Here is a 144,179-nt window from a genome sequence, read left to right as displayed (position 1 = left end):
AAGGTTTTTAATAACATTTACCACCATGTACCAACATGTATGCATATTTAAAACATTTACAATCACTTTCAGCACAATGCAGTTTCACATGATTTTAGGCTGGAATTTATTTAAAATACTAAACGTACCCGGAAAATTATGATATTTTAACACCACATGTCATTTAGTTCACGAATACTTGTGTATTTTTCTCATGGCCTGATTACTTACATAATACTCACTAAAAATAACTTTTACACCTAGGTCTGATTTGTAACATTCTGATAGTTTACCACAAAAATCATTTAAAAATCCTCATTAACTCTTTCAATGAAATTCCAGTGGGAGATTTTCACTATCACATGGAACTATCTACAATAAATTTTTTAGGAAATAACTCAGTTCATAAGTTATGACATTCGTAATGAGCTGCAAATTCTGATAGAAAACGCAGCCTGGACCTTTGTTACAGAAAAATTCGTTTAAAATACCAAATGACATCGAAAAAATATAATTCTAGTGGGGTTTGAAGCGTATTTCGAAACACTACATTTTAGACTTAAGAAACAGTGGACTTGGTTATTTTTTGACCTTGTTACAGCCAACACAAGTCAGATATAAAGATTGGGACAAAATTCGTTTTACTTTCATCTCTTCCCAAAACCGTGTTATAATCAAATTATAATCAAAACCCTAATCTTTAAATCATGAGAAACATCAAAATTGATCAAAAAAACTTACTTGTATACATTAAAGGATATTGAAATTGATCGAAAGCCACCAATTGCAAGATCCAAGCAACAAATCAAAGGGGAATTGTGTTTTGAAAGCCACCAATTGCAAGATCCATTGCACTGTCGATTAAAAACGAGTAGGAGACAAACAATACAGCAGGAGACACAAAGGATAAACTTCTCCGCTAAGTGTCGACCAATAGAATCCCAGCCGAACTCTAGTGGCTTCTTCGGCAAGCAAGCTCGCCGAAAAAAATGGAGATTCTAATTTTTTTACCCATAAAACTCAATAAATTTTGTCCTTTGGGCTGTCTCCACTTGTTTTAATAAGTTTTAGCTAAAAATATCATCAAATAACAACTGATTTTTGAGTTTTAATTCGTATTTTCATCAAATAAAACTGGGTTTCTGATTTTTGTCAAAAAAACATCAAAGCCAGTAAAAATTATCATAAACAACTCGGTTTTCAATAAGAAATCAAGCCAAGGCTCTCATAACACTTGTAGGTTCTAAAACGGATCTCGAACAAGGTGATTTCTTGTTTCGGATAGCATAACGAGTGCAGAATCCAAGTTTCACAATAAACCGAGCAATAGAGTGAACAATACATATCAATGTTAACTGGTTCGTGTATTGATTGATTCGACAGAGTTTCGGTACAAATTATGAATATGAAAGCACTCTAATACTCTCTTTCTAGCTCATTTAAGCTCTCTTATTACAAGTGACATTGAACGATATTTATACTAGCACTAGGCATGGACGATCGATAGTAAGATGTTCCAACGATATTAACACTATCGTGGTTTTACATTGATCGATAGTGACATTATCATGCTTCTCAATCGACAGTGATATGATAATGCTTCCCAATCGACAATAACATTATCATGCTTTTGCAATCGACAATGGAGGCTCAACTAACATGGGCAATGTAGATTGGGTCATCATTTGTATATTGGGCCTTCATAACATGTTTCATGCGATGCTTTCTTTTATGTGACACTCGAGGTTTTTCCGAACGATCACCTTGTAATATTTTGTGTATATATATATATTAGTAAATGAAAACGTGATTTTTACTTGATATGTGACGTATGTATGTATTATATATGTAAATATGAGAGCCGAAACCACGACCCGAGACCATGACTCGCAACCGGGCGGTTGCGAGTGGGTCACTCGGTTGCGAGTGGGCCTTTGGGCCGTAACCGGTTTGGGTCGAAACCCCCAAGCCCAACCCGAAACACCCTATGAATATATATCCCACCTCCTCCTCATTTCCTTCATTTGTTACACCAAACAAACACACACCTCTTCTATTTTCTCTCAACTAAAAACCCCAAGCCAACAACATCCAAACTCTTCCAAACTTTCGGTTCAAGCTCAAGGATCTCGGACAAGGAAACTCGGTCAAGACCAATTCGGACACTCCATCTTCTCGGTTCTCTTTTCTTTGTTTTCGGCTCCTCCTTTCATAACCGGTTAGTGTTATCTTTGTGTATCTTTTGTGTATAAGATTTATGTGGGTTAAATGAACTAGAAATATTATGCTTGGTTAGAAATACTATGCATGATTTTTAGGAAGATTGTGAAGTTTTGACTATGTGTGTTAAACCCTATGTATGATACTTGCTAACATGCTTAAATGGTTATGGAATAATGGTTTAAGGATGTTTAGGGCCAACCGAGTTATGTTAATGCCACTAAGTGTATGTTTTACTTGTTCTTGCATATTAATCTTGTTAGAAATAGGTGATTTTCGGTCCAAAATGTGTGATTATGTTGGCATGAAAACCCTAGAAAAACTATGAACTTGATGAACTTGTTGAAGATAGTTTGAAGATTTTAAAATGGTAATGTTTGATCTATTGTTGTATATGGTCAAAATTAGGAAAAGTGTTTGTAGAAACCCTATTGGCTGTTTCCAAATATGGGTCTGATTTCATATGTACAATTTGGACTGTCTTTTCTGCATCATCACGTGTATATGAAAGTGACAGATTACGACTCGCAACGACAGCATTCCGACTCGCAACGACAGCATTCCGACTCGCAACGACGGCATTACGACTCGAAACCACACGGTTGCGACTCGCAACCAAAGCATGACAAGTCGAAACCACGAGATTTCGACTCGAGACTACGACGGTTGCGACTCGCAACCAACACGTGACAACTCGAGACCACGATTGCGACTCGCAACCATAACGAGACAAGCCGAGACCACCTGGTTGCGACTCGAGACAAGCTGGTTGCGAGTGGGCTGTCCATTTTGGTTATTGGGCCATTCTGTGTTAACTTGGACTATCTGTTAAATGGACTATGTGATGCGGTTGACTGTTTAATTGTTTAGGCCGGCCCAATAACCCAATGACTGTTTACTTATATGCTTGATACGTGCCTATATGTGTTTTACGTGAATGATTGTGCACCGAACCTGACCTATACCGGTAACCATGTTAGGACGTGGTGACCAACGTGATTGACAAGTAACCTAAACCTACCGAGCAACCCAAGGTGAGTTCACAACTTAAAAGCATGCGTCCCGGTGGTTTGGGACACGAGACTAACAACCCTATCCCCTGGTAAAAGGGGATACCATTTACATACCTTCCCTAGTTATTGGGAACAAAACCTACTTTTTCTTCCCGGGTATTGGGAAACCTTTTGGTTAATTACTGTTTATACGGATTGCAACTAACGGCACTAAACGAAACTCTATCACTCAAGTCCCTACTACAAATACCGATTAGTCGCCGGGTTAGGCGAACGGGTTATTAGTTGATAGCGCTATTTAGGTGTTTACCAGCCTCACACCGTGCCCTGGTTTGGGACGGGCGTGAACTAATGTACTCAGATATTCGTCAATGATGATAGAACATTGACATCGGGGCATCCTGCGGATACGCAACGGTTACCTAGTGTTCGGTATTGGAAAAACAGTTTAGTCGCTAACTTTTGGGGTAGCTCCCCAGGGCATGTATAAACGGATAAATTAACCGGCGAAACAAAGTTTTTGGTAATTAAAACTGGACAACTAGTGAACTCACTCAGCATTATTGTTGACCCCTTACTGCATGCTTTGCAGGTAACCAGTGACGAAGGAGCTTGCAGCTTGGGAACGTGTAGTGTCTGTTCACCCTTGTGTTGGGTGTTACCTTATTTTGAAACCTGAACTTTGTTTTAAACTACCTTACTTATGCTTCCGCTATTTATTACTGTTTTGAACTTAACACTTTAAACTCTGAACTTAATATTTGCTAAGCTTATGATTAGTAAGTATTACTTTTGTTATCAACTTAAGTATTCAGTATAATTGGTAGCTGGATCCTGGTCGGTCACGCCCCCGAAGCGGGTGTTATCCGCAGGTGGATTTTGGGGGTGTGACAGATTGGTATCAGAGCCATTGGTTATAGTGAACTTGGTTTTAAAAAGGGGAAAATCTTTTTGGAGAAAACCAGACTATAACCCGTGACTCGCGACGACACTACACTCCAAGTGCAAGGCTCGACACATTTGACCTCATAGCTCGGACCAGTGTTTACTTGTTTGCTTTATGTTTCCTGTTATGATATACGTACTAGTGTGCCTAAACTAGATAGATACACCTCTCTCTTCTATCTCATTCTCGCTACACTACGACATCACACTCATACTGTGTTTTCTGGTTATGAAGACAATGAGTGGACGCGGAAGAGGAAACATTAACATGACGCAGGCTCAGTTCACTAACCTGCTCAACACAGTGGCTGCGGCTTTTGCAGCCCACCCCATAGGTAAGCTCGTTGTTTTAGGATGTATAGATCCTACCGCCACATCGACTTTTCGCCTCTAAACCTATACGCTTCGCTTCTCACGAACAGGTCAGCATGCACCGGCGCAACCACCAGTGTGTACTTTCAAAACTTTCATGGATTGCAAGCCTCTCCCTTTCAACGGCACTGAGGGTGCCATAGGTCTTCTGCATTGGATTGAGAAAATTGAAGCTGTTTTTGCCGTTTGCGAGTGTCCTCCTGCAAATTGGGTGAAATTTGCTACTGCTACGCTTGAAGGAAGCGCGCTTTCTTGGTGGAAGGCGCAGATTCAGATGTTTGGGTTGGAAACTGCTAATGCTACGGCATGGGAGGATTTCAAGGATATGATTAAGGATGAATACTGTCACCGGGATGACATCCACAAGCTTGAGAACGAGTACTATGAGCTCAAGATGGTTGGGTCAGAGATTGAAACCTACACCAAGTTGTCCAATGACTATGCTGCTCTCTGCCCGAACATGTCCCGACCTATGTACCGAAGGATCGAACTGTATATCAAAGGTTTGGCTCCAGAGATTCGAAGCCATGTCACTTCAGCCAACCACACTACCATTCAGCCGATTGTTCGACTTGCTCACAAACTTACTGATCAGGCCGTAGAAGAGGGCCGGTTGCCCAAAAGGATCAATGCTACCGTCGGAACTTCTAGTGACAACAAACGTAAGTGGGAAGGAAATCCAAGCAAGGATGCTAACCCCACTCAGGCCCCAGCACAGCAAAGGAAAACCGAAAACAACAAGGGCGCTCAACAACAGGGTGGCTATTGTGGAAACCACCCCAAGTGCAACAAGTGCAATCGACATCACAGCGGGCAGTGTGTGAAGGGTCAGTGTCAGCGATGTAACAAAATGGGGCATGAGGCCAAGGATTGCAGAAGTCAGTTCCCAGCTAGACAGAACCAGCAGCAACCCCAACAGCAACAGCAGCAGGGAAACAACCGGGCATGTTTTAAGTGTGGAGCTGAGGGGCACTTTAAGAAGGATTGCCCTGAACTGAATCAGAATCGCAACAATAATCAGGGAGCTGGGAACAACAACCAGAACAACAATGCTGGGAATGGTGCTAGAGGAAGGGCTTTCGTGATTGGAGCTGGTGAAGCAAGGAATGACCCCAATGTCGTGACGGGTAAGTTCCTACTCGATGATCGTTATGTTTCTGTGTTATTTGATTCCGGTGCCGATGCTAGTTATGTATCCCTACGTATTAGTAAGAAGCTTAAGCGTCCGCTTTCGTTACTAAGTTCTCCTCATATCGTCGAGTTAGCTAATGGAAGAAACATCGAAGCCTCACATGTTGTCAAAGGCTGCAAACTAGAGTTGTCTGGTCAGACATTTAGTATCGATCTTTTCCCTGTTACTCTTGGAAGCTTCGACGTCGTTATTGGTATGGATTGGTTATCCAAGCATCGCGCTGAGATCCTCTGTCAAGAGAAAGCAGTTCGTATTCCTCGCCGTTCTGGCAAACCCCTCATTGTACAAGGTGGCAAGGGTGGAGAAATCTCCGGCATTATCTCGTTCTTGAAGGCCCAGAAGTGTTTACGGAAAGGGCACACCGCTATCTTGGCACTTGTTACCAACACGCAGGAAAAGGAAAAGAGGATTGAAGACTTTCCAGTAGTACGCGACTATCCCGAGGTATTTCCTGAGGAATTACCTGGACTCCCTCCCCATCGTCAGGTCGAATTCCAAATCGAGCTAGCTCCCGGAGCAGCGCCTATAGCTCGTGCACCTTATCGACTAGCCCCCGCAGAATTGAAGGAACTCTCTATTCAACTACAGGAACTTTTGGATAAAGGATTTATCCGTCCTAGCTCATCACCCTGGGGAGCACCGGTACTCTTTGTTAAGAAGAAGGATGGCACGTTCCGAATGTGCATAGACTATCGTGAGTTGAACAAGGTTACCATCAAGAATCGTTACCCTCTCCCGCGAATCGACGATTTGTTTGATCAACTGCAAGGATCGAGCTACTATTCTAAGATTGACCTGCGATCAGGCTACCATCAGTTAAGGGTCCGTAACGAAGACATCTCCAAAACTGCATTCAGAACTCGTTATGGTCATTATGAATTCCTCGTTATGCCCTTTGGAATGACCAACGCCCCTGCAGTGTTCATGGATCTCATGAACCGGGTATGCAAACCCTACCTCGACAAATTTGTGATCGTGTTTATAGACGACATCTTGATCTACTCGAAAAGTCAGGAAGAGCATGAACAGCACCTACGCCTTATCCTCGAACTCCTTCGCAACGAGCAACTGTATGCCAAGTTCTCGAAATGCGACTTCTGGCTTCGAGAAGTCCATTTCCTTGGGCACGTGGTTAACAAGGACGGAATCCACGTCGACCCAGCTAAGATCGACTCTATAAAGAATTGGCCTACCCCTAAAACTCCCACTGAAGTTCGCCAATTCTTGGGATTGGCAGGTTACTACCGCAGATTTATTCAGGGATTCTCTAAGATTGCACAACCTCTCACGACACTCACTCAGAAAGGCGTCACCTACAAGTGGAATGAAGCACAGGAATCTGCTTTTCAGAGGCTTAAGGATAACCTCTGCAGTGCTCCAATTCTCTCGTTACCTGAAGGAACGGACGACTTTGTGGTTTACTGTGATGCGTCTATTCATGGGCTCGGTTGCGTGTTGATGCAACGCGAGAAAGTCATTGCTTACGCATCCCGACAACTTAAGACACATGAAAGGAACTACACAACACACGACTTGGAGCTAGGAGCAGTGATATTTGCGCTTAAGATATGGAGACATTACCTGTACGGTACCAAGTGCACCATTTACACCGATCATAGGAGTCTCGAGCATATCTTCAAGCAGAAGGAGTTAAACATGCGACAACGCCGATGGGTCGAACTTCTGAATGATTATGAATGCGCCATCAAGTATCATCCGGGCAAGGCCAATGTTGTGGCAGACGCCCTCAGCCGGAAAGACACTATACCAAAGCGCGTGCGAGCATTACAACTTACCATCCAGTCTAGTCTTCCTACCCAGATTCGAAATGCTCAGATTGAAGCTCTGAAACCGGAAAACATCAGGGCTGAGTCCCTGCGAGGATCGAGGCAGCAACTAGAACAGAAAGAGGACGGCGCCTACTATGTGGCAGGGCGCATTTGGGTCCCACTTTACGGAGATCTACGAGAGCTTGTGATGGACGAAGCCCATAAGTCCCGTTACTCAGTACATCCTGGTTCAGATAAGATGTACCACGACTTAAGAACCACCTACTGGTGGCCTGGCATGAAAGCCCACATAGCAGCCTATGTTGGCAAATGTTTGACCTGTGCAAGAGTCAAGATCGAGTATCAGAAACCAGCAGGCCTACTACAGCAACCCGAAATCCCGAAATGGAAATGGGAACAGATTTCCATGGATTTTGTTACAGGGCTACCTAGATCTCAACGCGGGAATGACACTATTTGGGTGATAGTAGATCGATTGACTAAGTCTGCACACTTTCTGGCCATTAAGGAAACAGACAAGTTTTCTACCTTGGCAGAAATCTATTTGAAGGAAGTAGTCTCCAGGCACGGGGTGCCAACTTCTATTATTTCTGACCGAGACGCTCGTTTTACTTCCGAATTGTGGCAAGCTATGCACAAATCCTTTGGCTCACGTTTGGACATGAGCACCGCTTATCACCCGCAAACGGATGGGCAGTCTGAACGCACCATCCAAACCCTGGAAGACATGCTTAGAGCATGTGTGATCGATTTTGGCAAGAACTGGGAGAAGCATCTGCCGTTGGTGGAATTCTCCTACAATAACAGCTACCACACCAGTATTCAGGCGGCACCTTTTGAGGCATTGTACGGTCGTAAATGCCGATCACCACTCTGCTGGGCGGAAATAGGTGACAGTCAACTCACAGGCCCAGAACTAGTGGTAGATACAACGGAAAAGATTTCCCAGATCAGGCAACGCATGGCGGCAGCTCGTGACCGTCAGAAAAGCTACGCTGACAAGCGTAAGAGACCGTTAGAATTCCAGGTCGGGGACCGGGTTCTACTTAAAGTCTCACCCTGGAAGGGTGTGGTTCGTTTCGGTAAACGAGGCAAACTGAATCCACGGTATGTTGGACCATTCGAAATTACCGAGAAAATCGGTAAGGTTGCTTATAGATTGAACCTGCCTGCAGAGCTGAGTGCAGTGCACAACGTCTTTCATGTATCTAACCTGAAGAAGTGTTTGTCGGATGAAACACTTGTGATTCCTTTTAAGGAACTGACGATTGATGAACAGCTACATTTTACTGAGGAACCGATTGAGATCACGGATCGAGAGATCAAAACCCTCAAACGTAGCCAGATACCCCTTGTACGAGTTCGTTGGAACTCACGGCGCGGCCCAGAGTTTACCTGGGAGCGGGAGGACCAGATGAAGTCCAAGTATCCCCAGTTATTCCCAAACGAAAACCCCAGCACTAAAGCTACAACCGAATTTCGGGACGAAATTCCAAACTAACGGGGGGATGATGTGACACCCCGTTGAAACACGCTAGCTTGGCAGTGGCTGCTTCAACTTTCGGGACGAAAGTTCTTAAAACTTGGGGATAATGTGACACTCGAGGTTTTTCCGAACGATCACCTTGTAATATTTTGTGTATATATATATATTAGTAAATGAAAACGTGATTTTTACTTGATATGTGACGTATGTATGTATTATATATGTAAATATGAGAGCCGAAACCACGACCCGAGACCATGACTCGCAACCGGGCGGTTGCGAGTGGGTCACTCGGTTGCGAGTGGGCCTTTGGGCCGTAACCGGTTTGGGTCGAAACCCCCAAGCCCAACCCGAAACACCCTATGAATATATATCCCACCTCCTCCTCATTTCCTTCATTTGTTACACCAAACAAACACACACCTCTTCTATTTTCTCTCAACTAAAAACCCCAAGCCAACAACATCCAAACTCTTCCAAACTTTCGGTTCAAGCTCAAGGATCTCGGACAAGGAAACTCGGTCAAGACCAATTCGGACACTCCATCTTCTCGGTTCTCTTTTCTTTGTTTTCGGCTCCTCCTTTCATAACCGGTTAGTGTTATCTTTGTGTATCTTTTGTGTATAAGATTTATGTGGGTTAAATGAACTAGAAATATTATGCTTGGTTAGAAATACTATGCATGATTTTTAGGAAGATTGTGAAGTTTTGACTATGTGTGTTAAACCCTATGTATGATACTTGCTAACATGCTTAAATGGTTATGGAATAATGGTTTAAGGATGTTTAGGGCCAACCGAGTTATGTTAATGCCACTAAGTGTATGTTTTACTTGTTCTTGCATATTAATCTTGTTAGAAATAGGTGATTTTCGGTCCAAAATGTGTGATTATGTTGGCATGAAAACCCTAGAAAAACTATGAACTTGATGAACTTGTTGAAGATAGTTTGAAGATTTTAAAATGGTAATGTTTGATCTATTGTTGTATATGGTCAAAATTAGGAAAAGTGTTTGTAGAAACCCTATTGGCTGTTTCCAAATATGGGTCTGATTTCATATGTACAATTTGGACTGTCTTTTCTGCATCATCACGTGTATATGAAAGTGACAGATTACGACTCGCAACGACAGCATTCCGACTCGCAACGACAGCATTCCGACTCGCAACGACGGCATTACGACTCGAAACCACACGGTTGCGACTCGCAACCAAAGCATGACAAGTCGAAACCACGAGATTTCGACTCGAGACTACGACGGTTGCGACTCGCAACCAACACGTGACAACTCGAGACCACGATTGCGACTCGCAACCATAACGAGACAAGCCGAGACCACCTGGTTGCGACTCGAGACAAGCTGGTTGCGAGTGGGCTGTCCATTTTGGTTATTGGGCCATTCTGTGTTAACTTGGACTATCTGTTAAATGGACTATGTGATGCGGTTGACTGTTTAATTGTTTAGGCCGGCCCAATAACCCAATGACTGTTTACTTATATGCTTGATACGTGCCTATATGTGTTTTACGTGAATGATTGTGCACCGAACCTGACCTATACCGGTAACCATGTTAGGACGTGGTGACCAACGTGATTGACAAGTAACCTAAACCTACCGAGCAACCCAAGGTGAGTTCACAACTTAAAAGCATGCGTCCCGGTGGTTTGGGACACGAGACTAACAACCCTATCCCCTGGTAAAAGGGGATACCATTTACATACCTTCCCTAGTTATTGGGAACAAAACCTACTTTTTCTTCCCGGGTATTGGGAAACCTTTTGGTTAATTACTGTTTATACGGATTGCAACTAACGGCACTAAACGAAACTCTATCACTCAAGTCCCTACTACAAATACCGATTAGTCGCCGGGTTAGGCGAACGGGTTATTAGTTGATAGCGCTATTTAGGTGTTTACCAGCCTCACACCGTGCCCTGGTTTGGGACGGGCGTGAACTAATGTACTCAGATATTCGTCAATGATGATAGAACATTGACATCGGGGCATCCTGCGGATACGCAACGGTTACCTAGTGTTCGGTATTGGAAAAACAGTTTAGTCGCTAACTTTTGGGGTAGCTCCCCAGGGCATGTATAAACGGATAAATTAACCGGCGAAACAAAGTTTTTGGTAATTAAAACTGGACAACTAGTGAACTCACTCAGCATTATTGTTGACCCCTTACTGCATGCTTTGCAGGTAACCAGTGACGAAGGAGCTTGCAGCTTGGGAACGTGTAGTGTCTGTTCACCCTTGTGTTGGGTGTTACCTTATTTTGAAACCTGAACTTTGTTTTAAACTACCTTACTTATGCTTCCGCTATTTATTACTGTTTTGAACTTAACACTTTAAACTCTGAACTTAATATTTGCTAAGCTTATGATTAGTAAGTATTACTTTTGTTATCAACTTAAGTATTCAGTATAATTGGTGGCTGGATCCTGGTCGGTCACGCCCCCGAAGCGGGTGTTATCCGCAGGTGGATTTTGGGGGTGTGACATTTTATCTCATAACATGTCCATGACGAATATAGAATTATTGTCACTTGAATCTCAGACATCAAGTCATCAATGGAGGAACGTCGTTGACGTCAGTCTCAAACCAAACATTACTAGCCACATCCACAAAAAGTGCATCAACATCGTCGCTAGTCAGTACTACGTTCGATTACCACAACCAGTCCGAGATTGGAATAGATCCCTAAGAAATATCTGTTATTATATATTATAGGGGGAGGATCATGAAAAAACCACATATAAATGAGAAAACTAAAAAACTACCTAAAAAAGCCTAAAAAACATACATGGCAATTTTTTTTTACAATTCTTTTAATAAAAAATCACTACTTTTTATGTATATTTTTTTTTTTCAAAAAAAAAAAACTTGTACTTGTACTGCACATTTGCATTATATGTGTACCGCACATGTTCATTATATGTATATGCTATACATGTGCATTATATGTTTAAAATTAGCTTTTGAGTTTAATTTAACTTTTAGGGTTAGGTTTTTTGAAGGTTTAGGATAAGGATTAGGTTTTTGGGTGTGTGTTTTGGGGGGGGGGGGTGTTTAGGTTTTTGGGGAGTGCGGTTAGGGGGCGGGTGTTTAGGTTTTTGAGGGGTGCGGGTGGGGGTTTAGTTTTTTTGGGGGTTTATGTTTAGGATTTAGTTTTAGGTTTTTTTTGTGGGTGGGGTGGGGGGGGGGGTTTAGGTTTTTTGGGGGTAGGGGTGTTTAGGCTTTTGGTGTGAGGGTGGATTTGGGTTTTTTTTTTTTTTTTTTTTTTTTGGGGGTGGGGATGGGGATGGGGGTTTAGGTTTTTTGGGGGTGTCGGTGGAGGTGAGTTAGGTGGTTTAGGCTTTTTTGAATTATTGTACATGTGCAATACAACTTTTTTTTTAAATTTGTTTATATATTAAATATAGTGAATTTTAATAAAAAAATCAAAAAAAAAATGTGGTATGTTTTTTTAGTTAGTTTTTTGGTTTTCTTATTTAAATTAGTTTTTTCATGATCCATCCCTATATATTATATTGGTGAGTTCTTTACTTGCACTATTTTCTCACGGTCCTTCACAGACCTTCATGGACCGATGACCAGCTTTTTGTATGTTTATCAGGGGAACAATAATTACTAGGCAAATTGGATTTAAATAATCCCAGCTTTTTCAATTTGGCCGATAATAATCCCAACTCAATTATTGGCCGATAATAATCCGAAATGGTCCACTTTTGGCCAATAATAATCCGCGGTTAAAAATAGCTTAACAGAGTTAAGCTTTTTATTCCGAATTACTTACAAACTGATGATTTATTGATTTTGATCAGAACGAGGATACGGGTCGATTTATGTAAAACTTACCTCGAAACGATGCTTCAAACGGCTTCATTTTTGTTAATTAGAAGTTTAAACACCCGAATTGAAGCACCGCTCTCGTCGTTTGGGGCAGTATTTATTTCGAGGTAAATTTTACATCAATCAACTCGTATCTTCGTTAAGTTATATTTAACGCAGACTATTATCGGCCAAAAGTGGACCAGTTCGGATTATTATCGGCCAATAACTGAGTTGGGATTATTATCGACCAAATTGAGAAAGCTAGGATTATTTAAATCCAATTTGCCTAATTACTATAACCTTGGACTGAATAACCCTTATAAAGAAACAAACGTTGTTAGGTGGGTTATGCTACTGTAATTTGGAAAATAAAAAGTTCCCATAAAATTAAGACAAACCATGAAAAGCACTAATAGGTATTGTCAGCAACATAAACTATGAGAGATACTTTCAGTTAGGGGGTGTTTGTTTTTTCTTCAAAAATCTTCAAGGGGGCTGATGTCTGCAGGCGCGCAGACGTTACCCTTGAAGACTGTTTGTTTTTTTTTATTTAAAAAGATCTGAACTCAGCTTTTTTCATCTTAAAAAATAAGCTATGGACCCCTTTCTTAAAACATCTTCACACCTCCCTCTTCTTCTCCCTCAAACATCAGCCCCTCCCACCGTCGCTCCTCCTTCTCCGACCTCCCTCTTCTCCTCCGGCGATCTACCTCCTCCTCCGGCGACCTCCCTCTTCTCCTCCGGCGACCTACCTCCTCCGGCGACCTACCTCTTCTCCGACCTTCCTCCTCCTCCGGCGACCTACCTCCTTCTCCGGTGACCTCCCTCCTCCTCCGGTGACCAGCTCCTTCTCCGGTGACCTCCCTCTTCTCATCCGCTGGATCGAAGCGGAATGTGAATGTTTCGTCATTGTTTGATGCACTTCAGACCGGTATCAACTTATAAAAACAAACAGCCTTATGTTTACAGCATGCAGATCTTCAGACCACATCTTCAGTTGCAGACATAAAAACAGATGAAATCAGCTTGCAGACAATTTATGTCTGCAAAAACAAACAGCACCTTAGTAAACCATACTAAATGATCACTTTTTGGATAATAAAACAAATGTTACTTAAGCTACTCCAAACACAATGTAAATATTCAGATTCTAAAAGCAACACATTCGTTCACTTTGACATGTCCGAAGTCAAACAAAACTGAGTAATCTAATGGTGCGAATCTTGTAGGAAGGAATCCTAGAAACAAGGTTTATTTATTAGTTGTGGGATCCTTGTTATGGGGAAGTATACAACCAAACTTTTCTTGAAATCCATGGTAAAACTCATGTAGCATCTTGTCTACCTAGATTTCACCTACAAATGTCACTCTTTTATCAATGTCTAGTGCTATTTAAACCCAACTAGAATCATCCTATTTTCATAGACTAAACCCACTCTACCAGAACCACGTAATCATTTCAAGTCACAAAAGCATATAATATTCAAGCAGGCACGTGAACTCACAACCATAAATGGCATCCGTAACAGCTCGGATGATACAACATTGTGTTTTTGAAGGAAGCCTATCAATGTCAGAAATGGACAAACAGCGGAGGCCATATCATAAAAACTGCAGCTGTGCATTGCATAGGCAAAAAGATGAAACTCCAAAAGCTTGTTTCCACATTAAGAGAATTTCATACACAAAGAAACCATGGTCAGAGAAAGGTTCACTGGCCACAACCATTGTCCCACACCCAATCAAAGTTCAAGTCAAAGTTACTAGCCAAATAGAAGGGCATATGAGGCATCTAACTCAACATCCAAAGAGATAAAAACTTGTGATTGCCGTTTTTTTTCTTTGGAAGGAATGACAGGGTTCCGCCATTGCTCTGGAAAGTTGAAAACTATTATGGTACATGCATATGTTTTAAGGAATGCTCTGGAAAGCTGAAAAGTATTATGGTACATGCATATGTTTTAAGGAAATTCCTTTAAAAATCAGGAAATGAATTGGAGATAGTGCAAGAGCAGCAGCAGACAACTGGAGTCAGTTCAGGGCGAAAACACAGCACTAAAAGATCCCGAAATTGATGATAACAAAAGGCAACTCAGGCTCCTTTCTCTGTCACCCTCTCTTACTGACATATTATTACATTTATAGGGCAAGAATTTGATAGGTATGTTTGTCCAAGGAAAGTTCTCATGTGTCGTTTCTGAAAATCGAGAAACAAGTATGTCACACACTCTAATAAAAATCATGATAGGTAAAATGAAAGGCTATTTAAACAAATTATCTTTGTATCTACCGTTGTAAACACTCATATGGTCCATGATTCATATGGAGTAAGTTAATATTATATTACTATAACGAAAGGGGGCAGCAGCCTCAATGCCTATTCTCAGTGGCGGAGCTAGCCCAAAAGGTTAGGGGTATCATAATTTTTTTTTAGGATCAGGGGTATTCTTTATATAACAGAAACGAAGTTGAGTGGTATTTTTACACTACTGAAATGAAGTTAAGGGTTATTTTTACACTACGTAGACAGGGTTGAGGGGCCCGTGCTACCCCTACTAACACTTTAAGTCCGCCACTGCCTATTCTTTCCAAAGAGGGCGCAGGTAATATCACCCTCAAAGTCTCCATTTATTTATGGGCAAATGTTACATATACGTTGAATCACTGTGAATGGCTTTACTAGTATTGTGCTTTGTAGTGCAATGTTATTAAATAAATCGCGGCTATTCTAGAAGATGGCTGAAAGTAAAATTTGAGCAATGGCTTATTTGTTATTGATGAGTAGTTTTTTTTAGCATTCATAAATTTGAAATACGTTCCACATGCTCGAGACAAGTTAATTGTGGAGTAGGATACGTATGGTTTAGAAAATACAACACCTACACATGTTGATTAATGAATATGCTCTGTGACGCATATGAGTTATTTACCAAAAATACAAAAACGTTGAATGAAACAAATTTCTATAAAAAAATTAACATTCCATCCATGTAAGTCAAAACGTTAGAAATATAGGACTGCAGGTAAAGGATATTCCTTCTATTTGTAAACATTCTCACAAAAAGTATTTAAGTTTATGATAAACATACGAAAAACACCCGGCTCTTTACATAGTAAGTGTTGTATGAGGTTGGCTTATTAAATTGGGTAAAGGTACAAAAAATTCTTAGCATTTGCCAACGCCAACCAGTTACCGACAACCCAGTTTACTTTTTTTTTTTTTTTGAAAAGTTAACTTCAATAAAACCAAAAGACGGGAATATTCAAAACGGAGAAACCCGCACTCAGACCAATTACAAAAAAGGCCTTCGGCCCATCAGAGTTCCAGGCCCACTCATTGGATTTTTGCACCAATTTCGTTCCGGCCATTAAACGATGGCAAACCATGGTGGCAATCCACCAATTGTTGGACCTTCTGTATCGAACTTGGATACGATTTCCACTGCCAATGAGCCGCCCCTTCAAACGTACCACCACCGACCCTATCCGCCACAACACACCATTTGTCTTTCTCAAGCCGGAACAAATCAGGAAACACAACCTTCAAAGGAAGACTATGAAGCCACGGGTCTATCCAAAACTTAATAATCGTCCCATTTCCAACAACACCCCGGATCATACTAATATCGTTAATTCCACCCACGGACACTCGGCCTCCACACTTTACCAATTTAGTCCAAGTCCCCGAGTACTTCGAATTATGCGGGTATGATTCCCATCTCCTCGATGAACCATGAATAGCATCTGTGACTTTTCTCCACATCGACTCACCTTTTCTTCTATAACGCTATAACCACTTAAGTAGTAAAGCGTTATTACAATCTCCAAGTTTACATAGGCCCAATCCACCTTTCTTCTTTGGTCAAGTAATCACGTCCCAACCAACCCAATGAAGTTTATTGACATCCACATTGCCTCCCAATAAAAACCTCTTAACCAACGACTCAAGTTTATTTATCACCGCAACCGGAGCCTTAAACAATGAAAAATAATAAGACGGAAGGCTTTCCAATACCGACTTAATTAGGGTCAATCTACCACCAATCGAGAGCACCTTAGCTTTCCACCTGGATAATCTCTTCCTAAATACTTTCAGGGGTCCCAATTATTTATTCTCGACATATTTGCACCAACTAAGATCCCTAAATACACGAATGGTGTCACTCCCGAACAACAACCCAATCGAGCCTCCTTATCACTAACCTCTTCCATACTCTTCCCAATACCAAACAAAGTAGACTGATGAATATTAATACGTAATCCCGAACACACAAAAAAGACCGGAAGGATTCTTCTAAGGCTTAAAAATTACTCTCCGACCACTTCCCCATAACCATCGTGTCATCCGCATATAAAAGGTGAGAAATATTAGGACCTCCATTCGGAAGCGTAATCCCGTCAAAACACTCCGTATCACACAACAACCCAATTTACTACTGTCAGGGATTAGGGATAGGGATTAGGGATTACTGACTAACAACCAAATTGAATATTCAACTATTTAAAAAATAATAAAAAGAATAATTTTTTTTATAGAAACTAAATTATTAAACAAGTAATTATATTACCTATTACCTATCTATAATTTAATAACTTTTCTCCCCCGCACATATTTACTGTTCATCTTAATTTAACTTTTTCTTTGACTTTTTGTTTACTTTTAACCTCATTCTTTTCGAATTTAACAATTTGTCACAGATTCTTTTTCTTTTTTAACCTCAATAGTTTTCTAACTTCAACTTTGTTTTCCCTCATACTTTTCATGTCGCAACGCATGGGGTCATAAGTTGACTTAGTTATTCTTTTCTATGTTTTACATTTTAGTCAAATTTTTGCGAGTTAACCACCGCAATACGAGTGCTCCGTTAAATGTTTTTACGTATAATTTTTGTTTGATGTAACGGTCTCGCCGAAAAGCGCGAGTCCTGAAAACTAGTTTCATTTAACATCACAACTTAATTTGACGCCATCTAACTACCAAATTAAACGATTTTGTTCTTAACTAAAATTTGGGCAACACAGGTATAATCGTTATTATTTTTCCTAAGAAAATCAAAATGAATATGATCTATATACTATATTATAATGCATGAGGGAGGGGTATTTTAAGATACAAAAAAATAAGAACTTCCCCCCTTCCCCCTTTATTTATAAAAAAAGACCCCTAAAATGAGGGTAGTTTGGTCTTTTAAACACTATTTATTTTTTGGCCTCTAAATTAATTTATTACACTTAAATCTGAACCAAGATTAGATCCTTGCCAACTTTCTTGGTAAACATCGTCAGATCAACTGTGCAACAAGTGTAACCATGAGCCAGAAGATGCTCAGTCAGAGTAGCATACCAAGCCCGTGGTGCTTGGTGCAATCTATATAATGCCTTGTCAAGCTTGTAGACATATTCTAGATGATCTGGATGAATACAACCTAGTGGCTGCTCAACATAGATTTCTTCCTTCATGTCACCATTTAAGAACGCAGTCTTGACATCCATCTGGTAAATAGTGAACCCCATGTAGGATGCGTAAGCTAAGAAGATCTGGATGGCTTCAAGTCGGGCAACCGGGGCATAAACTTCATCATAGTCTAGACCCTCTATCTGTTTGAAACCTTGGATTACCAATCTTGTTTTATTCCGTACAATAACTCCAACATAATCTTGCTTGTTTCTGTACACCCATCGAGTTCCAAGTTTATGTTTTCCTTTTGGCAAGTCAACAAGCTTCCATACTCCAAGCTTCTCAAACTGGTTCAGCTCTTCCTGCATAGCGTCCACCAGCCTGGTTCTTGCAAAACTACATCAATAGTTTTAGGTTCTATTTTAAAAATGTAGCAGGAGTATGAACATGTATTGATAGTCCCTGGTTGGCTCCTGGTTAGAATTCTGGCATTTACAGGACCGATGGCATTCTCTATTGGATGATTCCGTTGAAGACTTGTTGGAATTGCCACCTCAGGTACGGTCACACCTTGAGTTGAAGCATTCAAGCTATCAGAATCAGTGTTGCTCGTCTTTCCCTCATTAGGTGCTGCAGTAGTGTTAACTACCGGAGCAGTAACTGTATAATCTTCAGGAATTGGCCAGGAAACAGTGAAGTTCCTGAACCATTTGAGATAACACCACATGTTGATGCACCTTCAGGGGATTGTTGGCACATCTGTTGAGACGGAGGGTGCTTAGTGAAGACCATTCCTACCGGATCTATGGTGTGTTTTCTTGAGCTCCTTTCAGCTAGTTCATCTTCTTCAGTATCACCAAATGAAAGTGGTTGTTGTGGAGTGGACACACCTGCATCTGTAGGAACACTAGACAAAATGTTAAAAGATTTAAACAAATCAGCGTAATCGTATAACCAATCTGGACCAACTCTAGCATCCGTGGAATTTTCTTCAAGCCATTCAATGTTGCACGACTCGACGACCTTTTTAGTTACTTTATTGTATACTATATAGGATGAACCTTTAGCATATCCAATAAAGAAACACTCGTCACCCTTGGCCTCAAACTTTCCATTGGCGTCCATAAGCAATAATACATATGGACAACCAAAGATGCGAAAGTATGACACCGAGGGTTTACATCCTTCCAGAATCTCATAAGGAGTTTTCATATGATGTTTATTTACTAAAGCGTGATTCTGGATGTAACAAGCCGTGCTAACTGCCTCAGCCCAAAAGAAACTAGGAAGCTTCGAGTCGGTCAGCATAGTTCGTGCAACTTCAATAAGAGTACGATTTCTTCTCTCAGCCACTCCATTCTATTGTGGAGTTCGTGGTGCACTATACTGTCTATCGATTCCCTTTTCAGCCCAGAATATATCCAAGGTGATATTCTTAAACTCTGTCCCGTTGTCAGATTGAATGGCCTTGACTTTTGTACTCGCTTGATTTTCGGCTAGAGTAATGAACTGTTTAACTAAACCCGGAGTCTCATTTTTGTGACTCAGAAAGTATACTTAGGTGTATCGTGAATAGTCATCAACTATCACAAGACAGTATGACTTTTTGCCAATGCTTAGCACATTTACAGGACCGAAGAGATCCATATGAAGTAACTCGAGCATGGCTTTGGTCGAAGGCATTGACTTGGGTTTATGCGGCTTTCGATGTGCCTTCCCTTTCGCACAAGCAACACATTTCTCCACCAACATGAAATCCTTGATTAGTAGATCACAGACCATTTGACCTTTGGCAAGTCTTTTCAAATTATTGATATTTATGTATCCAAGGGGACGATGCCACAAAAGACCGTCATGTTCTGAAATCTTCAAGAAGAGGCAAGTGATTATTTCACAAGGATTCTTGCTCATATCAATGACATATGCATTTCCTCTTCGTTTAGCAGTCATTAAAAACCAATCTTCAGGTATCACGATTCCTGGTTTCAAGACATAACACCCCTTCTTCATAAAATGAACCGAGTTTCCTTTATCACAGATCTGCGAGATGCTCAACAGGTTGTGTTTCAGTTCAGGGACGTAGTTTACATTCTCGAAGCTTAGTACTCTGTTTTGCACTTTTCCTTTCAAGGTGATTCTGCCAGATTCTCCTCCCGCAAATGAGATATATCCTCCATCAAATTCTTTAACATTGATGAGTTGGGACAAGTCTCCTGTCATGTGCCTGGAACAGCCACTATCCATGTACCAAAGTCGCACGATAGTCCTCCACAGCTGTTCCTGCACGAGTAGCGGGATTAGTTAGATTTAGGAACCCAGCCCATAGAAGACCTGGGTTTTCCTTGAGCATCGATGTACAATACTTTCTGCCAAATTAAGTTTTCTTTATTTAAAAACTTTGAAGATTGATTATTGGCAGGTTTCAGTTGAGATGTAGAAGATTGAGCAGCATTAACTTTAAGTTTCCAGTGTTTATGTGACCATTTGTAATCCTTTTTACCGAAAACTTTATTTTGATTGCTTTGAAAACCCTTTTGTTGATTTTGATTTCTTTGTTTAGCTTCATTCCAATCTTGATCAGAAGGTTTAGCTTTGCGAGAGTTATTCTTCACTGTCTCAGACTTTGCAGTCGTCACTGACTCTGAACAACATTGTCGGTTCTACTTGACCTTCTGATTTTGTACACCTTTGTTCTTTTGTTGCACACTTGGGAGATGAACACAGTTTCTAGCGATGTGTCCAGCAATTCCATAGTTGAAACATGGTTGTCGTTTCAACGTGTGGAAATTCTGATACTTAGTAGCAGAAGCTGATCTGTTGGGTTTGGAAGAATGAGCTTGTTTAGTTTTCTTTGCTTATTTTGCATGTGCCTTTTCTGAGCTCTTAGGTACCTGTCGATCAAAACTAGCACATGTATGAGATTTAGACCGATGATGATTTTCGTCTTTTATATCTTTTTCAAGTTTATTTTCTGAGGACGATTCAACTTTGATTTCTTTTTCAAGAAAATTTTCTTGTGATTTAACATCTAATGTGACCACCTCTTCCTTTTCAAAATTATGTTCAGTTTTAGTAGCAAAAGATGTAGAAGTTTCATCAACACATGAATCATGTGTGTTCAAAAGTGGTTCACTTGCAGCTTCGGTTTTCAAAGTGGTTCACTAGATTCAACATTAGGGACTTCTACTGAGACAGATTCAGAAGAAAAATCAGAACATTTTTAATCTTCTTGAGAAAGAGTTTCAGTGGTCTCACTGAATGCATCATGAGGGACCTCCGCTGTCACACTATTAATAGCTGTAAAATTAGAAGCATCACAATCATTAACAACTGAAAAACAACCATTATCAAGCACAGTATCTAAATGATCATCACAAGCATCCACAGTTTTGCCCAAAACATCAGGCCCAAAAGATGACACAGTACCAAAAAACGAATTAACAAAGTTTTGCATGAAAACATGATCAAGATTAGGTTCATTTATTGAATTTTAAGAAAAAAAAGCAGACTTTGATCCTTGTTCATTCCCAACTACATCTTCAACTTTTACTTCATCTGCACGGGAAGACGAAGCATTAGTATCATTCATACAATGAGACACAAACTTGATTGGCTGATTTGTTTGTTTTTCAACAGGTTTACAGTTGATCGATGACTTATCAGTTTTTGGACCGTAAGTCATAGTATCAGCATTTATCAATTCCTACACAGTTAAAGGTCAATACTATCAGCATGGAGGAGGCATTTTATTGTAACCTAAACTACACCCTTTCTTTTATGTATTCTAATTGAATATCACACAAATCTTTGACCAACTTGCTAGAAGTTTCATATTTCTTTTTATTTACTTCATTTATCTGATATTTTTGTTTAATTTCTTCCAGTTCCTTGGTCAAAGCATCGATAGCTTCTCTGGCATCCCTACGGTGACAACTTTTGATACTCAGATCTTCTTTAAGTTTGGAAATATCTTTACGTTGAGCTTCAAACTTTTCTTTGTATAACCTTTCATTTTTGGTTAAATAAGAGTTATGCCTTTTTATGTCTTGAAGATCTGAGATCAATTCTGAGTTATGTAAATGATAGGCTGCTACCCTACCTCTACATCAGGAGTGCAGAAATAGGAATTTACCCCTTCTGCAGTCAGTCCATGAACAGGAGCTAAGAGAACCTGAGTCATGAATGCTATGTTGTCGGGAGGTGTCTGAACTAAAGGTGTCTGATTCACAGGAGCAGCTGAAAGATTGAGTTGTTGAATATCCGTGCTCCAGTCAAAATTAGCATCCTGCTGCACCACCATAGCTGAGTTGTGAGCACTTCTACTTGAAGCAGTCGTGGTGGTTTTTTTTGTAGTAATCGCTCTTTCATTGTTCCTTGCATCAGGTGGAGCTGGTTGAGCTGGAGTTTGATTCCTATTGACTGGAGGCCTGGTGCAGTTCCGTGACATATGTCCTGGTTCATGACAATTTTAGCAACGAATCTTGGACTTGTTAATTCCCAGCTTGGAGGGTCCAAAGAAATTTTGATTTTGCCATCTGTTTCTTCCGGTTTTCTTCCCAAAGTGTTTTGACCTAAATTTCGCCATTGCCATTTTCCATGTGATATCCATCTCTTCCACATCTTCTGGATACATTTGATCTAAGTCGTCCATAGAGAAGTTTGGAGGAACTATTTGACCTACAACAAAAGCATTTAGTCAATTTATAACAGAAGCTGCAATTTCCAGATTCTCCTTGGATTGTTGTGAGAAGAAAGCAATGATCTGGTTCTTGGCAGCAGAGTTGGTTGAAGCAGCAGCGATAGCAGCCCTAGAAGATGATGTGACGGACGGTGCTGGTGTAGTTGAGTAGAAGACATTTGCTGGTGCTGGTTCTGGTGCAATTGTAGCAGACGTCAAACTTAAACCAGCTTGTGACATGAGAGCAACATTGTTGCTAGAAGCAGAGAGCGCTGTGGTAAACCCGACAGCCAGTAAACTATTTTTGTGATTAGTTTCCCTCTGTTTGTCATCCAATTCACAAACTTTGATATGAGAAATCATCTCAGACAAACTACATCGAGCAAGATCTTTTGTCTTCTTGATCATGGCCACATGATGATCCCAGCTCTTAGGTAAGGCATTCAGCAGTTATCTGTTGGCCGAGGCATTCGACAATGGCAATTCAGCCATGGTTAGTGACTAGCTTAACAAATCTCTGAACCTGATTTTCAACTGTCTCTCCATAAATATGATTAAAGTTGTTGAAATTTTGACTGAGTAAGTTCCTTCTACTCTCTTTCAAGTCTTCATTCCCCTCATACACATCAAGCAAAGACTCCCATAGTTGCTTAGCAGACTTGCACGTTCTAAACCCAATAGCAATGTCAGGACCCAATGCCATTGCGAAGTAAGGGAGAGCCTTTTTATCCTCTTCAACTATTGCAAAATCATCATCTTTGTACTCTGTATGAGGCTTCTTTAACTGAATTCCTGGTGCACCTTCCTTTTCATACATGATTTATTTTGGTCCACGAACAATGCTTCTCCAAATTTTCGCATTTTAACCTTATTAACGTGCTGCTCAAATCGCCACTTCCACTCGGGAAAGATTTCAGCACTAAGCAGTCTAGGAGCTCTAGTTATAGTACCTATGATAGAGTCCAGTTCTTGATGTTTGTTCATGGCAGTGATCTGTGCGGTGTGTTATACGTTTTTGTGTATATTTTAAGCGCTTTTTAACACTTTAGTCAAGTTTTAAATTTATAAAACACGATATTTTACTAACACTAAACACACATATGGGCAAGTGCACCCATCGTGAGCGTAGTATAGCGTTGGTAAGTTACCAAGGTCCTCCAAGGACACAAGAGCTTTTAGTACCAGTTTATCCTCAACTTCTAATCAAATCAAAATTTTAGAAAAAGATTTAAACATGAAAATAAAAACTAAAAATACTGAAAATAAAAATAAAAATAAAAACAGATAGACAAGATGAATCACTTGGATCCGACTCGCCTTTAGTGTAACCTTTGATTATTTCCCCACTTTTGCACTTTTTAAGAGATTATCTTAGTTATAGTAGTAGACCTCTCTTTTGAAGGTGACGTTACCCTCAACCCAGTAGTTTGAATCAGCAAGGATACAATCCTAAAGGGTTGGATTATTGAAAGATAATTAATTAAGTTATTAATGCGTAATGTGGTAGGCCCCTCTTTTGAAGGTGACGTTACCCTCGGCTAAGTAGTTTGAGTCAGTAGGGATACAATCCTAAGTAGCCGGGTTAATGTTTTAATAGTAGTTTACATATGAGGGGATCAAGAAATTCGAACCCCCGCCATCCAATACCAGTGGGTATTGAAGGAGGTCCTACTAAGCTTGACCCAGGTCCTTGCAGGATCTATACACTTAACAAGGCAAGACTCTTACCAAACCATTCCCTTAACCCCCAACCAGGTAGCCAACATATCTCCATATAGACCGTGGAGATATGAATGGTGTAAATCTTTTATTTTATATAGACAGTAAAATAACGCCAAGACACCATGGATAAATGATAAGGAAGTTTCAACTTCAACATAAGAAACTAGTTATTAAAGTCATTAATACATAACCAAATAAAAAGTGCGAAAAGATTAAAAATAAAAAGTATTACACTAAATGCTTGTCTTCACCAAGTGATGTAAGAGACTTAGACAAACATGGCGTTTGATTGTCAAGAACTCTTAGTATCAATCTTGGATCCCGAGACTACTACACACACTCTATGATGGATGATGGATGATGGTGTTGGATGTGGGTTGTGATGGTGGTGGTGGGTGGGTCAAGTATGAGAGAGGTGGTTTGCCAAGGGATGCCTTTGAAGTGAACGAAGCACCTCTATATATAGCCTACACATAAGCCCGGACACGGCCTCGTGTCCATTGGGCACGGCCCCGTGTCCACCCATCTTCTCTTTCTTCATTAAATGCAGTTTGTCTGCATTAGCTGACCACGCCTCCATGCCTACTGGGCACGGCCCCGTGTGCAGAAGCGTATCTGTACTATCAAGATTTGCTTGGATTATGCGAATCTTAGCGTTGACCACGGCCCCGTTTCCGCTGGGCACGCCCCCGTGTTGGGAAATAGAAGCTTCTATAACTTTGTCTTTTCTGCAGACACTTGGGCACTCCCCCGTGTTCAATGAGCACGGAGCGTGTTCAGCCTTCTGATCTCTTGTTTTTGCTTGGGAAGATGCTGTCGAGGGGTCAGGCATGCCACGTTTATTTCTTTTCTTGTATTATTGTTAGATTTGGTTGCATTTTTGCTTCTTTTGTTCATTTAAGCTCTTTTATCCCTGAAAATACAAAAGGAAGACAAAAGCACACTTTTTCCAACATTAGTACTTAAAAAGGGTTAGTTTTATGCCTCATTTAATGTAATTTATATATTGCATTTTACACACATCAGCAGCTAGGTCAACAATTTCATTCGTGGATGTCATTTTTATAATATTTTAAGTCACAACGTCAATTCAACGTCTAATCACTGTTGTTGCGAGTCGAAAACTTAAGTCGAAACCACAGATTTCGAGTGATGAAAACCTTGAGTCGAGACCTCTTGATTGCGAGTCACAAAATAACAGTCGCAACCACCAGTCGAGATCAGCAAGTCGAAACAGCAGCAAAGCAAGTCGGAATGGTGAGTCGAGACCTGAGTCGGAATCTCGATTTCGAGTCTTGAAGTTACAACTCGAGATCACAGCTGATTGCGAGTCGGAACCTAGAAGATACAACTCGAGACCATAGTTGATTGCGAGTCGGAACCTTGAAGATACAACTCGAGACCACAGCAGAATGCGAGTTGGAACCTTGAAGATACAACTCGAGACCAAACACATTGCGAGTCGAAACCTGCATGACTCGCGATCCCGAACAATCCGGTATTTCCAAATTCAAAAGATTTATCTAAATCTTTTGAATGAATAGCAACCAACTCTCCTTGATTTCAGCAAATAGATCTGAAAATTCTCGAAACCAAATTAGCACTGATTTCTTGAATTTTGATGAACACTTGATGAACAATATAATAACTCAGCAACTCGAAACCTTCAACACAACTTTTGAATAAGTCGAAACCTCCAAAAGCAGCAGCAATAGGACTCGGAACCTTCAAATCTCCCTTGAAAAACAGATCAGTAACAAAAGGCACAATCTTTCTTGAATCTGGTTGATATCGACCAAACCAAGAATAAGGTTCTTGGCTCTGATACCAATTGTAAAGCCCGTAAACGGATATTTCAATGATATCTACCACAAACAATTATGAAACAAAGAACTTAACTTGCATTCACCGAAAAGATGACTGATACAAGTAGACTTGGTTTCGGCTGGCTCTGGAACTCTCACAAACTGATCAACCCCAAAACAACATAAGAGGATCTTTTTATATACTTGACACTTGGGCCTAAAGCCCCTACCAAGCCCAGCCAAAACCTCATGACCCATTACAATGTTTCGACCCAAACCATAATGAAAAACATAATTACAAAATCAACCCTTTAACTATTACTAACCCTCTATGTATAAACCTTCAAGTTCCAACATAAACCATGGCAATCGTGGTCCTTCTTACCATTTTTCAACAACTCATTTCATTTTTCTTTAGAAAAAGATAAATTAAAATAAATAAGGGACTAGTGGTTTAGGTCATGACCACACCTTTAGGGTAGTGGTTTTGGATAGTGGATTAGAGGTGGATTACATGACACTAACGTAGAGGGTCATGGTGGTCATGACTACACCTTATAGCCTTAAAAGTCGTAGCAACAGCCAAACATAAAATATGGTCTATCACCACAAGTCCACCTATAATAACACATATTCTTGGAAGAATCTGTTATTTTTAGAAAGGAATATGTACTAAAAGAAGAATCCATGCCAAATCCTCCTAGAATTCTTCGTGATACTTTTATAACTTATTTTCTCCCTAGGTAACTTCTGTTGGACATCCGGACAGCGGAAGTCGTCATCATCATATCCGAAACATCATCATCTATGTTAGCGGAAGCCGTTATCGTCATCGTTGTCATATTCCTGTTTGTGTGTGTGTTGTACAGAGAAAATAGACAAAATAGAATTGGAATGATATTATGAATATCTTCTTGTTACCCGAGAAAGATTGCCGGCAATATGTATTTATACATCAGACTTAAAACGGTTATGTGAAGGTTTGGTTTTTTGGCGGGAATAACCGTCAAGTGAAACATTTTCAACCAACCGACACAACCGTTCATCTATATCGTTTCATACATACATAATAATAACTTTAACTATCCTAATTACACTTAATACATAATAAAATAACTAAATTAAGTTTAATATTCCAACACACTCCCCTAAACTTAATTCAGTTTTAGAGAGTGCTTGAGAACACTTTTGTTGGCCTCATCCATAGTTCGTTCTTCATGTACAGGGCCTTCATCCACAGATTGTTCTTCTTGTACAGGGCCTTCATCCATAGTTTGCATCTTCTTCTTCTTTCTCTTTCTCCTAACTCCTCTACTCTTATTAATCCGGTGACAACATTCATTCCATATATCTGCCCATAATCCATGTTCTGTGCCGGTGACGTCGTACTCTGCCCTCGTTCGCTGAATTCCGGTTGCCTTGTCATGTTCTTTTAATTTGCAGAAGGCAATTAAGTGTCCCATATCATGACAATAGTAACATCGCTTCTTCGTAAGATCCTTCCTTCGTCGTTCGTTCCTCTTTATCATCCGTCTCTTCCCGGGAACGTGTAATTCTGCGATTTCCAACCATTCCGGTTCTCGTTCCTTTTCTCTGTTCTTATGAACATTAAACATCTCCTGTTGTTTCATACCTTCGTTACCGTGATCTTCCCGTCTTTCTTCCGTATCTCGTTCCAGTAACTCGATTTCGATTTCTAATTTCATTAGGATATTTCGCTTCATTCTTGCGAACATTCGTGATCGCGAAATCGTGCGATCGGGATTGGATTCTTGTCCGTCTCCATATCCCCTGTTTTTGTTCTTAATCCGGATGTGCCCGGAATCGTATAATATCGATCGATCTTCATCGATTTCCCACCGTGGCTCTGATACCACTATGTTGGACATCCGGACAGCGGAAGTCGTCATCATCATATCCGAAACATCATCATCTATGTTAGCGGAAGCCGTTATCGTCATCGTTGTCATATTCCTGTTTGTGTGTGTGTTATACAGAGAAAATAGACAAAACAGAATTGGAATGATATTATGAATATCTTCTTGTTACCCGGCAAAGATTGCCGGCAATATGTATTTATACATCAGACTTAAAACGGTTATGTGAAGGTTTGGTTTTTTGGCGGGAATAACCGTCAAGTGAAACATTTTCAACCAACCGACACAACCATTCATCTATATCGTTTCATACATACATAATAATAACTTTAACTATCCTAATTACACTTAATACATAATAAAATAACTAAATTAAGTTTAATATTCCAACAACTTCTAAGGATGGTATCTGATATTCATGTTTTAGTACTCTATATAGACACGTTAAACTTGAAACAAATTCACACAAGTCATACATCAAACCTGTAGGTCCCTTTTCGCGGAGGATTACGAACCTAAACCTTGTTATACTAACCTACTAGCGAGTGCGGAATCCAAGCTAGCAAGCAAACCGAGTTAGTAGCAAGTAGAGAAACAAACACACAAGTTCACCGATTAACACAACTTGTATTAATGCAATGAGGGTTCGGTTACAAGCTCAATGTTTACAGAAATGTTCTATAAACTCTCAAAGTGTGTGTGTGTGAGTTCTGGACAGAATGCTCTCAAAGCTCTCTATCTCTCGGGTGTGTAAAATGGCAGAACTAACTCACACTCAACACATGCATGGGTATATATACCCAGCTCAGCAGGTCTGCTCGAAGGATTCGAAAGATGGTCCGAAGGATCATCTTTCGGAAACAATGCTTTCGAAGGATAAGCAGGGACCTCGAAGGGTCATCCTTCGAGGTCTAATCAGTCGAACCATATCTTTCGTGCACCTCGAAGGATTAACACCATCCTTCGAGGAGCTATCCTTCGATCAGAACATCTTTCAACATACAATCTGTTGTCCAAGTCAAACCGGAGGATGGTTGACTTGGTCAACTTACAACACAAATCAGGACATCGTACATACAGACCGAATACAGACAAAGTACAGACACAAGTGCATCAACAAACTCCCCCTTGGCTGTAGCTTTGTCTTTATCTTCTATGGTTGTAGACTCGTCTTGAACTTCGACGGTCTTTGGTCTTCGAGTTACCATAACTCTGATGTCCTTTCAAGTCTTCAGTGTCGGAGGATCTTCAAAGTCTTCACGTCTTGAAGGCAGAGAGTGTATCAACAAACTACCCGTATCATGTAGGAAGTGTGTTGACAAACTCCCCCTTAACATAAGCTCCCCCTTGAGTTATGCTCGTGAAAAGACTTTATCTTTATGAAGTGAGATCCTTGTGGTGTTGATGATGGCCAGCGGCAACTCGATCATTTTCATCTTTTGAGCGCCTTCTCGTCGTGTCTTCATTCCAAAGCTAGTCATCGACCATGTTCTCCTAGCCTTTAGAATCTGCACATGCAAGAAATCTAAACGCGTAATGAGAACAACTGCTTGGAACATAGTATAAGCAAATGACACACGAATGACCATGTCACAATCAAACACCGCCCGACAGTTTGAAAGTTTAATAAATTTGTCAATTTAAGTCTTTAACTTTCAAAACCATGCAAATTTCGACCGTTTATGAAGATTTAGTCAGTTCGGTTTTCAGTCAGGTTTCAGGTAACGAAGACTTGAGCTCCAACATCGTACGATCGAAAATAAAGTAGAAAGAAAATCTTTTTGGCTTTTATAAAGTTTATATTAAAACACTCCTAAAATCTTTTTGGTATTTTTGAAAGTAAAAGACAACAATTTAAAATCCTTTGAGTGTTATCAAACGACATCACCGCTAATGTCGTGCTGATATGCACCAAACGACGAAACTGTTTAAAAGAAGAACAATAAAAGTTAATCAGTAAATAAATAAATATATACAAACATTCTTTTTGCGAGTTTCGAAGGTAAGAGAATCATATCAGTGTACGGTCATGCCAAAACACTCTTGTTGTTCAGTTAGTTAACATTAAGATAAGCATCCTATAACAATTATCGGTATTGTTGTCCACTTAAGCTCAACTTATCAGATGTAATCATGTTTAGAGGATACGTTAAGGTATGATTTATACTTACCGACCGGTGTTCATCCACATCACGACACATTCCCGTATCAAGGTATGCACGAGGGTTCATCTTACCGGTGAGTATACCGATTATCATCTGTTTGACCGTATAAATTGTGAGATACTCACTTATTTTGATTTGAAAACAAGTCCTATGTGATAAAATCACTTATTGATGAGGAACTTGATTTTCGTATGCATGAGGGCACAGGTGCAAGTCCGTGAACAGGTCAGTACTTCCGTACAGCAGAGAGACGAACTTGACACCCGGATAAATGTGATATTTTATCACTTATTTGATTTGGACATGTGATTGTTTATCACTTATTGAGGTCGAATGCAGTATGAATTATGTACACGTATGTATAGTATCATGGAAGATCTAGACTTGCGTCCCCGTTATTTTTCGGTAAAAGATACAACCATGATACCCAGATGATAAGCAGCATAAAGACCGAATATCTCAGAATCTCGGCAATCTATCAAACGAAATTTCGGTACTAAGACCATATGCCAATGAATGGTTCCCACCTGGTCTTCAGTCGATTAAGATTTATATCACCCTGCACACTTTAAAATGATTGTGAGCCTACCGATACATCTTATATAGAGCTGCTTATCGTTTTGCATTTAAGGTTTAAAGAGGTTAGGATAGACCACTGATGTACTATCATTTTCTCTTTTGCTCTCCAGGAAACTCATTTTTGTTTTTCTATTGTTTTTGTGTTTTTGAAATTTTTCGATGTTTTTGTATTTTCCGATTTTTTGGATTTACTCCCCCTAAAATCAACAAACTAAGATAAATTTAAAACACAAGGGTATTTACAAAAATGATTTTCCGATGTTGGTTTTACTCTTGTGCTTGACCTTGATGCCGTTTACCAAAATTAAGTTTTATCAGAAAAGATTTAACAAATTTTGGAAAAGTGAATTGGCATGTCGGTAAGCGGTGCGGACCATGACAACATTGATGAGTTTCATATTGAAACAATCACTTGTGAGGTGATATCCGAGATCAACGTGTCAGGTCAAAGAGTGCTGTACGAGATAATAACAATTCACAAAGCAGTTAAAATATCGACAAGTATAGGAGAGATTAAGAATTTAAAGGCGTATCCTGCAACTGTTCCGTGCATTGCAAGGAATCTAAGCACTCTCCCAATTGGATATCCACCCGGTGTGGACTTCAAGGTCGAATTTGCAACTACTGAAAAGTCTCTTGACAGCAACAAGCTCATAAACCTCCGGGTCCGGCTTGTCTTCCACATTTCACCAGCGAAGGTCTTTGGCTTTCTCTTTCAGAAATGGTGTGCGGATGTTCAAAGTACTCCAAGGCATCGACACACATTTCACTTCATTCGTTCCTGAGGACCCGATCAAAAACCAGAATGACCAAATTTTCGGCACGTTCTTCATTTGGTCGAATTTTGCAACTTCATTCAGCCACATTTTCTTTTTCTTTTCTCTCTCTCCATCAAAGGCAACAATTTCTTCTGTCGCCTATCTTGTGCAAGGACATTCCACTATCAACAATCCTAAGACTATCAATAGTTCCTCCTGGAACTTCCTGCACACTCACTCAGAGATTAGTTGGAGAGAGGGACCCAAGCCATTGTGGTCTTGGGTCTTCCATTTTCATCAATGACAATAACTTCTTGTCTTTGATGGTTTGTAAATTGTGATGGTCCCCCTGATTCAGTAACCGATTTAGGTTTCCATGTCTGTTTTGTTTTATCAGTGTCATTCTTTAACATTTTAACTTCATTACAGTTTGAAGTTTTTGAATGTGTTGATTTTACAGAAACAGATTGTTTTTGAACCACATCGGTTTTAATTGCTTTTTCAATCCTTTTGACCTGTTGGCGTTTCTGCTTCTTCTCCCTTTCTTTTACAAGTCGGGGATCTTGTTTTGTGGAAGCAGATGGCTTACGGTCAGTCTTGCCACGGGGATCATCAACCTTTCCTTTTTGCTTATGAAGATAAGGGCAATTCCGAATTATATGCCCAATGGTTCCACACTCAAAACATGATCTTCGTTCAACATACCTCGAAGAATCATGTGTTCTCTTAGCCGATGATGTTGAACTTTGTGAACCCGAGGTACTAGGCTGTGAACTGTTTTGTTCATTTCTTTTCAAAACAGTAGCTTTCTTGACAAAATCTAAGTTAGATTTATTTTCAAACGTTTCAATTTTGTCCGTTCCCGTCGATTTCACAAAGTTAACATTTTTCTTCTTCTTTTGATTCGGCTTCTTCTGGACTTGAGCCGGTGCCTTTCCTTTGGGCTTGGTGTGATTTTGCTGTTTTGGCATTGCTGGTAATTTCTTGTTGCCAAATTGTTTTCGAACTTCAGCCCTTGGGATTTGAGGACACTGTGTAACTGTAACATGTGGTCCTTTCTTCCCCAAAAACCTACTTGTCGAATTTTCAAAGACTTTATCGATTAAGGATTGATTAACGTTCTTAATAGGAAAATCTTTGTCTGAGTAAATTTTATCATCACCAACCAAAGTGTACAGCAAGGTCACACTCTCCGACTCCTTCTCAGACGAGGACTCAGTTGCAACAGTCTTAGCGGGTGTGGCAGGGGGATCACATAGAATGTGATTCTCAAGAGGTATGTCCTCATTTTTGACTACCGCATCAGACTTTGCTGGAGCAGCATCATCAGATTCATCATCTGAAGAATCAGCATCCTCAACCTCAACTGGAGGATCCTGTTTCTGTTCAGCAGTTACAGATGTATCTGCTGACACATCCGAATCTGAGGATACTTCTTTCTGGTATCCGAGTCCTGCTGCAAACTCCTTCACATCAAGAGGAACAGATGGTTCGAAGAACACTCTATCCTCCTCATCAGGCATGGCATCATAATTGTGTCTGACTGGTGGTGGACATTTTTTGTATCCTATGCATGTGACATCCCGTTTTTCTTTCTGAACGTCAATGATGTGATCCAACACGTAGCTAGAGCTCAAATAGCTGTCTAGCTTGAGTTGGATTGCCTCACTTTCCGTTTTTACACAGACCATTTCCTTTTGCATTGCCTCAAGACGTGAGATGTACAAATTAATGTCCGTTTGTTTTCTGGAAACCATTTTAGTCAATTCAGTTTTATCTTTCTTTAATGTCTCAATCATTGACTTAAATTCCTTTTCATGGTTTTCGTAAAACATATTGGCTTCTGTGCATTTTGAAAGATCCACAGTCAACTTCTGATTGTGGATGAATGTCACATCATATTTTTCTTGCAAAGCCTCGTGTTTGCTTTGCAATGCACACCACTCAGCATTCAAGGAATCATGTTTGTCTTGCAAGTCAAACAAACTAGCTTGTAAAGCATCATGTTTGGCTTGCAACTCAGACATGTTTGCCTCAAACTCAGCACATTTAGCCTGCAAGCTATCACAGTTATCACAGTTTACAGCAATGGGTTCATCGACACATACCTGACCTGAAGAACTGTCGACATTAGCCATAAAGGCTGAATGGAGAGAAGACGAAGTACACGCAGCTTGATCCACCAGAACAGATCTTCTTTGAGTTTCTGCTGCAGCTTCCTCCAAAAGTTCATCAATATCAGCATCAACTGAGACACCAGATGTCTCACCCATATTCTCATCGCCTGACCCAGATGAATCTTCATCAACACTTCTGCTGTACCCAGAAGAGTCTTCATCTTCAGACGATTCACCACCACTGGCGGAAGATTCTCCACCACTGGTGTTAACTACATCCTTCACAACTTGAGCAAAGCAAGCTGTACCATTAGGACCATCACCACCAAACTGGATTGACCAGTCGCAACCTTCATCCATCTGAACTACAAGTGCCCGGTTGGCTTGATTGTTGACAGGCACTAAAGTACGTTCATTATTTCTGTTCTGGTTCTGCTGGTTGCCCTGGTTTCTGAAGGGGTTCTGGTTTCCATGCTGTGCTGGCTTTGCACATTCCCGTTTAAAGTGACCCCGTTCACCACAGTTGAAGCACCTTACTGCTTGTTTATCGAACCCATACTTGGTGTCTCTCTTACTTTCCAAGCTGGTTCTTCCAGTACTTTCCATCCAATCCTTTGCTCTTCTTACAGCACTAGCAAAGGCCCACTTGATGTCCATCAAGTCCATCTCTTCTTTATCTATCTGCCGATAGTCTTCCTGTGTCAGATTAATGTTGCCAATCTGACCTTCTATCAACCCACAGTACGCGCTCACTATAGTGTTAAGTAGCTCCATGTGTTCCTTGGCTACTTCTACACTCACTTTAGAGAAGCTTGAAGTGTCGAGCTGTACTGTATTTGGCTTTGATTGTTGACCAGCAGATGATGTTCCTCCATAACATGCACGTTGTTGTTGAGCAGGAGGAGGTGGAGGTGGTTGGATTGGATTTCCAAATATGTCTGTGGTGGGAGGTGGCTTAACAGGAACTTGTATTGGATTGCCAAAACAATCTGTACTTGTGACAAACGCCGTTTGAATTGGAGCATGTGAACCAGTTCTTGCAGACGAAGAGCTGGAAGTTCCATAATACACTTCTGGATTCTGTGGCAATGGAACTCTCTTCGCCTTCAATGTTTCCTCCTGATCCTTGTTTTCCAAAAGCTGCACGAAGTCGTTAAAAGTTGTAGTTCTCAACGCTCCGTTATACTTAAGGATTTCCAAGAAACTACTCCATTGAGGAGGTAAGGCATCAGCAAACTTCTTCACCACCTCTGCTTGAGTTGTTGTAACTCCAAAATTGTTCAACTCAGTAAGCAGGTGATAGAAACGACTTGTCATGTCTCCCAGAGACTCCTTATCCATGCAAGCGAAGCTGTCAAATTCTTTCTTGAGTAGATCATGACGCAGCTGACGTGTTGCTTCATTCCCTACTCCTCTTGTTTTCAACCCGTCCCACAACTTCTTAGTTGTCTTGAAGCTGACAAACTGGTGATAAATATCCTTGCTCAAAGCCTGGGTGAGAATGGCGTATGCTTTCTTTTCCAGATCATACGTTTTCTTTTTATCTTCGGGAAGATCAGCAAATGACGCAGTCTCTGAAGCAGCAACCTCTATGGCTTGATCGAAATCTGTGGTGAAACGTATCCACAGTTCCGTATTTTGACCAAGAACATATGTTTTAAACCTCTCAGCCCATCCTGGATATTCATTCAAACTCATCAGTTTTGGGGGTCGATTCAAACTTCCTGTTCCGCTTTCGCTTAATAAGATACTTTGTACACTCGGAGTTTGACCCGTTACTAATGCCCATTGATTTGATGGTAAAGCATTTGCTTGTGAAGATGTAGATACTGGAGATTCGGCCCATGATGGTGATAGACTTGTACACGTGTACTTTCCACTATCAGGAGCCGGTGTACCCCACCATGAAGGAGTAACTCCTGAACTTGTATATTTACCACTGTCTGGGGCAGGATTCCACCAACTCGGATTCATCTTTGACAAGAAAAATAAATTCTAAGTGAATAATCCGAGAGATCACACAGCCGAACGATCCTGTTCGAAAGATCTGAAATCACAGAAACTTGTTAACAATAAACAGACCACAATCGAAAGATCAACTACTGTTCGAAGGATCAACAGTACTCGAAGGATTACTGTTGAGTCTTGAACAATAATTTCGAAAGATTCAAGAACTCGAAGGATTCCCTTTTGAAAGATCCTTATCTTTCGAGTCAAATCCCTATCTTTCGGACACTTATCTTTCGAATAGCTAACTTCCGAAGGATCACACTTGTTCGAATGATCAACAGTGTTCGAAGGATCACTGTTGACTTTCGAGCACTGGCTTCGAAAGACTCAAAATCTCGAAAGATTCACACTTGAAAGATCCTTATCTTTCGAGATAAAACAACTATCTTTCGAAAAGATTCCCTGATCGAAAGATATGTTTCGAACTTCGAAGGACTACTCGAAAGATGTTTATCTATCGAGCTGTCACTGATCGAAGGATTGTCTTTCGATGTCGAAGGATATCTTTCGATGTCGAAGGATATCTTTCGAATGAGCACTGACACACTGACACAGATAAGACGGGTTGGTGAAAAGGTGATTGGTTGGTAAGTCAACTTTCGGCAAAAGGGTATGGCAGGCTGACAACAATCTTACCAACCAAGATTTGAAATAAACTATGCCAAAAATGGATAATCTTATCTTCAAACCAGTCACCGGAAGTTTAACCGGAGCTTTCGCCGGAAAACACAAAGTTACTCAAAAACAAGTTTTCAAGTTACCCAACCCACTTTAAACACTCCCGGTTAGTTTAAACACGTTTTTACTCAAAGAAAATGCAAGAAAACAAGTAAAAACAGGTGCAAAACCAAGTGTTTCAACACACCAAAACTTGTAAAAAAACCCGGTTTTAAACAAGGTTAAGAGCCTTAGCTCTGATACCACTTGTAGGTCCCTTTTCGCGGAGGATTACGAACCTAAACCTTGTTATACTAACCTACTAGCGAGTGCGGAATCCAAGCTAGCAAGCAAACCGAGTTAGTAGCAAGTAGAGAAACAAACACACAAGTTCACCGATTAACACAACTTGTATTAATGCAATGAGGGTTCGGTTACAAGCTCAATGTTTACAGAAATGTTCTATAAACTCTCAAAGTGTGTGTGTGTGAGTTCTGGACAGAATGCTCTCAAAGCTCTCTATCTCTCGGGTGTGTAAAATGGCAGAACTAACTCACACTCAACACATGCATGGGTATATATACCCAGCTCAGCAGGTCTGCTCGAAGGATTCGAAAGATGGTCCGAAGGATCATCTTTCGGAAACAATGCTTTCGAAGGATAAGCAGGGACCTCGAAGGGTCATCCTTCGAGGTCTAATCAGTCGAACCATATCTTTCGTGCACCTCGAAGGATTAACACCATCCTTCGAGGAGCTATCCTTCGATCAGAACATCTTTCAACATACAATCTGTTGTCCAAGTCAAACCGGAGGATGGTTGACTTGGTCAACTTACAACACAAATCAGGACATCGTACATACAGACCGAATACAGACAAAGTACAGACACAAGTGCATCAACAAAACCTCACATAATCACAAATTAAAACTAGACTGAAGTGTCGGAAATAGACCAACGGGCACCAAGCTACCAAGATGATATATCATTGTATCCTGGAAGGAAGTCTATGGGTGTCGGAAATAGAGAAGGAGCGAAGACCTTACCATAGAAACTGTAGATGCGCCTTGCATAAGCCAAAAGATCAAACCTTAATGGCATGTTTCAAGCATAAGAGAATATCATATGCAAAAAAACTGTCCGTAAAAGCGGTCTCAACCTCCTGTCAACTATTAAAACAACGTGAAGAAGATTCATCACGCAGAAAAATACATGATGCATCTAGGGATGCTTTAATGAGGGAGACAATGCTACCTGCTTTAGCTGGGAAATATTAGGAATCCAGCAAATGTGTGTTGTACCTCGAATATATTATTGCATGTTTTTCTAATTCATGTTTAGTTTAGCATTATATTCAACAATTTCAAGCATACTGATGTACACTAATACACAACAACGTTTTGAATCTTCTTGTTCAATCTTCAATAATTGCAAGCATACTGATGTACACTAATACACAACAACGTTTTGAATCTTCTTGTTGACGGAGCTTGACGGTGGTGGTGGTGCAGCCGGTCCAATGGTGGTGGTGGAGCTTGATGATGGCGGTCCAACGGTGGTGGGTGGAGCTTCAGGGTGGTGGTGGTAGCTTCACGGTGGTGGTGATCCGGTGGTGGCGATCCGGTGGTGGTGGTAGCAGGTTGTTGTTGGTGAAGATGATGGAGTTTGGTGATTGTGTTTGTGGGTGATTGTGTTTCTCTAAGGGAGAGAAAGCAGGAAGGAGCCCAAACCGTTGGATCATCCTCTCATAAAGGGCAGAGATCAGCTCTTTTCAAGTTTCACACAGATTGACTTTTAGCGGAGACAGCTGTCGCCGCTAATGACTATTGTCTTGTCGCCGCTAATGCCCTTTAAATCCCCAACGGTTAAATCAGGATAAGGATCAACCGCTGTGGTTTGGTTTCAGACTCCGGGATACGGATCGACCAATAGCGGCGACATTTCGTCTGTCGCCGCTAATGGTGTCGCCGCTAAAAGTGGTGGTTTCTTGTAGTGTAATTGAAAGCATACTGATGTACACTAATACACAACAACGTTTTGAATCTTCTTGTTCAAATCACATATCTTTCAAATTTCCAAAGAAAACTCGTGGTAACTAATCTACAATTAAATATTAAATAATGTCACACACATAATAATACCAAGTTTTATGTCAAAGACTTTTAATAACAAACACCCACACCCTATGCTACTGCCTCAAAAGACCATCGACAAAAGGTATAGTTCCTGAGTCTTCAAACCACATATTAAATATAACTTTTGCACACCATAAATTCAGTCGACATATTGAGAATCAACAATTGCAAAGCTGAAATTTTCCATGTCTTACACCAGCTTTTATTCTTATATTTTACATTGTAATAACATAGTAAAACCACTTATATAGAAATTAATTCCAAAATATGTGTAATGCTGGAATATAATTTGATACTATGGTTTTTTAGGGAAACAATATACGTTCAGCTAGACCATGCGTAATGGTTAATAAGGGGTATTTTCCGCAAATTAGCATCATAAGCGCCCCTCCCACTTCATACCCCCTATAACGCCCCAGGGGCGTTGTTGGGGCGTTATCAATCCCCTTCACGCCATATAATACGCATTACGCGTCACATGAAAAGTCATCAATCTCACACACACACAAAAATTGTCTTTCAAGTTACCAAAACTTGTTTACTTCGAAAACTTATAAACCACATTATTTGTGCGAATAGTGTGAAAAAGGCAGTTGGGGACCCTGTTATTCATGATCATTAGTTATTTGTTTTGTGCTATCTAAAATATTTATTATATTGCAATAAGCTGGAGAATCTACTATGCATAGGTATTCTCATCAACAAAAATGATGAGAGATACCTTTTGTGGTTAGTCATAGTAATATACTTACATAATAATAGAACAAATGTTGGTTATGCTACGGAATATACAAAGCAAATGTTCATATTCCATAACCAATATATTCTTTCAGTTTGGCCTGTCCCAAGTCAAAGTTTTTCCCTCCCTGAAACCATCTTTGTTTTAACAATGAAAAGCACAAAAATGACGTAACTTAGTGTGCGGATCTTGCAAAAAGGAATACCTAGAAACAAGATTTATTTATTAGTTATGGGATCTTCGTTGTGGAGAAGCTTCCATGCCAAATCTGCCTTGAAATCCATGGTTGCACACACATAGCATCTTTTCAACCTAGGTACCTCCTACAGGTCTAATTTTGTTATCAAAGTCTGGTTCTATTTAAACCCACTCTACAAGTCCGATGTAATCACTTTAAAATCACTTAAACATAGCATATTCAAGCAGGCACTTGCACGCACAAACACAAATGTCAACTCTATACAGCCGGGATTCAAAGTTCGTGTTTTGGATCGAAAACAACGATTAGTGTGAGATTTGTTCAAAGACGGAAGATTATAGATAGATAAACAACTTTCTTGTATAGAAACAGACAATATAACGTTACAAACCTATACATAATAAGTCATCCTAACAATATCGAAAGAGCATACATCTGGGAGAGACCAAGTAGTGTCTCTACCTCAAATCTAAAACCTTAGTTTGCAAATAATACAAGAGGAGGTACATATAGGTTCACCACCTTCACATGAAGGTACACCTTCTCGTGAAGGTCCACCTTCTCGTAGAATTTCACCTTTACGTGAAGGTCCACCTTCTTGTGGAACATTTGCAAACACACAAAGTCAAACGAAAAACCCTTTCGTTTGACCACTTCAAACGAATGGGTCTAAATACAATCATTTGATCGTTCACTAACTATTACATAATCAGTTTAAAATGTAATCTAATCTATTCGCATAACAACGGACACAAAAACTGCACTAACAAATTCTCCCTTTTCCGTTGTCGTCGAATGCTAAATATGCAACTGCAATCGATCTTCGGTCAAATATCTGTTGATGTCAGCTTCTCTGTGTTAACAGATCCCCCCGGACCAAAAATCCAGGTACGCAGATCTTGACTTGAGTCTTCACAGCAAAAACAAAATCTTGAAGCTTCTTGTATCAGATTTCCCCCTCAAAGTAAGCATATCGGTGTTGAGTGTTGTGCAATGTCCTTGCAAGGCGACATTGACCGATCTTCCGCTGATCTTCCAATACTCTAACTGGCATTTGATAAAGGTTCCATCTTCAATAGTCTTCATGAAGACTTGAGCTTGTCGTAACAACTCTAATCCATTTCAAAGCATACTGCGTTGGTAAAGTTTTTTGGTGAACTATATTGTATAAACCATCTTTGTGTAATCGACCAAGTAATGCACTTTGATCATCAGCATTAATACTCTGGAAGTCAGCTAGACCAAGTATATCATTTGCAAACTCAACCAGCATGCTTAGTTGAACTATATCCAGATCTCACTCTCTCGCCTTTGTGAAGTCGACCACGTAATGCACTACGGATCTTCAGCATCAATACTCAGGATGTAAGCTTGACCAAGTACATCGTTTGCAAACTCAACGAATTGAATTATACCCAGATCCCTGTAAAAACCGGATGAAAACATTAAACCCAAAACCGAATCTTGTAAATTCCCCCTCAATTGTAACTTCATCCGCGTTAAGTTTCATTAATTTCCCTCCACAAGGTGTCATTGCTTTGATCCTCTCATAAAGATTCCCGAGGTCTTTAGTGAACAACGTTTTAAAACTACTGTTGACTTTAGATACCTGTATGTTTCCATGCAAAACCCTTCACACTGGCTAGAGAATTAATTAAAATCCTCAAATATATGTTTGTGCAAAACATTCCACGCAGACCCTTTGGTATTACCAGAAAATCACGAACTCTACCACCTGTGATTGCGTTTATAAATTTACCAAAGAAACTCCAAATATATGAATTTTTTATCCCTCCATTTCTTTTCTTTGTTGAATTCTCTAAACCTTAACAAGTTCCCTCCTTGGAGCAGAACTATGGTTTGCTTTACTAAACAAATTCCCTCCACAAAGCGGATTTTTTCAAAATTTCTCGGTTTTTCGATAGATCACGAAAGCTGCTTTCTTCTTTGCATATTGTAGTTGATAAGGAAAGTCCCCTGGCCCCGTAGGATCCGACTTGTATCCCCCCAAAGTTCTACTAATACCTAATCTGAAAAATTTCCATCATAGGCATAACTCTTCGACTTTGTGAACTAGTTAGGACCGATCTTGGCTCTCAAGGTTCATTTACTCGTTACCAAATGCGAGAATATGACAACTAACAAAACGCTTTCAAGCATTTATGAGCACCGGTAACAAAATAAATTTTCACGTGCGGAAATAAGTGTAACGTTATTGTCCCATAATTGTCAAGTCACCAAATTTAACGTTTGGACCGGTAGGTAACTGTGACTACCCCACATTCTTAAGACTCGGGTTTTTTTTTATCATCCCAAACTGATTCGGCGTGTTTTTGAACTTGCGAATTTAACGTTGAATCTCGATTCAAATAAACTTTGCAAACACCCCACCTCACTTTGTAAATCATGTAAAATTCTTGGCCCATGTAGTGATCGTGTAGTCCCGACTAACTAGTTGTTTAAAAATTCAAGAAGCAAATTTGCATCAAAACTCAAGGCCCACAATATTAAACACTCACTACACCACTCCCACTATTAATTTGTTTACTCCACCAAATAAACTACTGAAAATACCCATTATAGGAGGTCCATTAGAAATCAAAGACCCACAAAAAATTGACTTTTAGCTGCAATCAATATTCCACAATAAGTCATACGACCCCAAACAAAAATGCGACTTCAAAAATTTAGGAACAATCATGTAAGCCCATAATGTGGTAATGGTTATCTAGTGGGCCCCAAACATACAAATTTCATTTCCCTCATAACATGTATCTAGTCCAGCAATTGTGCACATAGCTGGGCCCCAAGTAAAAAATCCAATGCCCATGACAGCAAACATTCTCTTGATCCAACTTTGGCCCATCATCGAAATATTATGTTTACAAAACATTGTGACCAAACCCTTTTCAAGCAAACCCTAGACCAAACATTGTCCAGCCGTCAACATCCTTAAACTCACTCTTTCTCTCTCTACACTAACAAGAGCAAACCCTAGCCGCGTCACATTCTCGTCTCCACAGATCTGTTTCACCTCCCTACGCCACCATAAAACCATCGTGATCTGCCACCATAAGTCCGTCGTTAACAAACCCAAATAACCATGTCTACCACGTGACACCATCATAAATCATCCTTATCTCTGACAACACTGAACTATAACTATAGTTATACCATGTACCACCTCCGTTTATTGGGAACCACCATGATTAATGATACAACAATTAAGAGTCACCTCTAATAATCGGAGAGTTCGCCAGAAGTAACACGATACAGTCACCGAAATCTGATTATTATCACGATTTCATTCCACCTTCGTCTTATATTGGACCTTCGTCTGGATGGCACCTTAGTGAACACGGTGCAGATCTAATGTCACTTTTTTTTAATTCAGATAAATTACTTTCGTTCTCATACAAGTCACCTTCATGGATGAAAATATGAGTAGAAACACTTTCGTTTTAAAAGTTGTGCAGATCTGAAAGATATGAAACTGAATGTTCTTCTATGAATATGTTAAATTGTCTTAAAACAATGTTATTTAGATGATGAAAAACACTCAAAATGGTGTGTAAATGAAACCTAAAACTCGGTTACGGTCAATTTCATCCTAGAACTAAATCCCACAAAAATCACTAAAACCCACAAAAAATCACTAATGAAGAGCTCATGTGACTTAGCAAATGGTTAGATTCACTAAGTCAGGTACCATGGCTCTGATACCAATTGAAAGTTCGTGTTTCGGATCGAAAACAATGATTAGTGTGAGATTTGTTCAAAGATGGAAGATTATAGATAGATAAACAACTTTCTTGTATAGAATCGGACAACATAATGTTACAAACCGATACATAATAAGCCATCCTAACAATACCGAAAGAGCATACATCTGGGAGAGACCAAGTGGCGTCTCTCCCTCAAATCTAAAACCTTAGTTTGCAAATAACACAAGAGGAGGTATATATAGGTTCACCACCTTCACGTGAAGGTCCACCTTCTCGTGGAATTTCACCTTCTCGTGAAGGTCCACCTTCTCGTGGAATTTCACCTTCACGTGAAGGCCCACCTTCTCGTTGAACATTTGCAAACACACAAATTCAAATGAAAAAACCTTTCGTTTGACCACTTCAAACGAATGAGTCTAAACACAATTGTTTGACTGTTCACTAACTATTACATAATCAGCTTAAAATGTAATCTAATCTATTCTCACAACAACGGACACAAAAACTGCACTAACAAATTCCACCCTGTCCGTTGCTGTCGAACGCTGAATATCAAACTGCAATCGATCTTCAGTCAAGTATCTGTTGATGTCAGATTCTCTGTGTTAACAGATCCCCCCTAACCAAAAGTCCAGGTACGCAGAGTCTTGATTTGAGTCTACACAACAAAATCAAAATCTTGAAGCTTGTTGTATGATGTGCGTGAAGTGTGTTATATTTTAGGTATATATTTTAAGCACTTTTACACTTTTTAGCCAAGTTTTAAATTTATAAAACACGATATTTACTAACACTAAACACACATATGGGCAAGTGCACCCGTCGTGGATGTAGTATAGTGTTGGTAAGATACCGAGGTCGTCCAAGGACACAAGAGCTTTTAGTACAGGTTTATACTCAATGTCTAATCAAATCAAAATGTTAGAAAAAGGTTTTAAACTAAGAAAATAAAACTAACTAAAATGCTGAAAAATAAAATAAAAATAAAAACAGATAGACAAGATGAATCACTTGGATCCGACTCGTGTGTAGTGTAACCTTTGATTATTTTCGCACTTTTGCACTTGTTTAAGAGATTATCTTAGTTATTGTAGTAGGCCCCTCTTTTGAAGGCGACGTTACCCTCAACCCAGTAGTTTGAGTCAGCAAGGATACAATCCTAAAGGGTCGGATTATTGAAAGATAATGAATTAAGTTATTAATGCATAATGTGGTAGGCCCCTCTTTTGAAGGCGACGTTACCCTCAGCTAAGTAGTCTGAGTCAGCAGGGATACAGTCCTAAGTAGCTGGGTTAAAGTTTTAATAGTAGTTTAACTTATGAGGGGATCAAAGAGTTTGGACCCCCGCCATCCAATACCTTTGGGTATTGAAGGAGGTCCTACTAAATTTGACCCAGGTCCTTTGCAGGATCTATACACTGAACAATGGCAAGACTCTTACCAAACCGTTCCCTTAACCCCCGACCAGGTAGCCAACATACCTCCATATAGACCGTGGAGATATGAATGGTGAAAATCTTTTATTTTATATAGACAGTAAAATAATGCCTAGACACCACGGACAAACGATAAGGAAGAATCACCTTCTACATAAGAAACTAGTAATTAAAGTCATTAATACAAAACCAATTAAAAAGTGCAAAAGATTAAAAATAAAAAGTATTACACTAAACACTTGTCTTCACCAAGTGATGTAAGAGACTTAGGCAAACATGGCCTTTGATTGTCAAGAACTCTTACGATCAATCTTGGATCCCGAGACGACTCACACACTCTATGATGGACAATGGATGATGGTGGTGGATGATGGTGTTGTGATGCTGGTGGGTGGTGGGTGAAGTGTGAGAGAAGTGGTGTACCAAGGGAAGAGTTGCAAGAGCTCCAAACACTCCTATTTATAGGCTGAACAGAAGCTCGGGCACGGCCACGTGTCCGCTGGGCACGGCCCCGTGTCCATATGACTCTCTCTCTTCATTAATTGTAATTCGCAATTACAATAAATGCGCCTGCAGGAAGTTGACCACGCCCCCATGTCCGCTGGGCACGGCCCCGTGGTGGGCAGTAGAAGCTTCTATGGGTTTGTCTTTTCTGCTGCTACTTGGGCACAGCCCCGTGCTCACTGAGCACGGGGCGTGTTCAGTCTTCTGACTTCTTTGTTTTGCTTGGGAAGATGCTGTCGGGGGTCGGGCATGTCACTTTTGTTCCCTTTCTTGTATTTATGTTAGATTTTGCTGTCTTTTTGCTTCTTTTGTTCATTTGAGCTCATTTAATCCTGAAAATACAAAAGGAAGACAAAAACGCACTTTTTCCAACATTAGTACAAAAAAGGGTTAGTTTTATGCCATCATTGATGTAATTTATATGTTGCATTTTGTGCACATCAAATACCCCCACACTTGAATCTTTGCTTGTCCTCAAGCAAAACTCTTTATAATGTGGCTTTATTCACTCCCAAATGGAATGGGTAGAAGAGAAGGTTTTTTGGGCTTGTCATAGAGTGTCGGGATTTCCAAGATTATTTAGGTTTTATTTTTATTTATTTACAATCCTATTCGTCATGATTTATTAAAAACGTTTCTTAAGATAAATTACTTATTAGGGCATAACATACCTCTTTAAAATTCCATTTATATACAAGTTCACATACCTCACGGGGAATCACTCAACACTTGGCTGAAGGTGTATTTTTAGTGAATCACTCGAGAGCGGCATGGAACTTACTCCTACCATAAGCTTGCCAAGCAATCAATCCTCCTCCTTTTTAACTATATACCTTTGTAAATATCAAGAGGACTTTTTGGGTGAAGGGTTAGGCTTGGGCTAAAGGTGGGTGGTTGGGTTAGTGGTTAGTAAAAGGGCGAAAAACGTAACAAACGTCGGTTTTTGAAAGACTTCTTATTTTTCACATTTTTATTTTATTTTGATGAACCACTTGTTTCAAACAAAGTTATTTTTGATGAACTTGTTTGTTTGTTTGGTTTCATCAAAATATATTTTTTTTTCATGGAAGAGTTATTAGAAAACCGAACGTTGTTAATAAAAGAAAGGGTTAAAAATAAAAAGGTTTAGGTGGGTAAAAAGGGTGATTGTTTTGGGTTAAGAAATGAAAAGGTTTAGGCTCAAAGGGGTTAACTAGGGGGGTTTTGGGTAGGTGGTAAAAAAATGAAAAATAATGGTGTAGAAAGAAGAAAAAAAAAGTTAGTCCTAATGCCTCCATTAATTATTTACTCGGGTTTAAGTTGGTAAGGACCGGGAATGTATTGTTGTGGCAAGTTCCAGAGTCGTACGAACCAAGCAGCTATTCACACAAGAAACGAAAAATGAGCATTTAGTGTAAAGATATGTATTTGTATGTTCGATAAAGGCTCAAAACTCACTTTTGTGGGAAAGGGTTTTTATGTGATCAAGTATATATAATCAAATTTTAACTAAGTTTGGCATGCCTTTTCATAATTTTCTTATGTTGGTTCTTTTTATCACGACGCTATCGGTTGTAAACTTGTAAAAATATAACCTTGTTAGAACTTGAATTCCCAACTTAAACTTAGACAAGAAAAAAAATGGAGATTTTTTTGAAAAAAAAATTGGGGTGATTAGCGGTCCAATAGAGTTTTGTGTAAGGCTCGTTATTAGGACTTGCAAGATTCAAGGTTTTAGCATCCCCACACACTTACATTACACATTGTCGTCAATGTGTCTCAAAAATAAGTTTTTAGGTTGATTGAATTTGTAAAATGGTGTTAAAAGCAAAATTTTATGTTACTGGCATCCTGGACACGACCCCGTGGTGACCGTGCACGGCCCCGTGCTCAGGTGCCAGCGACAAAAATTAAAGAAAAGGAACATAAGCCTGGATACGGGGGCATGTTCATTGAACACGGCCCGTGTCCAGTTACCTGAACAGGGCAATTTTCTGTAGAGTGTGCAGCACGGGGCCGTGTTGGGCGGACACGGCCCGTGCTGAGCTTACTGTAATGAAGAAATTGTTGTCAGATGGCCCTGTTTTCGTGCATGGGGCGATGTTTCTCGTTTCCCTTGTTATCCTTTACCATCACAAGTGTGTTTTATTTATTATAACATCATCCAAACATTAAAACCATAATTTCATTAAAGACCATAGAGAGATACATAGTCCTAGGAAATTAAAAACAAAGAAGAAATAAAAAGTTAAAAGTCCTAAATTAGATAGGTCTAGTGATACATAAAATTATCATAAAGAGTCCTTTGTTTCTCATTAATAGCCAAAATTTCGGGAATAGATTCTCGGTATTATAATAGGACTCTAGGCTGAGGGTTATCTTCCTAGATGTTGTTAAAGCCATTCTTCTATCTCTCTTGGGAGGAAGAAGGCGGCCTCGTTTTCCTCAACATCTTGCGGAGGAGGGGAGACGCCAACCGGGACTCCTTGCAATATGTCTCGAGGGGGTCTCGGGTGCATGGCATACCACTCGGCTAGTATGATAACTTCAGGCACCACGTTCCATGCCCTTTGGGTTATTATAGGCACCAAAGGAGGAGATGCGAGAATGTTCAACCTCTGGTGCAAGAGGTTGACCTCTCGGAGACACCCTTCCAGTCCCACCGTTAGATGGTTGATACGGTCGACCAATGCTTCTTCCACCCCCGTCATTTCATCAAATAGCCTCTCTTAGGGCGTAAACATAGTTTACAAGAGAATCTTCCGCCGTTGATGACCTCCTCCCCTGTCGGTTGCTCCTTGAGTGCGATGAAGACGTTCCGCTTGTTCTGCTCGCCATTCTGGGAAAACAGACCGAAAAGAGCTCAATTTTTGCAAAACAGTCCCTCGGACACGGCCCCGTGTCTAAGCGTCTGTAAGTTTTTAAACCTAGGAATCTTGGAGTTTTAAATTATTTTCCTGGTTCATAGGTTAATTTTAAGCACAAATAATTCAAAACAAAGTTTGCATAACTTATTTTATACAAGATTACTTGAATAAGAACTTTACAAACACTACAATAAAGGTTGGAAACATGAAGCTTCCAAACTTTAATGGAGGTGTTGATTGAAAATTGAGGAAGAAGGAAATGGACAAAAGTGGAAAAGACAAGATGGCTCTTGAGAACCTTCTTTTAGAACATACCTAGGATAGTATGAGTGAAGATCTCAGGAATCTCTGTCTTTTGAAGTGGTCCAAATGAGTAGGAATCATGCTGCATTTATAGAAAACGACAGCACGCTGGACACGGCCCCGTGTCGGCTGGACACGGCCCTGTGTGCAGACGGAATACTGACACATTTTTGTCCGTATTCTGATAAAATCAGAAGAGAATCTTTGGGTGGACACGGGGGCGTGTTGACCTGGGTACGGCCCCGTGTCTGGAAGCTGTCTTATAGAATTTACTTATTTTCAAGGAACTTATCCGGATCGGGTGGTTCCTTACTGGATGGAACAACCCCAAAGTGCCTAAGATACCTTAATTGATCTTGAATAAGACGAGAACGCAAGAGGTTATCGGTGAGGGTGATTCCTATGCTAAATGTAGGTGGACAAGTCCAACCCTTTTCCGGGCTCTTGTTAAAGAAGGTGTATGCCGAATCGCTCAGGTCAATGTGTGCATCGAACGAAGTCGATGGGGAGTCCTTCACGGCACAATCGGCATAGGGACGACTATCGTCCAACTCTTTGCTAGAGTTGAAGCTATTATCGGGAGCAGCGAGGTTGTTTGAATGCGACCCCAACACTTCTTCTTGGTAATCGTCTTGAGATGAATTAAGGAAATCCATCTTAAGTTCTTTTAACCAATTAAGAACTAGATCTTCTAGTTGAAATAGTTCATCAAGAAGCATTTCTCCTAGAATATCTGGTTGGGCGCCTTCGAGGGAGAGGTAAGGATTATTTTTACTTTCGCCCCTCTTAAGGCTACAGGCAAACGATGGGTCTATATAGTGAGGCTTATAATTTAGAAAATAACATTCTAATTCTTTATGATCGCCTCCACATAATTGACACCACATACCATAAGAGTGCCGAAAGTAAAAAAGATCATTATCACTCATTTTTGTGTTAGAAATTACCAACCGTCGGGATCTTACGGTTCTGTTTTCAGTAACTGAATCTTGGGCACGGGGGCGTGTTGAGTGGGCACGGCCCCGTGTTCATGTAACACCTCGAAATTTTGTGTCCAATAATGTATTGACACGTGTCTTAAAGTTTACATGTGGCGTTTCATAATAAATAAAGGACTAATGTTGACAAACCTTGAAAGTACGTAAATTCGAGGGTTATAAATGTCAAACAAGGGTAAGTATACTGTATAGTAACCCTAAATGGTGCTCCTACCTTCAAAACGAATAAATCACGGATCGTACGGAAGCGAAACGCGGAAGAAAGTGAGAGATTACAAACTACAGGGGTTAACTGTGTCAACATGTTTAATTATACCTCTGAGTGACCCTTTGACGTACCCGAGGCTTTGTAACAGTAAAATACGCTCACTAGATTATACTGTATAAGTTCCGCGAAGTTCCGTTTTAAAACGAGAAAGTTATTATCAAATTTGTACGAGAGGGGTTAAAAGCGTCAACAATGAAAGTTAAGGCTTTCTGAATAATTAACAAAGTTAACCCTGGACTTAACGATGCGGGTAAATAACACGAGGCCCTTAGTTGTAAATAATCGAGGGCCATATCGCAAAGTTACCCCTTCAAACCCGAAAGGTCAGGTTAATAATTACAGAAGATTTCGTTATTAATTACCAGGATTCTGCCATGATTACAAAAGATTTAAAAAACTTGTAAAACAACCCTCTCGCGGGCCGCGTTACAGTTTGGGTTAAGTTGAGGCAGGCCGCGAGCCTTCTGTTTTCACGCGTCTGATTTAAACCTTCAGGCGGTCCGCGTACAAAGTGCATGGTTCTTCCATGCGGGCCGCGTGAGACGCCCAGATGCAGAAACTTTGGACTTGCATGCCTTTTGAGCTAGTGAAGGATCAATTGAGCAATAAGTGAAGCATGGGTGCCCCCTACTCGACCCATAACACCTTAGAACACCTGCCCATCATCCATGCCCACTTATAGACCAATGTGTGATGATCTAAGAGCTTGTCTTGCATTATAAATAAGCATTCATAGTTCACAACTCAATCACAACTCAAAACACCTTCTCTGATCATTTCTGAAGCTCCCAAGTCTTCTTCTAGCATTCCAAGTCGTGCTCAAGCTTCTGTAAGTTGTTTAGAACATTTATGGTCTTGTTTTGCTTAGTTAAATAGCTAAAAATCAAACCGTCGTAACCACGGTTTGACTTCAAGATAAATCCTTAATGGCTCAGTCTTATGTCGAATCAAAGGTAGTTATGTGTTGGTGTTTATGTGGGTAATAAACCTCTAAAAGGGTTCCCCCTGATCACCACTCTAACTATGTCGAATGTCGAGTCAAACGTGCATTTAAAAAGTCAACAGAAAGTCATTATGCAATTTTGTACATAATCTGTAATGTATATGCTATGAAACCTGTTTTGATGATCATAAAACATGATATTAAGTATATAAACTTGTCTAAACTCGTTTGATTCGGCCATTTGCTATATTGACCCGGTTCGGAGCCGAATGTCGCAAAAGTTTGACTTTTGCTTTGACTTCAGTTCTGACCCGTTTTAGTACAATGTAGATATGCTTTAGGACTCCCTTAGGACCAGGTCACGTGATGGTATCACCCTTTGTGACCGGTTCGTTGTTTATCCGAGTCTTTTATGCATTTCCGTTAATTACTTAAAAGTTGACCGTAACGCCCTTTTTAAAATAAAACGAGTATTTCGGACACGTGAAGGGACCATTACCTTGCTTACTAAATTCTAAGCATGTCCCTAAAATTTCACGCCAATCCGAGGTCTAGAATGGGAGTTATGCTAAATAGCGCATTTATAAGAAACTTTTGTAATAAACGGTGCAATTAGCATAACGCCTACCTAAACCAAGATTTCGTCACCACAACTTTTACCCACTGTAGTGAAATAATATTTTGGGATTTTTAAAGATTTTTAATTAATTTTAACCTGCTCATAACCCGCGGTTATGGCTACGGTTCGGTAAGTACCGAATATGCCCTTTTCGGCCAAAACTTGAGTTCTACAAGGTCTTTTGACCCGATTCCAGTTGCTACTGATTTTAAATAATAAATAAGATATTTTAAACTTATTAAACTGATCGGGAAACTCAGGTTTCCTGTAGAACTCAGAAATCCCTTTAAAAGTCTTTAAAACGACCGGAAAACCCCTACGGGGCGTATAATGAACTAAAACTCATTACGGGCATGATGGAAGGTATGCTACTGATACCACAACCTCTTTAAAGTATATTGACTTAGGCAAACACTGTAGGACTCCTACGGTTACCCGTTGCGCCTATTGCGCGCACGGTTCGGCTTATGTAACTAGTTTACATAAATTAGCCGATACGGGTCAAACCATATCATTTTGACCCCAAAATCCATATAAAACAAGTCTCCGAACTTGTTGGGTCAGAATCACATTCCATTCTCGGTTTTCGCCTTTCACGCGATTAAACCGTATCTATCCCTCGAAACTGACCGGTCTAGGCTACGGCTAATATAAAGACCCGTTAGGATTCTAATAGGATATTTTAACCTTCGTTCCAGAATAGGAGCCCCAGTAAAAGATATTTGTGATTTAATCGAATAAGGACAATACTTGCAAAGGTAAATACTTTTAACTTATTTTCCCTTATACGGGCTTGGGTTACGGTATATAAAATACCGCTTGATTGAGCATCAAATAATTCCATCGCTTAGGTGGTTAATTGAATAGTTTGATCGGCTCATTTAAACAGTCTTGTTACTTAAAAGACTTTGGGGGGTTAATGACCATGTCCCGGATATCCTAGGCATCATTTTACGAAATGGCCACGACCTTGACAGTCGGGTGTAGGCGTACACCCGGTATTATGTCTATATTATTAAAAGACGTAGCCGATGGTTTACCCAACTCGGTTTTACGCAATGTGGTGTGTCTATTGATCTTTAACCCGGACAGGATCCGGGCTACTGAACGCATAGAAGGAACATGTAATTCGTTCACAAGATTATAATTTTAAATAATTCTCCCAAGTTATAAAAGAATTTGTGCCTCGTGCATTCAAATCAATTTTATTAAACATTTTACAAAAGTGTCGGTTGAATGTATTTACCAGTGTAAACTAACGTATTTTCCCAAAAAGATTAAGTGCAGGTACTACACGTAATTGGCTGGTAATAGCTCCCTAGCATCTAAGGAAGTCTCGCAAGCTTGATGTCTTATCTGTCGAACAACATTTTTATTTATTTTGATCCCTCCTGTGGATACTATTCAACTACTTGTGATACATTTGGATATTACAGTAAATGGTTGAATTATATTTATCTTTATGCTTCCGCTGTGCATTCATATATTGTGGTTTGACTATATTGTTGCCAACTACGTCACGGTAATCCCCCACCGGGCCCACCGGTGATACACGTGGAAATTGGGGTGTGACAGTTCAGCTTACTTTCTGACTTAAAACAAGGTTGCAAGTTCCAATGATTGGGCACGGGGGCGTGTTCAGTGGGCACGACCGTGCTGGGTTCTGCAGAAGCTGAAAAATTAAGAAAATCCTAAAAAATAAAAAGAATATAGAAAAAAATGATTACGCCCTTGATTCCTAACTTTCTTAAAATCCTTGTGTCCCCGGCAACGACGCCAAAAATTTGATATGCGTGAAGTGTGTTATATTTTAGGTATATATTTTAAGCCCTTTTACACTTTTTAGCCAAGTTTTAAATTTATAAAACACGATATTTACTAACACTAAACACACATATGGGCAAGTGCACCCATCGTGGACTTAGTATAGTGTTGGTAAGATACCGAGGTCGTCCAAGGACACAAGAGCTTTTAGTACCGGTTTATCCTCAACGTCTAATGAAATCAAAATGTTAGAAAAAGGTTTTAAACGAAGAAAATAAAACTAACTAAAATGTTGAAAAATAAAATAAAAATAAAAACAGATAGACAAGATGAATCACTTGGATCCGACTCGTGTGTAGTGTAACCTTTGATTATTTTCGCACTTTTGCACTTGTTTAAGAGATTATCTTAGTTATTGTAGTAGGCCCCTCTTTTGAAGGCGACATTACCCTCAACCCAGTAGTTTGAGTCAACAAGGATACAATCCTAAAGGGTCGGATTATTGAAAGATAATGAATTAAGTTATTAATGCATAATGTGGTAGGCCCCTCTTTTGAAGGCGACGTTACCCTCAGCTAAGTAGTCTGAGTCAACAGGGATACAGTCCTAAGTAGCTGGGCTAAAGTTTTGATAATAGTTTAACTTATGGGGGGGATCAAAGAGTTTGGACCCCCGCCATCCAATACCTTTAGGTATTGAAGGAGGTCCTACTAAATTTAACCCAGGTCCTTTGCAGGATCTAGACACTGAACAATGGCAAGACTCTTACCAAGCCATTCCCTTAACACCCGACCAGGTAGCCAACATACCTCCATGTAGACCGTGGAGATATGAATGGTGAAAATCTTTTATTTTATATAGACAGTAAAATAATGACAAGACTCCATGGACAAACGATAAGGAAGAATCATCTTCAACATAAGAAACTAGTAATTAAAGTCACTAATACAAAACCAATTAAAAAGTGCAAAAGATTAAAAATAAAAAGTATTACACTAAACACTTGTCTTCACCAAGTGATGTAAGAGACTTAGGCAAACATGGCCTTTGATTGTCAAGAACTCTTACGATCAATCTTGGATCCCGAGACGACTCACACACTCTATGATGGACAATGGATGATGGTGGTGGATGATGGTGTTGTGATGGTGGTGGGTGGTGGGTGAAGTGTGAGAGAGGTGGTGTTCCAAGGGATGAGTTGCAAGAGCTCCAAACACTCCTATTTATAGGCTGAACAGAAGCTCGGACACGCCCCCGTGTCCGCTGGGCACGGCCCCGTGGTGGGCAGTAGAAGCTTCTATGGGTTTGTCTTTTCTGCTGCTACTTGGGCACGGCCCCGTGCTCAATAGCACGGGGCGTGTTCAGTCTTCTGTCTTCTTTATTTTGCTTGGGAAGATGTTGTCGGGGGATCGGGCATGTCACTTTTGTTCCATTTCTTGTATTTATGTTAGATTTTGCTGTCTTTTTGCTTCTTTTGTTCATTTGAGCTCATTTAATCCTGAAAATACAAAAGGAAGACAAAAACACACTTTTTCCAACATTAGTACTAAAAAAGGGTTAGTTTTATGCCACCATTGATGTCATTTATATGTTGCATTTTCTGCACATCATTGTATCAGATTTCCCCCCTTCAAAGTAAGCATATCCGTGTTGAGTGTTGTGCAATGTCCTTGCAAAGCAACATTGACCGATCTTTCACTGATCTTCCAATACTCACACCGGCATTTGATAAAGGTTCCATCTTCAACAATCTTCATGAAGGCTTGACCTTGTCGTAACAACTCTAATCCATTTCAAAGCATACTGCATTGGTAAAGTTTTCCGGTGAACTATCTTCTGTAAACCGTCTTTGTGGAATCGACTAAGTAATGCACTTTAATCGTCAGCATCAATACTTCGGAAGTCAGCTAGACCGAGTATATCATTTGCTAGGTCAACCAGCATGCTTACTTGAACTACATCCAGATCTCATTATCTCGCCTTTGTGAAATCGACCACGTAATGTACTATGGATCTTCAGCATCAGTACCCAGGATGTCAACTTGACCTAGTACATCTTTTGCAAACTCAACGAATTGAATTACACCCAGATCCCTGTAAAATCCCGATGAAAACATCAAACCCAAAACCGATTCCTATAAATTCCCCCTTAGCTGTAACTTCATCCGCGTTAAGTTTCAGCAATCTCCCTCCACAAGGTGTCATTGCTTTGATCCTCTCGATCCAAAAACCTTACCGGCATATGATAAAAGTCAAAATCTACATTTGCCAGCCTTGAACTATCAACTCTCATAAAGATTCACAAGGTCTTCAGTAAACAACGTTTTGATTCTACTGTCGACTTTTGATACCTGTATGTTTCCGTGCAATACCCTTCACGCTGGTTGGAGAATCAACTAAAATCCTCAAATATATGTTTGTGCAAAATATTCCACGCAGACCCTTAGGTATTACTAGAAAATCACGAACTCTATATCACCTGTGATTGCATTTTGAAATTTACCGAAGAAACTCTAAACATATGAATTTTTTATCATCCCATTTCTTTGGTGTTCCCTCCTTAGAGCAGAACTACCGTTTACTTTACTACACAAATTCCCTTCACAAAGCGGAATTTTTCAAATTTTCTTGGTTTTTTGATAAATCACGAAAGCTGCTTTCTTCTTTGCATATTCTAGTTGATAAGGAAAGTCCCCTGGCCCCGTAGGATCTGACTTGTATCCCCCCAAAGTTTTGCTAACACCTAATCCGAAAACTTCCATCATAGGCATAACTCTTCGACTTTGTGAACTCATTAGGACCGGTCTTGGCTCTCCAGGTCATTCAATCGTTACCAAATGCGAGAATATGATAACTAACAAAACGCTTTCGAGCATTTACGAACACCGGTAACAAAATAAATTTTCACGTGCGAAAATAAATGTGACGTTATTGTCCTATAATAGTCAAGTCGCCAAATTTGACATTCGGGGATGAAAATGTGAGTAGAAACACTTTCTTTTTAAAAGTTGTGTAGATATGAAAGATATGAAACTGACTATTCTTCTATGAATATGTTAAATTCTCTTTATACAATGTTATTTAGATGATGAAAAACACTCAAAATGGTGTGTAACTGAAACCTAAAACTCGGTTATGGTCCATTTCATCCTAGATCTAAGTTTTGTGCTTTGATTTTCTAGATCTAGGATTTTTTACACCTTTTTACTTCTTGAACTAAAACCCACAAAAATCACTAACCAAGAGCTCTCATGTGAGTTAGCAAATGGTTAGATTCACTAAGTCGGGTACCATGGCTCTGATACCATTGAAAGTTCGTGTTTTGGATCGAAAACAATGATTAGTGTAAGACTTGTTCAAAGATTGAAGATTATAGATAGATAAACAACTTTCTTATATTGAAACAGACAGCTTAACCTTACAAACCGATACATAATAAGCCATCCTAACAATACCGAAAGAGCATACATCTAGGAGAGACTAAGTGGTGTCTCTCCCTCAAATCTAAAACCTTAGTTTGCAAATGGCATAAGAGGAGGTATATATAGGTTCACCACCTTCACGTGAAGGTCCAACTTCTCATGGAATTTCACCTTCTCATGATGGTCCACCTTCTCATGGAATTTGCCCTTGTCAGGAAGGTCCACCTTCTCGTGAAATTTCACCTTCACATGAAGGTCCACCTTCTCGTGGAACATTTGTAAACACACAAAGTCAAACGAAAAACGCTTTCATGTGACCACTTTAAACGAATGGCTAAACACAATCGTTTGACCGTTCACTAACTATTAAATAATCAGCTTAAAATGTAATCTAATCTATTCGCACAACAGCAGACACAAAAACTGCACTAACATGGATTATACAACATTGTGTTTTTGAAAGAAGCCTATCAATGTCAGAGATGGACAAACAGCGGAGGCCATATCATAAAAACTGCAACTATGCATTACATAGACTAAAAGATGAAACTCCAAAAGTTTGTTGCCACCATACGAGAATTTCATACCCAAAGAACCATCGTCCGACAAAGGTTCATTAGCGACAACCACTACCCCCACACAGTTAAAGTTACCACTAGCGAGGTAGAAGGATACATGAGGACATTAACACAACATCAAAAAGATTAAGGGTTGGGACTGCAGTTTTTGTCTGTTGACGGGCAGGGGAAACTGGAAAGGTACCATGGTACAAACAACTTTTGAAGGAAATTCCATTATATAATGAAAGGAAACGTCGCTCATATATGCGACACTAGCACCAGCTGGAGTTGGTTAGGGGCTAAATGTCGTCACTAAAAGATCCCATTATTGATGATAATAGAAGGAAAGTCCGGTATAATTTGGAACACATGCAGAGTTGTTATTAAAATGTAATTTTTTAACGTTCATGAATTTTAAGTACTTTCCACATGTTGGGGACAAATTGTGAATTTAGATCTATGTTATTTAGAGAATATAAAACCTGTACAAATTCATTAATGAATATTATGCGTTATTTCATTACGAATTAAAGATACAAAAACATTAAAATAAATAAATTTATATACAAGTTCAACGTTCTTTCCAAACAAGTGAGACCGTATTATTGGCAACAACAGAAGTGTTTATCACTAATGGTGATGATGATCAAGTTTAATCAAAGAATCACTGGGTATGAAAACGAAAGCAAAGATGGACACTTAAATATTGTTGTTTTTGAATGTCTTAGTAGTTATTACATAATACATAAGAGCGTATATATGCAATCATGACGATTAATCTGGACAGTTGCCACTTGTTGGGATTTGGTGCCAATAACTGTTTCAAACCATATTATTCTTGCTAGTCACAACATATCATAATTAACAATAGTATGGTAATTAACTTACTAATCTTATGTTACGAGAATCCTAATAATAATACAAACAAAATACATGAATTTAGATTATATTCCAATACGCTCCCCTACGCTAAATTCATCTTTTTCGACACTTTGGGAAGTGATCTATTTGCTTCATCCACAGCTTTAACAACCTGATTGAAATCAAATTTGCGGCTTTCACGCAGTTTCTTTTCTCTTCTCCGGTAACAGCCATGGAATAGAGCATAGTTCCTCATATGCATCTTTGTCACTCCCTCAATTTCCACAGGCGGAGTTTTACCGCGAGGCCTGTGACTGACCAGGATCTAGCCACTAATCATGTTGAACCAAATATTTAAAAACATAAAAACATCACTAACAACATGATTAGCGATCAAGTTTTAGTTGTCAAAACACAATTTAAGTTGCAGCGAAAATAAAGTTAAAACCCAACAAGAATTTAAAACCACAAGCTTAATAGTAATTTAAAACATAACCTTTATCAAACCACACCACCCCAGCAGTTGCAACGCCTGTCCCAGCTGTACCTACTGACCTGCAAAGCATGCAACTACGTGTCAACAATAAAGTTGGCGAATTCAAAAATTTTAGTTAAACAAAAGTAAAGTTCACAACTATTTTTGGTTTATGTATGACCTGGGTAGCTAACCCTCATCAAATGACTAAACTGTGTACCTAATGCTGATGTTTCGTTTGTGCCCTCATTAATGTCTATCAACATTAATGTAAAAGTGATGGTTAAAAGTTCACGCTCGGCTCCCAGCACGGTGTGAGGTTTGTCAAACCTAATAACGTTATCAACTAATACCCCGCTTATGCCTCCCTGGCAATCTAATAAGTAAAAATTTAGTTAGTTTCATGATAGAATGTTCTTTTACTCTAAGTGTACTACTCTACCTCCAGTGGATAGTATATTAAGTGGTTCCAACAGGGAACGCATGCGTTGCCCCAACCAGGGCTATCGTAAAAAGTGTTGTTCCAAACTTGGAACGCAGGCTATTGAAAAAGGTTGTGAACTCACCTTAGTTTGCTCAACAGAAAATAAGTGTGAAAGGTAATCAGGAGTGGTCAACCTCTTCCTGATTTGTTTACCATTTCAGTTAATTTAGATTCACGTAATCTTACACGTAGTCTAATACATAGCCACGAAATCACGTTTGACATTCAATTACCCGTTCATGTAAGTTAGTGCATGCGATCATCTAATTATATGCTACACATTCATCAACACCCATTAAGGTTTTTAATAACATTTACCACCATGTAGCAACATGTGTGCATATTTAAAACATTTACAATCACTTTCAGCACAATGCAGTTTCACATGATTTTAGGCTGGAATTTATTTAAAATACTAAACGTACCCAGAAAATTATGATATTTTAACACCACATGTCATTTAGTTCACGAATACTTGTATATTTTTCTCATGGCCTGATTACTTACATAATACTCACTAAAAACAAATTTTACACCTAGGTCTGATTTGTAACATTCTGATAGTTTACCACAGAAATCATTTAAAAATCCTCATTAACTCTTTCAATGAAATTCTAGTGGGAGATTTTCACTATCACATTGAACTATCTACAATAAATTTTTTAGGAAATAACTCAGTTCATATGCTGAGTTATGACATTCGTAATGAGCTGCAAATTCTGATAGAAAACGCAGCCTGGACCTTTGTTACAGAAAAGTTCGTTTAAAATACCAAATCACATCGAAAAAATATAATTCTAGTGGGGTTTGAAGCGTATTTCAAAACACTACATTTTAGACTCAAGAAACAGTGGACTTGGTTATTTTTTGACCTTGTTACAGCCAACACAAGTCGGATATAAAGATTGGGACAAAATTCGTTTACTTTCAGCTCTTCCGAAAACTGTGTTATAATCAAATTATAATCAAAACCCTAATCTTTAAATCATGAGAAACATCAAAATTGATCAAAAAAACTTACTTGTATACATTAAAGGATATTGAAATTGATCGAAAGCCACCAATTGCAAGATCCAAGCAACAAATCAAAGGGGAATGGTGTTTTGAAAGCCCCCAATTGCAAGATCCATTGCACTGTCGATTAAAAACGAGTAGGAGACAAACAATACAGCAGGAGACACAAAGGATAAACTTCTCCGCTAAGTGTCGACCAATAGAATCCCAGCCGAACTCTAGTGGCTTCTTCGGCAAGCAAGCTCGCCGAAAAAAATGGAGATTCTAATTTTTTTACCCATAAAACTCAATAAATTTTGTCCTTTGGGCTGTCTTCACTTGTTTTAATAAGTTTTAGCTAAAAATGTCATCAAATAACAACTGATTTTTGAGTTTTAATTCGTATTTTCATCAAATAAAACTGGGTTTCTGATTTTTGTCAAAAAAACATCAAAGCCAGTAAAAATTATCATAAACAACTCGGTTTTCAATAAGAAATCAAGCCAAGGCTCTGATGACACTTGTAGGTTCTAAAACGGATCTCGAACAAGGTGATTTCTTGTTTCGGATAGCATAACGAGTGCAGAATCCAAGTTTCACAATAAACCGAGCATTAGAGTGAACAATACATATCAATGTTAACTGGTTCGTGTATTGATTCGACAGAGTTTCGGTACAAATTATGAACATGAAAGCACTCTAATACTCTCTTTCTAGCTCATTCAAGCTCTCTTATTACAAGTGACATTGAACGATATTTATACTAGCACTAGGCATGGACGATCGATAGTAAGATGTTCCAACGATATTAACACTGTCGTGGTTTTACATTGATAGATAGTGACATTATCATGCTTCTCAATCAACAGTGATATGATAATGCTTCCCAATCGACAATAACATTATCATGCTTTTGCAATCGACAATGGAGGCTCAACTAACATGGGCAATGTAGATTGGGTCATCATTTGTATATTGGGCCTTCATAACATGTTTCATGCGATGCTTTCTTTTATCTCATAACATGTCCATGACGAATATAGAATTATTGTCACTTGAATCTTAGACATCAAGTCATCAATGGAGGAACGTCGTTGACGTTAGTCTCAAACCAAACATTACTAGCCACATCCACAAAAAGTGCATCAACATCGTCGCTAGTCAGTACTACGTTCGATTACCACAACCAGTCCGAGATTGGAATAGATCCCTGAGAAATATCTATTATTATATATTATAGGGAGAGGATCATGAAAAAACCACATATAAATGAGAAAACTAAAAAACTACCTAAAAAAGCCTAAAAAACATACATGGCAATTTTTTTTTACAATTTTTTTAATAAAAAATCACTAGTTTTTATGTATATTTTTTTTTTCAAAAAAAAAAAAAAAAAAAAACTTGTACTTGTACTGCACATTTGCATTATATGTGTATCGCACATGTGCATTATATGTATATGCTATACATGTGCATTATATGCTTAAAATTAGATTTTGAGTTTAATTTAACTTTTAGGGTTAGGTTTTTTGAAGGTTTAGGATAAGGATTAGGTTTTTGGGTGTGTGTGTTTGGGGGGGGGGGGGTGTTTAGGTTTTTGTGGAGTGCGGTTGGGGGGCGGGTGTTTAGGTTTTTGAGGGGTGCGGGTGGGGGTTTAGTTTTTTTGGGGGTTTATGTTTAGGGTTTAGTTTTAGGTTTTTTTGTGGGTGGGGTGGGGGGGTGGGGTTTAGGTTTTTTGGGGGTACGGGGTTTAGGCTTTTAGTGGGAGGGTGGATTTGGTTTTTTTTTTTTTTTTTTTTTTTTATTTGGGGGGGGGGGGCGTGGGGATGGGGGTTTAGGTTTTTTGGGGGTGTTGGTGGGGGTGAGTTAGGTGGTTTAGGCTTTTTTGAATTATTGTACATGTGCAATACAACTTTTTTTAAAATTTGTTTATATATTAAATATAGTGAATTTTAATAAAAAAATCAAAAAAAAAATGTGGTATGTTTTTTTATGTTTTTTTAGTTAGTTTTTTGGTTTTCTTATTTAAATTAGTTTTTTCATGATCCATCACTCTATATTATTGTTGATGCATTTTTTTGTGTGTCTGTTACTAGTCTTGTATGTAATTTCGTATTTTGTACGGTCTTTATTATTTATCGAGTCTGTATTCGCAGTCGACCAAGTCGGATATCCTCCTATCCGCTTGTGTCTGACTTGTTTGTCTCTCTTTAATTGTATTGGTCGTAAAACAATGCTTGTCGCATTCTAAGGGTAATTCTATCAATATTGTAAGTGATGTTTGTGCCTTGTCTGTTTGCTGTTTGTTTACAGCAAACAGATAACAATTTGCAGACCTTGGCGAAACAGGCCTGTTTCGTCAAAGAGATGTCGAAGAAACAGAGTTGTTGTTTTTGTTTGTGTTTCGTCAAGGTAGTCAACGAATCAAATGTGATTCGTTGACTGTTGGGCTTGTTACTGGGCTAACTTCTGTTTCGTCGGCCCATGTTCTGATTCGTCAAACACAACAGCCCATCTGCTATATATAGGCACAGATAGTTCACAATTTAGAAGTAGAGATGAGAGTATACCCTTGAAGCTTGTAAGAACTGTGTTTGTATCAGTTACCAGATCTCATCCAGTTAATCAAACGATTGTGTTTCTTTGGTTAACCTTGTGTTTGTCTTGTTCTATGTTTGATTGGCCAAGTTAAGTGGATTCCGCACACTTAACTCTGTTTGCTATAAACAAGGATTCGGTAGTGAAAATCGATCCTCCGATTTAGGGACCTACAAGTGGTATCAGAGCATTGGCTCTTATCCTTGTTTAAAATCAAACATAGTTTGGTATTTGAAAGCTGAAGGGGTAAGGTCCCAAAAATCCCACAAAGATATGGGACCATACCACCAAACCGACCTTTCAACCTTTCTAACCTTGCGCGGCCGCGCATTGGTCTTGCAGAAGGAAGAAAGAAACTAACGAGCGATAGTCGCGCGCCCAAAGGGAAAATTGAACCCTTGCGCCGCCTTCCATTTAACAAAGGGTCAAAAACCCTGAGACCAAAATGTCCACCCAAATATCCAGACTTGGATATTACTTTACCCAGACTGGGAATTGTTCAGCTGTGTATACACTAAGAGGTGTCACACCAGATTACAGCAGTAATCTTCTAGAAGAGATACAATCGTGCACCACCCAGACGGTTATAACCGTCTGGACACGTGTCATCATCACAAACATTCCTGAAATCACAACGATAGCATGTGATTGAAGAATGATCTCCACTTGGATCACTTTCCACGTGGCAATTCTCTAGCCATAGGATCAGATCACGATCCGTGTGCACTCACGTCTGATCAAGGCAAACTAACAAAGATTAAAAGAAACGTAACAGAAGGAAAAATAACCACTACGGCGTTAGCATCTTCCGTTATCTTTTCAATAACAGATTTTCCCTCCCAAAACTCTCGGTTATAAATAGGAGAATTCTTCAGGTAAAAATTCAGATCCAATTTCACTACTCAAATACCTTTATCTTCTCCATTCAAATACTTATTCTCACACCGGAGTCGGGTCAAGGAGAGAACCCTCTTCTCCCCTTGACGAGGCTAACGGTGCTCTGTTTTGCAGAATCATCGGAGAAGTAGCTCGATTATTACTGAACCAATTGAGAGAGAACTAACCTTTTATGCGGATCCAAACCCCCTGGTTCAATTGATTCAGATCTGTTGAACCAGTGTTTCTTCATTGGCGCCCACCGTTTTCTCAGTTTTTCTAGTTCCTATCTCGTTTCGGTTCAGTTCATATCATTTTTCTGTTTTTGCATATGGCAGAGAATTCATCTTCTCACCGACGGTCTGGTCCTCGACCAAATGTCGAAAACAATTTACCAGTCGAAGGGATGGTGGAAGAGGCCTCAGACGATAATGAGGTTCAATCTAATGGAGCAAACAACCCTGTTACTCCAGGGATATTTCCCACAAATCCCGCCCAATCAATTCTACCACCGGGGGAAACTCCGATATCATGGTATGTCCGGTCACAAGGAGCATTAAATGCAGTGTATACATAATTGTGTGCTCAAACCGCTCCCGTAACACAATCCCGAAGGCCGGGATCTAGAGCTCATGCTTCCCAACGAGAAGAATCAACGAATGATGGAACGAACAGCTATCAGAGACAACACCATGAGTCACAGCCTCGTCAAAGGCAATCAGTTCATGATAGGTTGGGCTCCCCTTGGGATGCTCACACCGATGAATCTGACCAAACGTATCGTTTGAGCGCAAACACCAGCGTATTCAACAGGCTGCACCCAAACTCTAACAAATCCAGGCCTCGAGCGGTGTACAACCCTGAGGCAGAGCCTAATTATGAGTTAGTTTACCGCCCTGCAGAAGCAGCGGAAAACTCGAAGTTTATACTGGAAATAGCTCTGGCTCCGTTAGAAAGGGCAAAATTACCATCTAACGTTGGCAAATTCAATGGGTTAACTGATCCCGACGATCATTTGAGGGTCTTTACCAGCACAGGATTGGTCGACGGTTGGACTCTTCCGCTTTGGTGTCATTTGTTTGTTCAAACATTAACGGGGCCAGCGCGAATCTGGTTTGATAATCTACCAACGGGGCAAATCGAGTCATGGAAAGACCTGCGCCAAAAATTCTTAACACACTTCAGCCAGCAAAGGCGCTCCATGCGGGATACATCTGATGTCATGAACATATGGCGTCGAGATGATGAGAATTTGGAAGATTTTATAACCAGGTATAATAAGGAAGTATTGGAGATCGGTGGTGTCCACAAACAGTTAATCCGCGCTCAGTTTAAGTACGCGGTTAGATGTGACGATATGGTCAAAGTGCTGTCCGGAACAGAAGGTCTTCCCAAGAGTTGGGAAAAGATAATGGCGGCGGCCAAGGTTTACGCACAAACAGAGAAAAATCTTACTACAAACAGACCACCACCACCACACAGCAGGCCCACAGATTTAAGTGCAACGGGCGAGCGAAGATTCAAGAAATCATGGCGCGAGTCATCTGGAAGCCGTTCCTCTGAAGATGCTCGCGCAACAATTAACAAACTCTCTGCTCAGAGAGATAACAAGCATGAAAACAGGGAGAGGCAGTGGACCCCACTGACCAAGACCCCGGTGGAAGTCCTGAGTACCGAGGATTATCAATTTAAACCGCCAATCCCGATGAAGAGTAAACGCGGTCAGGACCTAGCGCAGTATTGCGAATATCATAAGGATACGGGACACACCACAAACAATTGCATTTCCTTGCGCACTGAGATAGAGAAAGCCCTTAAAAATGGGGAGTTTACGCATCTACTCCAGAATATGCGCAAGGAGATAAAGCAAATCACCCGGGGAGAAGAAACCTCCAACAAACGGGCCAAGACTTAAGAGACTCGGCAAAAGTCCCCGCAGGAAGAAAATGTCAAAAATGGCAGAACTAAGTTAAGTTCCATCTAATTATTAAGACTTTGTAATGCCTCTGCGCGTTATCCATGAATAAAAATTACAAAGTTTCTATCATTTGTATTTACAAAATGCATGCAATTTCTTTTTAGTAAGCACGAAAACATTATGGTAGTATAAAATAAGCTCCATTCGCGGTCGGTGATTATTTCACAAACGACCATAGACTCCACGCATGAGCTTCATACCAACTTCATTCGCCTTACTTAAGTAAAAGCAATTGTACTCATGCAAAAAATTGTAAAGGCATTCAAACAAATTGAAACATATTACTTTCAGCGTACAAATACGCCCTGACAAGATTCAAACACGGCAGTGTTTCGAGTTTTTACGCGAACAACGCAACAAAACAAAGATATACGTCCCACAAAAACAAAAGGGGGGAAAAACACAAATTGTTCAGAAACAAATTTCACCCTACTCAAAATTTTCTTCCTCATCAGGGAAGATTTCTTTAAGCTGCGCTACCGGATCGTCCGACTGCAGCGCTACATCTATCAACTCCATAACTGGGAGTTGTAAGTTATTAAACTCCGCCTTCATAGAAGCAAGCGCGGCCGCAGTATCTACACCAAAAGTAGCAGACTTGCTGTCATCCCAAGTAACTTTCAGCGCACTCGTTACATGATGAGAGCATTCTGCATAACCTTGCGCATAACCATCCCGCCGCGCAGCAACCACTAAATCCGCAACAGTCTTATCCAGCTCTTTAGAGTTTAACACAGATTCAGCAACCTATGAAACCAATCAATAGCGGTTAACACAAAAGAAAAGAGAGAAAAAAGCCAACGCAAGCGCATATATAAGGTAGGAGCTTACACAGGCAATCCCACGATCCTTCAACCAGGTCATGTCATTCCTTAAGGGCTCAAGCTCGCTCTCTGCTGAAACCCGCGCCGTCTCTGAATTTTCCAGTTTTTCTTCGGTCGCAGTCAAGCGGCGGGAGGACTCAACATGTTCAGAACGCGCAAGCTCCAGGTCCTTTTTCAGTTGTTCCTGGTCAGAAACCAAAGCAGTAAGTTCCTCTAGTTCCTTATCCCTAATGGCAACAGTGCTTAAAGCTTGTACCTCCCGTTGCTCGCTACGTTCCCTATGAGCACGAGCTTCTGCCAACAAAGCTTCCAAGTCAGCTTTCTCTTTCTTCAATCTCTCAACCTCCGCATCTTGATCCTTCAGCTTTTCAACATCAGCTTTGAGGTTATTTATGATAATACGGAGATTTGCCTTCTCTGCGTTATCCTTTTCACAAATCTTCCTCCTGTTTTTTCGTTCTTCAGAAAGAAGAGCAGCTTTAGCTTCAGCCTTTCTTTTCCAACCAGCAACAGACCACTCCTCAGTCTTCCGCTCAGCCTCAAACTTGGCTTGATCATCTTTTAGTTTCGCCATCAATTGGGCCAGACGTCTCTCATCATTGGATAATTTCTTCTGAGCCGCCGCGAAAGATTTCTGCTCCTTATGCATATTATACCACTCCCGAGCAATACGATGGGTGGTAGAAACATGAGAGGCGGTCTCAGCAACGTAAGACTGATAGGCTTGATCACAAGATCGGCTTTCTTGAAACTTGACCTCCCCAGGCGGAATTATCCCCTGCAACCAATCTTGGCACACATGCCAGTCCGCAAAATTATCTCCTTTCTTCAAATTCCAGACAGGAGCATGAGGGTCAGCAACATCCTTCTCCGAATAGCTCCGATAATAATAATCTCCCAAAGTTTCCTCTGGACGGATAGGAGATTGTTTACTAACACCGGCTGATGAGTCTTGTTCTTCAACTGTTGTCTTCTCAATATGCTCCGGTGTAGTATCTGAAGGAGCAGGACTAGGAATTTTTTCGGTTGACCCTCTCCCTTGGTCTTGAGCAACTACCTCAGGAGCCGAAGGATTATCCGTATCATCCGTCTTACCTAGGCCCGCATCAGCAGACCTCTCAATTTCAACAGGCTTCTCCGCATCGTCATCAGCGCCTTCTGCAGCGTTCGATTGAACAGTTGCAGAAGCATGCGGAGGAGTAGGAGGAAGTTCTTCATGCACCACGGCTTGAACATTGGTGGGAGATGGAGCAACAGGAGTTACTGTAAAAGTAAAAATCCATAAAAATTTAACCCATAAAAAGGAAACAAGAGAAGATGTTGCTTACCAGGAACAGATTCCGTAACAAAAGCATCAAGATTCCCCCTTCGAGTAATCTTCTTTCTTTGAATCTTCTTAGGAGGCTGATCCTCCGCGTTCGTATCAGTTTGTTTTCTCTTGCTTGCTCCTCTCTGCACCAAATGCTCAGGACTAGATTCCAAGTCAATTGGATCATCTGGGTTGGATGGAGGAATGTCAGCAGAATCTTTCGGCTCTGGTTTCGGTCGCCGAATAGTAATTGCAGGCGTAAGACCCTCCAAAGTATCAGAAACCACCACATAATCACACTTGTCAGAAGAATGGCGCATACCTTTCTTCTCAACATTTTTAACTTTGAAAGATTGAGTCTTTCCCGCATCACCTTTCTTGGGCGCAACATTACTAGCCGTAGCGCGCCTCTTCCTCTCAGGGCCTACGCCCAAATTTGACAACTCGCCTACAAAGCGCAAAGAACAATTAAGGCGTGAGTAAAAAGATAAGACGGACAGCGCACACAATCTTACCTGCGCCAGCAGCCGGAGGATCAGACAAATCCGCGTCCCGCGGAGGAGAAAAATTCCTTGCAATACGATCATACCAAAATTCTTCATCAGGATTTTTCTTAATGGTACCCATTCTCCCCCCTTCTCTTTTGTAGGCAACAACATACAGTGAAACAACTGCAAGAAAAAACAGACAGGCTCAAAAAAAAAAAAAAACTTAAACCGTACCATGGCCTCCCTCTGTGTATACAGGCTTGTCGTCCCGATCCATCTTCCAGTTTAAACTCATCCCAGCTCCGACAAGGGCTTTCTCCGGCAAAGCAATATTAGGTACCTCCTTCAGATCCTGGTACCAAGTTTCATCAGAAGGGGTCCGGAGTGTTTCAATAGGAACATCCTCTTTTCCCCTCAGCACCATCCTCACCGGAATCACTCCGGCCCTAATAAAGAAAAATTTTTGTTTCCAATCATGGAAGGATTTCGGAGGATTGAGCAAAATCTTCTTTGCAGTAGCTCTCTGAACAAAAGAGTAAAACCCCTGGGTACAGTGCATTTGGTGAAAAACCCTAAATCGAGGAACGGTCGGCTCAATATTCATAGTCCGACACACGAACTCAAAATGTCGAACCCTGACCATACCAATAGGATGCAGTTGAAAAAGATGAATATTATAAAATGTAAGGATGTCAAGAAGAAACGTCGTTGCAGGCAAACGGAAGTTGCCATCACAGAAGAAATCCCAGAAAAGGGTGATGTACCCAGACGGAGCATCTGCCGTTGTATGCCCTTCTTCAGGGTACAGAGCACCCCAACTTTCCGGAAACTTAAGATTTCGCATCAAACCGTCAAAAGACCCCCTCGGCCACTTCAATTGTGGAAGTTCAGTAGACATCTCTTCAGCAAGACCTTCTTGATTTTCTCCGGTCGATATAAAAAGAGGAATGATGGATTTCTCAAGAAAAGAAAGGCAGGGGAAAAGTTTCAACAGAACAATGATGGCACTAGGAGGTTACCCAAACGTTATATACTCATCGCAATAAATAAGCATCGGGAACCGTCACAGCAATTTTTCGGATACCACAGTCCTTCAAAAGAGCAGGAAAAGTAACACGCGTTTGCACACGCGCGTGAAAGGCACGAATAGCAGCATATACCTGACAATGTCAGCTTGACCTACAGTCCTAGCTGTACCATCCTATAAAGACAAAAGATTTCCAAAATCCCCAAAATAAAATAGAGTCTTCTCATAGAAGATTTCTCATTTTTTCGCGCTCAAAAACCATCTCTCTCCTAAGTCCAGTGCTCCACTTATTTGCATAAGTACAACACTAGACTGGGAGGACTTGAAGGGGTAAGGTCCCAAAAATCCCACAAAGATATGGGACCATACCACCAAACCGACCTTTCAACCTTTCTAACCTTGCGCGGCCGCGCATTGGTCTTGCAGAAGGAAGAAAGAAACTAACGAGCGATAGTCGTGCGCCCAAAGGGAAAACTGAACCCTTGCGCCGCCTTCCATTTAACAAAGGGTCAAAAACCCTGAGACCAAAATGTCCACCCAAATATCCAGACTTGGATATTATTTTACCCAGAATGGGATTTGTTCAGCTGTGTACACACTAAGAGGTGTCACACCAGATTACAACAGTAATCTTCTAGAAGAGATACAATCGTGCACCACCCAGACGGTTATAACCGTCTGGACACGTGTCATCATCACAAACATTCCTGAAATCACAACGATAGCATGTGATTGAAGAATGAACTCCACTTGGATCACTTTCCACGTGGCAATTCCCTAGCCATAGGATCAGATCACGATCCGTGTGCACTCACGTCTGATCAAGGCAAACTAACAAAGATTAAAAGAAACGTAACGGAAGGAAAAATAACCACTACGGCGTTAGCATCTTCCGTTATCTTTTCAATAACAGATTTTCCCTCCCAAAACTCTCGATTATAAATAGGAGAATTCTTCAGGTAAAAATTCAGATCCAATTTCACTACTCAAATACCTTTATCTTCTCCATTCAAATACTTATTCTCACACCGGAGTCGGGTCAAGGAGAGAACCCTCTTCTCCCCTTGACGAGGCTAACGGTGCTCTGTTTTGCAGAATCATCGGAGAAGGAGCTCGATTATTACTGAACCAATTGAGAGAGAAGTAACCTTTTATGCGGATTCAAACCCCCTGGTTCAATTGATTCTGATCTGTTGAACCAGTGTTTCTTCAAAAGTGTTGTGTGTTTTTCTCTGAAAATTGTTCTTAAAAAAATTATTATCATTTTCTGGAAAAAGGTTATCATAAACTGTTGACTGTCTTGGTGACTTTGCTAAAATTTTAGTGAAAACCTTGCTTGTTTGTGTGTTTTTCATACTTACAAGTTGGTTTTTGTTGAAATTAGTAGTTAAAGTTGGTTTTTGGAAATTGTCAGTTCATCCGGTTGTATTGTGTTCTTCACATCTTCATAATATCTTCAAGTGTTCTTATTAAAAGTGACTTTTTAATCTAAAAGATAAGGTAGCTTGTACTTTGAAAGTGTTTGACCAACCTCTTTTATCCACCATACTTCTAAGTTGGTGGAATAGCAGGTTTGAAAATCGTGTGAATTGACAGCTTGGGTATAACCTTTTCACCAACTTTTACCAACCTCTGACAACCTCCTTTTGACGAATCAGACCTCAACGAAACACAAAGTCAACGAAACAGAAAGCATCTCGCCAAAGGTCTCTTTAACGAAACTGAAAAGTGTTTCACCAAAGATCCCTTCGACGAATCAAATCTAATTCGCCAAAGGTCCCTTCGACGAATCAAAGTCTGTTTCGCCAAAGGTCCCTTTGACGAATCACATATCTGTTTCCTCAAACTTCTTTGAAGAAACAGGATCTGTCTCGTCGACTGTTGTTTCGTCAAGAGCTATTTCAGTTTCGTCAAGAAAGTTGAAAGTTTTCAACAGAAGGTTTGCAAGTTCATCATAACAGTGTGTTTTCAAGTGTTTGTTCAGGTTTCTTATTAGTAATTCATCACAATGAGTTGTACAAGTCCTTGGGACTGGAGTATGGATCCACAACCCGGTCAAGATCAAACTTCCGCAACAGCATGGGCGAAAAGTATGTTTCCACAACCAGGAATCAGTGCCAGTCAATGGGCATTGGTATCCAATCAAAGTCAGAGTATTCAAAATCTTCTGATTAGTGAAAGTGAAATGGGCAGCAACAATCGTCCACCAAAGTTGAACCATATGAATGATTTTCCATCATGGAAAAGCCGCTTTCACACATATGTGCAAGGGCAAAGTACCGAGCTTTGGACGTGTTTCATCAATGCATTCAACACCAATCTTGAAGTTGCAGCATCCACTTCAGCGGGTTATGCTAACATGCTCGAAGATGACAAGAAAGCTTATGATTTGGAGAAAAAGGCTTTTGCTACACTTACACAAGCACTCAACAAAGATATCTATCATCAGTTCTCCTACTGTAAAGACACGAAAACATTGTGGGATGCTTTGGTTGCGAGAGGAGAAGGAAATGCAGCTACTCGAAAGTCTCGTCATGATCTGTTGAAGAAAGAGTTTGAATCTTTTCAGTTTTTGGAAAATGAAACCCTTAATGATATGACTACACGTTTTTATCATTTGATTAGTGAAATGTGTGCTTACGGAGTTTTGGCTACTCAACAGGATATGGTGAATAGGTTTGCTGATGCTTTACCTCCAAAGTGGAGCTCTTTTATTGAGTTGTTGAAGCATATGGGTACTCTAGACACAGTTAAAATCTATGAGTTCATCCAGAAGCTGGAACATAAAAATGATGAAGAAATCAGGAAAGCTAAGCGAGTTCCAGCACCTCAGAATACAGAAATGTATCTTCCAGGCTTCGATGCCCTGGCCAGGTCTAATGCAGCTCAACAACCAAAACTGCAAACTGCATTTGTGTCCAACACAAGTTCCTTTCCGTTTCCTCAATCAACTACTGCTCCGGCTTTCGATCCAAGGGCTTATATTCCAACACCTCAACCTCCACCTCAAGTCAATCCGGCACAACCACAATTTGACCCAAGGTCTTACATTCCGGTGCCATCACAACCACAGTCACAACCACAACAACAAGCTCATTATGCCAACAATCCCCCACCCCACAACCCGAACACGATCAGAGTCGATACTTCAAACCTCTCACAATTTAGCATTGAAGTAGCAAAGGAGCATATGGAAATCATTAATACAATGGTCAGTGCTTATTGTGGGTTGGTGGCAGGTCAAATTGGAAACATCAATATGACCAATGAAAATTATCAACAGATCGACAAGGATGAGATGGAGTTGATGGATATCAAGTGGGCTTTTGCTAGTGCGGTTAGAAGAACGAAAGACTTCATGGCTCGAACTGGAAGAACTTCGTTGGAAGGCAAAAGGGATACGAAGTACGGGTTTGATATAAACGCTGTAACATGCTTCAATTGTGGTGAGAAAGGGCACTTCAAACGTGAGTGCACTCGACCGACAAAACAAGGCAATCATAACCCTTTCAGAAACCAGACGAGTACTTCGAGTGTGAATGCCCAACAAGAAAACCGTGACAGGAGGATTGTGGTAGTCAACAACAATCAAAGCAAGTCTGGACCATCAAATCCCAATCGGGCTTTGACTGTTCAAGCTGATGAAGGATGTGACTGGTCTGTATAGTTTGGAGAAGGTGATCAAGGTGGTGGAACAGCTTGTTATACAAAGATCATCAATCACATCAAGCATGTTCATAAAGAAGAGTTTTCTGAGAGTGATAACAGTTCTGGTTATTCTGGAAGTTCTAATGAAGAAGGCTCTATTTCTGGGGATAATCAATCTGAGCTTGATGTGAAGGAGGAAGGAGGTGCTGATGTTCAAGATCTATTGAATGAAGCTGATGAGCTTAAATGTCAGAAATCAATTCTGATCAGGAAGGCTGCTACTGCATCTAAGGAAATGGAGAAGTTCTTTTCTGAAGATGGAGCTTTTTCTTTTCAAATGGCAAATGTCTCAGCCTCTTCGAGTCAGGTAAATTCTGAACCTTCTGCTCCTAGTGTTTGTAAATCATGTGCAGATATGAAGCTTGAATCAGAAAAGCTTCATAGTCATAATCAAAATTTGGTTATTGAACTTTCAAAATGCAAAGAGGCAAATATGGCTTTAACTCGGAACGAAAAAGAATTTAAATCTATAATCGAAACATTAAAGAAAAGCGTGTCCGAAGTGAACAAAGTGGTTTACCATAAACAAGTAAGTATAAATGAGTACATTAACATTGTGGAGGAAACCAAGAAGCAACTAGCCATTGCCCAATGCGAGCATGATGCGATCAAACAAAAATTAGAAAGTTATTCTAACTCCCAATTTGTGCTTGATCACATCATCGATGTAAAACAACTAAAGGGAAATCAGAAAGGCATAGGATATACGAAATGTCCGCCCCCTTTGAGGCATAACTATACCAAGATGCCTGATGAGGAAGATATGCCACGGTATGAACCCAGTGTGCCTCTGAATTTTGAGGAATTTTTTACTGGCCTAGGGTTCAAACCGGACAATTCTTCAAACACATCCTCTAAGCAACAAGAAACTTCAGCATCCATGAAGCAAAGTCCTCCAATTATCGAGGACTATGAGACATCGGATGATGAATCAGAATTGGATGTAAGTGATCAGGATAAATCACTTGGCAAGATGAAAGGAGTAGTTATTCCACTTGAGAATCACATTCTTTGTGATCCTGATACTCCTGCTATTCCATCAGTCGAGAAACAAGTGATAGATCCTGTCAAAGTTGACTAGACATCTGTGTCAGCTGTTAAAAGCAGTAATGTGTTGTATACGTTGGTTGGTGGTGATAAAATTTACTCAGATCGCGATTTTCCAATTGAAAATGTCAATGAATCTTTGATTGATAAAGTCTTTGAAGATAATACAAACAAATTTTTGGGAAAAACACTTCCAGGAATTGTTGTAACACAATGTGATCCAATTCCTAAGGCTGAGATCAGAAAACAGTTTGGAAATCAAAAATCACCAACCACTCAACAACCTAGTGCTTCTAATGGTAAACACCCTGTCAAGCGAGCTCAAAAGCCTAATGTCTCTCAAATGAAATCTGAAACGAAAGGAGCTCGTTTTCAAAAGAAAGTGAAAGATGTCAAATTCGTGTCATCCTTGGGCACTGATAAGATTGAGACTTTTGAGAATAAGTCAAACACCAATTTTGTACAACAAGTCACGATCTTAAAGCGTAACAGTGATAACAATTACACTCAACATACAAATGGGTGTGATGAAAAGGCTAGTACCTCAGGTTCCACGGGTTCGACATCTCATGGTCAATCAAATTCTCCTAAATTTGTTGAAAGGAGAACATGCTTTAAATGTGGGGAATTTGGGCATATCATTAAAAATTGCCCAAACGCTCCAAAAGAAAAGTTTGTTGAGAAGTCACCACCTGAAAAGGTTCACCTTCAACGTCAGTCAGTTTCACCAAAACATGATAGACGAACAATTAAAGAACAAGAAACGAAACTGCGACGTAAGAATATAAAAACTGTTGAAAAAGCTTTAAAATCTGAAGTTAAAACCGTTAAAAGGGAACCAAGTATGTCACAACCTTTAAAACCAGAAGCTTCAAAAACTGTTTACAACACTCAATCTGGTAAGCAAAAACAAACTTGGAAACCTAAAGCGGGTGATAATTCAGGGGGAGCAATTGTACTTGAGAATCATCAAGAAATTGAGATCACGTTTCGTGATGCTCAGGGACGACCCAAGACCACTAAGGCTTGGGTCCCCATCCTCAACTGATCTTTGAACGACATGTGCAGGGTGTTCTAGGAGGAACTATTAATAGTCATTGGATTGTTGATAGTGGAGCATCCAGGCACATGACTGGCGACTTACGGCTTCTGTATGACGTGAGAAATATTAGAGGAGGCTATGTCGCATTTGCGGGAGACAAAGGCGGATACATCACTGGAGAAGGAAGTATCTCCAATGGTATTGTGTGCTTCGATAAGATCAATTATGTTCGTCAAATTGATCATAATCTTCTCAGTGTGTCGCAAATCTGCGATAAAAAGTTCACCGTGCATTTTGATGATGCCGGTTGTTATGTGCTTAAACCTGGGTTCAAAATTCCACAAGAATGGATTCTATTATCGGCTCCGAGAGTTAATGATCTTTATATTCTCGATATGAGCCAAGCGATTACAACATCTGCACAAATCACTTGCTTTGTCTCGAAAGCCACAGAAAAGGAGTCTATATCTTGGCACAGAAGAATGGGGCACATTCACTTGAGGAAAATGAACCATTTGGTGAAAAACAATCTTGTGAATGGTGTGCCTGTGAGAAGTTTTCATTTACAAGATATCTGTGTCTCGTGCCAAAAAGGGAAGCAAACAAAGAAGTCTCACTCTTTGAAGAAAATCAACACTGTCAGCATACCTCTCGAACGTCTTCATATGGACCTTTTTGGACCTATGAAGCACAAGACAACATTCAGAGATGCTTATTGTCTAGTGGTTATAGATGACTATTCTAGATTTTCTTGGGTATCCTTCATGGCACACAAGAGTGAAACTCCTGGCATCCTCAAGGATCTTCTTACAATGTTGGAGAATCTCTATTCGTTGAAAGTGAAGAGGATCCGAAGCGACAATGGAACCGAATTCAAGAATCAAGTTATGGATGAGTTCTGTACTTCTAAAGGCATTCTTCATGAATACAGTTCTCGTTATACTCCACAACAAAATGGTGTAGCGGAGAGGAAAAATCGGACGATAATCGAAACTGCAAGAACAATGTTAGTAGAGTCGGAACTCCCTGTTCAATTCTGGGGGAGGCTGTATCGACTGCATGCTACACATTAAACCGAGTTCTTACAGTAAAGAGACATGGCAAAACTTGCTTCGAACTCCTTCAGAAAAGGAAACCGGATCTTTCTTACCTAGAACCTTTTGGTGCTCCATGTACTATGATTGAGCCGGATGGAAAGTTTGGAGCGAAAGCTATCGAGGGTTTCTTCCTTGGATATGCTACTCCGAATTTTCGTGTTTGGAATCTGGCTACCAAAAAGATTGAGCTATGGAGTGAGGTGAGGGTTCAAAGGTACACGAGTCCTGTTAGGGCTCCGGGTGATCCGTGGATGTTCGATTATGATGGACTGTTTGACTCCTTCAATCTGCCAACCTTTGACGAAGAATCAGCAGCTGCTAGAATGTTGTTTGAAAGTGACAATGCTACTGTCTCGCCATTGGTTAGACCTGTTCTTGTTGACCCACAAGGCTCTTCATCGGTTAACAATACGGTTCAAAATGAGGTATTTGAAGATGCTGCTGATTACAATGAGTCTTCGGAAGATGATGAATATCATGATGCAGCAGAAGGATCTTCAGCTCCAGTTGCTCCTGTTCAAGGTGCCTCTGTTGATACACCTCATGTGCAGAATGTAGACACTGCTGGAGGGAATGCATCCACCTCTACACACATTCCTGGTGTGGAGTTGGTTGTTGATCTTAATCTTAACAATTTGGGTATCAATGCACGTGTGTCAGAAAATCCTGAAATGAGGATTCATGATACCCATCCCCAGCAGAATATTATAGGAGATGTCCATCGCGGTGTGCAGACGCGTAATCAGCTGAGAAACAACCAGAATGCTGGTTTGTATTCAGCCATTAGAGAATCTGGTCTTCAGAATGATTGGTCCTTCGCGTGTTACGTGTCACAAGAAGAACCAAAATCGTGGAAAGAAGCCTTAAAGGATAATGCTTGGGTTGAAGCCATGCAGGAGGAACTGCAGCAATTTCAAAAGCTTGGTGTTTGGAAGCTTGTTGAAAGACCAGAAAACTACAAGAAAATTGGCACTCGATGGGTTTTCAAATGCAAGAAGGACGACCGTGGAGTGGTTATTCGTAACAAGGCAAGATTGGTCGCTCAGGGATTTCGTCAAATCAAGGGGATTGCCTAAAATGAAGTCTATGCACCAGTTGCTCGTCTGGAAGCTATTCGGATCTTTCTTGCTTATGCATCATTTAAAGGATTCAAAGTTTACCAGATGGATGTGAAAAGTGCTTTTCTTCATGGGATAGTTCAAGAAGAGGTGTATGTCGAACAACCTCCAGGTTTCGAAGATCCTGTCCATCCCGATCGGGTTTGGTTGCTCAACAAAGCTCTTTATGGTTTACATCAAGCACCTAGAGCTTGGTACGCAACCCTATCCAACTATCTTCTGGAGAATGGATTTAGACGAGGCCTTATTGATTGCACCCTCTTCGTCAAGGAACAAAATGGAGATCTTCTGCTGGTGCAGGTATATGTTGATGATATCATTTTTGGTTCTACCAATGAATCTTTGTGCAGGGAATTCGAGCATATTATGCAGGAAAAGTTCGAGATGAGCGCTATGGGGGAGATGAATTTCTTTTTGGGCCTACAAGTTCAGCAAACCGAGTCTGGGATATTCATCCATCAGACTAAATATGTTGGTGACATCTTGAGATGTCAGATGCAACGCCCATTGGTACCCCGCTTCCGCAGAATCACAGGACTACTCCGGATTTGAAGGGTGAAAGCGTCAACTCCTCCTATTATTGTGCTATGATCGGATCTCTCATGTATCTTACTGCTTCGAGGCCTGACATAATGTATCCAACGTGCCTGCTCGCAAGATATCAAGCTAATCCGAAGGCCTCCCATTTGTCAGCTGCAAAAAGGATTTTTCGCTATTTGAAGGGATGTCCAGACACCGGTCTTTGGTACCCTAGGGATGATAGCTTTGATTTGACCGCATACAGTGATTCTGATTTCGGCGGTTGCAAAATTGACGGCAAATCAACAACAGTAGGATGTCAGTTCTTAGGAAGTCGCCTGGTGACGTGGCAGTGCAAAAAGCAGACATGTGTTGCTACATCAACCTGTGAAGCAGAATACATTGCTGCCTCCAGTTATTGCTCCCAAGTTTTGTGGATACAACAACAAATGCGCGACTACGGTTTTGAATTCCTAACTACTCCTATTTTTGTTGATAACAATGCTGCCTTACAGATCACTAGAAATCCTGTGCAGCATTCCAAGACCAAACACATCGAAATTAAATATCACTTCATACGTGATTGTTTTGACAAAAGATTAATCGATGTTATTCATATCCCCACCGAACACCAACGTGCCGACCTGTTCACAAAAGCATTTGATAAATCTCGGTTCGATTATCTACTTTTGGTCAATGGCATTAAGGTGATACCTGAGTAAACTACTTTGGCTAATCGTTTTTGTAAATATTTTCTTTCAAAATTCGAAAAAATACAAAAAGATTTTCCTTTTGAAATCTTTTAGCATTTTAGGGGGAGAAAATTTCATGAAAATACAAAAACATTAGAAAATCTCAAAAAATCCAAAAAGATGTTTTTATGTTTCTGTCTTTTAATTTAAAAAAAAAAATAGAAAACCCAAAAATGAGTTTCTTGGAAAATGGAAGGTGATGATATTCACTGGTGTGGTAGGTCAACATGGTTAAAATCGTTAAACAAATGATAAGTATCTCTTCTAACGATGTATCGGTAGGCTCACAATCAAACTAAAATGTGCAGGACGATACAAACCTAACAGACTTCAAGTCAGGTGGGAACCATTCATTGGCATATGGTCTTGGTACCGAAATTTCGTTTGAGAGATTGCCGAGGTTCTGAGATATTCGGTCTTTATGCTTCTTATCATCTGGGTATCATGGTTGTATCTTTTACCGAAAAATAACGGGGACGCAAGTCTAGATCTTCCATGATACTATACATACGTGTACATATTGCATTCGACCTCAATAAGTTATAAACAATCACATGTCCAAACAAATAAGTGATAAAATATCACATTTATCCGGGAGTCAAGTTCGTCTCTCTGCTGTACGAAAGTACTGACCTGTTCACGGACTTGCTCCTGTGCCCTCATGCATCGAAAATCAAGTTCCTCATCAATAAGTGATTCTATCACATAGGGCTTGGTTTTCAAATCAAAATAAGTGAGTATCTCACATCTTATACGGTCAAACAGATGATAATCGGTATACTCACCGGTAAGATGAATTCTCGTGCATACCTTGATACGGGAATGTGTCGTGAAGTGGTTTTACATCGACTTGTTAGTATAACTCTTACCGTAAAGCGTATCTCCTAAGTGTGATTACGTTTGATAAGCATGAGTTTATGTGGACAACAATATCGATAATCGAGGTAGTATACTTATCAAGAACTTTAAACAGAAATCAAATCATGTTGACTAAGACCGTAAGCTGGTATGATTCCTTATCCTTGAAACTCGCAAAAGTGCATATGTACAGTTGTTTACCTTGTCTATTTAAATTGCATTTAATTTAGTTTTCAGCGTTTTAAGAATTATCTGTAGTGTAGTGTTTAAGTTTGTTTTGATTATGCCAAAGATGTTGCTTGGTGTTTATGACCGGAAGCCTGAAACCTACTTCATAAATCGTTCTTGTTTTTGAAAACTCAAACGAATGTCAAAATGGTAAATTGCTAAAACCCTGTGTGCAGTATGCAAAATGTTTCATGCCTTGGTGATTTTGGAACAGAAGTCGACGGATCAAAACTTGGTTGACGAATCAAACTGCTGTTGACGAAACAGAACTGGTCAAAGTCAACCTTAGGTCAATCTGTTTCACATTTGACGAAACAGATCTGTCTCGTCGAAGACATTGACGAAACAGGGAGCCCAAGTCTGTTTCGCCATGGGCTAATTTCACAGTCCCAAGCTCAGGCCCATTTTCTGTTTCGTAAAACCCCGTCTCCTGATTCGTCAACGTCTGTTTCGCCAAAAAGGTGGGTCGGTGTACAAAAGTCCTTATGTCAGAGAAGTTGGTTCACTTTTTCAAAAACACTCAAGTTCCATCTCTTCATCTTCTCTCCAAACACCCAAAACCCCATACCGACGGTTACCTTCTTTTTCTCACTAAATCATCAGTTTTTCATCAAAAATCTTCAAGTCTCAAAGGTGCAATGTTGTTTACTGTTATGTTTTTAGTTTTTGGCTCCGTCGAATTTGATCGGAAATCGTCGGAACCCTCATCTGTGACTGGATTTTCCTTGAATATTAAATGTGTTGATATTGAACTTGTATAGTTTGCCTATTGACTGTAAAATCTAAGTGTATAAATGGTTGTTTTGCCTATGTTTAGGTTTGAGTTTTGGGATCAAAAATAGAGTATTGTATTGCCATATGAATGTTAGGGTTCTTAAATGGTTATGACTGAAAACAGAGCATTTATCAATCTTAGGATAGATTTATAACTTGTTTTTGGTTATTCACTGTTGTTTGTGATAGTCTACACTTGATGTAACTGCTATTTGGCGAAACACCCAAATCTCAAACCCTAACTCCGGCGAATCTGAACGTCGGCGAATCAGACATTTGGGGAAACAGACATCGGAGAATCACATCCTTGACGAATCAGATAGTCAACGAATCAGATTCGTTGACGAATCACAATAGTCTTCTGTTTCGTCAAAGGCTTGTTTGGCGAATCAAAATGGTCAACGAATCAGAACCAAGTTCTGTTTCGTCAAGCGCAATTCTGTTTCGTCAAAAGGATCTTTTGACGAATCAGAATGGATCAACAAAACAGATTTGGTCAACAGTCAGGCTCTGTTTCGTCAAACCATTCCCTGTTTCGTCAAATGATGTCTGTTTCGCCAACAATGCCTTAGTAACTTTTACAGTTTGCAATTTGTTCACAGTGGACATGGCTTGACAGTCTGTCTGTCAAATGGATACATGAACTTGTATCCATACATGTCCAAATGTATATGTAAGTGATTATTACTTATTGTGGACGTTTTCAAATTGCAGATGGCACCTAAAGAAGGTAAAAGGAAACCGGCGACAAAGAAAGAAAATAAGACGGAGGAGGAAATCATGTCTGAAAAACGCCACAACCAAGTTGCATATTTGGATCCGGAGGAGAAGCTTGCTGAGCTAAAAGATATTACTAGATGGATCCGGGAATCACGTATCAACTACGCTGTTACATACTCAACGCCTGAATACAAGTCTCTCATCAAAGCGTTCTGGAATTCGGCGAATGTTGGTGAAATGGATGGCAAGGAAGTTATCAGTGGCCGGGTAGAGAATGTGGATGTGATTGTGTCAACGGATATTCTTAATGAAGTTCTTCAGTTACAAGACAGTCCGGACGCTCCAGATTCTGTTCCGATTCTGTGTATTCGAGGCTGTTTATTACGGATGAAATGCACCGGAGATATCCTTAGTATGCAAATTAACAAGGGTGATCTGCCGCTAAGATAGAAGTTTCTACTACACGTTCTGATCCAATGTTTGAGCAACAAACGGGCCGTTTACGACATGGCTAGCAACGAACTCATGGGTCTTCTGGTGGCCTTAGTACTAAACAAACCGTTTAGTATTTCAAGGTTCATCTTTGAGAACATGAAGGAGAATCTGACACGAACTGGAAAGAACAACACCATTGGAAGCAAGTATTGGATGTATCCACGTTTTCTGCAGATGATAATGAATGTTCAACATCCAAGTCTTCCAAAAGCAGACAACGATGTGCTGAAGATAGAAGCTATGAACTTCCACTCATTACGACTTATCAAGAACTTAGCTCGTAAAAGATACAAGGAGAGCGATCCTCCAAGGAAATTATTTTGTGCTCTTCATAACACAGCATATGTTGCTCCTGCAGACAACAAGTGGCGTCATGAAGACAGTCAATCTGATGATGAAGAACCTGAATTAAAGAGGATGATGAGTGAGAAGTTTGGTCCAGAACCAGAAGTGTCCGATGAATCTGACAGTGGTGGTGATGGTGGTGATGGTGGTGATGCTGGTGCCGTTGGTGCACAAGTGTAGGAACCACTGGTGGCACATCAGCTGGTGGTACTTCAGCTAGTGGTACCTCAGCAGGGGGAGTGTCAGCTGGTGACACATCAGCCGGTGGTGATGATGAGGCTGATTCAGATTCTGATGATGATCTCTTACTTGAACCTGGATACGAGATGTATCTGGATGAACGCGGGGTACGAAGATACAGAAAGATCAGACAGGAAAATGATCCGGAATACGTTCCTTCTGATCCTGAAAGGGAACGTGCAAGAAAAAGGAAAGCCGGAAAATCAGCAGAGCATCAGAAGAAAAAGAAAGCTCGGAAATACTTGAGTACCTCCTCCCGAGGTTCTGTGCCACAAGCTCCTATTCCAGAACCACCTGTAGTCTCTTCTCCTCCTGCAGCTCAAACCGTATCTCCACAGCCTATTCCACAACGATCCATGGCTGCTGCAATCAGAGCAACCACTTCTCAACAACCGAGTAGTGAACGTCAAAGGATCTACTCGGAGATGACTCAAGATGAAAAGAATGATTTTCTGTTCCGTCAATATGAGGCTGCAGCAGGCCGCATTCAAAGACAGACTGATTTTATTCGTATCACGAAGAATGATCAAATCCATCATCAGGTAGAGATTGATAGGTTAAAAGCTACTTTTGGTGAACAACAAGCTACTATCCAACGCCAACAAGCAGAGATCGATCTTCTTAAAGCTGAAAATGAAAGGATGAAAGCTTCCGAAGCTGAAAGGGATAGAAGGAGTTCGGTTCTCCAAAAATTGGCTGAAGACCTGAGAAATAGATGCGATGTGATGAAAGAGTGGTATGACTCGCGGAATACCACAATACTTGAAGGGGCCAGGAAGATGAGTGCTAACTTCGATTTTCTCCGCAAACGAGTCGCTACCTTGTGGGAGGAGAGGTGTAAGCAGCAAGAAATTCTGCAGAAAAGGGATGAAGATCCTGAGGATCAAGGGAATCCTGATTCAGCTGCTACACCACAACAGCCCCCAGCTGGTACATCATCTGCTGTAGTCGTTTATCAGCCGTCAGTGATAGGATCATCTGAAGGGGCATCCAGTGGTACAGTCGGTGAAGAACAATTTCTTGAAGCTTTAGCTGGTACACCCTTTGTCCCTAGTTCAGCTGATTTAGCATTGCAGGTTGTGCATCCGATTACTGGAGAATCTCTTGAAGAGGGTGAGATAGTTGATGATCTCACGCCTCAACAATTGATCACTTTGAAAGCAATGCGAGACGTTGATGATGAGGAAATTTAGAAGATGCCGAGTGAACCGGAATCTGCGAATGTTGAAAATGTTGATGAGATTGTCTTTGAAGGTGATGTGAAGAAATCATCATATGTGAGACAAGACGGTACCGAATTTGCTCCGTTTGATGAGGACTGGTTGAAAAACAACGTTGAAGATATTGATGAACACCTGAAAAACCGTGATACTTCAGAGAATGCCACAGATGCGTTCGCTGCGTGGCGTCGACAGTTTTTGTCAAAGGTTTCAAAGCCAGTTCCAGAGGCTACACAAGTTGATTTCTTACAGCTAGAAAAGGCTAAGCCAAGTGGGCGAATACTGTGTTGGATGTTTGTTAAGGAAATTCAATGTGTTGCGATCAAGAGGGAGTTCGGAATCCAGTATTTTAGGTCGCTGCTGAGCATTTTATCTTTGCCATTTTATGATGTGGCTGCCTTGACAAAGATAGATCTCATTAATCGCTCAGGATTTGATGGTGCGACGCTATTTGAACGTTTGATTCGAATGAACAAGAAATCGGGGTGGAAAGACAAGTCTTACAAGCCTCAGTTCCCCAGACATCAGCAGATAAAGTTCACGCTTGATCCGGAAACCAACACCGGGAGATACAGGCTTGTGTACGAGCCGGTGAGAGTGGTTGAGAAGATTCTGTTAATTCCGATGCAGCAAGATTTTCTTGGTGACATGCGTTTGTGGTGCTACGATTCAGATACGTATGAGGCAGTGATTGTGTTCAACGATGATAAGAACTTCAGGATACTAGATCCGATGTGGCTGGTGAATATGTCTGCATCCGACATCGCCAAACTGTACCGACACGACATCTTTTACGAAGACAAGGATGCACACCAGGCACTGAAGTTTCAGCGCGTTGCTTGCTACTGCTATTACAGAGGAATCCATTCGGGCAGTTCCTGGTCCGAACATCACTGAAGAAGAAAGATATGAAGACCGAAGACAAGCAACAGACAAGGGGGAGTTTGTTGATGCATTTTTTTGTGTGTCTATTACTAGTCTTGTATGTAATTTCGTATTTTATACGGTCTTTATTATTTATCGAGTCTGTATTCGCAGTCGACCAAGTCGGATATCCTCCTATCCGCTTGTGTCTGACTTGTTTGTCTCTCTTTATTTGTATTGGTCGTAAAACAATGCTTGTCGCATTCTAAGGGTAATTCTGTCAATATTGTAAGTGATGTTTGTGCCTTGTCTGTTTGCTGTTTGTTTACAGCAAACAGATAACAATTTGCAGACCTTGGCGAAACAGGCCTGTTTCGTCAAAGAGATGTCGACGAAACAGAGTGGTTGTTTTTGTTTGTGTTTCGTCAAGGTAGTCAACGAATCAAATGTGATTCGTTGACTGTTGGGCTTGTTACTGGGCTAACTTCTTTTTCGTCGGCCCATGTTCTGATTCGTCAAACACAACAGCCCATCTGCTATATATAGGCACAGATAGTTCACAGTTTAGAAGTAGAGATGAGAGTATACCCTTGAAGCTTGTAAGAACTGTGTTTGTATCAGTTACCAGATCTCATCCAGTTAATCAAACGATTGTGTTTCTTTGGTTAACCTTGTGTTTGTCTTGTTCTATGTTTGATTGGCTAAGTTAAGTGGATTCCGCACACTTAACTCTGTTTGCTATAAACAAGGATTCGGTAGTGAAAATTGATCCTCCGATTTAGGGACCTACAATTATATTGGTGAGTTCTTTACTTGCACTATTTTCTCACGGTCCTTCACAGACCTTCATGGACAGATGACTAGCTTTTTGTATGTTTATCAGGGGAACAATAATTAATAGGCAAATTGGATTTAAAATAATCCCAGCTTTTTCAATTTGGCCGATAATAATCCCAACTCAGTTATTAGCCGATAATAATCCGAATGGTCCACTTTTGGCCAATAATAATCCGCCGTTAAAAATAGCTTAACGGAGTTAAGCTTTTTATTCCGAATTACAAACTGATGATTTATTGATTTTGATCAGAACGAGGACACGGGTCGATTTATGTAAAACTTACCTCGAAACGATGCTTCAAACGGCTTGATTTTTGTTAATTAGAAGTTTAAACACCCGAATTGAAGCACCGTTCTCGTCGTTTGGGGCAGTATTTATTTCGAGGTAAATTTTACATCAATCAACTCGTATCTTCGTTAAGTTATATTTAACGCAGATTATTATCGGCCAAAAGTGAACCAGTTCGAATTATTATCGGCCAATAACTGAGTTGGGATTATTATCGACAAAATTGAGAAAGCTAGGATTATTTAAATCCAATTTGCCTAATTACTATAACCTTGGACTGAATAACCCTTATAAAGAAACAAACGTTGTTACTGTAATTTGGAAAATAAAAAGTTCCCATAAAATTAAGACAAACCATGAAAAGCACTAATAGGTATTGTCAGCAACATAAACTATGAGAGATACTTTCAGTTAGTAAACCATACTAAATGATCACTTTTTGGATAATAAAACAAATGTTACTTAAGCTACTGCAAACACAATGTAAATATTCAGATTCTAAAAGCAACACATTCGTTCACTTTGACATGTCCGAAGTCAAACAAAACTGAGTAATCTAATGGTGCGAATCTTGTAGGAAGGAATCCTAGAAACAAGGTTTATTTATTAGTTGTGGGATCCTTGTTATGGGGAAGTATACAACCAAACTTTTCTTGAAATCCATGGTAAAACTCATGTAGCATCTTATCTACCTAGATTTCACCTACAAATGTCACTCTTTTATCAATGTCTAGTGCTATTTAAACCCAACTAGAATCATCCTATTTTCATAGACTAAACCCACTCTACCAGAACCACGTAATCATTTCAAGTCACAAAAGCATATAATATTCAAGCAGGCACGTGAACTCACAACCATAAATGGCATCCGTAACAGCTCGGATGATACAACATTGTGTTTTTGAAGGAAGCCTATCAATGTCAGAAATGGACAAACAGCGGAGGCCATATCATAAAAACTGCAGCTGTGCATTGCATAGGCAAAAAGATGAAACTCCAAAAGCTTGTTTCCACATTAAGAGAATTTCATACACAAAGAAACCATGGTCAGAGAAAGGTTCACTGGCCACAACCATTGTCCCACACCCAATCAAAGTTCAAGTCAAAGTTACTAGCCAAATAGAAGGGCATATGAGGCATCTAACTCAACATCCAAAGAGATAAAAACTTGTGATTGCCGTTTTTTTTCTTTGGAAGGAATGACAGGGTTCCGCCATTGCTCTGGAAAGTTGAAAACTATTATGGTACATGCATATGTTTTAAGGAATGCTCTGGAAAGCTGAAAAGTATTATGGTACATGCATATGTTTTAAGGAAATTCCTTTAAAAATCAGGAAATGAATTGGAGATAGGGCAAGAGCAGCAGCAGACAACTGGAGTCAGTTCAGGGCGAAAACACAGCACTAAAAGATCCCGAAATTGATGATAACAAAAGGCAACTCAGGCTCCTTTCTCTGTCACCCTCCATATTATTACATTTATAGGGCAAGAATTTGATAGGTATGTTTGTCCAAGGAAAGTTCTCATGTGTCGTTTCTGAAAATCGAGAAACAAGTATGTCACACACTCTAATAAAAATCATGATAGGTAAAATGAAAGGCTATTTAATATTATATTACTATAACGAAAGGGGGCAGCAGCCTCAATGCCTATTCTCAGTGGCGGAGCTAGCCCAAAAGGTTAGGGGTATCATAATTTTTTTTTAGGATCAGGGGTATTCTTTATATAACAGAAACGAAGTTGAGTGGTATTTTTACACTACTGAAATGAAGTTAAGGGTTATTTTTACACTACGTAGACAGGGTTGAGGGGCCCGTGCTACCCCTACTAACACTTTAAGTCCGCCACTGCCTATTCTTTCCATAGAGGGCGCAGGTAATATCACCCTCAAAGTCTCCATTTATTTATGGGCAAATGTTACATATACGTTGAATCACTGTGAATGGCTTTACTAGTATTGTGCTTTGTAGTGCAATGTTATTAAATAAATCGCGGCTATTCTAGAAGATGGCTGAAAGTAAAATTTGAGCAATGGCTTATTTGTTATTGATGAGTAGTTTTTTTTAGCATTCATAAATTTGAAATACGTTCCACATGCTCGAGACAAGTTAATTGTGCGGAGTAGGATACGTATGGTTTAGAAAATACAACACCTACACATGTTGATTAATGAATATGCTCTGTGACGCATATGAGTTATTTACCAAAAATACAAAAACGTTGAATGAAACAAATTTCTATAAAAAAATTAACATTCCATCCATGTAAGTCAAAACGTTAGAAATATAGGACTGCAGGTAAAGGATATTCCTTCTATTTGTAAACATTCTCACAAAAAGTATTTAAGTTTATGATAAACATACGAAAAACACCCGGCTCTTTACATAGTAAGTGTTGTATGAGGTTGGCTTATTAAATTGGGTAAAGGTACAAAAAATTCTTAGCATTTGCCAACGCCAACCAGTTACCGACAACCCAGTTTACTTTTTTTTTTTTTTGAAAAGTTAACTTCAATAAAACCAAAAGACGGGAATCTTCAAAACGAAGAAACCCGCACTCAGACCAATTACAAAAAAGGCCTTCGGCCCATCAGAGTTCCAGGCCCACTCATTGGATTTTTGGACCAATTTCGTTCCGGCCATTAAACGGTGGCAAACCATGGTGGCAATCCACCAATTGTTGGACCTCCTGTATCGAACATGGATACGATTTCCACTGCCAATGAGCCGCCCCTTCAAACGTACCACCACCGACCCTATCCGCCACAACACACCATTTGTCTTTCTCAAGCCGGAACAAATCAGGAAACACAACCTTCAAAGGAAGACTATGAAGCCACGGGTCTATCCAAAACTTAATAATCGTCCCATTTCCAACAACACCCCGGATCATATTAATATCGTTAATTCCACCCACGGACACTCGGCCTCCACACTTTACCAATTTAGTCCAAGTCCCCGAGTACTTCGAATTATGCGGGTATGATTCCCATCTCCTCCATGAACCATGAATAGCGTCTGTGACTTTTCTCCACATCGACTCACCTTTTCTTCTATAACGCTATAACCACTTAAGTTGTAAAGCGTTATTACAATCTCCAAGTTTACATAGGCCCAATCCACCTTTCTTCTTTGGTCTAGTAATCACGTCCCAACCAACCCAATGAAGTTTATTGACATCCACATTGCCTCCCAATAAAAACCTCTTAACCAACGACTCGAGTTTATTTATCACCGCAACCGGAGCCTTAAACAATGAAAAATAATAAGACGGAAGCCTTTCCAATACCGACTTAATTGTTGGGGAAGATGATTCACATCAGCAGCGGAATTAACAGACTTCATGTTCTCCATGTTCTCCATTGATTTGTGCAGAAAATGAATAACAAGAACAACAAGAACAGAAATAACAATGAGAGTGTGTGTGTGCAGAGATTAAACAACTGAATGGACAATTCGAAACAGAAATGTCTTGGTGCCTGCATACATGCCGGTGCATTTCAATATATACATAATGTTTTTGGCGGTTCCCGGGAGTTTTGGGCGGGTAACTGCTTATAACAGTTATTTGAAAAACAAACTCCCGCTTATCCTTGATCATCATACATACATATCATAACTTAATTCTAATAAGTGTTCCTAGTTATAAATGTATCCGAAACATATAATATATATATAATATAACATAACTAGTTTAATACTTCCAACATAACCCCCCTTAAACTAGGTTATGTTTACGTGCTTGATCCATTACGCTTCGATTAGCTTCGTCCATCGCCCATTTTGCATAGTTAAAGTTGAAGCATTTTCTTCGCTTTCCTTTGTTCCAGTCGTCATCATCTACTCCAGCAAATAATACAACGGACTCCATTTCTACTGCATTTTGACTTCCGGTTCCCGCATCCTTGCCTGAACCTGCACTCTTTAAACCTTCTTGAAGTATGCTTGAGGAAGTTCCTTCATCCCGAATCATCCTCTTATCCTGCATACTCGGCTGTACATGATTGAAGTTGTAATAATACTCCAAGACATCAAGGTATGCAGCGTATGTGGCCCTTATATAATCACCATCTTCATAATTGAAACCCATGTCTTTTGCAATTGCTGGCCAAATGTTTTCGGTAGTAACGGTATGATAACCCCCATCCATGGCGACGAGTAAATACAGGCTAAGTAAATTAACCTTTCTCTTATGTGAATCTACCGGTGGAACTTGCCTTGATCTTATTCCCATATAATTGTTAAGAAACCAGCGTACTAGTTCTTCAAATTTTGCATCAAGTATATGTTTATACTTGACTACAAAATCACGATCATCCAGCATGTTCATGAAGGATCGGCAGTCCTCGAACTCTCTAAATTCCATGGCATTTACTAACATGACGCTCCAATCCGATTCTTGTGACGATAGATTGAGATCTTCAAAATAAGAATTCAAATATCGTTGTTTGAATTCTTCATCAAGGACGTTCTCCTCAATGATTTTTTGTTTTTCTTGCAAACCTAACTCTTCTTCCCGAGTCATTCCACTTGTTTCGTTAAACGAGTTGTTCACCGGACACGAAAACATTGGATAAATTCTACAAGTATCACCGGCCTTCTTGACCGTGAATCCTTGCAGCGTTAATTGGTCTAAACTCAATACATTCCGATCGAGTTCCGGTGAGTAAAAAACGCTTTGAATCCTCATGTTTTCATTTCCGTTTTTTATTTCTATCGATCCAACCCCCCTCGTGAAAAGAAAATTATGTTCCCCCGTGCGAGTGTTCACCCCAATTATATGTTTGATTCTTTTGAATACGTTTAAATTTCCGGCAATATGATGCTTGAATACTGAACTTACGTACCAGATGTCGTTCCATAATCCTCCTTCGGTACCAACGACGATCATCTCTTGATGACTGCCAATTCTTCCATCTTGTTCCTGTATTCCTTCGTTTATTGCCTGTCTAATTAATTGAGTGGCTTCGTCAGTTTCTTTCCTTTTGCACGCGTGGATCTTGTGCCCCGGTTGACGGCAGTAATAACATATCTTCTCCATCGGATTCCGGTTGTTTCTTTTCTTTACTTCATCCGTGCAGTGTTGACACGGGAGTAGCGAAGATGTTGGTTTAATTTCTTTGTGTTTCATCCTTCCCGGCATCGCTCTGATACCACTATGTTGGGGAAGATGATTCACATCAGCAGCGGAATTAACAGACTTCATGTTCTCCATGTTCTCCATTGATTTGTGCAGAAAATGAATAACAAGAACAACAAGAACAGAAATAACAATGAGAGTGTGTGTGTGCAGAGATTAAACAACTGAATGGACAATTCGAAACAGAAATGTCTTGGTGCCTGCATACATGCCGGTGCATTTCAATATATACATAATGTTTTTGGCGGTTCCCGGGAGTTTTGGGCGGGTAACTGCTTATAACAGTTATTTGAAAAACAAACTCCCGCTTATCCTTGATCATCATACATACATATCATAACTTAATTCTAATAAGTGTTCCTAGTTATAAATGTATCCGAAACATATAATATATATATAATATAACATAACTAGTTTAATACTTCCAACATTAATTAGGGTCAATCTACCACCAATCGAGAGCACCTTAGCTTTCCACCTGGATAATCTCTTCCTAAATACTTTCAGGGGTCCCAATTATTTATTCTCGACATATTTGCACCAACTAAGATCCCTAAATACACGAATGGTGTCACTCCCGAACAACAACCCAATTGAGCCTCCTTATCACTAACCTCTTCCATACTCTTCCCAATACCAAACAAAGTAGACTTATGAATATTAATACGTAATCCCGAACACACAAAAAAGACCGGAAGGATTCTTCTAAGGCTTAAAAAATTACTCTCCAACCACTTCCCCATAACCATCGCGTCATCCGCATATAAAAGGTGAGAAATTTTAGGACCTCCATTCGGAAGCGTAATCCCGTCAAAACACTCCGTATCACACAACAACCCAATTTACTACTGTCAGGGATTAGGGATAGGGATTAGGGATTACTGACTAACAACCAAATTGAATATTCAACTATTTAAAAAATAATAAAAAGAATAATTTTTTTTATAGAAACTAAATTATTAAACAAGTAATTATATTACCTATTACCTATCTATAATTTAATAACTTTTCTCCCCCTCACATATTTACTATTCATCTTAATTTAACTTTTTCTTTGACTTTTTGTTTACTTTTAACCTCATTCTTTTCAAATTTAACAATTTGTCACAGATTCTTTTTCTTTTTTAACCTCAATAGTTTTCTAACTTCAACTTTGTTTTCCCTCATACTTTTCATGTCGCAACGCATGGGGTCATAAGTTGACTTAGTTATTCTTTTCTATGTTTTACATTTTAGTCAAATTTTTGCGAGTTAACCACCGCAATACGAGTGCTCGGTTAAATGTTTTTACGTATACTTTTTGTTTGATGTAACGGTCTCGCCAAAAAGGGCGAGTCCTGAAAACTAGTTTCATTTAACATCACAACTTAATTTGACCCTATCTAACTACCAAATTAAACGATTTTGTTCTTAACTAAAATTTGGGCAACACAGGTATAATCGTTATTATTTTTCCTAAGAAAATCAAAATGAATATGATCTATATACTATATTATAATGCATGAGGGAGGGGTATTTTAAGATACAAAAAAAAAATAAGAACTTCCCCCCTTCCCCCCTTTATTTATAAAAAAGACCCCTAAAATGAGGGTAGTTTGGTCTTTTAAACACTATTTATTTTTTGGCCTCTAAATTAACTTATTACACTTAAATCTGAACCAAGATTAGATCCTTGCCAACTTTCTTGGTAAACATCGTCAGATCAACTGTGCAACAAGTGTAACCATGAGCCAGAAGATGCTCAGTCAGAGTAGCATACCAAGCCCGTGGTGCTTGGTGCAATCTATATAATGCCTTGTCAAGCTTGTAGACATATTCTAGATGATCTGGATGAATAAAACCTAGTGGCTGCTCAACATAGATTTCTTCCTTCATGTCTCCATTTAAGAACGCAGTCTTGACGTCCATCTGGTAAATAGTGAACCCCATGTAGGATGCGTAAGCTAAGAAGATCTGGATGGCTTCAAGTCGGGCAACCGGGGCATAAACTTCATCATAGTCTAGACCCTCTATCTGTTTGAAACCTTGGATTACCAATCTTGTTTTATTCCGTACAATAACTCCAACATAATCTTGCTTGTTTCTGTACACCATCGAGTTCCAAGTTTATGTTTTCCTTTCGGCAACTCAACAAGCTTCCATACTCCAAGCTTCTCAAACTGGTTCAGCTCTTCCTGCATAGCGTCCACCAGCCTGGTTCTTGCAAAACTACATCAATAGTTTTAGGTTCTATTTTAAAAATGTAGCAGGAGTATAAACATGTATTGATAGTCCCTGATTGGCTCCTGGTTAGAATTCTGGCATTTACAGGACTGATGACATTCTCTATTGGATGATTCCGTTGAAGACTTGTTGGAATTGCCACCTCAGGTACGGTCACACCTTGAGTTGAAGCATTCAAGCTATCAGAATCAGTGTTGCTCGTCTTTCCCTCATTAGGTGCTGCAGTAGTGTTAACTACCGGAGCAGTAACTGTATAATCTTCAAGAATTGGCCAGGAAACAGTGAAGTTCCTGAACCATTTGAGATAACACCACATGTTGATGCACCTTCAGGGGATTGTTGGGACATCTGTTGAGACGGAGGGTGCTTAGTGAAGACCATTCCTAGCGGATCTATGGTGTGTTTTCTTGAGCTCCTTTCAGCTAGTTCATCTTCTTCAGTATCACCAAATGAAAGTGGTTGTTGTGGAGTGGACACACCTGCATCTGTAGGAACACTAGACAAAATGTTAAAAGATTTAAACAAATCAGCGTAATCGTATAACCAATCTGGACCAACTCTAGCATCCGTGGAATTTTCTTCAAGCCATTCAATGTTGCACGACTCGACGACCTTTTTAGTTACTTTATTGTATACTATATAGGATGAACCTTTAGCATATCCAATAAAGAAACACTCGTCACCCTTGGCCTCAAACTTTCCATTGGCGTCCATAAGCAATAATACATATGGACAACCAAAGATGCGAAAGTATGACACCGAGGGTTTACATCCTTCCAGAATCTCATAAGGAGTTTTCATATGATGTTTATTTACTAAAGCGTGATTCTGGATGTAACAAGCCGTGCTAACTGCCTCAGCCCAAAAGAAACTAGGAAGCTTCGAGTCGGTCAGTATAGTTCGTGCAACTTCAATAAGAGTACGATTTCTTCTCTCAGCCACTCCATTCTATTGTGGAGTTCGTGGTGCACTATACTGTCTATCGATTCCCTTTTCAGCGCAGAATATATCCAAGGTGATATTCTTGAACTCTGTCCCGTTGTCAGATTGAATGGCCTTGACTTTTGTACTCGCTTGATTTTCGGCTAGAGTAATGAACTGTTTAACTAAACCCGGAGTCTCATTTTTGTGACTCATAAAGTATACTTAGGTGTATCGTGAATAGTTATCAACTATCACAAGACAGTATGACTTTTTGCCAATGCTTAGCACATTTACAGGACCGAAGAGATCCATATGAAGTAACTCGAGCATGGCTTTGGTCGAAGGCATTGACTTGGGTTTATGCGGCTTTCGATGTGCATTCCCTTTCGCACAAGCAACACATTTCTCCACCAACATGAAATCCTTGATTAGTAGATCACAGACCATTTGACCTTTGGCAAGTCTTTTCAAATTATTGATATTTATGTGTCCAAGGGGACGATGCCACAAAAGACCATCATGTTCTGAAATCTTCAAGAAGAGGCAAGTGATTATTTCACAAGGATTCTTGTTCATATCAATGACATATGCATTTCCTCTTCGTTTAGCAGTCATTAAAAACCAATCTTCAGGTATCACGATTCCTGGTTTCAAGACATAACACCCCTTCTTCATAAAATGAACCGAGTTTCCTTTATCACAGATCTGCGAGATGCTCAACAAGTTGTGTTTCAGTTCAGGGACGTAGTTTACATTCTCGAAGCTTAGTACTCTGTTTTGCACTTTTCCTTTCAAGGTGATTCTGCCAGATTCTCCTCCCGCAAATGAGATATATCCTCCATCAAATTCTTTAACATTGATGAGTTAGGACAAGTCTCCTGTCATGTGCCTGGAACAGCCACTATCCATGTACCAAAGTCGCACGATAGTCCTCCACAGCTGTTCCTGCACGAGTAGCGGGATTAGTTAGATTTAGGAACCCAGCCCATAGAAGACCTGGGTTTTCCTTGAGCATCGATGTACGATACTTTCTGCCAAATTAAGTTTTCTTTATTTAAAAACTTTAAAGATTGATTATTGGCAGGTTTCAGTTGAGATGTAGAAGATTGAGCAGCATTAACTTTAAGTTTCCAGTGTTTATGTGACCATTTGTAATCCTTTTTACCGAAAACTTTATTTTGATTGCTTTGAAAACCCTTTTGTTGATTTTGATTTCTTTGTTTAGCTGCGTTCCAATCTTGATCAGAAGGTTTAGCTTTGCGAGAGTTATTCTTCACTGTCTCAGACTTTGCAGTCGTCACTGACTCTGAACAACATTGTCGGTTCTACTTGACCTTCTGATTTTGTACACCTTTGTTCTTTTGTTGCACACTTGGGAGATGAACACAGTTTCTAGCGATGTGTCCAGCAATTCCATAGTTTAAACATGGTTGTCGTTTCAACATGTGGAAATTATGATACTTAGTAGCAGAAGCTGATCTGTTGGGTTTGGAAGAATGAGCTTGTTTAGTTTTCTTTGCTTATTTTGCATGTGCCTTTTCTGAGCTCTTAGGTACCTGTCGATCAGAACTAGCACATGTATGAGATTTAGACCGATGATGATTTTCGTCTTTTATATCTTTTTCAACTTTATTTTCTGAGGACGATTCAACTTTGATTTCTTTTTCAAGAAAATTTTCTTGTGATTTAACATCTAATGTGACCACCTCTTCCTTTTCAAAATTATGTTCAGTTTTAGTAGCAAAAGATGTAGAAGTTTCATCAACACATGAATCATGTGTGTTCAAAAGTGGTTCACTTGCAGCTTCGGTTTTCAAAGTGGTTCACTAGATTCAACATTAGGGACTTCTACTGAGACAGATTCAGAAGAAAAATCAGAACATTTTTGATCTTCTTGAGAAAGAGTTTCAGTGGTCTCACTGAATGCATCATGAGGGACCTCCGCTGTCACACTATTAATAGCTGTAAAATTAGAAGCATCACAATCATTAACAACTGAAAAACAACCATTATCAAGCACAGTATCTAAATGATCATCACAAGCATCCACAGTTTTGCCCAAAACATCAGGCCCAAAAGATGACACAGTACCAAAAAACAAATTAACAAAGTTTTGCATGAAAACATGATCAAGATTAGGTTCATTTATTGAATTTTAAGAAAAAAACAGTCTTTGATCCTTGTTCATTCCCAACTACATCTTCAACTTTTACTTCATCTGCACGGGAAGACGAAGCCTTAGTATCATTCATACAATGAGACACAAACTTGATTGGCTGATTTGTTTGTTTTTCAACAGGTTTACAGTTGATCGATGACTTATCAGTTTTTGGACCGTAAGTCATAGTATCAGCATTTATCAATTCCTACACAGTTAAAGGTCAATACTATCAGCATGGAGGAGGCATTTATTGTAACCCAAACTACACCCTTTCTTTTATGTATTCTAATTGAATATCACACAAATCTTTGACCAACTTGCTAGAAGTTTCATATTTCTTTTTATTTACTTCATTTATCTGATATTTTTGTTTAATTTCTTCCAGTTCCTTGGTCAAAGCATCGATAGTTCCTTGGTCAAAGCATCGATAGTTTCTCTGGCATCCCTACGGTGACAACTTTTGATCCTCAGATCTTCTTTAAGTTTGGAAATATCTTTACGTTGAGCTTCAAACTTTTCTTTGTATAACCTTTCATTTTTGGTTAAATAAGAGTTATGCCTTTTTATGTCTTGAAGATCTGAGATCAATTCTGAGTTATGTAAATGATAGGCTGCTACCCTACCTCTACATCAGGAGTGCAGAAATAGGAATTTACCCCTTCTACAGTCAGTCCATGAACAGGAGCTAAGAGAACCTGAGTCATGAATGCTATGATGTCGGGAGGTGTCTGAACTAAAGGTGTCTGATTCACATGAGCTGAAAGATTGAGTTGTTGAATCTCCGTGCTCCAGTCAAAAGTAGCATCCTGCTGCACCACCATAGCTGAGTTGTGAGCACTTCTACTTGAAGCAGTCGTGGTGGTTTTTTTGTAGTAATCGCTCTTTCATTGTTCCTTGCAGCAGGTGGAGTTGGTTGAGCTGGAGTTTGATTCCTATTGACTGGAGGCCTGGTGCAGTTCCGTGACACATGTCCTGGTTCATGACAATTTTAGCAACGAATCTTGGACTTGTTAATTCCCAGCTTGGAGGGTCCAAAGAAATTTTGATTTTGCCATCTGTTTCTTCCGGTTTTCTTCCCAAAGTGTTTTGACCTAAATTTCGCCATTGCCATTTGCCATGTGATATCCATCTCTTCCACATCTTCTGGATGCATTTGATCTAAGTCGTCCATAGAGAAGTTTGGAGGAACTATTTGACCTACAACAAAAGCATTTAGTCAATTTATAACAGAAGCTGCAATTTCCAGATTCTCCATGGATTGTTGTGAGAAGAAAGCAATGATCTGGTTCTTGGCAGCAGAGTTGGTTGAAGCAGCAGCGATAGCAGCCCTAGATGATGATGTAACGGACGGTGCTGGTGTAGTTGAGTAGAAGACATTTGCTGGTGCTGGTTCTGGTGCAACTGTAGCAGACGTCAAACTTAAACCAGCTTGTGACATGAGAGCAGCGTTGTTGCTAGAAGCAGAGAGCACTGTGGTAAACCCGACAGCCAGTAAACTATTTTTGTGATTAGTTTCCCTCTGTTTGTCATCCAATTCACAAACTTTGATATGAGAAATCATCTCAGACAAACTACATCGAGCAAGATCTTTTGTCTTCTTGATCATGGCCACATGATGATCCCAGCTCTTAGGTAAGGCATTCAGCAGTTATCTGTTGGCCGAGGCATTCGACAATGGCAATTCAGCCATGGTCATCTGAGTGACTAGCTTAACAAATCTCTGAACCTGATTTTCAACTGTCTCTCCATAAATATGATTAAAGTTGTTGAAATTTTGACTGAGTAAGTTCCTTCTACTCTCTTTCAAGTCTTCATTCCCCTCATACACATCAAGCAAAGACTCCCATAGTTCCTTAGCAGACTTGCACGTTCTAAACCCAATAGCAATGTCAGGACCCAATGCCATTACGAAGTAAGGGAGAGCCTTTTTATCCTCTTCAACTATTGCAAAATCATCATCTTTGTACTCTGTAGGAGGCTTCTTTAACTGAATTCCTGGTGCACCTTCCTTTTCATACATGATTTATTTTGGTCCACGAACAATGCTTCTCCAAATTTTCGCATTTTAACCTTAACGTGCTGCTCAAATCGCCACTTCCACTCGGGAAAGATTTCAGCACTAAGCAGTCTAGGAGCTCTAGTTATAGTACCTATGATAGAGTCCAGTTCTTGATGTTTGTTCATGGCAGTGATCTGTGCGGTGTGTTATACGTTTTTGTGTATATTTTAAGCGCTTTTTAACACTTTAGTCAAGTTTTAAATTTATAAAACACGATATTTTACTAACACTAAACACACATATGGGCAAGTGCACCCATCGTGAGCGTAGTATAGCGTTGGTAAGTTACCAAGGTCGTCCAAGGACACAGGAGCTTTTAGTACCAGTTTATCCTCAACTTCTAATCAAATCAAAATTTTAGAAAAAGATTTAAACATGAAAATAAAAACTAAAAATGCTGAAAATAAAAATAAAAATAAAAACAGATAGACAAGATGAATCACTTGGATCCGACTCGCCTTTAGTGTAACCTTTGATTATTTCCCCACTTTTGCACTTTTTAAGAGATTATCTTAGTTATAGTAGTAGACCCCTCTTTTGAAGGTGACGTTACCAGTGGGTATTGAAGGAGGTCCTACTAAGCTTGACCCAGGTCCTTGTAGGATCTATACACTTAACAAGGCAAGACTCTTACCAAACCATTCCCTTAACCCCCGACCAGGTAGCCAACATATCTCCATATAGACCGTGGAGATATGAATGGTGTAAATCTTTTATTTTATATAGACAGTAAAATAACACCAAGACACCATGGATAAATGATAAGGAAGTTTCAACTTCAACATAAGAAACTAGTTATTAAAGTCATTAATACATAACCAAATAAAAAGTGCGAAAAAATTAAAAATAAAAAGTATTACACTAAATGCTTGTCTTCACCAAGTGATGTAAGAGACTTAGACAAACATGGCCTTTGATTGTCAAGAACTCTTAGTATCAATATTGGATCCCGAGACTACTACACACACTCTATGATGGATGATGGATGATGGTGTTGGATGTGGGTTGTGATGGTGGTGGTGGGTGGGTGAAGTATGAGAGAGGTGGTTTGCCAAGGGATGCCTTTGAAGTGAACGAAGCACCTCTATATATAGCCTACACATAAGCCCGGACACGGCCTCGTGTCCATTGGGCACGGCCCCGTGTCCATCCATCTTCTCTTTCTTCATTAAATGCAGTTTGTCTGCATTAGTTGACCACGCCTCCATGCCTACTGGGCACGTCCCCGTGTGCAGAAGCGTATCTGTACTATCAAGATTTGCTTGGATTATGCGAATCTTAGCGTTGACCACGACCCCATTTCCGCTGGGCACGCCCCCGTGTTGGGAAATAGAAGCTTCTATAACTTTGTCTTTTCTGCAGACACTTGGGCACTCCCCCGTGTTCAATGAGCACGGAGCGTGTTCAGCCTTCTGATATCTTGTTTTTGCTTGGGAAGATGCTGTCGAGGGGTCAGGCATGCCACGTTTATTTCTTTTCTTGTATTATTGTTAGATTTGGTTGCATTTTTGCTTCTTTTGTTCATTTAAGCTCTTTTATCCCTGAAAATACAAAAGGAAGACAAAAGCACACTTTTTCCAACATTAGTACTTAAAAAGGGTTAGTTTTATGCCTCATTTGATGTAATTTATATGTTGCATTTTACACACATCAGCAGCTAGGTCAACAGTTTCATTCGTGGATGTCATTTTGATAATATTTTAAGTCACAACGTCAATTCAACGTCTAATCACTGTCGTTGCGAGTCGAAAACTTAAGTCGAAACCACAGATTTCGAGTGATGAAAACCTTGAGTCGAGACCTCTTGATTGCGAGTCACAAAATAACAGTCGCAACCACCAGTCGAGATCAGCAAGTCGAAACAGCAGCAAAGCAAGTCGGAATGGTGAGTCGAGACCTGAGTCGGAATCTCGATTTCGAGTCTTGAAGTTACAACTCGAGATCACAGCTGATTGAGAGTCGGAACCTTGAAGATACAACTCGAGACCATAGTTGATTGCGAGTCGGAACCTTGAAGATACAACTCGAGACCACAGCAGATTGCGAGTTGGAACCTTGAAGATACAACTCGAGACCAAACACATTGCGAGTCGAAACCTGCATGACTCGCGATCCCGAACAATCCGGTATTTCCAAATTCAAAAGATTTATCTAAATCTTTTGAATGAATAGCAACAAACTCTCCTTGATTTCAGCAAATAGATCTGAAAATTCTCGAAACCAAATTAGCACTGATTTCTTGAATTTTGATGAACACTTGATGAACAATATAATAACTCAGCAACTCGAAACCTTCAACACAACTTTTGAATAAGTCGAAACCTCCAAAAGCAGCAGCAATAGGACTCGGAACCTTCAAATCTCCCTTGAAAAACAGATCAGTAACAAAAGGCACAATCTTTCTTGAATCTGGTTGATATCGACCAAACCAAGAATAAGGTTCTTGGCTCTGATACCAATTCTAAAGCCCGTAAACGGATTTTTCAATGATATCTACCACAAACAATTATGAAACAAAGAACTTAACTTGCATTCACCGAAAAGATGACTGATACAAGTAGACTTGGTTTCGGCTGGCTCTGGAACTCTCACAAACTGATCAACCCCAAAACAACATAAGAGGATCTTTTTATATACTTGACACTTGGGCCTAAAGCCCCTACCAAACCATTACAACGTTTCGACCCAAACCATAATGAAAAACATAATTACAAAATCAACCCTTTAACTATTACTAACCCTCTATGTATAAACCTTCAAGTTCCAACATAAACCATGGCAATCGTGGTCCTTCTTGTAGGCCCCTCTCGGAGGATGACGAACCTAAACCTTGTTATACTAACCCACTAGCAAGTGCGGAATCCAAGCTAGCAAGCAAACTGGGATGAAACAAGCACAAACACAAACACACAAAGATTCACCGATTAACACTACTTGTATTAATGCGAATGAAAGATTCCGGTTACAAGCACAATGTTCACAAATGTGTTTTGCAAACTCTCAAAGTGTGTGTGTGTGTTTCGGACAGAATGCTCTCTAAGTCTCTCTATCTCTCGGTGTGCATCTATCTCACAAGTCTATCCTAAACATACACTGCATGGGTATATATATACCCAGCATAGATTGTCTTGTCCGAAGGATCCGATAGATGGTCGAAGGATCATCTATCGATTACAAACCTGTCGAAGGATTAGCACTTACCTTGAAGGATGATCTATCGATCATCCATCGAAGGTTCATCTTTCGAGCACATCGAAGGATGAACATTATCCTTCGATGAGCTATCCTTCGACACAGACAATACAAACAATTTTCTAACTGTTTGGCCAAGTCAAACCAGGAGGACGGTTGACTTGGTCAACTTACAGGACTGACAAGGACATCGTTTACATCGAGACCGAATACAGACAAAGTACAGACACAAGTGCACCAACAAACTCCCCCTTGGCTGTAGCTTTGTCTCGAACTTCGATGGTTGTAAATTTGTCTCGATCTTGATCATCTTTGATCTTCATGTCTTCAAGACTCTGATGTCCTTTCAAGTCTTCAATGTCGGAGGATCTTCAAAGTCTTCACGTCTTGAAAGCAGAGAGTGTATCAACAAACTACCCGTATCATGTAGGAAGTGTGTTGACAAACTCCCCCTTAACATAAGCTCCCCCTTGAGTTATGCTCGTGAAATACTTGATCTTTATGAGGTGAGATCCTTGTGGTGTTGATGATGGTCAGCGGCAACTCGATCAACTTCATCTTTTGAGTGCCTTCACGTCGTGTCTTCATTCCGAAGCTTTGTCATCGACCATGTTCTCCTAGCCTTTAGAATCTGCACATGCAAGAAATCTAAACGCGTAATGAGAACAACTGCTTGGAATATAGTTAACATAAACAAATAACACGCGAATGACCATGTCACAATCAAACACCGTCCGACAGTTTGAAAGTTTTTCAAATTTATCAATTTCAGATTTAACTTTCAAAGCTTGCAAATTTCGACCGTTTATGAAGATTTAGTCAATTCGGTTTTCGTTCAGGTTTCAGGTAACGAAGACTCGAGTTCCAACATCGTACGATCGAAAATAAAGCAGAAATAAAATCTTTTTGATGTTTTTGAATTTTTCAAATGTAAAGACTGAAAGCAGTAAATAAATATATACAGACATTCCTTTTGTGAGTTTCGAGGGTAAGAGAATCATATCAGTGTACGGTCATGCCAAAACACTCTTGTTGTTCAGTTAGTTAACATTAAGATAAGCATCCTATAACAATTATCGGTATTGTTGTCCACTTAAGCTCAACTTATCAGATGTAATCATGGCGAGGGGATACGTTAAGGTATGATTTATACTTACCGACCGGTGTTCATCCACATCACGACACATTCCCGTATCAAGGTATGCACGAGGGTTCATCTTACCGGTGAGTATACCGATTATCATCTGTTTGACCGTATATGATGTGAGATTCTCACTTATTTTGATTTGAAAACAAGCCCTATGTGATATAATCACTTATTGATGAGGAACTTGATTTTCATATGCATGAGGGCACAGGAGCAAGTCCGTGAACAGGTCAGTACTTTCGTACAGCAGAGAGACGAACTTGACTCCCGGATAAATGTGATATTTTATCACTTATTTGTTTTGGACATGTGATTGTTTATCACTTATTGAGGTTGAATGCAGTATGTAATATGTACACGTATGTATAGTATCATGGAAGATCTAGACTTGCGTCCCCGTTATTTTTCGGTAAAAGATACAACCATGATACCCAGATGATAAGCAGCATAAAGACCGAATATCTCAGAACCTCGGCAATCTATCAAACGAAATTTCGGTACTAAGACCGTATGCCAATGAATGGTTCCCACCTGGTCTTCAGTCGATTTAAGATTTATATCACCCTGCACACTTTAAAATGATTGTGAGCCTACCGATACATCTTATATAGAGCTGCTTATCGTTTTTCATTTAAGGTTTAAAGAGGTTTGGATAGACCACTGATGTACTATCATTTTCTCTTTTGCTCGCCAGGAAACTCATTTTTGCTTTTCTATTGTTTTTGTGTTTTTGAAATTTTTCGATGTTTTTGGATTTTCAGATTTTTGGATTTACTCCCCCTAAAATCAATAAACTAAGAGAAATTTAAAACACAAAGATATTTACAAAAATGATTTTCCGATGTTGGTTTTACTCTTGCTTGACCTTAATGCCGTTTACCAATAATAAGAAGTCAAATCTTGATTTGTCAAAAGCTTTGGTAAAAAGGTCGGCACGTTGGTCATCGGTGTGGACCTTAACAACATCGATTAGCCTTTTCTCAAAGCAATCACGTATGAAGTGATATTTGATTTCGATGTGTTTGGTCTTTGAGTGCTGCACAGGATTTCTAGTGATATCTAAAGCAGCAGAATTATCAACGTAAATAGGAGTAGTTAGAAATTCAAAACCGTAGTCCCGCAATTGTTGTTGGATCCAAAGAACTTGGGAGCAACAACTTGAGGCAGCAATGTATTCAGCTTCGCATGTTGATGTAGCGACGCATGTCTGCTTCTTGCACTGCCATGTGACTAGGCGATTCCCTAAAAACTGACATCCAGCCGTTGTGGATTTGCCGTCGATTTTGCATCCGCCAAAATCAGAATCACTGAAAGCGACCAATTCAAAGTTATTATCCCTAGGGTACCACAGACCGGTGTCAGGGTAAGCCTTCAAATAACGAAAAATCCTTTTAACAGCTGCAAGATGTGAGGCCTTTGGATTGACTTGATATCTGGCAAGCAGGCACGTTGGGTACATTATGTCTGGCCTTGATGCTGTGAGGTACATAAGAGATCCGATCATTGCGCGATAGTTTGAGGAGCTAACAGCTTCACCCTTCAAGTCTGGAGTAATTCCGTGATTTGTTGGCAATGGGGTACCAATGGGCGTTGCATCAGACATCTGGAACCGGCTCAAGATGTCGCCAACATATTTAGTCTGATGGATGAATATCCCAGACTCAGTTTGTCGCACTTGTAGGCCCAAGAAGAAGGTCATTTCCCCCATAGCACTCATCTCGAATTTATCCTGCATAATGCGCTCGAAATTCCTACACAAGACATCATTAGTAGAACCAAAGATAATATCATCAACGTATACCTGTACCAGAAGAAGATCTCCATCTTGTTCTTTGATGAAAAGAGTACAGTCGATAAGACCTCTACGAAAACCGTTCTCCAGCAGATAGTGAGATAAGGTTGCATACCAAGCTCGTGGTGCTTGATGAAGACCATAGAGAGCTTTGTTGAGCAACCAAACCCGATCGGGATGGATAGGATCTTCAAAACCTGGAGGCTGTTCGACGTATACCTCTTCTTCAACCACACCATGTAAGAATGCACTTTTCACGTCCATCTGATAAACCTTGAATCCTTTGAAGGACGCATAGGCTAGAAAGATTCGAATTGCTTCGAGACGTGCAACAGGTGCATACACTTCGTTGTAGTCGATCCCTTCAATCTGACGAAAACCTTGAACGACTAAACGTGCTTTGTTTCGGATAACAACTCCGCGGTCATCCTTTTTGCATTTAAACACCCAACGGGTACCAATCTTCTTGTATCCAGCAGGTTTCTCTACGAGTTTCCAGACACCCAGCTTCTGGAATTGTTGCAGCTCTTCCTGCATTGCTTCAACCCAAGCGTTATCTTTCAAGGATTCTTTCCAAGTTCTTGGCTCTTCCTGTGAGACATAACACGCGAAAGACCAATCGTTTTGTTGCCCGGATTCTCGAATAGCCGCATACAAGCCTGCATTGTTGTTGTTTCGCAACATGTTTCTTGTTTGAATGCCACTTTGCACATTTCCAAGGATGTTTTGTTGAGGATGGGTATTATGAATCCTTGTTTCAGGATTTTCTCGAACTGGAATATTTATACCCAGGTTGTTAAGATTAAGATCAACAACAAAATCAAGGCCCGGAATTGACGAAGAGGATGATGCAGTAGCCTCAGCTGTTCTATGGGCATCCACTGGAGGAGTACCCTCTGAAGTACCATGAACTGCTGTTGTTGGGGCTTCTTGATCTGCATCTAGAAATTCATCATCCTCTGAAGATTCGTTCAATTCGTTTGCATCATGGAAATCCTCATTGTTTAGAGTATTATTGTTCACCGAAGAAGATGGTTCTTGATTAACAAGAATTGGACGAACCACCGGTGAAACTGTTGCATTGTCACTCTCGAAAAACATCCTAGCCGCAGCACTTTCTTCAACGGTTTCAACATTGATCGAATTGAAGAAGTCATCGTACTCAAACATCCAAGGTTGACCCGGACATTTGACTGGCAAGGTGTGCCTTTGTACTCTGACCTCAGACCATTCCTCGACCCTTTTAGTCTCTAGATTCCAGACTCGTAAGTTAGGGGTGGCATACCCAAGAAAGTATCCATCAATTGCTTTTGCCCCAAACTTTCCATTAGGATCGATGATTGTGCATGGAGCTCCAAACGGTTCAAGATAAGACAAATCTGGTTTCCGTTTTTGAAGAAGCTCAAAGCAGGTCTTATTGTGCCTTTTGACTGTAAGGACTCGGTTCAATGTATAACATGCAGAGGCCACAGCTTCAGTCCAGAATGGAATGGGCAACTGCGACTCTACCAACATTGTCCTAGCAGTCTCGATCAATGTGCGGTTCTTACGTTCAGCGACACCATTCTGTTGAGGAGTATAAGCTGCACTAAACTCATGAAGAATACCCTTTGAAGTGCAAAACTCCGCCATGGCATGATTTTTAAATTCAGTACCATCGTCGCTACGTATCCGCCTAACCTTCAACTTATACAAATTCTCAATCTGAATGATTAAGTTTTTGATAATGCCAAAGGTTTCACTCTTGTGTGCCATGAACGCCACCCAAGAAAATCTTGAATAATCATCAGTTATCACGAGGCAGTATTGATCACCCCGAATACTCTTGTGCTTGACAGGACCGAACAAATCCATGTGCAAACGTTCAAGAGGAACTGCCACCGTGTTGATCTTCTTAGTAGGGTGCTTCTTCTTCGTTTGTTTTCCCTTCTGGCACGAAACACAGACGTCTTGAAGATGGAAATTTTTTAGGGGAACACCATTCACCAATTCATTTGAAACCAAATGATTCATTTTGCGTAAGTGAATGTGACCCATTCGTCTGTGCCAAGAGATAGTGTCTTTTTCTGTGGCTTTGGAAACGAAACAAGTTGCTTGTGCAGACGTAGTAATAGCTTGGCTCATATCAAGGACGTACAAATCATTTATCCTTGGAGCCGACAAGAGAATCCATTCTTTTGGAATTTTGAAGCCGGGTTTCAGCACATAACATCCATTAGCATCAAAGTGTACTGAGAACTGCTTGTCACAGATTTGAGAAACACTAAGAAGATTGTGATCAAGTTGTTGCACAAAGTTGATCTTGTCAAAGCTGACAATCCCGTTGGATATCATTCCTTCACCCGTGATATACCCACCTTTATCTCCAGCAAAAGCAACATAACCTCCTCTAATAGATTTGACGTCGTAGAGAAGCTTCATGTCGCCTGTCATGTGCCTGGATGCCCCACTATCAACAATCCAATGACTACTGATAGTTCCTCCTGGAACACCCTGCACATGAACTCAAAATGATTAGTTGGAGATGGGGACCCAAGCCATTGTGGTCTTGGGTCTTCCATTTTCATCAATGACAATAACTTCTTGTCTTTGATGGTTGGTGAATTGTGATGGTCCCCCTGATTCAGTAACCGATTTAGGTTTCCATGTCTGTTTTGTTTTACCAGTGTCTTTCTTTAAAATTTTAACTTCTTGATTGTCTGAAGTTTTTGAATTGTCTGGTTTTACAGAAACAGATGTTTTGTTAACCACATCGGTTTTAATTGCCTTTTCAATTTTCTTGACCTGTTGGCGTTTTTGTTTCTTTTCCCTTTCTTTTACAAGGCGGGGATCTTGCTTTACAGAAACAGATTGCTTACGGCCAGTTTGGTCACGGGGAACATCAACCTTTTCTTTTTGCTTATGAAGATATGGACAATTTCTAATTATATGTCCAATTGTTCCACACTCAAAACATGATCTTCGTTCAACAAACCCCGAAGAATCATTTGATCGTTTAGCCGATGATGTAGAACTTTGTGAACCCGAGGTACTAGGCTTTGAACTGTTTTGTTCATTTCTTTTTAAAACAGTAGCTTTCTTGACAAAATCTAAGTTAGATTTATTTTCAAACGTTTCAATTTTGTCCGTTCCCGTCGATTTCACAAAGTTTACATTCTTGTTTTTCTTCTGATTCGGCTTCTTTTGAGTTTGAGCCGGTGATTTTGCTTTTGGCTTGGTGTGATTTTGCTGTTTCTGCACTGCTGGTAATTTCTTGTTGCCAAATTGTTTTCGAATTTCGGCCTTTGGAATAGGAGGACACTGTGTAACTGTAACACGTGGTCCTGACTTTCCCAAAAACTTACTAGTCGAATTATCAAAGACTTTACTGATTAAGGATTGATTAACATTCTTAATAGGAAAATCTTTGTCTGAATAAATCTTATCATCACTAACAAGAGTGTACAGCAAGTTCACACTCTCCGACTCTTTTTCAGACGAGGACTCGATTGCAACAGTCTTAGCGGGTTTTGCAGGAGGATCACATAGAATATGATTCTCGAGAGGTATGTCCTCATTTTTGGCTACCGCATCAGACTTTGCTGGGATAGCATCATCAGATTCATCATCAGAAGAATCAGCATCCTCAATCACAACTGGAGGATCCTGATTCTGTTCAGCAGTTACAAATGTATCTGCTGACCCATCTGAATCTGAGGATACTTCTTTCTGGTATCCAAGTCCTGCTGCAAACTCTTTGACATCTAGAGGCACAGATGGTTCAAAGAACACCCTGTCCTCCTCATCCGGCATGGCATCATAATTATGTCTCACTGGTGGTGGACAATTCTTATAGCCTATGCACGTGACGTCCCTTTTCTCCTTTTGGACATCAATGATGTGATCCAACACATAGCTAGAACTCAAATAACTATCTAGCTTGAGTTGGATTGCCTCACTTTCCGTTTTTACACACGCCATTTCTTTTTGCATTGTCTCAAGACGAGATATATACAAATTAATGTCTGTTTGTTTTCTGGAAACCATTTTAGTTAGTTCGGTTTTATCTTTCTTTAATTTCTCGATTACCGACTTAAATTCCTTTTCATGGTTTTCGTAAAACATGTTGGCTTCAGTGCATTTGGAAAGGTCCCCAGTCAATTTCTGATTGTGGATAAAAGTCACATCATACTTTTCTTGCAAAGCTTCATGCTTACTTTGCAAGTCACACAGATTCTCATTCACTGTAGTATGTTTGTCATGCAAGTCAAACAAACTAGCTTGTAAAGCATCATGTTTGCCTTGCAACTCAGACATACTTTCCTCTAAATCAGCACATCTAGCATGCAATTTATCACATTCATCACAAGTAATAGCAGTGGGTTCATCGACACATACCTGACTAGATGAACCGTCGACATTAGCCATAAAGGCTGAATGGAGAGAAGACAAAGTAAAAGCAGCTTGATCCACCAGAATAGATCTTCTTTGAGTTTCTACTGCAGCTTCCTCCAAAAGTTCATCAATATCTACATCGATTGCTGCATTTGATGTCTCACCCACATGATCATCACCAGAACTGGATGATTCTTCATCAACGCTCCTGCTGTACCCAGAAGAGTCTTCATCTTCAGACGATTCACCACCACTGGCGGAAGATTCTCCACCACTGGTGTGAACTAACTCCTTCACAACTTGAGCAAAACATGCTGTTCCATCAGGAGCATCACCACCCAACTGGATTGACCAGTCACAACCTTCATCCACCTGAACCGCAAGTGCCCGGTTGGTTTGGTTGTTGACAGGCACCAATGTACGCTCATTGTTTCTGTTCTGCTGGTTGCCTTGATTTCTGAAGGGGTTTTGGTTCCCGTGCTGTGCTGGCTTTGTGCATTCCCTTTTAAAGTGACCCCGTTCACCACAGTTGAAGCACTTCACTGCCTGTTTATCAAACCCATACTTGGTGTCTCTCTTACTCTCCAAGCTGGTTCTGCCAGTACTTTCCATCCAATCCTTTGCCCTTCTCACAGCACTCGCAAAGGCCCACTTGATATCCATCAAGTCCATCTCTTCTTTATCAATCTGCCGATAATCTTCTTGTGTCAGATTAATGTTGCCAATCTGACCTTCAATTAACCCACGGTACGCGCTCACTACAGTGTTAAGCAGCTCCATGTGTTCCTTAGCTACTTCTACACTGACTTTAGAGAAGCTGGAAGTGTCGAGCTGTACTGTACTTGGCTTTGATTGTTGACCAGCAGATGATGTTCCTCCATAACATGCACGTTGTTGTTGAGCAGGAGGAGGAGGAGGTGGTTGTATTGGATTTCCATACATGTCTGTGGTGGGAGGTGGCTTAACAGGAACTTGCACCGGATTGCCATACATATCTGTACTTGTGACAAACGCCGTCTGTAGTGGAGCATGTGGACCGGTTCTTGCAGACGAAGTACTGGAAGTTCCATAATACATTTCTGGATTTTGTGGCAATGGAACTCTCTTCGCCTTTAATGTTTCCTCCTGATCCTTGTTTTCCAAAAGCTGCACGAAGTCGTTGATATTTGTAGTTCTCAACACTCCGTTATACTTTAGAATTTCCAAGAAACTGCTCCATTGGGGAGGCAAAGCATCAGCAAACTTCTTCACCACTTCTGCTTGAGTTGTTGTTACCCCAAAATTATTCAACTCAATAAGCAAATGATAAAACCGGCTTGTCATGTCTCCCAAAGACTCCTTATCCATGCACGTGAAACAGTCAAATTCTTTCTTGAGCAGATCATGACGCAATTGACGTGTTGCTTCATTCCCTACTCCTTTGGTTTTCAATCCGTCCCACAGCTTCTTAGTTGTCTTGAAACTGACAAACTGATGGTAAATATCCTTGCTCAACGCCTGAGTGAGAATGGCGTATGCTTTCTTTTCCAGATCATACGTTTTCTTTTGATCTTCAGGGAGATTGGCAAACGTAGCAGTATCTGAAGCAGCAACTTCTATAGCTTGATCGAAGTCTGTGGTGAAACGTATCCACAGTTCGGTGTTTTGACCAAGAACGTATGTACGGAATCTGTCAACCCAGCCCGGATATTCATTTAAATGCATCAACTTCGGAGGTCGATTCAAACTTCCTGTTTCGCTTTCGCTCAATAAGATACTTTGGATACTCGGAGTTTGATTCGATACTAATGCCCATTGACTTAAAGATATGGCATTTGCTTGTGATGATGTTGATACCGGAGACTCGGCCCATGACGGTGATAGACTTGTGCACGTGTACTTTCCACTACCGGGAGCCGGTGTACCCCACCATGAAGGAGTGGAACCTGAACTTGTATATTTTCCACTGTCTGGAGCCGGATTCCACCAATTCGGATTCATGATTGATAAGTAAAATAAATTCTAAGTGAATATTCCGAAAGATCACACACAGCCGAAGGATCCTTGTACGAAAGATCTGAAACACAGAAACTTGTTAACTATAAACAAACCACAAATGAAAGATCAACACTTGTTCGAATGATCAACAGTGTTCGAAAGATCACTGTTGACTTTCGAGCAATGGTTTCGAAAGATTCAAAACTTCGAAAGATTCACACTTGAAAGATCCTTATCTTTCGAGATAAATCCTTATCTTTCGAAATAAATCCTTATCTTTCGAACAACTATCTTTCGAATAGATTCCAGAAACGAAAGATAATGCTTAGACTTCTAAAGACTACTCGAAAGATGCTTATCTATCGAGCTGTCTTTGATCGAAAGATGGTCTTTCGAGGTCGAAGGATATCTTTCGAATGCTCACTGACACACTGACACTGATGTGAAAGGTTGGTGAAAAGGTGATGGGTTGGTGAAGTCAACTTTCGGCAAAAAGGATATGGCAGACCTTACTTTTCCTACCAACTTTGATTTTGAAATAAAATATGCCCAATAAGGAAACCTTATCCAGAAAATCAGTCACCGGAATTTTGACCGGAAATATGGCCGGACAATACCAAATATCTTAAAAACGAGTTTTAAGTTACCCAACCCAACCTGAACACACCCGAAAGGTTTAGAACGCGTTTTAATGTTTAAAAATGCAAGAAAAACCACCAAAACGGGTGCTAAACCAAGTGTCCAAACACACCAAGAACTTGAACAAAACCCGGTTTTAAACAAGGTAAAGAGCCTTAGCTCTGATACCACTTGTAGGCCCCTCTCGGAGGATGACGAACCTAAACCTTGTTATACTAACCCACTAGCGAGTGCGGAATCCAAGCTAGCAAGCAAACCGGGAGAAACAAGCACAAGCACAAACACAAACACACAAAGATTCACCGATTAACACTACTTGTATTAATGCGAATGAAAGATTCCGGTTACAAGCACAATGTTCACAAATGTGTTTTGCAAACTCTCAAAGTGTGTGTGTGTGTTTCGGACAGAATGCTCTCTAAGTCTCTCTATCTCTCGGTGTGCATCTATCTCACCAGTCTATCCTAAACATACACTGCATGGGTATATATATACCCAGCATAGATTGTCTTGTCCGAAGGATCCGATAGATGGTCGAAGGATCATCTATCGATTACAAACCTGTCGAAGGATTAGCATTTACCTCGAAGGATGATCTATCGATCATCCATCGAAGGTTCATCTTTCGAGCACATCGAAGGATGAACATTATCCTTCGATGAGCTATCCTTCGACACAGACAATACAAACAATTTTCTAACTGTTTGGCCAAGTCAAACCAAGAGGACGGTTGACTTGGTCAACTTACAGGACTGACAAGGACATCGTTTACATCGAGACCGAATACAGACAAAGTACAGACACAAGTGCACCAACACTTCTTACCATTTTTCAACAAATCATTTCATTTTTCTTTAGAAAAAGATAAATTAAAATAAATAAGGGACTAGTGGTTTAGGTCAGGACCACACCTTTAGGGTAGTGGTTTTGGATAGTGGATTAGAGGTGGATTACATGACACTAACGTAGAGGGTCATGGTGGTCATGACTACACCTTATAGCCTTAAAAGTCGTAGCAACAGCCAAACATAAAATATGGTCTATCACCACTAGTCCCCCTATAATAACACATATTCTTGGAAGAATCCGTTATTTTTAGAAAGGAATATGTACTAAAAGAAGAATCCATGCCAAATCCTCCTAGAATTCTTCGTGATACTTTTATAACTTATTTTCTCCCTAGGTAACTCCTAAGGATGGTATCTGATATTCATGTTTTAGTACTCTATATAGACACGTTAAACTTGAAACAAATTCACACAAGTCATACATCAAACCTCACATAATCACAAATTAAAACTAGACTGAAGTGTCGGAAATAGACCAACGGGCACCAAGCTACCAAGATGATATATCATTGTATCCTGGAAGGAAGTCTATCGGTGTCGGAAATAGAGAAGGAGCGAAGACCTTACCATAGAAACTGTAGATGCGCCTTGCATAAGCCAAAAGATCAAACCTTAATGGCATGTTTCAAGCATAAGAGAATATCATATGCAAAAAAACTGTTCGTAAAAGAGGTCTCAACCTCCTGTCAACTATTAAAACAACGTGAAGAAGATTCATCACGCAGAAAAATACATGATGCATCTAGGGATGCTTTAATGAGGGAGACAATGCTACCTGCTTTAGCTGGGAAATATTAGGAATCCAGCAAATGTGTGTTGTACCTCGAATATATTATTGCATGTTTTTCTAATTCATGTTTAGTTAAGCATTATATTCAATAATTTCAAGCATACTGATGTACACTAATACACAACAACGTTTTGAATCTTCTTGTTCAATCTTCAATAATTGCAAGCATACTGATGTACACTAATACACAACAACGTTTTGAATCTTCTTGTTGACGGAGCTTGACGGTGGTGGTGGTGCAGCCGGTCCAATGGTGGTGGTGGAGCTTGATGATGGCGGTCCAACGGTGGTGGGTGGAGCTTCAGGGTGGTGGTGGTAGCTTCACGGTGGTGGTGATCCGGTGGTGGCGATCCAGTGGTGGTGGTAGCAGGTTGTTGTTGGTGAAGATGATGGAGTTTGGTGATTGTGTTTGTGGGTGATTGTGTTTCTCTAAGGGAGAGAAAGCAGGAAGGAGCCCAAACCGTTGGATCATCCTCTCATAAAGGGCAGAGATCAGCTCTTTTCAAGTTTCACACGGATTGACTTTTAGCGGAGACAGCTGTCGCCGATAATGACTATTGTCTTGTCGCCGCTAATGCCCTTTAAATCCCCAACCGTAAAATTAGGATAAGGATCAACCGCTGTGGTTAGGTTTCAGACTCCGGGACGCGGATCGACCAATAGCGGCGACATTTCGTCTGTCGCCGCTAATGATGTCGCCGCTAAAAGTGGTGGTTTCTTGTAGTGTAATTGAAAGCATACTGATGTACACTAATACACAACAACGTTTTGAGTCTTCTTGTTCAATCACATATCTTTCAAATTTCCAAAGAAAACTCGTGGTAACTAATCTACAATTAAATATTAAATAATGTCACACACATAATAATACCAAGTTTTATGTCAAAGACTTTTAATAACAAACACCCACACCCTATGCTACTGCCTCAAAAGACCATCGACAAAAGGTATAGTTCCTGAGTCTTCAAACCACATATTAAATATAACTTTTGCACACCATAAATTCAGTCGACATATTGAGAATCAACAATTGCAAAGCTGAAATTTTCCATGTCTTACACCAGCTTTTATTCTTATATTTTACATTGTAATAACATAGTAAAACCACTTATATAGAAATTAATTCCAAAATATGTGTAATGCTGGAATATAATTTGATACTATGGTTTTTTTGGGAAACAATATACGTTCAGCTAGACCATGCGTAATGGTTAATAAGGGGTATTTTCCGCAAATTAGCATCATAAGCGTCCCTCCCACTTCATACCCCCTATAACGCCCCAGGGGCGTTGTTGGGGCGTTATCAATCCCTTTCACGCCATATAATACGCATTACGCGTCACATGAAAAGTCATCAATCTCACACACACACAAAAATTGTCTTTCAAGTTACCAAAACTTGTTTACTTCGAAAACTTATAAACCACATTATTTGTGCGAATAGTGTGAAAAAGGCAGTTGGGGACCCTGTTATTCATGATCATTAGTTATTTGTTTTGTGCTATCTAAACTATTTATTATATTGCAATAAGCTGGAGAATCTACTATGCATAGGTATTCTCATCAACAAAAATGATGAGAGATACCTTTTGTGGTTAGTCATAGTAATATACTTACATAATAATAGAACAAATGTTGGTTATGCTACGGAATATACAAAGCAAATGTTGATATTCCATAACCAATATATTCTTTCAGTTTGGCCTGTCCCAAGTCAAAGTTTTTCCCTCCCTGAAACCATCTTTGTTTTAACAATGAAAAGCACAAAAATGACGTAACTTAGTGTGCGAATCTTGCAAAAAGGAATACCTAGAAACAAGATTTATTTATTAGTTATGGGATCTTCGTTGTGGAGAAGCTTCCATGCCAAATCTGCCTTGAAATCCATGGTTGCACACACATAGCATCTTTTCAACCTAGGTACCTCCTACAGGTCTAATTTTGTTATCAAAGTCTGGTTCTATTTAAACCCACTCTACAAGTCCGATGTAATCACTTTAAAATCACTTAAACATAGCATATTCAAGCAGGCACTTGCACGCACAAACACAAATGTCAACTCTATACAGCCGGGATTCAAAGTTCGTGTTTTGGATCGAAAACAACAACGATTAGTGTGAGATTTGTTCAAAGACGGAAGATTATAGATAGATAAACAACTTTCTTGTATAGAAACAGACAATATAACGTTACAAACCTATACATAATAAGTCATCCTAACAATATCGAAAGAGCATACATCTGGGAGAGACCAAGTAGTGTCTCTACCTCAAATCTAAAACCTTAGTTTGCAAATAATACAAGAGGAGGTACATATAGGTTCACCACCTTCACATGAAGGTACACCTTCTCGTGAAGGTCCACCTTCTCGTAGAATTTCACCTTTACGTGAAGGTCCACCTTCTCGTGGAACATTTGCAAACACACAAAGTCAAACGAAAAACCCTTTCATTTGACCACTTCAAACGAATGGGTCTAAATACAATCATTTGATCGTTCACTAACTATTACATAATCAGTTTAAAATGTAATCTAATCTATTCGCATAACAACGGACACAAAAACTGCACTAACAAATTCTCCCTTTTCCGTTGTCGTCGAATGCTAAATATGCAACTGCAATCGATCTTCGGTCAAATCTGTTGATGTCAGCTTCTCTGTGTTAACAGATCCCCCCGGACCAAAAATCCAGGTACGCAGATCTTGACTTGAGTCTTCACAGCAAAATCAAAATCTTGAAGCTTCTTGTATCAGATTTCCCCATCAAAGTAAGCATATCGGTGTTGAGTGTTGTGCAATGTCCTTGCAAGGCGACATTGACCGATCTTCCGCTGATCTTCCAATACTCTAACCGGCATTTGATAAAGGTTCCATCTTCAATAGTCTTCATGAAGACTTGAGCTTGTCGTAACAACTCTAACCCATTTCAAAGCATACTGCGTTGGTAAAGTTTTTTGGTGAACTATATTCTATAAACCATCTTTGTGTAATCGACCAAGTAATGCACTTTGATCATCAACATTAATACTCTGGAAGTCAGCTAGACCAAGTATATCATTTGCAAACTCAACCAGCATGCTTAGTTGAACTACATCCAGATCTCACTCTCTTGCCTTTGTGAAGTCGACCACGTAATGCACTACGGATCTTCAGCATCAATACTCAGGATGTAAGCTTGACTAAGTACATCGTTTGCAAACTCAACGAATTGAATTATACCCAGATCCCTGTAAAAACCGGATGAAAACATTAAACCCAAAACCGAATCTTGTAAATTCCCCCTCAATTGTAACTTCATCCGCATTAAGTTTCATTAATTTCCCTCCATAAGGTGTCATTGCTTTGATCCTCTCGATCCAAAATCCTAACCGGAATATGACAGAGTCGGAAGCTACATTTGCCAGCCGTGAACTATCAGCTCTCATAAAGATTCCCCAGGTCTTTAGTGAACAACGTTTTAAAACTACTGTTGACTTTAGATACCTGTATGTTTCCATGCAAAACCCTTCACACTGGCTAGAGAATTAATTAAAATCCTCAAATATATGTTTGTGCAAAACATTCCACGCAGACCCTTTGGTATTACCAGAAAATCACGAACTCTACCACCTGTGATTGCGTTTATAAATTTACCAAAGAAACTCCAAATATATGAATTTTTTATCCCTCCATTTCTTTTCCTTGGTGAATTCTCTAAACCTTAACAAGTTCCCTCCTTGGAGCAGAACTATGGTTTGCTTTACTAAACAAATTCCCTCCACAAAGCGGATTTTTTCAAAATTTCTCGGTTTTTCGATAGATCACGAAAGCTGCTTTCTTCTTTGCTTATTGTAGTTGATAAGGAAAGTCCCTTGGCCCCGTAGGATCCGACTTGTATCCCCCCAAAGTTCTACTAATACCTAATCTGAAAATTTCCATCATAGGCATAACTCTTCGACTTTGTGAACACGTTAGGACCGATCTTGGCTCTCAAGGTTCATTTAGTCGTTACCAAATGCGAGAATATGACAACTAACAAAACGCTTTCAAGCATTTATGAGCACCGGTAACAAAATAAATTTCACGTGCGGAAATAAGTGTAACGTTATTGTCCCATAATTGTCAAGTCACCAAATTTAACGTTTGGACCGGTAACTGTGACTACCCCACATTCTTAAGACTCAGGTTTTTTTATCATCCCAAACTGCTTCGGCGTGTTTTTGAACTTGCGAATTTAACGTTGAATCTCGATTCAAATAAACTTTGCGAACACCCCACCTCACTTTGTAAATCATGTAAAATTCTTGGCCCATGTAGTGATCGTGTAGTCCCGACTAACTAGTTGTTTAAAAATTCAAGAACCAAATTTGCATCAAAACTCAAGGCCCACAATATTAAACACTCACTACACCACTCCCACTATTAATTTGTTTACTCCACCAAATAAACTACTGAAAAAACCCATTATAGGAGGTCCATTAGAAATCAAAGACCCACAAAAAATTGACTTTTAGCTGCAATCAATATCCCACAATAAGTCATACGACCCCAAACAAAAATGCGACTTCAAAAATTTAGGAACAATCATGTAAGCCCATAATGTGGTAATGGTTATCTAGTGGGCCCCAAACATACAAATTTCATTTACCTCATAACATGTATCTAGTCCAGCAATTGTGCACATAGCTGGGCCCAAAGTAAAAATCCAATGCCCATGACAGCAAACATTCTCTTGATCCAACTTTGGCCCATCATCGAAATATTATGTTTACAAAACATTGTGACCAAACCCTTTTCAAGCAAACCCTAGACCAAACATTGTCCAGCCGTCAACATCCTTAAACTCACTCTTTCTCTCTCTACACTAACAAGAGCAAACCCTAGCCGCGTCACATTCTCGTCTCCACAAATCTGTTTCACCTCCCTACGCCACCATAAAACCATGGTGATCTGCCACCATAAGTCCGTCGTTAACAAACCCAAATAACCATGTCTACCACGTGACACCATCATAAATCATCCTTATCTCTGACAACACTGAACTATAACCATAGTTATACCATGTACCACCTCCGTTTATTGGGAACCACCATGATTAATGATACAACAATTAAGAGTCACCTCCAATAATCGGAGAGTTCGCCAGAAGTAACACGATACAGTCACCGAAATCTGATTATTATCACGATTTCATTCCACCTTCGTCTTATATTGGACCTTCGTCTGGATGGCACCTTAGAGAACACGGTGCAGATCTAATGTCACTTTTTTTTTAATTCAGATAAATTACTTTGGTTCTCACACAAGTCACCTTCATGGATGAAAATATGAGTAGAAACACTTTCGTTTTAAAAGTTGTGCAGATCTGAAAGATATGAAACTGAATGTTCTTCTATGAATATGTTAAATTGTCTTAAAACAATGTTATTTAGATGATGAAAAACACTCAAAATGGTGTGTAAATGAAACCTAAAACTCGGTTACGGTCAATTTCATCCTAGAACTAAAACCCACAAAAATCACTAAAACCCACAAAAAATCACTAATGAAGAGCTCATGTGACTTAGCAAATGGTTAGATTCACTAAGTCAGGTACCATGGCTCTGATACCAATTGAAAGTTCCTGTTTCGGATCGAAAACAATGATTAGTGTGAGATTTGTTCAAAGATGGAAGATTATAGATAGATAAACAACTTTCTTGTATAGAATCGGAAAACATAATGTTACAAACCGATACATAATAAGCCATCCTAACAATACCGAAAGAGCATACATCTGGGAGAGACCAAGTGGCGTCTCTCCCTCAAATCTAAAACCTTAGTTTGCAAATAACACAAGAGGAGGTATATATAGGTTCACCACCTTCACGTGAAGGTCCACCTTCTCGTGGAATTTCACCTTCTCGTGAAGGTCCACCTTCTCGTGGAATTTCACCTTCACGTGAAGGCCCACCTTCTCGTTGAACATTTGCAAACACACAAATTCAAATGAAAAAACCTTTCATTTGACCACTTCAAACGAATGAGTCTAAACACAATTGTTTGATTGTTCACTAACTATTACATAATCAGCTTAAAATGTAATCTAATCTATTCGCACAACAACGGACACAAAAACTGCACTAACAAATTCCATCCTGTCCGTTGCTGTCGAACGCTGAATATCAAACTGCAATCGATCTTCAGTCAAGTATCTGTTGATGTCAGATTCTCTGTGTTAACAGATCCCCCCTAACCAAAAGTCCAGGTACGCAGAGTCTTGATTTGAGTCTAAACAACAAAATCAAAATCTTGAAGCTTGTTGTATGATGTGCGTGAAGTGTGTTATATTTTAGGTATATATTTTAAGCCCTTTTACACTTTTTAGCCAATTTTTAAATTTATAAAACACGATATTTGCTAACACTAAACACACATATGGGCAAGTGCACCCGTCGTGGATGTAGTATAGTGTTGGTAAGATACCGAGGTCGTCCAAGGACACAAGAGCTTTTAGTACAGGTTTATACTCAATGTCTAATCAAATCAAAATGTTAGAAAAAGGTTTTAAACTAAGAAAATAAAACTAACTAGAATGCTGAAAAATAAAATAAAAATAAAAACAGATAGACAAGATGAATCACTTGGATCCGACTCGTGTGTAGTGTAACCTTTGATTATTTTCGCACTTTTGCACTTGTTTAAGAGATTATCTTAGTTATTGTAGTAGGCCCCTCTTTTGAAGGCGACGTTACCCTCAACCCAGTAGTTTGAGTCAGCAAGGATACAATCCTAAAGGGTCGGATTATTGAAAGATAATGAATTAAGTTATTAATGCATAATGTGGTAGGCCCCTCTTTTGAAGGCGACGTGACCCTCAGCTAAGTAGTCTGAGTCAACAGGGATACAGTCCTAAGTAGCTGGGTTAAAGTTTTAATAGTAGTTTAACTTATCCCGGATCAAAGAGTTTGGACCCCCGCCATCCAATACCTTTGGGTATTGAAGGAGGTCCTACTAAATTGGACCCAGGTCCTTTGCAGGATCTATACACTGAACAATGGCAAGACTCTTACCAAACTGTTCCCTTAACCCCCGACCTGGTAGCCAACATACCTCCATATAGACCGTGGAGATATGAATGGTGAAAATCTTTTATTTTATATAGACAGTAAAATAATGCCTAGACACCACGGACAAACGATAAGGAAGAATCACCTTCAACATAAGAAACTAGTAATTAAAGTCATTAATACAAAACCAATTAAAAAGTGCAAAAGATTAAAAATAAAAAGTATTACACTAAACACTTGTCTTCACCAAGTGATGTAAGAGACTTAGGCAAACATGGCCTTTGATTGTCAAGAACTCTTACGATCAATCTTGGATCCCGAGACGACTCACACACTCTATGATGGACAATGGATGATGGTGGTGGATGATGGTGTTGTGATGCTGGTGGGTGGTGGGTGAAGTGTGAGAGAGGTGGTGTACCAAGGGATGAGTTGCAAGAGCTCCAAACACTCCTATTTATAGGCTGAACAGAAGCTCGGGCACGGCCACATGTCCGCTAGGCACGGCCCCGTGTCCATCTGACTCTCTCTCTTCATTAATTGTAATTCGCAATTACAATAAATGCGTCTGCAGGAAGTTGACCACGCCCCCATGTCCGCTGGGCACGGCCCCGTGGTGGGCAGTAGAAGCTTCTATGGGTTTGTCTTTTCTGCTGCTACTTGGGCACGGCCCCGTGCTCACTGAGCACGGGGCGTGTTCAGTCTTCTGTCTTCTTTGTTTTGCTTGGGAAGATGCTGTCGGGGGGTCGGGCATGTCACTTTTGTTCCCTTTATTGTATTTATGTTAGATTTTGCTGTCTTTTTGCTTCTTTTGTTCATTTGAGCTCATTTAATCCTGAAAATACAAAAGGAAGTCAAAAACGCACTTTTTCCAACATTAGTACAAAAAAGGGTTAGTTTTATGCCACCATTGATGTAATTTATATGTTGCATTTTGTGCACATCAAATACCCCCACACTTGAATCTTTGCTTGTCCTCAAGCAAAACTCTTTATAATGTGGGTTTAATCACTCCCAAATGGAATGGGTAGAAGAGAAGGTTTTTTGGGCTTGTCATAGAGTGTCGGGATTTCCAAGATTATTTAGGTTTTATTTTTATTTATTTACAATCCTATTCGTCATGATTTATTAAAAACGTTTCTTAAGATAAATTACTTATTAGGGCATAACATACCTCTTTAAAATTCCATTTATATACAAGTTCACATACCTCACGGGGAATCACTCAACACTCGGCTGGGTGTTGAGTTTTTGGGTGAAGGGTTAGGCTTGGGCTAAAGGTGGGTGGTTGGGTTAGTGGTTAGTAAAAGGGCGAAAAACGTAACAAACGTCGGTTTTTGAAGGACTTCTTATTTTTCACATTTTTATTTTATTTTGATGAACCACTTGTTTCAAACAAAGTTATTTTTGATGAACTTGTTTGTTTGTTTGGTTTCATCAAAATATATTTTTTTTCATGGAAGAGTTATTAGAAAACAGAACGTTGTTAATAAAAGAAAGGGTTAAAAATAAAAAGGTTTAGGTGGGAAAGGGTGATTGTTTTGGGTTAAGAAATGAAAAGGTTTAGGCTCAAAGGGGTTAACTAGGGGGATTTTGGGTAGGTGGTAAAAAAATGAAAAATAATGGTGTAGAAAGAAGAAAAAAAAGTTAGTCCTAATGCTTCCATCATTTACTTACTCGGGTTTAAGTTGGTAAGGACCGGGAATGTATTGTTGTGGCAAGTTCCAGAGTCGTACGAACCAAGCATCTATTCACACAAGAAACGAAAAATGAGCATTTAGTGTAAAGATATGTATTTGTATGCTCGATAAAGGCTCAAAACTCACTTTTGTGGGAAAGGGTTTTTATGTGATCAAGTATATATAATCAAATTTTAACTAAGTTTGTCATGCCTTTTCATAATTTTCTTATGTTGGTTCTTTTTATCACGACGCTATCGGTTGTAAACTTGTAAAAATATAACCTTGTTAGAACTTGAATTCCCAACTTAAACTTAGACAAGAAAAAAAATGAAGATTTTTTTGAAAAAAAATTTGGGGTGATTAGCGGTCCAATGGAGTTTTGTGTAAATCTCGTTATTAGGACTTGCAAGATTCAAGGTTTTAGCATCCCCCCACACTTACATTACACATTGTCCTCAATGTGTCTCAAAAATAAGTTTTTAGGTTGATTGAATGTGTAAAATGGTGTTAAAAGCAAAATTTTATGTTACTGGCATCCTGGACACGACCCCGTGGTGACCGGGCACGGCCCCGTGCTCAGGTGCCAGCGACAAAAATTAAAGAAAAGGAACAGAAGCCTGGATACGGGGGCATGTTCATTGAACACGGCCCGTGTCCAGTTACCTGAACGGGGCAATTTTCTGCAGAGTGTGCAGCACGGGGCCGTGTTGGGCGGACACGGCCCGTGCTGAGCTTACTGTAATGAAGAAATTGTTGTCAGATGGCCCTGTTTTCGTGCATGGGGCGATGTTTCTCGTTTCCCTTGTTATCCTTTACCATCACGAGTGTGTTTTATTTATTATAACATCATCCAAACATTAAAACCATAATTTCATTAAAGACCATAGAGAGATACATAGTCCTAGGAAATTAAAAACAAAGAAGAAATAAAAAGTTAAAAGTCCTAAATTAGATAGGTCTAGTGATACATAAAATTATCATAAAGAGTCCTTTGTTTCTCATTAATAGCCAAAATTCCGGGAATAGATTCTCGGTATTATAATAGGACTCTTGGCCGAGGGTTATCTTCCTAGATGTTGTTAAAGCCATTCTTCTATCTCTCTTGGGAGGAAGAAGGCGGCCTCGTTTTCCTCAACATCTTGCGGAGGAGGGGAGACGCCAACCGGGACTCCTTGCAATATGTCTCGAGGGGGTCTCGGGTGCATGGCATACCACTCGGCTAGTATGATGACTTCAGGCACCACGTTCCATGCCCTTTGGGTTATTATAGGCACCAAAGGAGGAGATGCGAGAATGTTCAACCTCTGGTGCAAGAGGTTGACCTCCCAGAGACACCCTTCTAGTGCCACCGTTAGATGGTTGATACGGTCGACCAATGCTTCTTCCACCCCCGTCATTTCATCAAATAGCCTCTCTTAGGGCGTAAACATAGTTTACAAGAGAATCTTCCGCCGTTGATGACCTCCTCCCCTGTCGGTTGCTCCTTGAGTGCGATGAAGACGTTCCGCTTGTTCTGCTCGCCATTCTGGGAAAACAGACCGAAAAGAGCTCAATTTTTGCAAAACAGTCCCTCGGACACGGCCCCGTGTTCAATGAACACGGCCCCGTGTCTAAGCATCTGTAAGTTTTTAAACCTAGGAATCTTGGAGTTTTAAATTATTTTCCTGGTTCATAGGTTAATTTTAAGCACAAATAATTCAAAACAAAGTTTGCATAACTTATTTTATACAAGATTACTTGAATAAGAACTTTACAAACACTACAATAAAGGTTGGAAACATGAAGCTTCCAAACTTTAATGGAGGTGTTGATTGAAAATTGAGGAAGAAGGAAATGGACAAAAGTGGAAAAGACAAGATGGCTCTTGAGAACCTTCTTTTAGAACATACCTAGGATAGTATGAGTGAAGATCTCAGGAATCTCTGTCTTTTGAAGTGGTCCAAATGAGCAGGAATCATGCTGCATTTATAGAAAACGACAGCACGCTGGACACGGCCCCGTGTCGGCTGGACACGGCCCTGTGTGCAGACGGAATCCTGACACATTTTTGTCCCTATTCTGATAAAATCAGAAGAGAATCTTTGGGTGGACACGGGGGCGTGTTGACCTGGGTACGGCCCCGTGTCTGGAAGCTGTCTTATAGAATTTACTTATTTTCAAGGAACTTATCCGGATCGGGTGGTTCCTTACTGGATGGAACAGCCCCAAAGTGCCTAAGATACCTTAATTGATCTAGAATAAGACGAGAACGCAAGAGGTTGTCGGTGAGGGTGATTCCTATGCTAAATGTAGGTGGACAAGTCCAACCCTTTTCCGGGCTCTTGTTAAAGAAGGTGTATGCCGAATCGCTCAGGTCTATGTGTGCATCGAACGAAGTCGATGGGGAGTCCTTCACGGCACAATCGGCATAGGGACGACTATCGTCCAAGTCTTTGCTAGAGTTGAAGGTATTATTGGGAACAGCGAGGTTGTTTGAATGTGACCCCAACACTTCTTCTTGGTAATCGTCTTGAGATGAATTAAGGAAATCCATCTTAAGTTCTTTTAACCAATTAAGAACTAGATCTTCTAGTTGAAATAGTTCATCAAGAAGCATTTCTCCTAAAATATCTGCTTGGGCACCTTCGAGGGAGAGGTAAGGATTATTTTTACTTTCGCCCCTCTTAAGGCTACAGGCAAACGATGGGTCTATATAGTGGGGCTTATAATTTAGAAAATAACATTCTAATTCTTTATGATCGCCTCCACATAATTGACACCACATACCATAAGAGTGCCGAAAGTAAAAAAGATCATTATCACTCATTTTTGTGTTAGAAATTACCAACCGTCGGGATCTTACGGTTCTGTTTTCAGTAACTGAATCTTGGGCACGGGGGCGTGTTGAGTGGGCACGGCCCCGTGTTCAGCTTACTTTCTGACTTAAAACAAGGTTGCAAGTTCCAATGATTGGGCACGGGGGCGTGTTCAGTGGGCACGACCCGTGCTGGGTTCTGCAGAAGCTGAAAAATTAAGAAAATCCTAAAAAATAAAAAGAAAGTAGAAAAAAATGATTAGGCCTTTGATTCCTAACTTTCTTAAAATCCTTGTGTCCCCGGCAACGGCGCCAAAAACTTGATGTGCGTGAAGTGTGTTATATTTTAGGTATATATTTTAAGCCCTTTTACACTTTTTAGCCAAGTTTGAAATTTATAAAACACGATATTTACTAACACTAAACACACATATGGGCAAGTGCACCCATCGTGGACTTAGTATAGTGTTGGTAAGATACCGAGGTCGTCCAAGGACACAAGAGCTTTTAGTACCGGTTTATCCTCAACGTCTAATGAAATCAAAATGTTAGAAAAAGGTTTTAAACTAAGAAAATAAAACTAACTAAAATGTTGAAAAATAAAATAAAAATAAAAACAGATAGACAAGATGAATCACTTGGATCCGACTCGTGTGTAGTGTAACCTTTGATTATTTTCGCACTTTTGCACTTGTTTAAGAGATTATCTTAGTTATTGTAGTAGGCCCCTCTTTTGAAGGCGACATTACCCTCAACCCAGTAGTTTGAGTCAGCAAGGATACAATCCTAAAGGGTCGGATTATTGAAAGATAATGAATTAAGTTATTAATGCATAATGTGGTAGGCCCCTCTTTTGAAGGCGACGTTACCCTCAGCTAAGTAGTCTGAGTCAACAGGGATACAGTCCTAAGTAGTTGGGCTAAAGTTTTAATAGTAGTTTAACTTATGGGGGGATCAAAGAGTTTGGACCCCCGCCATCCAATACCTTTGGGTTTTGAAGGAGGTCCTACTAAATTTGACCCAGGTCCTTTGCAGGATCTACACACTGAACAATGGCAAGACTCTTACCAAGCCATTCCCTTAACACCCGACCAGGTAGCCAACATACCTCCATATAGACCGTGGAGATATGAATGGTGAAAATCTTTTATTTTATATAGACAGTAAAATAATGCGAAGGCTCCACGGACAAACGATAATGAAGAATCATCTTCAACATAAGAAACTAGTAATTAAAGTCATTAATACAAAACCAATTAAAAAGTGCAAAAGATTAAAAATAAAAAGTGTTACACTAAACACTTGTCTTCACCAAGTGATGTAAGAGACTTAGGCAAACATGGCCTTTGATTATCAAGAACTCTTACGATCAATCTTGGATCCCGAGACGACTCACACACTATATGATGGACAATGGATGATGGTGGTGGATGATGGTGTTGTGATGGTGGTGGGTGAAGTGTGAGAGAGGTGGTGTGCCAAGGGATGAGTTGCAAGAGCTCCAAACACTCCTATTTATAGGCTGAACAGAAGCTCGGGTACGCCCCCGTGTCCGCTGGGCACGGCCCCGTGGTGGGCAGTAGAAGCTTCTATGGGTTTGTCTTTTCTGCTGCTACTTGGGCACGGCCCCGTGCTCACTAGCATGGGGCGTGTTCAGTCTTCTGTCTTCTTTATTTTGCTTGGGAAGATGTTGTCGGGGGATCGGGCATGTCACTTTTGTTCCATTTCTTGTATTTATGTTAGATTTTGCTATCTTTTTGCTTCTTTTGTTTATTTGAGCTCATTTAATCCTGAAAATACAAAAGGAAGACAAAAACACACTTTTTCCAACATTAGTACTAAAAAAGGGTTAGTTTTATGCCACCATTGATGTCATTTATATGTTGCATTTTCTGCACATCATTGTATCAAATTTCCCCCCTTCAAAGTAAGCATATCCGTGTTGAGTGTTGTGCAATGTCCTTGCAAAGCAACATTGACCGATCTTCCACTGATCTTCCAATACTCACACTGGCATTTGATAAAGGTTCCATCTTCAACAATCTTCATGAAGGCTTGACCTTGTCGTAACAACTCTAATCCATTTCAAAGCATACTGCATTGGTAAAGTTTTCCGGTGAACTATCTTCTGTAAACCGTCTTTGTGGAATCGACTAAGTAATGCACTTTGATCGTCAGCATCAATACTTCGGAAGTCAGCTAGACCGAGTATATCATTTGCTAGGTCAACCAGCATGCTTACTTGAACTACATCCAGATCTCATTATCTCGCCTTTGTGAAATCGACCACGTAATGTACTATGGATCTTCAGCATCAGTACCCAGGATGTCAAACTTGACGTAGTACATCTTTTGCAAACTCAACGAATTGAATTACACCCAGATCCCTGTAAAATCCCGATGAAAACATCAAACCCAAAACCGAATCCTATAAATTCCCCCTTAGCTGTAACTTCATCCGCGTTAAGTTTCAGCAATCTCCCTCCACAAGGTGTCATTGCTTTGATCCTCTCGATCCAAAAACCTTACCGGCATATGATAAAAGTCAAAATCTACATTTGCCAGCCTTGAACTATCAGCTCTCATAAAGATTCACAAGGTCTTTAGTAAACAGCGTTTTGATTCTGCTGTCGACTTTTGATACCTGTATGTTTCCGTGCAATACCCTTCACGCTGGCTGGAGAATCAATTAAAATCCTCAAATATATGTTTGTGCAAAATATTCCACGCAGACCCTTAGGTATTACTAGAAAATCACGAACTCTATATCACATGTGATTGCATTTTGAAATTTACCGAAGAAACTCTAAACATATGAATTTTTTATCATCCCATTTCTTTGGTGTTCCCTCCTTGGAGCAGAACTACCGTTTACTTTACTACACAAATTCCCTTCACAAAGCGGAATTTTTCAAATTTTCTTGGTTTTTTGATAAATCACGAAAGCTGCTTTCTTCTTTGCATATTCTAGTTGATAAGGAAAGTCCCCTGGCCCCGTAGGATCTGACTTGTATCCCCCCAAAGTTCTGCTAACACCTAATCCGAAAACTTCCATCATAGGCATAACTATTCGACTTTGTGAACTCATTAGGACCGGTCTTGGCTCTCCAGGTCATTCAATTGTTACCAAATGCGAGAATATGATAACTAACAAAACGCTTTCGAGCATTTACGAACACCGGTAACAAAATAAATTTTCACGTGCGAAAATAAATGTGACGTTATTGTCCTATAATAGTCAAGTCGCCAAATTTGACATTCAGGGATGAAAATGTGAGTAGAAACACTTTCTTTTTAAAAGTTATGTAGATATGAAAGATATGAAACTGACTATTCTTCTATGAATATGTTAAATTCTCTTTATACAATGTTATTTAGATGATGAAAAACACTCAAAATGGTGTGTAACTGAAACCTAAAACTCGGTTATGGTCCATTTCATCCTAGATCTAAGTTTTGTGCTTTGATTTTCTAGATCTAGGATTTTTTACACCTTTTTACTTCTTGAACTAAAACCCACAAAAATCACTAACCAAGAGCTATCATGTGAGTTAGCAAATGGTTAGATTCACTAAGTCGGGTACCATGGCTCTGATACCATTGAAAGTTCGTGTTTTGGATCGAAAACAATGATTAGTGTGAGACTTGTTCAAAGATTGAAGATTATAGATAGATAAAAACTTTCTTATATTGAAACAGACAGCTTAACGTTACAAACCGATACATAATAAGCCATCCTAACAATACCGAAAAAGCATACATCTAGGAGAGACTAAGTGGTGTCTCTCCCTCAAATCTAAAACCTTAGTTTGCAAATGGCATAAGAGGAGGTATATATAGGTTCACCACCTTCACGTGAAGGTCCACCTTCTCATGGAATTTCACCTTCTCATGATGGTCCACCTTCTCATGGAATTTGCCCTTGTCAGGAAGGTCCACCTTCTTGTGAAATTTCACCTTCACATGAAGGTCCACCTTCTCGTGGAACATTTGTAAACACACAAAGTCAAACGAAAAACGCTTTCATGTGACCACTTCAAACGAATGGCTAAACACAATCGTTTGACCGTTCACTAACTATTACATAATCAGCTTAAAATGTAATCTAATCTATTTGCACAACAGCAGACACAAAAACTGCACTAACATGGATTATACAACATTGTGTTTTTGAAAGAAGCCTATCAATGTCAGAGATGGACAAACAGCGGAGGCCATATCATAAAAACTGCAACTATGCATTACATAGACTAAAAGATGAAACTCCAAAAGTTTGTTGCCACCATACGAGAATTTCATACCCAAAGAATCATCGTCCGACAAAGGTTCATTAGCGACAACCACTACCCCCACACAGTTAAAGTTACCACTAGCGAGGTAGAAGGATACATGAGGACATTAACACAACATAAAAAAGATTAAGGGTTGGGACTGCAGTTTTTGTCTGTTGACGGGCAGGGGAAACTGGAAAGGTACCATGGTACAAACAACTTTTGAAGGAAATTCCATTATATAATCAAAGGAAACGTCGCTCATATATGCGACACTAGCACCAGCTGGAGTTGGTTAGGGGCTAAATATCGTCACTAAAAGATCCCATTATTGATGATAATAGAAGGAAAGTCCCATATAATTTCGAACACATGCAGAGTTGTTATTAAAAAGTAATTTTTTAACGTTCATGAATTTTAAGTACTTTCCTCATGTTGGGGACAAATTGTGAAGTTAGATCTATGTTATTTAGAGAATATAAAACCTGTACAAATTCATTAATGAATATTATGCGTTATTTCATTACCAATTAAAGATACAAAAACATTAAAATAAATAAATTTATATACAAGTTCAACGTTCTTTCCAAACAAGTGAGACCGTATTATTGGCAACAACAGAAGTGTTTATCACTAATGGTGATGATGATCAAGTTTAATCAAAGAATCACTGGGTATGAAAACGAAAGCAAAGATGGACACTTAAATATTGTTGTTTTTGAATGTCTTAGTAGTTATTACATAATACATAAGAGCGTATATATGCAATCATGACGATTAATCTGGACAGTTGCCACTTGTTGGGATTTGGTGCCAATAACTGTTTCAAACCATATTATTCTTGCTAGTCACAACATATCATAATTAACAATAGTATGGTAATTAACTTACTAATCTTATGTATGTTACGAGAATCCTAATAATAATACAAACAAAATACATGAATTTAGATTATATTCCAATACGCTCCCCTACGCTAAATTCATCTTTTTCGGCACTTTGGGAAGTGATTTATTTGCTTCATCCACAGCTTTAACAACCTGATTGAAATCAAATTTGCGGCTTTCACACAGTTTCTTTTCTCTTCTCCGGTAACAGCCATGGAATAGAGCATAGTTCCTCATATGCATCTTTGTCACTCCCTCAATTTCCACAGGCGGAGTTTTACCGCGAGGCCTGTGACTGACCAGGATCTAGCCACTAATCATGTTGAACCAAATATTTAAAAACATAAAAACATCACTAACAACATGATTAGCGATCAAGTTTTAGTTGTCAAAACACAATTTAAGTTGCAGCGAAAATAAAGTTAAAACCCAACAAGAATTTAAAACCACAAGCTTATTAGTAATTTAAAACATAACCTTTATCAAACCACACCACCCCAGCAGTTGCAACGCCTGTCCCAGCTGTACCTACTGACCTGCAAAGCATGCAACTACGTGTCAACAATAAAGTTGGCGAATTCAAAAATTTTAGTTAAACAAAAGTAAAGTTCACAACTATTTTTTGTTTATGTATGACCTGGGTAGCTAACCCTCATCAAATGACTAAACTGTGTACCTAATGCTGATGTTTCGTTTGTGCCCTCATTAATGTCTATCAACATTAATGTAAAAGTGATGGTTAAAAGTTCACGCTCGGCTCCCAGCACGGTGTGAGGTTTGTCAAACCTAATAACGTTATCAACTAATACCCCGCTTATGCCTCCCTGGCAATCTAATAAGTAAAAATGTAGTGAGTTTCATGATAGAATGTTCTTTTACTCTAAGTGTACTACTCTACCTCCAGTGGATAGTATATTAAGTGGTTCCAACAGGGAACGCATGCGTTGCCCCAACCAGGGCTATCGTAAAAAGTGTTGTTCCAAACTTGGAACGCAGGCTATTGAAAAAGGTTGTGAACTCACCTTAGTTTGCTTGACAGAAAATAAGTGTGAAAGGTAATCAGGAGTGGTCAACCTCTTCTTGATTTGTTTACCATTTCAGTTAATTTAGATTCACGTAATCTTACACGTAGTCTAATACATAGCCACGAAATCACGTTTGACATTCAGTTACCCGTTCATGTAAGTTAGTGCATGCGATCATCTAATTATATGCTACACATTCATCAACACCCATTAAGGTTTTTAATAACATTTACCACCATGTAGCAACATGTATGCATATTTAAAACATTTACAATCACTTTCAGCACAATGCAGTTTCACATGATTTTAGGCTGGAATTTATTTAAAATACTAAACGTACCCAGAAAATTATGATATTTTAACACCACATGTCACTTAGTTCACGAATACTTGTATATTTTTCTCATGGCCTGATTACTTACATAATACTCACTAAAAATAAATTTTACACCTAGGTCTAATTTGTAACATTCTGATTAGTTTACCACAGAAATCATTTAAAAATCCTCATTAACTCTTTCAATGAAATTCCAGTGGGAGATTTTCACTATCACATGGAACTATCTACAATAAATTTTTTAGGAAATAACTCAGTTCATATGCTGAGTTATGACATTCGTAATGAGCTGCAAATTCTGATAGATAACGCAGCCTGGACCTTTGTTACAGAAAAATTCGTTTAAAATACCAAATCACATCGAAAAAATATAATTCTAGTGGGGTTTGAAGCGTATTTCAAAACACTACATTTTAGACTCAAGAAACAGTGGACTTGGTTATTTTTTGACCTTGTTACAGCCAACACAAGTCGGATATAAAGATTGGGACAAAATTCGTTTACTTTCAGCTCTTCCCAAAACCGTGTTATAATCAAATTATAATCAAAACCCTAATCTTTAAATCATGAGAAACATCAAAATTGATCCAAAAAAACTTACTTGTATACATTAAAGGATATTGAAATTGATCGAAAGCCACCAATTGCAAGATCCAAGCAACAAATCAAAGGGGAATGGTGTTTTGAAAGCCACCAATTGCAAGATCCATTGCACTGTCGATTAAAAACGAGTAGGAGACAAACAATACAGCAGGAGACACAAAGGATAAACTTCTCCGCTCGACCAATAGAATCCCAGCCGAACTCTAGTGGCTTCTTCGGCAAGCAAGCTCGCCGAAAAAAATGGAGATTCTAATTTTTTTACCCATAAAACTCAATAAATTTTGTCCTTTGGGCTGTCTCCACTTGTTTTAATAAGTTTTAGCTAAAAATATCATCAAATAACAACTGATTTTTGAGTTTTAATTCGTATTTTCATCAAATAAAACTGGGTTTCTGATTTTTGTCAAAAAAACATCAAAGCCAGTAAAAATTATCATAAACAACTCGGTTTTCAATAAGAAATCAAGCCAAGGCTCTTATAACACTTGTAGGTTCTAAAACGGATCTCGAACAAGGTGATTTCTTGTTTCGGATAGCATAACGAGTGCAGAATCCAAGTTTCACAATAAACCGAGCATTAGAGTGAACAATACATATCCATGTTAACTGGTTCGTGTATTGATTCGACAGAGTTTCGGTACAAATTATGAATATGAAAGCACTCTAATACTCTCTTTCTAGCTCATTCAAGCTCTCTTATTACAAGTGACATTGAACGATATTTATACTAGCACTAACGATCGATAGTAAGATGTTCCAACGATATTAACACTGTCGTGGTTTTACATTGATAGATAGTGACATTATCATGCTTCTCAATCGACAGTGATATGATAATGCTTCCCAATCGACAATAACATTATCATGCTTTTGCAATCGACAATGGAGGCTCAACTAACATGGGCAATGTAGATTGGGTCATCATTTGTATACTGGGCCTTCATAACATGTTTTATGCGATGCTTTCTTTTATCTCATAACATGTCCATGACGAATATAGAATTATTGTCACTTGAATCTCAGACATCAAGTCATCAATGGAGGAACGTCGTTGACGTCAGTCTCAAACCAAACATTACTAGCCACATCCACAAAAAGTGCATCAACATCGTCGCTAGTCAGTACTACGTTCGATTACCACAACCAGTCCGAGATTGGAATAGATCCCTGAGAAATATCTATTATTATATATTATAGGGAGAGGATCATGAAAAAACCACATATAAATGAGAAAACTAAAAAACTACCTAAAAAAGCCTAAAAAACATACATGGCAATTTTTTTTACAATTTTTTTAATAAAAATCACTAGTTTTTATGTATATTTTTTTTCAAAAAAAAAAAAAAAACTTGTACTTGTACTGCACATTTGCATTATATGTGTACCGCACATGTGCATTATATGTATATGCTATACATGTGCATTATATGCTTAAAATTAGCTTTTGAGTTTAATTTAACTTTTAGGGTTAGGTTTTTTGAAGGTTTAGGATAAGGATTAGGTTTTTGGGTGTGTGTGTGTTTGGGGGGGGGGGGGTGTTTAGGTTTTTGGGGAGTGCGGTTGGGGGGCGGGTGTTTAGGTTTTTGAGGGGTGCGGGTGGGGGTTTAGTTTTTTTGGGGGTTTATGTTTAGGGTTTACTTTTAGGTTTTTTTGTGGGTGGGGTGGGGGGTGGGGTTTAGGTTTTTTGGGGGTAGGGGGTTTAGGCTTTTGGTGGGAGGGTGGATTTGGTTTTTTTTTTTTTTTTGGGGGGGGGGGGGGTGGGGATGGGGGTTTAGGATTTTTGGGGGTGTTGGTGGGGGTGAGTTAGGTGGTTTAGGCTTTTTTGAATTATTGTACATGTGCAATACAACTTTTTTTTAAATTTGTTTATATATTAAATATAGTGAATTTTAATAAAAAAATCAAAAAAAAATGTGGTATGTTTTTTTATGTTTTTTTAGTTAGTTTTTTGGTTTTCTTATTTAAATTAGTTTTTTCATGATCCATCCCTATATATTATTGTTGATGCATTTTTTTGTGTGTCTGTTACTAGTCTTGTATGTAATTTCGTATTTTGTACGGTCTTTATTATTTATCGAGTCTGTATTCGCAGTCGACCAAGTCGGATATCCTCCTATTCGCTTGTGTCTGACTTGTTTGTCTCTCTTTATTTGTATTGGTCGTAAAACATTGCTTGTCGCATTCTAAGGGTAATTCTGTCAATATTGTAAGTGATGTTTGTGCCTTGTCTGTTTGCTGTTTGTTTACAGCAAACAGATAACAATTTGCAGACCTTGGCGAAACAGGCCTGTTTCGTCAAAGAGATGTCGACGAAACAGAGTTGTTGTTTTTGTTTGTGTTTCGTCAAGGTAGTCAACGAATCAAATGTGATTCGTTGACTGTTGGGCTTGTTACTGGGCTAACTTCTGTTTCGTCGGCCCATGTTCTGATTCGTCAAACACAACAGCCCATCTGCTATATATAGGCACAGATAGTTCACAGTTTAGAAGTAGAGATGAGAGTATACCCTTGAAGCTTGTAAGAACTGTGTTTGTATCAGTTACCAGATCTCATCCAGTTAATCAAACGATTGTGTTTCTTTGGTTAACCTTGTGTTTGTCTTATTCTATGTTTGATTGGCCTAGTTAAGTGGATTCCGCACACTTAACTCTGTTTGCTATAAACAAGGATTCGGTAGTGAAAATCGATCCTCCGATTTAGGGACCTACAAGTGGTATCAGAGCATTGGCTCTTATCCTTGTTTAAAATCAAACATAGTTTGGTATTTGAAAGTGTTGTGTGTTTTTCTCTGAAAATTGTTCTTAAAAAAATTATTATCATTTTCTGGAAAAAGGTTATCATAAACTGTTGACTGTCTTGGTGACTTTGCTAAAATTTTAGTGAAAACCTTGCTTGTTTGTGTGTTTTTCATACTTACAAGTTGGTTTTTGTTGAAATTAGTAGTTAAAGTTGGTTTTGGGAAATTGTCAGTTCATCCGGTTGTATTGTGTTCTTCACATCTTCATAATATCTTCAAGTGTTCTTATTAAAAGTGACTTTTTAATCTAAAAGATAAGGTAGCTTGTATTTTGAAAGTGTTTGACCAACCTCTTTTATCCACCATACTTCTAAGTTGGTGGAATAGCAGGTTTGAAAATCGTGTGAATTGACAGCTTGGGTATAACCTTTTCACCAACTTTTACCAACCTCTGACAACCTCTTTTTGACGAATCAGACCTCAACGAAACACAAAGTCAACGAAACAGAAAGCATCTCGCCAAAGGTCTCTTTGACGAAACTGAAAAGTGTTTCGCCAAAGATCCCTTCGACGAATCAAATCTAATTCGCCAAAGGTCCCTTCGACGAATCAAAGTCTGTTTCGCCAAAGGTCCCTTTGACGAATCACATATCTGTTTCCTCAAACTTCTTTGAAGAAACAGGATCTGTCTCGTCGACTGTTGTTTCGTCAAGAGCTATTTCAGTTTCGTCAAGAAAGTTGAAAGTTTTCAACAGAAGGTTTGCAAGTTCATCATAACAGTGTGTTTTCAAGTGTTTGTTCAGGTTTCTTATTAGTAATTCATCACAATGAGTTGTACAAGTCCTTGGGACTGGAGTATGGATCCACAACCCGGTCAAGATCAAACTTCCGCAGCAGCATGGGCGAAAAGTATGTTTCCACAACCAGCAATCAGTGCCAGTCAATGGGCATTGGTATCCAATCAAAGTCAGAGTATTCAAAATCTTCTGATTAGTGAAAGTGAAACGGGCAGCAACAATCGTCCACCAAAGTTGAACCATATGAATGATTTTCCATCATGGAAAAGCCGCTTTCACACATATGTGCAAGGGCAAAGTACCGAGCTTTGGACGTGTTTCATCAATGCATTCAACACCAATCTTGAAGTTGCAGCATCCACTTCAGCGGGTTATGCTAACATGCTCGAAGATGACAAGAAAGCTTATGATTTGGAGAAAAAGGCTTTTGCTACACTTACACAAGCACTCAACAAAGATATCTATCATCAGTTCTCCTACTGTAAAGACACGAAAACATTGTGGGATGCTTTGGTTGCGAGAGGAGAAGGAAATGCAGCTACTCGAGAGTCTCGTCATGATCTGTTGAAGAAAGAGTTTGAATCTTTTCAGTTTTTGGAAAATGAAACCCTTAATGATATGACTACACGTTTTTATCATTTGATTAGTGAAATGTGTGCTTACGGAGTTTTGGCTACTCAACAGGATATGGTGAACAGGTTTGCTGATGCTTTACCTCCAAAGTGGAGCTCTTTTATTGAGTTGTTGAAGCATACGGGTACTCTAAACACAGCTAACATCTATGAGTTCATCCAGAAGCTGGAACATAAAAATGATGAAGAAATCAGGAAAGCTAAGCGAGTTCCAGCACCTCAGAATACAGAAATGTATCTTCCAGGCTTCGATGCCCTGGCCAGGTCTAATGCAGCTCAGTAACCAAAACTGCAAACTGCATTTGTGTCCAACACAAGTTCCTTTCCGTTTCCTCAATCAACTACTGCTCCGGCTTTCGATCCAAGGGCTTATATTCCAACACCTCAACCTCCACTGTCACACCCCAACCGATGGCGGAAACATCGGGATGAGACGAACAAATTGCTCAAAACATCATAACACTACATGTGACAATATAATTAAATTTCATTTATTAAAATTGCAAAGTTTCATACATTGTCATAAAAGGAAATAACAAACATTAAACATAGTTTATTTCAAAAGTGGGTTTCTAGGCCATCCTATTCATTTCTTCAAATCTTGATTTCCTCATCCTGTAGTATGCATTTAAAATAAAGTCAACAAAACATGTTGGCGAGTATACAAGTTTGATAATAGTATAATATGATTGAAATAGTTTAACATGCTCAAATCCACGTGACTATATGATTTCATATTAACAGTTATACTCGTAACGATGATATCTATGTGTTCAAACCAAAGTTTAACGCAATTAACATAGCCTAACCCTAGAAGGGTGGTAAATGAGTAACATAGAATAAACCTAATAATACCCATAATATTATGGGAGGGGCGTTTCTCAACCTACAGCGCTGCCATTGTTAGGGGAGGCTTGCAAAGTTAATGAACACACAGTCATAAATGTTTAACAGTAGCATAACGTGATTAACATGAGTCAAATAGATTCACATGAAATGTGGATTGAGGGTGCAAAAATGTTTAACATAGTGTGTTTGATATAGAAATGCATACAGCACCCAAAATGTGATAAAATAGAAAATGGGTCATGTATAGTCAGCTTAGGTTGCGTTGCGTTTTTCTTGGAAAAGGTTAAAACAAGAGATTGCCCAATAGAATGTGCACAAGAGATTTACCCTATTAATTTTGAGGTTTGATAAATATTGGGAATTTAGAGATTATTTAAATAACAAGGCATTTATAAAAATAATATTAACATTTCTAAAGTGAAATAGTAATATGTCTTATTTTTATATCTTGTATTTAATGAAATAAATGTCAATTTATTTTATAAATAGTGAATATAATAATACTGATTTGTATATATTATTAAAATAATATTTCTGATTTTACCAACATATTATAAATATTATTACTAAAATTTTGGATTATATAAATAATAATTCCTGATTATTAAGCACTTAAAAATAATAATTCTGACATATATAAATAAATATTATAAATTAATAATTCTGTTTTAAAATAATAAATCTGATTATTATATATAAAATAATAATTCTAATCTAAATAAAATAGTAAATTTGTTTATTATATAATAATTCTGATTTCGATAAAATAAAATAATAAATCTGATTATATAAAATAATAAATCTGATTAATAATTCGGATTTAAATAGTAAAATAATAATTCTGTTAATTAATTCTGATTTTATATAAAAATTCTGAAAATCTAAATAATCTGATTATTATAATAATTCTGAATAAAATAGTAAATCTGATTAAATAAAGAATAACAATCCAGATTTTAAATAATAATTTAAATAATAATTCTGAAAATTTAAAAATAAATCTGATTTATTTTGTTGTAAAAATTCAGATTATATATAAAAAAACAGAAATAATAATTCTGTTATAAAATTTCAGATTTAGAAATAAATCTGTTTAAAAATATTTCTGATAATATTAATATCTAATAATAATAATAATAATAATAATAATAATAATAATAATAATAATAATAATAATAATAATAATAATGGTAATAATAATAATAATAATAATAATAATAATAATAATAATATTATTAAAGAAACTGTAACAAATTATCGAAAAAGGGCGAGATTCGGTTACCGGACAAGGTCACCGGCCGGTTGCAGACGGCGGCAATGGTGGTGGTCGAAGGATTTCCGGCGAAGTCGTGACGGAGACGCGAGCCGGTTACGGTTTGCTTCGGGGATCGGGTGTGAAAGGAACTATTTTGTTTGAGGTTTGATCGAGTTTTATAAAGGATGAAGGCCGGCGGTTACGAATGTGGAAAGGTCTCGGTTTTCCGGTAATCAAGCCAACAGTCGGAGAAGACAATCAGTTGGCGGTTATATTTGAATTCAGCGCATTTAATTAGCGGTTAAATATAAATAGATTTCAAGATATGCCGGATGTGGCATGCCCGGCCGAGTGGTTAGTCGTTTGTTTGTTAAGCGCATGGTCCCGAGTTCGATCCTTGTTCCGCGCGGTTCAACCCCCCTTTTTTACTAACATTTAGCCTGACTAACTGGGTTAGTCACTAACTGAGTTTTCTAACTCGGTTAGTGCTGTCCTTTGATAAAATTAAGCTGGTTAGCTGATTTAACCAGGATTTAGCTAACCAAGTTAGTTTAACTAACAAAAATAATCAAAAATCATTAAAAATTCAGTTTAAAATATTTATTTATTTAATTTTAATTATTAGTTTACTTATTTAAAATATTAGTAAAATAATATAAAAATTATTTTAACCCAATTTTGATATTTTTACCGAATTAACGTATAAATTCCAGGTTTTTGTACGGTTTAGGGTAATCTCTTGGCAATGATGAATTTGAGAGCTGAGATTAAGATGTATTTTCACTGTTTTTACGTGTTTAACATAGTTTAACATGTTATCAATTGTTTTGACAATACATAGTATTCAAACACAAATATGAATAAAATAATGCACTTTCATTATGATTTCAAGTCTCGAGGTACAATTTGGGAATGAAACCAAATACCACAAAGGTACAAATTACAAAAATAGAAAGTACAAGTAGACTTGCCAAAAATGGAAAGATTGAAAATACGAGGTGTCACAGTCTCCCCTACTTTAGGAGATTTCGTCCTCGAAATCTTAAAGAGAAAGGACTGAACGAAGAGTAAAGTAATGGTCACAACATGGATGTTGAGTGCGAGGAAGTAAGAACGAGAAACGTAAAATCAACAGTGATGGACTTGCCATCAGAAATTTTCACTAGGAATGACTTGGGGAGTTTCGAGTGAGTACAGTTTAACATAGATTCAAATTTAACAAATACAAATCCTTACGCGAGTATCGAGGTAATAGGGTTGTTAAAGAAAAAGCGTACCATCAGTGACTTCGTTGTCGTCTTGGGTTTGCTGTCGTTCTTGATTCCATAGAGGACATTGTGGGCGAAGGTGTGTAGTGTCTCCACACTTGTAGCATGCGCGTACTTTGTTGACTGACTCTTGGTGTTGGAACTTTCGTTTCCTGCCTTCGCTGCCACTTGCTTGGGCTTCAGTGTTAGTGGTAATCTGGTTGGCTATCTTGGTGGATGTTGCAATTTGTTTATCGCGAACGCGATTGTTTTTTAGGCTAGCTGCTAGACGATAGACAGCCTCGATGTTGTCAAGTTTGGTTGCTTCGATGGTATCACGCATCGTAGGAGGCAACCCATTAATATATTTCCGAATGGTGCGTTCTGTGGTCAACACCAAATGAGGCACGATAAAACACAACTGCTTGAACCGGGTAGTGTATGCAAGGTTTTCATCTCCAATTTGTTTGAGAGTCCAGAACTCTTCTCCTAACTTCTGCTGCTCATGAGGAGGGCAGAATTCCTCCATCATAAGCTGTTTGAGTTCTTCCCAAGACAACGCGTAAGCTAGCTCATTGGATCGAATGTTTCTCTCGTTAGTCCACCAGTCTAGTGCCCTGGCTTGGAAAACACCAGTGGCACTTCGCACCTTGAGTTCCTCTGACATTCACTATTTATGAACGTGACTTCCATGCTGTCGAACCATTCCAACATAGCTGTCACTCCATCCTTCCCAGTGAAAGTTTTGTGGTTACAGGCAGTGAAGTGTTTGTAGTTGAATGAGACTGGTTTAGGCTGAACTACGCGAGAATCACCAGAATGATTTGGAGTGCTGGAGGCTTGAATCTCAGACACTATCTTTGGCACGATTCTGGCAATCTGATTTGCCATGAACGTCATCATTTTCTTTTTGGAGTTAGCCTTGGATTTTCTGGGAGAGTGAGAGTACTGACGAGATGACGACATCTAGAAATTCAAAACAAGGAATGGATGAGACTTTTAATCATAATGTTTTTGTTTAGGAAAAAATTGATTTCATGTATGCATCACATAGCACATTGCTTTTCACATAAATTGTCAAATAGTTTCACATAGATTAACATAGTATTGCACATAGAATAACATGATGTTACACATAGAATATCATGTATGATGAAAGCAAGATAAATTTAGTTTGTTCACGATGGAGTAATTATTAATTGTTTTAGATTGCGATAATAACGTGATTCGTTTTCCCAAACTTGAAATGAAGATAACGCTCAAATGTAAATCACATAATAATTGAGATAACATAAAAAGAGATTTATCATAAAAATATGGATTGTCACGGAACGTAACGTAAGACTATTCCAAAGTGAATCGAAATCCTTTTCGAATTAAGGAGACGTGCTTTGGCCTAATAGACAAATACTCTCATCGAGGAGCGACTAACGATATTTGTCCTTCCAGTTACTACACGTCCTTAATCGATTGGGAAAATCGAAACTTTGGCGAGATTGAAAATCAAGGAATGGGACTAGTTAACAAGATGCGAGTTTCACCTCTAACTTGATAACATCGTACCCTGATGTGGTTGGTACTCATCCAAAGATGAGGGTCCACTAGAATATGAAATGGAAACTCCCATCAAGGTTTGGATGTCACTCCTAACTTGAGGGTAGGTTTCGTGCAAAAATCAAATTTAAGCTGAATGAAAATCATCACCAAATATGGGAATCACCCCTGTTTTGATGAATCATTTCGATTGTGTTACATGAGTGTCTTCACAGCTTCCATGTGTGTATTGTGTTAGCCTTAGGAAAGGCTTGTATATTAGAAGTCCAAAAGAATAGAGGGAAGCAAGGAAGAGAGAAGGGAATATTGTCTTAAACAGCAAATAAATGAGAAAGCTCCTAAACTATAGACTAGGTAAAAGCATTCCTACTTTTCCTAATTCCCTATAGTTATGGCTCTGATACCAATCTGTCACACCCCAACCGATGGCGGAAACATCGGGATGAGACGAACAAATTGCTCAAAACATCATAACACTACATGTGACAATATAATTAAATTTCATTTATTAAAATTGCAAAGTTTCATACATTGTCATAAAAGGAAATAACAAACATTAAACATAGTTTATTTCAAAAGTGGGTTTCTAGGCCATCCTATTCATTTCTTCAAATCTTGACTTCCTCATCCTGTAGTATGCATTTAAAATAAAGTCAACAAAACATGTTGGCGAGTATAAAAGTTTGATAATAGTATAATATGATTGAAATAGTTTAACATGCTCAAATCCACGTGACTATATGATTTCATATTAACAGTTATACTCGTAACGATGATATCTATGTGTTCAAACCAAAGTTTAACGCAATTAACATAGCCTAACCCTAGAAGGGTGGTAAATGAGTAACATAGAATAAACCTAACAATACCCATAATATTATGGGAGGGGCGTTTCTCAACCTACAGCGCTGCCATTGTTAGGGAGGCTTGCAAAGTTAATGAACACACAGTCATAAATGTTTAACAGTAGCATAACGTGATTAACATGAGTCAAATAGATTCACATGAAATGTGGATTGAGGGTGCAAAAATGTTTAACATAGTGTGTTTGATATAGAAATGCATACAGCACCCAAAATGTGATAAAATAGAAAATGGGTCATGTATACTCACCTTAGGTTGCGTTGCGTTTTTCTTGGAAAAGGTTAAAACAAGAGATTGCCCAAGAGAATGTGCACAAGAGATTTACCCTATTAATTTTGAGGATTGATAAATATTGGGAAATTAGAGATTATTTAAATAACAAGGCATTTATAAAAATAATATTAACATTTCTAAAGTGAAATAGTAATATGTCTTATTTTTATATCTTGTATTTAATGAAATAAATGTCAATTTATTTTATAAATAGTGAATATAATAATACTGATTTGTATATATTATTAAAATAATATTTCTGATTTTACCAACATATTATAAATATTATTACTAAAATTTTGGATTATATAAATAATAATTCCTAATTATTAAGCAATTAAAAATAATAATTCTGATATATATAAATAAATATTATAAATTAATAATTCTGTTTTAAAATAATAAATCTGATTATTATATATAAAATAATAATTCTAATCTAAATAAAATAGTAAATCTGTTTATTATATAATAATTCTGATTTAGATAAAATAAAATAATAAATCTGATTATATAAAATAATAAATCTGATTAATAATTCGGATTTAAATAGTAAAATAATAATTCTGTTAATTAATTCTGATTTTATATAAAAATTCTGAAAATCTAAAATAATCTGATTATTATAATAATTCTGAATAAAATAGTAAATCTGATTAAATAAAGAATAACAATCCAGATTTTAAATAATAATTCTGAAAATTTAAAAATAAATCTGATTTATTTTGTTGTAAAAATTCAGATTATATATAAAAAAACAGAAATAATAATTCTCTTATAAAATTTCAGATTTAGAAATAAATCTGTTTAGTAATATTTCTGATAATATTAATATCTAATAATAATAATAATATTAATAATAATAATAATGGTAATAATAATAATAATAATAATAATAATAATAATAATAATAATAATAATAAAGAAACTGTAACAAATTATCGAAAAAGGGCGAGATTCGGTTACAGGACAAGGTCACCGGCCGGTTGCAGACGGCGGCAATGGTGGTGGTCGAAGGATTTCCGGCGAAGTCGCGACGGAGACGCGAGCCGGTTACGGTTTGCTTCGGGGATCGGGTGTGAAAGGAACTATTTTGTTTGAGGTTTGATCGAGTTTTATAAAGGATGAAGGCCGGCGGTTACGAATGTGGAAAGGTCTCGGTTTTCCGGTAATCAAGCCAACTGTCGGAGAAGACGATCAGTTGGCGGTTATATTTGAATTCAGCGCATTTAATTAGCGGTTAAATATAATTAGATTTCAAGATATGCCGGATGTGGCATGCCCGGCCGAGTGGTTAGTCGTTTGTTTGTTAAGCGCATGGTCCCGAGTTCGATCCTTGTTCCGCGCGGTTCAACCCCCCTTTTTTACTAACATTTAGCCTGACTAACTGGGTTACTCACTAACTGAGTTTTCTAACTCGGTTAGTGCTGTCCTTTGATAAAATTAACCTGGTTAGCTGATTTAACCAGGATTTAGCTAACCAAGTTAGTTTAACTAACAAAAATAATCAAAAATCATTAAAAATTCAGTTTAAAATATTTATTTATTTAATTTTAATTATTAGTTTACTTATTTAAAATATTAATAAAATAATATAAAAATTATTTTAACCCAATTTTGATATTTTTACCGAATTAACGTATAAATTCCCGGTTTTTGTACGGTTTTGGGTAATCTCTTGGCAATGATGAATTTGAGAGCTGAGATTAAGATGTATTTTCACTGTTTTTACGTGTTTAACATAGTTTAACATGTTATCAATTGTTTTGACAATACATAGTATTCAAACACAAATATGAATAAAATAATGCACTTTCATTATGATTTCAAGTCTCGAGGTACAATTTGGGAATGAAACCAAATACGACAAAGGTACAAATTACAAAAATAGAAAGTACAAGTAGACTTGCCAAAAATGGAAAGATTGAAAATACGAGGTGTCACATCCACCTCAAGTCAATCCGGCACAACCACAATTTGACCCAAGGTCTTACATTCCGGTGCCATCACAACCACAGTCACAACCACAACAACAATCTCATTATGCCAACAATCCCCCACCCCACAACCCGAACACGATCAGAGTCGATACTTCAAACCTCTCACAATTTAGCATTGAAGTAGCTAAGGAGCATATGGAAATCATTAATACAATGGTCAGTGCTTTTTGTGGGTTGGTGGCAGGTCAAATTGGAAACATCAATATGACCAATGAAGATTATCAACAGATCGACAAGGATGAAATGGAGTTGATGGATATCAAGTGGGCTTTTGCTAGTGCGGTTAGAAGAGCGAAAGACTTCATGGCTCGAACTGGAAGAACTTCGTTGGAAGGCAAAAGGGATACGAAGTACGGGTTTGATATAAACGCTGTAACATGCTTCAATTGTGGTGAGAAAGGGCACTTCAAACGTGAGTGCACTCGACCGACAAAACAAGGCAATCATAACCCTTTCAGAAACCAGACGAGTACTTCGAGTGTGAATGCCCAACAAGAAAACCGTGACAGGAGGATTGTGGCAGTCAACAACAATCAAAGCCAGTCTGGACCATCAAATCCCAATCGGGCTTTGACTGTTCAAGCTGATGAAGGATGTGACTGGTCTGTACAGTTTGGAGAAGGTGATCAAGGTGGTGGAACAGCTTGTTATGCAAAGATCATCAATCACATCAAGCATGTTCATAAAGAAGAGTTTTCTGAGAGTGATGACAGTTCTGGTTATTCTGGAAGTTCTGATGAAGAAGGCTCTATTTCTGGGGATAATCAATCTGAGCTTGATGTGAAGGAGGAAGGAGGTGCTGATGTTCAAGATCTATTGAATGAAGCTGATGAGCTTAAATGTCAGAAATCAATTCTGATCAGGAAGGCTGCTACTGCATCTAAGGAAATGGAGAAGTTCTTTTCTGAAGATGGAGCTTTTTCTTTTCAAACTGCCTTTATGGCAAATGTCTCAG

The 144,179-nt window shown here is 39.3% G+C and overlaps 1 protein-coding gene across 1 annotated transcript; it reads left to right on the top strand.

Moving 5' to 3' along the window:
• Positions 1 to 63,676: 63,676 nt before the first annotated feature.
• Positions 63,677 to 65,260, top strand: LOC110902181. The gene is made up of 2 exons (XM_022148897.1): positions 63,677 to 63,879; positions 63,961 to 65,260. Exons 1-2 carry the CDS (start codon positions 63,677 to 63,679, stop codon positions 65,258 to 65,260), a joined length of 1,503 nt encoding a protein of 500 aa, XP_022004589.1.
• Positions 65,261 to 144,179: the final 78,919 nt, after the last annotated feature.

This window comes from Helianthus annuus, chromosome 6, assembly GCF_002127325.2.
Source record: "Helianthus annuus cultivar XRQ/B chromosome 6, HanXRQr2.0-SUNRISE, whole genome shotgun sequence".
NCBI lineage: Eukaryota > Viridiplantae > Streptophyta > Magnoliopsida > Asterales > Asteraceae > Helianthus > Helianthus annuus.
Note: the sequence above shows the minus strand (reverse complement) of the source record. Positions and strands in the feature narration are given on the sequence as shown.

What these genes read in the sequence shown, in the direction of transcription:
- LOC110902181 (XM_022148897.1), top strand. Translation starts at nt 63,677, where the DNA reads ATGGCAGAGAATTCATCTTCTCACCGACGGTCTGGTCCTCGACCAAAT. An exon ending in GGGGAAACTCCGATATCATG is followed by an intron (nt 63,880 to 63,960) that starts GTATGTCCGGTC and finishes ACAATCCCGAAG; the next exon opens with GCCGGGATCTAGAGCTCATG.